Source organism: Pseudophryne corroboree, chromosome 5 (genome assembly GCF_028390025.1).
Source record: "Pseudophryne corroboree isolate aPseCor3 chromosome 5, aPseCor3.hap2, whole genome shotgun sequence".
NCBI lineage: Eukaryota > Metazoa > Chordata > Amphibia > Anura > Myobatrachidae > Pseudophryne > Pseudophryne corroboree.
In genome coordinates this window covers 806,074,414-806,218,592 of record NC_086448.1, presented here as the reverse complement: position 1 = coordinate 806,218,592, position 144,179 = coordinate 806,074,414, and the positions used below count along the sequence as shown (strand labels likewise).

Sequence of the window (144,179 nt, the reverse complement as noted above, 5' to 3'; positions counted from 1 at the left end):
TGTTTTGGTTTTGGATTCGGTTCCGCGGCCGTGTTTTGGATTCGGATGCGGTTTGCCAAAACCTCCCTGAAATTTTTTTGTCGGATTCGGGTGTGTTTTGGATTCGGGTGTTTTTTTATACAAAAACCCCACAAAAACAGCTTAAATCATAGAATTTGGGGGTAATTTTGATCCCATAGTATTATTAACCACAATAACCATAATTTCCACTCATTTCCAGTCTATTCTGAACACCTCACACCTCACAATATTATTTTTAGTCCTAAAATTTGCACCGAGGTCGCTGGATGGCTAAGCTAAGCGACCCAAGTGGCCGACACAAACACCTGGCCCATCTAGGAGTGGCACTGCAGTGTCAGGCAGGATGGCACTTCAAAAATATAGTCCCCAAACAGCACATGATGCAAAGAAAAAAAGAGGCGCACCAAGGTCGCTGTGTGACTAAGCTAAGCGACCCAAGTGGCCGACACAAACACCTGGCCCATCTAGGAGTGGCACTGCAGTGTCAGACAGGATGGCACTTCAAAAAAATAGTACCCAAACAGCACATGATGCAAAGAAGAAAAAAAAAGAGGCGCACCAAGGTTGCTGTGTGACTAAGTGTGACAGGACGGTCCTGTACGAAAGCACTCGTCCCGTTGGCTGCGCACAGAATGGAAGGTCAAGTCACACGAGGCCTGACCACATAGGGGATTCACGCTTACCGTCAGTAACCGCCTGTTACTGACTCCACCCACTGCGCTGTGGGCGGGTTTATGCTGCCACCACCAAACTCCTAACCTGCCGTGGCATTTGGAACCACAGTTCTGCTCTGTATGTGCCGACGCACTGCCTTACCACACCTGTGTGGTGTTGATGAATCCCCACTAGCCACTTGCTAAGCCTCTACCGGTAGCTGGCGGAAGGCGGAACTTGGAGACGTTAGGTGCTTCCCTGGACAGCCGGAGGACGGGGCTATGGTTGGCATAACCCTGTAGGTCACAAAATGAAGCAATCTTCTTGAGGCAATGATGTTTTATTTGCTCAATAGTTCTAAAGAGAACTCTTCCCTATTGCTAGGGGCAACAGCATACAGCAAGATGTTCCAGCAGAATAAGATGGTACAACTACAATACAATCTGGAGGCACGCAGGCCTCCTTTTTATGTCAAATTTCCACACAGTACCACAGGGGGGTAAGCCTTCCCTGTCTTCTCCAACCAATCAGGATAACTTAGAAAATACAAGTAAATAAATTAAATTTCAAAAGGAGATAACTGCAATAAAACAATATCCTCCTGCCTGTCACCCAGACAACGTTTGGTATCAGATTAACATTCACTATTGATAAATTTATCACATAGCTTCAAAATACGAATGTTTCTGTCTCATTCACATCTCCAGGCAATCCCAGTGTTTGAGATTACAACAGGAAAGGCTGCAATACAAACAAACAGTCTTCCTTCCTGCATCTGCCATTCAGGGTTCGTATATATCAATTAAATCATTACATGAAACAGGTTCCAAGCCCATAGACTCCGTGATTAGCATCTTTACACATCAAAAGGTTTTGTCATTCACACCTCTCCGCTAGGACAGGGCCATTTGTCCATAAACGTAAATGCATTTTAAAACAAACACAGCGTACACATTCCTTCTAAGTGCTGGCATTTGCATGCAATGTAAATGTGCAATCCTACAATTGTGCCTATTGCATTAAATATAACATTGGTGAAAACACAGTAGTAAATATATTTTTAAATACCGGTGCCTAGCACCCACACTACATTTAAAGATGGCGCCAAGCACCCATCGTCCCGATAATGGTGCCGGCCACTAGGGGTTAACCCCTTCAGTGCCGCGGCGCCCACTTTCCATGTGGCTGGGGCCTCTCCGGCCACACTCTCCCCCCCCCCCCCCATTCAAGCGGGTCAACCAGGGACCCATGTCCCAACGATTTGGGTCCTGGTCCCGCAGTCCCTGGTGTTTAAGGGGGACGCTACCTAGGGGGTGTAGGCTCCGGCCTAGACAGTTCATCCATAGTGTAGTGGGGCTCTCTTCGTGGGTGCACAAAAGTCTGTCCAATTTCCCCAAGGTAGGTTGCAGCCACCTAACAGGTGGGTGGTAAGTCACCACGGTGGGGGGCCGGTTACACACAAGTGCCACCCGAGGTGTCCCCATAATGGCATGCCCCACCTTCCACCATAGCATTTTTCTGCTCAAACAGGCCACAGGGTGCTCCTGCCCATATGGCTCTTTCTGGCTCGGTACTGCTCCCAGTCCGTGCAGTGGCGCAGTAGTTCGTAACACACAGTCCTGGTCAAGAATGTGCGCCATCAGCACTGGAGCAGGTACCAGAGCCTCCTTCGATGACTGGAATGCCAACTCGCAAGCGGGTGCAAGTCCACTGACTTGGGAATGCCCTTCCCAGCCATCTCTGTAAAGGGGTTCACTACAGGAATAAAGTCAGTGACAACATGTCCGTAGGGCCTTACAGGTTCTAAGGTCAGTACCAGTCTGGGTGATGTGGGTCGGGGACAGCCTCTGGTTGCCTCCACCCCCTCTGGTTTGGGCCTACGCCTGTCTCCTCCCACCTGGTGCCCCAGGCACTGCACCTCTGTCATTTCTATCTGGCAACTGTCTGCCCTAACTGTCAGACCTGCCCTCCAATCCTCCTCTGTCGACCTATGACTCGGGAAACCTACCCTGTCACCTAGGCCTACTCTTTCCTCCTCATCCGCTACCTGTGCCACAGTAATGGCGGCCAGACCACCAGCCTCTGGATCCTGTGTGGCATCCACCACGGAGGCTGCGTGTCTTCCCCAATCCACTGAGCACAGGCAAGGGACCTGCTATGTCCACAGCAACTTGCTGTAAAGGTTCTCCTATGGGCAGAGGCCCAGAGACAACACAACCGCTGGAGTGCCCCGGCTGCCAATGCATGGCACCAGCCTTACAGGTGGTCTGGGCGTCATCCGACATTCCAGACCAGGGTAAGCTCTGTGACAGGCACTTCAGGGTACGGTCTGTCTCCGGGTTACTGTCCAAAGGGGTTTCGCTGGCAACCGACACCAGTTGCGCAGGAAAGTTTCCCGGGGGGATCAGTTGGACACATTCCCTATCTGGTCTATCCCCTCCCACTTTCCTGGCTACCCTATACCTTAACCCTTCCCGCCAGGTCAAACTTCCTGCCCCAACCCTGTCAAGGCCGCTGCCAGAATGGCGCCTTATGCCTTTCGGGGATAGGTCAGAGAGTTGAGCCTCCCTAAACTCTGGCCTGCGGCCCTCAACCTCTCCTAAATTGGGACACACTACAGGGGGATCTAGGTGGGGACTACTAGGGTCAGTCTGGTGGGGGTCAGTCATGGAAAAGTCATTGTGGTTTCTCATACTCACCGCCGGAGTTGGCAAACCACTTGGGTCAGGAGCATCATTGGGCACACCCACAGGATCAAACGAGCTAGAACCAACACCCTCTGCATTGCTAGGGGACGTAGGCATACCAGAGGCAAAAGGCATGCTTGGTCGAAGTGCCGATCTAGCCGCTGTAATCTTTTCCTCTGGGCTGGTTGATGCTGTGGTTGGCTGTGCTGACAGTTGTCTAGCAGCTGTAATCTTTTCCTCTGGGCTGGGCTGTGCTGGAGCAGCTGATGTCAACGGTGGTTGTGGAACTTGACTCCGGGGAATGGCGCCAACAAACGTAGTGATGATCCCACCACCCAGATCATTTTCTAGGACCACATCAGTTGGGAGACCATCCATGATGGCAAATTCTCGCAACTGTGGTCCAGCTCCCCAGTCCAGGTAGACTCATGCCATGGGAACCGCTTTCTCCATTCCATCTGCCAGGGTGACCTTGGCAGTGCGACCCTGCAATACTGCAGCAGGATCTATAAGGTGGGGGCTCACCACAGTGATTAAGGCCCCAGAGTCTCTTAGGCCTTCCCCCTGCAGGGGTCCCACGTGGACCAGCTGCAGCTGCCTCCACATGTTGTGAAGGGGCTGTTTGGCCATGCAGGTGACTCTCTCCGCAGAGTGCACCTGTCTCTCACCACACTCCATCGGACTGACTGGAGGGGGAACAGTCTCTGTAGGCTCATCTCCTCTCGTCAAACAAGCAATCCGGGCTCCAGCACTCGGATTTGGGGCACGAGTCTGGGGTGCTTGGAATGCAGGACAGTTCATCCTCAGATGTCCGATTTTCCCACAGCCGTAGCACTTCTTTTCCAGTCGTGGCACCGATGATCTCTGATCAGTTGCAGGGACGCTGCGGTGCGGTTGCTGGCCAAGAGCACCCGGGTTGGAAGATGCTTGTCTTTGGGGGTGATGAGTTGAAGAGGGGTGTCCCCCAGGTGGTACAGTCTTTTGGAGCTGGCTGCTGGCTGGGCGCTTCTGCCCCCATGGCCGAATTGCCACATATTTGTCGGCTAATTGGGCAGCTTAAAAATAGCTGGGTGGCTCCCGATCTAGCACCCACTCCTTCACTTCTGGGGCTCGCCTGCGGTAGAACTGCTCCCTGCAGATCACGTTGATCAGTGCGTCCCATGTAGTGGCTTCAGAATCCTTCACCCACTTCACCACGTACTGCCGCAGCTGGGTGGCGAACTGCCCATGGGTGCTGCTAGGATTCTTGGGCAAGTCTCTGAACTTCTTCTTGTAAGACTCTGGAGTGATGAAGAATCGCTGGAGGAGGGCCTTCGCGACTTTGTCGTAATCCCCACAGTCCTCCGTGGCCACTCCTCGATAGGCCTCCAATGCCTCTCCATGCAGAGTGGGCACAAGGTGTCTCACCCACTCCGACTTGGGTAGATCGTGTAGTGTACAAGTCCTTTCAAAAACTTGCAAATGTCCATCAATGTCCCCATCACTGTCTGCAAACTTGGCAAACTGAATAAGTCCTGATCTGTGTACAACAGCTGACAACGGCTCCCGGGGTACCACGGCCTGTGGTGCCCGCTCATCACGCCACATCTGGATGATGATCAAGCGCTCTTGATCGGTTGCCCTTTCCCCCAATTCCGCTAGCCGATCTGCTAGGGTATCCGGGCCGCCCCCCATGGGACGTTGGGATCCTGGCCCTGCTCGGGATTGCTGGGAAACATTGCTGCTGTGAGAGAGGGCGGGGCTTGTGGGTCTCATCGGTTCCTTACGAAGGTCCACTGTTGGGCCGTCCTCTACGATGCTGACGCCGTCAGTGCTTTCCACCTCCGCCCGATGGGACTCTTCCAAGTTCATGAGCGCCGCCTTCATGACGCTTCTGGACGCGTTGAAAGGGATATCCACACCCTTCTCCTGGCACACGATCTCCAGATCATCCTTGGACATTCCGCTGAATTCCGCCATCTTGTGCGTTCTCCTGCGCTGCAGTTACTCCTCTCCTGAGTAACTCGCCTTCTCCAATCGGGTGATGAAAAGCCGCATGAGATTATCCCACCGCTATGCCACCAATTTCTGTGACATGACGGTCCCGTACGAAAGCACTCGCCGCTTTCGCGTCCCATTGGCTGCACACAGAATGGAAGGTCAAGTCACACGAGGCCTGACCACATAGGGGATTCCCGCTTACCATCAGTAACCGCCTGTTACTGACTCCACCCACTGTGCTGTGGGCGGGTTTATGCTGCCACCACCAAACTCCTAACCTGCCGTGGTGTTTGGAACCACTGTTCTGTTCTGTATGTGCCGACGCACTGCCTTACCACACCTGTGTGGTGTTGACGAATCCCCACTAGCCACTTGCTAAGCCTCTACCGGTAGCTGGCGGAAAGGCGGAACTTGGAGACGTTAGGTGCTTCCCTGGACAGCCGGAGGATGGCGCTATGGTTGGCATAACCCTGTAGGTCACAAGATAAACCAATCTTCTTGAGGCAATGATGTTTTATTTGCTCAATAGTTCTAAAGAGAACTCTTCCCTATTACTAGGGGCAACAGCATACAGCAAGATGTTCCAGCAGAATAAGATGGTACATCTACAATACAATCTGGAGGCACGCAGGCCTCCTTTTTATGTCAAATTTCCACACAGTACCACAGGGGGGTAAGCCCTCCCTGTCTTCTCCAACCAATAGGATAACTTAGAAAATACAAGTAAATAAATTACATTTCAAAAGGAGATAATTGCAATAAAACAATATCCTCCTTCCTGTCACCCAGACAACGTTTGGTATCAGATTAACATTCACTATTGATAAATTTATCACATAGCTTCAAAATACAAATGTTTCTGTCTCATTCACATCTCCAGGCAATCCCAGTGTTTGAGATTACAACAGGAAAGGCTGCAATACAAACAAACAGTCTTCCTTCCTGCATCTGCCATTCAGGGTTCGTATATCAATTAAATCATTACATGAAACAGGTTCCAAGCCCATAGACCCCGTGATTAGCATCTTTACACATCAAAAGGTTTTGTCATTCACACCTCTCTGCTAGGACAGGGCCATTTGTCCACAAACGTAAATGCATTTTAAAACCAACACAGCTTACACATTCCTTCTAAGTGCTGGCATTTGCACGCAATGTAAATGTGCAATTCTACAATTGTGCCTATTGCATTAAATATAACATTGGTGAAAACACAGTAGTAAATATATTTTTAAATACCCGGTGCCTAGCACCCACACTACATTTAAAGATGGCGCCAAGTGCCCATTGTCCCGATAATGGCGCCGGGCACTAGGGGTTAACCCCTTCAGTGCCGCGGCGCCCATTTTCCACGTGGCTGGGGCCTCTCCGGCCACACTAAGCTAAGTGACACAAGTGGCCGACACAAACACCTGGCCCATCTAGGAGTAGCACTGCAGTGTCAGACAGGATGGCACTTCAAAAAATAAGTCCCCAAACAGCACATGATGCAAAGAAAAAAAGAGACGCACCAAGGTCGCTGTGTGACTAAGCTAAGCGACACAAGTGGCCGACACAAACACCTGGCCCATCTAGGAGTGGCACTGCAGTGTCAGTCAGGATGGCACTTCAAAAATAGTCCCCAAACAGCACATGATGCAAAGAAAAAAAGAGAAGCACCAAGGTCGCTGTGTGACTAAGCTAAGCGACACAAGTGGCCGACACAAACACCTGCCCATCTAGGAGTGGCACTGCAGTGTCAGACAGGAAGGCAGATTTAAAAAATAGTCCCCAAACAGCACATGATGCAAAGAAAAAAAGAGGTGCAATGAGGTAGCTGTGTGACTAAGCTAAGCGACCCAAGTGGCCGACACAAACACCTGGCCCATCTAGGAGTGGCACTGCAGTTTTCTAGCGAGAGGATGAGTGCTTCCATCCTCATGTGAATCTGAACCACTAGCCATGAACATAGGCCAAGGCCTCAGCCGTTCCTTGCCACTCCTTGTCGTAAATGACATATTGGCAAGTTTACGCTTCTCATCAGACGCTTTTAATTTAGATTTTTGGGTCATTTAACTGAACTTTTGTTTTTTGGATTTTACATGCTCTCTACTATGACATTGGGCTTCGGCCTTGGCAGACGACGTTGATGGCATTTCATCGTCTCGGCCATGACTAGTGGCAGCAGCTTCAGCACGAGGTGGAAGTGGATCTTGATCTTTCCCTATTTTAACCTCCACATTTTTGTTCTCCATTTTTTAATGTGTGGAATTATATGCCAGTATCAATAGCAATGGCCTACTACTATATATACTGCGCACAACTGAAATGCACCACAGGTATGGATGGATAGTATACTTGACGACACTGAGGTAGGTAGAGCAGTGGCCTTCCGTACCGTACTGCTATATATACTGGTGGTCACTGTCAGCAAACTGCAAAACTAAAATGCACCACAGGTATAGAATCTAGATGGATAGTATACTTGACGACACAGAGGTAGGTAGAGCAGTGGCCTTCCGTACCATACTGCTATATATACTGGTGTGCACTGTCAGCAAACTGCAAAACTAAAATGCACCACAGGTAGAGAATCTAGATGGATAGTATACTTGACGACACAGAGGTAGGTAGAGCAGTGGCCTTCCGTACCGTACTGCTATATATACTGGTGGTCACTGTCAGCAAACTGCAAAACTAAAATGCACCACAGGTATAGAATCTAGATGGATAGTATACTTGACGACACAGAGGTAGGTAGAGCAGTGGCCTTCCGTACCGTACTGCTATATATACTGGTGGTTTCTGTCAGCAAACTGCAAAACTAAAATGCACCACAGGTATAGAATCTAGATGGATAGTATACTTGACGACACAGAGGTAGGTAGAGCAGTGGCCTTCCGTACCGTACTGCTATATATACTGGTGGTCACTGGTCAGCAAAACTCTGCACTGTACTCCTCCTATATAATATACTGGTGGTCCCCAGTACCCACAATAAAGCAGTGTGAGCACAGATATATGCAGCACACTGAGCACAGATATGGAGCATTTTTCAGGCAGACAACGTATACTGGTGGTCACTGGTCAGCAAAACTCTGCACTGTACTCCTCCTATATAATATACTGGTGGTCCCCAGTACCCACAATAAAGCAGTGTGAGCACAGATATATGCAGCACACTGAGCACAGATATGCAGCGTTTTTCAGGCAGACAACGTATACTGGTGGTCACCGGTCAGCAAAACTCTGCACTGTACTCCTCCTATATAATACTGCTGGTCCCCAGTCCCCACAATAAAGCAGTGTGAGCACAGATATATGCAGCACACTGAGCACAGATATGGAGCGTTTTTCAGGCAGAGAACGGATAAAACTGGTGGTCACTGATCAGCAAAACTCTGCACCGTACTCCTCCTATATAATACAGCTGCTCCCCAGTCCCCACAATTAAGCAATAAGCACAAATATTTGCATCAACATTAATAAACGGAGAGGACACCAGCCACGTCCTCTCCCTAACATTTCCAATGCACGAGTGAAAATGGCGGCGACGCGCGGCTCCTTATATAGAATCCGAATCTCGCGAGAATCCGACAGCGGGATAATGAGGTTCGGGTTAACCGAGCCATACGGGAGAATCCGAGTATGTCTCGGACCCGTGTAAAATGGGTGAAGTTCGGGGGGGGTTCAGTTTCCGAGGAACCGAACCCGCTCATCACTAGTTTGCGCTTGACATGCGCTGTCTCTGGTGCTTTCCAAACGCCAGTGGGTAACCATCCCTTCTGTCTGTGAGTTGTGGACTGGTTGATTTGCCAGTCTTTTCATGCAAATCTTACAGAAGTTAGAGATTACTTACAGTTTTACTTATTTTACCAATAGACTTTAACTACTCCACCCGCTAATTAGGTGGCAAAACATTCCATACAGGGGGTCATTCCGACCTGTTCGTATGCAGTGGTTCTTCGCTGCGGTGCGAGCGGGTCAGGGAATGCGGCTGGGCGGCGTTGCCTGGTGATGGTCGTCACTGGGCAGCGATGCCGCCAGCGCTGAAAGTATGATCACTTTCAGCAAGATCGCAAGAAGATTGATGGCGGGGAGGCGTTGCGGGGCGTCTACTCACCGTTTTCCGGGCCTGGAGATCCGAACGCAGGCGTGTCCAGGCGTTTGGAGGGTGGATGTCTGACGCCAATCCCAGGGGCCTTCGTCGCTGGATCCGTCGCACAGGATAAGTAGGTCTGACCCTGGTCTTGTTTTGCAGGACACTTTTTTAGCATTGCAGGGCTGCACAAGCGATCGCAGCCTTGCTATGCTAAAATCCTCTCCCCCATAGGCGGCGTCTAGTTGATCGCACGAGCAGCAAAATGTTGCTACGTGTGATTAACTCGGAATGACCCCCTTAGTTCCCTGTATAGAGCACCATGGCATCATTTTGTGTTGCTTCTAAATTGCAATTCTTTAAAAAAAAAAAAAAAAAATGGGGGGGGGGGGCACTATTTCCTGGCTGCTGATTGAAACATATAATTAATCCTGTTTAAATAACTGATGCGAATAGAGTAGAGATAAGCGTGCAAGATGTAACAAAGAGCCCCAGTCTTAGGTTTCGCCTCACAAAGAAAGATGATAATATATTTCTTCAAAAGAAGTATCTCAGATTGCAGCTCTCAGAAGAGGAATTACATACTGACCCGTCAGCACGTATAGTGGATGACGTTCACATGAAACTCCACGTTACAGGTCATAAACTCAGTTAAACATATTCTGCTGTATTCGGCGCGCACATATTTGTCCCTTTACTAGTGTCAATTATGGGGGGGGGGGCGCCGAAGAATTTTTTGGCTTGGTGGAGAAAAATTTCTAGTTACGCCACTGTGTAAAATAGTTAATTAATGGTGACACTTTCTCCCCTGCTTCTGGAGAGCCAGTTTTGCCAACCCCAATGCAAAGAGAGGTGAGACCCCCCCACCCAGAATAAGACCCCAATTAACTGGACATTTTTAAAGAAATTGTTTTTCTGCAGCGGGGGCACACTGGGATTCCACAGGGAATACATTGGGGTGTAGAGTTGGAACTTGATATGAGGCACCAACAGGCTAAAGCTTTCACTGTTCCCAGGATGCATTGCACCGCCTCCTCTATAACCCCGCCTCCAGGCACTGGAGCTCAGTTTGTAAGTTGGTGTCAAGGAGGAGGTAAGAGTGGTCCCCCTGGTGTGACCCGCCAGTAAATCACGGTCCAGTCGTGGTCCCAGGAGATGGACCGCGCCGCTGGCATGGACACTGTACTGCACAGGGACCCGATTATATCCACCAGGGCAGGGAGCACAGGTCGGATTTACTAAAATCCGTTTTACACAGGCTCCATAGTACCCGGTGATGAGGACCAGCATAGGGGATAAGGTGCTGACCTGTAGCCCCTCCCCCAGCTCTGGGCGCCATCTACTGCTGGTGTTCCTGCCCTGGAGCTGCATTTCACTCTCCCTCACTCCCTGACAGAGATTTTGGCACCATCTTTATACTGCTAGCTGGGCTGATCTCCAGGACTGCATTCAATGTCACCTCTGTAAAGCCGCCTGTCTCATCAGCGCTGTGCATTTACAGACACTGAGGAAGCCACTAAGCTGTATATCTAAACGGAGAAACGCTTTTGTCGGACGTACTGCTGAGGAGTTTTTACAGGACATCCCTACCTAATTGCTGGCCGGCCAGAGACAGTTCTACACGCGGATAATATCCGACACTAAACCTGCTATCCACTAGACGGTGGACTCCGGATAAGGCTGTATTTAGAAGCGACAGCCGGGAAAGGTATCAATTTGACAAGTGTAAGCTGAACACTCTTGCGCAAATAAGTATTTTTAAGAGTCTTGTGAGCTGTAATTACGGTGTATTACAAGTGGAGATCACACTGTTTGACAACTTAATTGTGTGAGGAACTTTACCTGGAAAGTATACTTAATTGGCTGCTTGCTAAAGAATTGTAACCTGTGAGATTAATCCAGGTTTGCGGAGTGACCGGAGTAGCTACTATTGCAACAATCAGAGAAACAGTGTTGCAATTGGGACATATGTATCGAATGGTACCATTCAGTACAAACACTCGGCTGCGCATATATAACTAATTAGTGAGGGGCAGCTAAAGCTCTCTGGCTGGTTATATAAAGAAGGGTTTATCCTGCAAGCTATATATCTTCATTGTCATATATCTTAATTGTTTTATATGGTATGGGTTGTGTAAGATTTATTTTATATGTGATATTAAATTAATAAGTTTTAGTGTAAATGTGCCAGCGCTGTTCTTTTGTGTTTTTACTTAAGTATTCTGCATGTCATTTTAGTGTTAGTTAAGAACAAGTGTACTGCTACCTGAATATTTAGTACAGGTACTCTGTGATATACATCCAGTAGTTACTGTGCATTGTTATATCTATACTCATACATATTTATATGTAGTGTTACTAGTCCAGTGCAGTTTTATTGTTTATCTGTAATAACTTCTGCAGCGTACCTGTGACTGAGTGTGCCTGTAGCTGCTGTGTGGATTCCATTCTTGTGTATCACACTACTTGCTATCACTATAGTCTGTACCCTGGGGGGCTAGGTGCATCAGCGTCAGTATATATATATATATATATATATATAGTGCTACACAGTTTATACTGTTTTGTATTTTTTTACTGTGTATTTCAGTGACCTCATACCGCTTAAATCCTCTGTTTGTGTCCTGTATTTACTGTCACATAACACAGGGGGTTATTTGCAGGTATTGTTTTTGTCTGGCTATATTGTACTGTAACGCTCTAAGGCTACATTCCCTATAATGTCTGCCACACAGGAAGGAAAATCAGTGGCCGCTTCTGCATCATTCAGTGCTGGCACCAAGGATTTACCTGAGGGGGAGGTTTTAACGGATGGTTCAGGCACTGGATGCCATACACCTCCCAGTCAACCTGCAGCACCTGTGGCCAATCAAGACCCACCTTGGACATCATTTTCAAGTATGCTAAATACGCTTGTGACACGTCTTACGCCCCCTGAGGAACCTCCTGTACCATTACAGCCACATATTGTCCCTGTAGTTAATCCGCCTTTGGCGGACACCCTGTCTACCCAGTTACAACAACTAAATCAATCTTTGGTTAGACAAAAGTCTACCCCACGCCCCTGTGGGGCCAAGGGGTCATCTAAGCGGGCCATTTCTTCCTCACAATCCACTAATATTTTGGATAAATTCTTCTGATGAGGATGGGGAATATACAGATCCGTCAGACACTGATACAGCTGCTTCTGATGAGGAATCTACAACCCAGGTTAATGTTCCTGAATTAGGGGAGGCTATTAAGCTGATTCTTCATAGGGATTATGAGATAAAGCCCACTACTGCATCTAAGAAACCTGATAAATTCAAACGTCAGAAGGTTGCTAAAATAGTCTTACTACATTCTGCCCATTTAATTGACATACAGTATGTAACGAATCCTGGGAGCCTCCAGGAAATAAATTTCCCCTGTCTAAAAAGAGGCTAACTCGTTATCCTATCCCTGCGGAGTTGAGTAACAAGTGGGAAGCACCACCACCGGTGGACTCTCATATCGCCCGTCTTGTGTTGTCATCTACTCTGCCTGTCACCACTGTCACCTCACTGATGGAACCGACAGATAAACGTGTGGTGGGTTGCCTGAAATCTATTTACTCCCTTACAGGTGCTGTACACAGACCTACTATAGCAGCCTCCAGGGCTACAAAAGGATGTGAAGCATGGGTTCAGGCAATTGAGAATGAGCTGCCTCAGGATTTTTCTCACACTGCCAGACAATATCTGTCTTATATTACCACAGCCTCCCACTATATTCAGGAGGCGGCCTCTGAGGCAGATGTTATGGCGCCCAAGGCATCTACTACGTCTATCCTGGCTTGCCGAATTCTATGGTTAAGGTCCAGGAAGGTGGACCTGGACTCCAAAAAGACCTTGGAGGTGCTCCCTTTTAAGGGAGACATCCTTTTTGGGGAGAATCTGAACAAGATTGTGACTGACTTGGCAACTACTAAGACTGCGTGTCTCCCACCTACTAATCCTCCCGCTCCGAAGGCTAAGAGTACCACTTTTAATTCCTTTCAATCTCCAGGGAAGGCAAAAGGTCAGGCGTACCCGAGACAGGCTCGTGTTTCCAAAACCACTAAGCCCAAACCTAAACAATCTTGGTCCGTCCGTCAGCCTGCTTCAAGACAAGCCTGCTTCATGATTGTGGGGAGGGGGGGACCCCAGGGTGGAAGGCCGGCTTCTGCAGTTTTTACCCAGGCCTGGTTAATGACCACTTCGGATACCTAGGTGTGGGAAGTTGTCTCTCACGGGTACGCAATCTCTTTCAAGAAACATCCCCCTCGCCAGTTCTGCTCAATGGTTATCCCTTCGGATCCGTTAAAAGCGCAATCTCTACACTTGGTTGTGCAATCCCTCCTGGACACAGGAGTGGTGGTGCCGGTACCTCTGTCAGAGAGGCAGGGGATACTATTCGACCCTGTTTCTAGTTCCGATGCCAAATGGGTCCTTCCAGCCTATACTCAACCTCAAATCATTGAACAAATTTGTGGGAGTGTCCAAATTCCGTAATGAAACTATTCGCTCTATTGTACCGGCCATGGAACCCGAAGACTATATGGTATACCTGGACATATAGGATGCTTACCTGCATATACCCATTGCCATGACGCATCAGCAATATCTGCGGTTTGCTATTGGCAACCTACAATTCCAGGCTCTGCCATTTGGACTGGCCACGGCCCCTCGGATATTCACCAAGGTCATGGCCATGGGGATGGCTCTTCTCCGCCATCAGGGAATCAGGATCCTGCCATATCTGGATGACTTGCTGATCCTGGCGAGCTCCCAAGATGTTCTCCTCAGTCATCTGGAACTGATGGTCCAATTCCTACAAGCCCACGGGTGGCTCATCAACTGGAAAAAGTCCTCACTGGTCCCTGCTTGGAGCATGGTGTACCTGGGGGCACTGCTGGACACACACAGTCAGAGATTGTGTCTGTCTCCAGAGAAAGTCCTGAAACTTCAGGACAGCAACAGATACTTCCTCTCTCACCCAAGAGTGTCGATACACTCAGCGATGCAAGTACTAGGCATCATGGTGCCGGCTTTCGACATGGTAGACTACACTCAATTTCATTCCCGCTCTCTGCAGAGGATAATCCTTTCCAAGTGGGACAGCCTGCCTCATCGGATCAGGTCTCATATGATCTCCTTTACTCCGGAGGTTCGTCTGTCACTGAGCTGGTGGCTACAGGACCAACAGTTGAGCAGGGGCTGTCCCTTCTGGATCTCCAACTGGGTCCGACTGACAATGCACGCCAGTCTGCGAGGTAGGGACGCGGTGTTGGAGCAAAACTCTCTCATGGGTCGGTGGACCAAGGATGAATCTCTCCTCCCAATAAACATTCTGGAATTACGAGCAGTGTTCAATGCTTTGACTCTTGCCCTGCCTCTGGTACAGAACAGGCCTGTTCAAGTACAATCAGACAATGCCACCACGGTGGCTTACATAAATCATCAAGGCGGCACTCAAAGCCGCATGGCAACGATGGAAGTGTAAAAAATCCTTCTATGGGTGGAATGCCATCTGCCAGCACTGTCAGCAGTGTTCATTCTGGGAGTCCTCAACTGGGAAGCGGATTTCCTCAGTCGTCAGGACGTGCTCGCCGGAGAGTGGAGTCTTCATCCAGAAGTCTTTCAACTCCTAGTGGACAAGTGGGGCCTACCAGATGTAGACCTGATGGCATTCGTGGACGCACTGGCAATTCCATGGAACTTTCAGCTGCCGTATGTGTTCCCACCAGTGTTACTACTGCCTAGGATACTACGGAAGTTCAAGCAAGAAGGAAGAATACTACTTCTAGTCGCTCCAGTGTCTCCCAGACGGCATTGGTTCTCAGACCTACAGGGTCTGTATTCGAGTGTCCTCTTCTACTTTCTCAATGCCCAGACCTCCTCGTTCAGGGCCCTTGTGTCTACCTGGACCTGCCAGACTGGTTTTGACGGCGTGGCTCTTGAAGCATCACTCCTGGGAGCCAAAGGATTCTCTGAGGCGGTCATCCAAACTACGTTAAAGCCTGTAAACCGGCTTCAGCTCGGATTTATTACAGGGTCTGGAATTCTTACTACACATGGTGTGCTGGTAAGAATTATGATGCATACAATTTCAGTACTTCCAGACTTTTGGCTTTTCTGCAACAAGGCCTAGACTTGGGCCTTCGTCTGGCCTCCCTCAAGGTCGGTGTGGGTTCAGAGGAAAATTGTGCCTATTCCTGATGTTCATACTTTCACTCAGGGTGTTTTACAGATTCAGCCTCCCTATATCCCTCCTGTGGCTCCATGGGCTTTAATTGTTTCAAATAATCCATGGGATCTATTATTTTAAGTGCCCTACAAGAGTCTCCATGTGAACCTTTTGAGTTTGTGGACATTAAATGCCTTACGCTTAAGCTCGTTTTTCTGTTGGCTATTGCCTCTGCTAGGAGGGTATCGGACTTAGGCGCTTTGTCCTGTCGTTAACCCTTTCTGATTTTCCACTGTGAACGGTCAGTTCTTAGAACTTGACCCGGTTATCTCCCTAAGGTGGTGTCATCTTTCCATCTTAACCAAGAGATTGTGGTTCCGCTTTCATCTCTTCTGGTTTGACCTCCAAGGAGCGGTCTTTGGATGTGGTATGGGCTCTCCATATTTACATAGGGAGGACTGTCTTTATTAGGCGGTCAGATACCCTGTTTGTCCTCTTTGGTTTTCACAAACGTGGCTGGCCTGCGAATAAGCAAACCTTGGCCAGATGGATTAGAATGGTGACTGCACAAGCCTATGCGCAGGCTGGACTCCTGGCTCCTTCTGCTATCAAGGCCCATTCTACTCGGTCTGTTGGAGCTTCTTGGGCGGCCCGCCGTGGCGCAGCCGCTGAACAATTGTGCAGGGCGGCTACATGGTCCTCCGTGAACACGTTCATTAGGTTCTATGCCTTTGATACTTCCGCCTCCCAGGATGCTTCCTTTGGACGCCGGGTTCTTGTACCCACTACAGTGCGTCCCCTCCCATGAGGAACTGCTTTAGGACATCCCCAATGTATTCCCTGTGGATTCCCAGTGTACCCCGCTGCAGAAAAGGAGATTTATGCTAGACATACCATGATTAAATCTCTTTCTGCGAGATACGCTGGATTCCACAGGGCGTCCACCCTGACGCACTTAGCTTCTTTGGGTTTGTATGGCATTAGCCGCTGGTCCCTTCTCCTGTCGAGAGAATGTGGGTCTGTGTGACTAACTTCTGCCGTCTCTTTTACCTGCTACTGCATTGGACTGGTTAACGAAACTGAGCTCCAGTGCCTGGAGGCGGGGTTATAGAGGAGGCGGTGCAGTGCATCTTGGGAACAGTTAAAGCTTTAGCCTGTTGGTGCCTCGGATCAAGATCCAACTCTACACCCTGATGTATTCCCTGTGGAATCCAGTGTACCTCGCAGAAAGAGATTTAACCATGGTAAGTCTACCATAAATCTCCTTTTCTAGCAGGATCCAATCAAATTGGATGGTATAGATGTGGGGACAATCATAGGGAAACATTTTTTAAACAAGATTAAAATATTCTATAAATTATTCTAAAAAGCGAAATTTCTGAATTTCAATTACTCTCTATATAATAATATAATATACGTAGATTCTAATCAAACAAAACTATTTTTTCAATTAGGGACTCCAGGCCCCTTACAGTCCAGAATTTTACTCTAATTATAATTAGAGTAAACTTCTAGCCTTTAAAGGGCACAGGGTCCCTAATTGAAAAAACAGTGTTTTGTTTGAATAGAAACTACATATGTTATACAGAAAATAATTGAAATACAGACATTTCTACTTTTATATTCATTTATAGAATAATTTAATAATAAGAAGAATGTTTTAGATGAAACATTTACCTTGGATTGTTTCTTTAGCATGCTATTAATGATTTATTTGGTCAGTCATGTAATACCCATGGTAACCACAGTCACAGCATACATGATGTAGTAAGCAGATGCACTTTGAAACATTCCTCTGAGCTCAGTCCAGTCTGTGTACTGTAAAATTCTCCCCTTACTCCTCCCCTCCTCGGCCTTCATATGACATGCTGACAGCTATGAAGTTGTTTCTATATAACTGGCAGCCACACTTGTCTGCCCTCCAAAGAGATTTTGAAAAGGAGACGATTTGTAGGAAGAAATCTAGTAAAACGCATGTTTTAAAAGTACTGAATGTGTTATTTAAAGAGGAAAAGTAAACTTAAATGTGTATATTAGTTTCTCTATAGCCCCCTAGCTATTAAGTTTTGTTTTCTAGCTGCAACTGTGTTAGTTTATGTCTCTGTCTTACTATCCAGCAGGATAGAGGTAAAAACATTTGTGCGTTCTAGGGCAATGCTAGGGCATTGTAGCAGGCTGGATAACTGAAACAGCATGCATTGTGAGCTGTCCCACCTCTTTTTCTGGCAGGATTCCTGGTGGATGTTCCGCAGGTTTGTCAAACTGCAGTTGATAGATTATATGATCTACCGTGTATATTATTACCAGACAAAACAAAACAAAAATCAGGGTGGTGATATCTGATGGGATTATTTAATACTGCAGGAAAAAGGAAGAAGGGGTTGTATCGGCAAGGTGTCGGGATCCCAGCACTCGGAATGGAATCCCGACACCCGGTGAAATGCCGACGCCCCACTTGGGTGGTGGTCCATGCCACCACCCAAGGGGGAAAAGAGTAGTGTGACGACCACTGGGCCCGAAGTGTGGCAAGCGCAATGAGGGGGTCACGCTGCGCTCAGGATTCCAACTGTCGGAATTCAGCGTCTGTATTTCGACCGCCGGAATTCCGACAGTCGGGGTCTCATATCGAATCCGTTGCAGAGTGTTTAGTTTAAGTGTATTGTCCTAATAAGTATTGCTTGTATATTCAATATTGGTTAGCACATAATACATACACCAAAATGCAATGTTAGTGGTGTCTATCACATGGTTATTCATTCAATTCAGTTGTTGACACCAGTAAGCATTGGTTATCATTTATCTGGGAGATGAGTGGAAATATAAATACAATATTTCTTTCCTCTAGAGCAGAGGTGTCAAACTCGCGGCCTACGGGCCACATTCGGCCCCTGCCACAACATTTTGTGTCCCCGCAGGCAGGGTACCTTTTGCAGCCACGTTGGCAGGGCTTAACTTGGGGTGGAACTGCATCCCTGGCGTTCCACCTCTGTCCACCTCTGTTCCGCCTCTGGTCAGGCCAGCGGCGCTGTGAAGCAGCCATTATGCAGCCGCTGAGCCATCACTGCCAGCCGCAGCCCTTACAGCCGGAGCCCTTATAACAGCAGCCCTTACAGCCGGATCCCTTATAACAGCAGCCCTTACAGCCAGAGGCTTTACAGCCGGATCCCTTATAACAGCAGCCCTTACAGCCGGAGCCCTTATAACAGCAGCCCTTACAGCCGGAGCCCTTATAACAGTAGCCCTTACAGCCGGAGCCTTTACAGCCGGATCCCTTATAACAGCAGCCCTTACAGCCGGAGCCCTTATAACAGCAGCCCTTACAGCCGGAGCCCTTATAACAGCAGCCCTTACAGCCGGAGCCCTTATAACAGCAGCCCTTATAGCCGGTGCCCTTATAGCAGCAGCCCTTACAGCCGGATCCCTTATAACAGCAGCCCTTACAGCCGGATCCCTTATAACAGCAGCCCTTACAGCCGGAGCCCTTATAACAGCAGCCCTTACAGTCAAGCCCTTATAACAGCAGCCCTTACAGTCAAGCCCTTGTAACAGCAGCCCTTACAGTCAAGCCCTTAGAACAGCAGCCCTTACAGCCAGAGCCTTTACAGCCGGATCCCTTATAACAGCAGCCCTTACAGCCGGAGCCCTTATAACAGCAGCCCTTACAGCCGGAGCCCTTATAACAGCAGCCCTAACAGCTATCCCTGCCAGTAAACTTTAGTACATAGCAGGGACATTTTAATTTAAAATTAAAATATCCCTTGTAATAAGGACTATTTTCAGTAATTGCACCTTTACATGTCAGGAGAATATATAATAGTGTCTATATAGTACATACTTGCCTACTCTCCCGGAATGGCCGGGAGGCTCCCGAAAATCGGGTGACCCTCCCGGTTCCCCCGGAAGAGCAGGCAAGTCTCCCGATTTCAAGGGTCCCTCCTTAGTGTGTAAAGTGGTCGGTCCGGGCAGTCGATGACGCGATTCTTGCTGATCGCGTCATCATAGCCACGCCCCCTGCAGTGTAATGCAGGTGATTGCGGCATTACAGAGCAGGGGACGTGGCTTAAAGGATATGCACCTGTAACCCCGCCCCCGTCCAGCCTCCGGTCCACCCCCTCCTCACGTCACAGCCCTCCCCTGCCCCCCTGCTGAGCCGACCTGGCTGCTCTCTCCCGCAGAGAGCAGCCAGAATGTCGGTAAGTAAGATATAGTAATGTCTGTCCAATTCACAGCAAAAGGATAATAGAAGATTCCTTAAATAAAATACACTTATTACAAAATCAGGTTATGAAATTACTGGAAAACTCTGATTTCAAAAATTCATTGCTGACCCCTCCCAGCCCCCTTATGACCTTCTCCCACTGGCGTTTCTATAATGGGTGCAGTGTGTGCGGTGGACACAGGCCCCTGAGTCCAGAGTAGGCCCACACCGCACACACTGCACCCATTTATAAAACACTCACTCCTCCGAAGTCCAGCCCCGGCATCCGCAGCGCTATTAGAACTCTGTGAAAATGGCTCAGCGCCCATTTTCACGGAGTTCAGCACATGCACAGTAGAGAAATCTCAGGGAAAATGGCTGCCGCGCCATTTTCCCGGAGATATGCACATGCGCAGTATAGTAGACTCTACAGCGCTCCGGGCCGAGAGGAGGGGGCCCAAACGGAGGAGGCTGAACACGGGCCTCCTCCTCTCTTAAAACGCCCCTGCCTTCCCCCATACTCCCAGTAGCACAATGGAACACGCAGACATTTGTATAAATACATCCAGGAAATCCAATGTACAATGAAAACATAGAACAGCGGCCCTCATTCCGAGTTGTTCGCTCGTTATTTTTTTCTCGCAACGGAGCGATTAGTCGCTAATGCGCATGCGCAATGTCCGCAGTGCGACTGCGCCAAGTAAATTTGCTATACAGTTAGGAATTTTACTCACGGCATTACGAGGTTTTTTCTTCGTTCTGGTGATCGTAATGTGATTGACAGGAAGTGGGTGTTTCTGGGCGGAAACTGGCCGTTTTATGGGAGTGTGTGAAAAAATGCTACCGTTTCTGGGAAAAACGCGGGAGTGGCTGGAGAAACGGAGGAGTGTCTGGGCGAACGCTGGGTGTGTTTGTGACGTCAAACCAGGAACGACAAGCACTGAACTGATCGCCCTAGAAGAGTAAGTCTCGAGCTACTCAGAAACTGCACAGAGAAGTCTTTTCGCAATTTTGCGAATCTTTCGCTCGCAATTTTACTATGCTAAGATTCACTCCCAGTAGGCGGCGGCTTAGCGTGAGCAATGCTGCTAAAAGCAGCTTGCGAGCGAACAACTCGGAATGAGGGTCAGCATGCGTGTTTCCAGCCAGCCATGCAGAGGCACATACAGGGATGGACTTGAGCTCTAAAATAGCCCTGCAGTTCTAGTCTGTGCATGCGCACAACAAGGGGACATTGGCGTTTCTATAATGGGTGCAGTATGTGCGGTGCACAAGGGCCCCTGAGTCCAGGCGGGGCCCACACCGCACATGCTGCACCCATTTCTCCTATACTCACCTTTCCGGCGTCCATTGGTGACTCTGTGTGGGCCCCCTCCTCTCCCGTAGCTGTTGCACCGCTGCTAGCGCACTGACCACTAGAGACTCTGGCACAGTGCCCGAGTCTACAGCGCAGGCGCAGGACTCAGAAAAAATGACTCTGGCACTGTGCCAGAGTCTACAGCGCTCGGAGTGCCAGCAGCGGTGACGGCTATTGGAGAGGAGGGGGCCCACACACAGAGTCTGCACACGGGTCCCCTCCTCTCTAGAGATGCCCCTGAAAGGGGGTGTGGTCACGTCTCATGGGGGTGAGCCACGAATCATTGTGTGTCTGTGTGCCAGGCGGCCAAGCAGAGCCTCAGGAGGTGCTGTGAGCCTGTCAGGGGAGTCTGTCAGTGTCCAGGACTGGTGGTGGGGAGACAGAGTGAGTGATGGTGACTTGCTGTCACTGTCTGCAGTGGCGCCCTCTACAGTCTGGCTCTCGCCGCATTCCCGGCGTAATGGTAGGGCCGGCCATGACTATATGGGCATGTACCTTATAGCTCCCGGGATGCAGAATGACAGTATTTTTGTGGAGAGGAAAATGGCTCTGGTCCAGAATTTTATGTTTACCATGGTTCTACAGAACTAGGCACACCCGATCACCCTATCTGCACTTGCTCCATCCTTGGGATCTGTGGAGAAGGGGAGTCTGATCTATATATGGTTTGTGATCCCTATACTGCAATGCCTCATGTCACCCCAAAACAAAGTGAATGCTGAAGTCTACGGGGCATATGTACTAAGCTTTGGAGAGTGATAAAATGGAGAGAAAAAGAATACCAGCCAATCATCTCCTAACGGCCATGTTACAGGCTGTGTTTTAAAAATTACATTTAGAAACTGATTGGTGGGGACTTTATCTCTTTCCACTTTCTCCATGGCTTAGTACATGGCAACCAATCAGCTGCTGTGTACTTTTATATTATGCAAATTATAAATGTTACGTCAATTCTGATTGGTTGCCATGGGCAACTTCTCCACTGGCTCGCTTCTCCACTTTTATCTCCCCCACATTCTGTAAAATGGCAGAAGATGATTGGCTTGTACATAATCTCTCTCTGCTTTATCTCTCTCCAAGGTTTGATACATACCCCCCTTAGTCTGGGGAGAGGAGGGTGAAAGTTGTGATTTTAGGACAGGGAAAACTCCTCTCATACTGCGCCTTTCTAAGATCACTCATTTACACCCTGGCAGCTGTTTATCCAGAGAACTCTTCGAGCTAAAATGCAGATTACAGACCTTGTGATATGTTGTGCGGTTATCTGTACGTCTTCTACCACTCATCTGTCACTGGCGTATCTCATCTTTCCCATATCGACTTAAAACATTGGCTCTGAATACCCCAAGAGATTCTTCCTTCGATAATGAAGTGCCCATATACTTCAATAAATATTTTTTTAGCAAGCTTGTCTCTTGACACCAGGGTTTCCTAGAGAGACAGTATGCATTTAGCTGTATGATTTTGTCCTAAAACCCTGGCAACCGATTTAATTGGCTGCTTCCCTGTTACCTGCATGTGAGGTGTTCTCGTGCTGCACTGAGTCTGGAAGCACCTGCGTGCTAGGTGCTATGTGTATGGTCACCGACAGATCATCACTCACACACACACACACACACACACACACAGACACGCAGTGTTCTGCACACTCACAGAAGAAGGCAGCAAGGGCCGAGGAAACTTATACTATGCTGGATATTATCTGTCTTGCAACGTTTGTCTGATTACGGTTTGCATTGTGGCAGCTGCCAATCTCACCGACTTCGCTATCGACATGCAGGGGCTGGAGAAAGCTTACCTGGTAAGCGACAAAGCCACCCGAATGTACTCACTAACCAGCGACAGGTAATGTGGATTTACATTTCTTCAGTTACACATGATTACAAGAACCTAACGCAGAAAACTGGCTTCTAATTATATTAATTTCTGAATGCCATAGTTCATATATATATATATATATATATATATATATATACATACTGTATATGTGTGTGTATATATACATGTTATGTACATATATATATATATATATATATATATATTATTTATTAACAGTTTCTTATATAGCGCAGCATATTCCATTGCGCTTTATAATTAGAACAACAGTAATAGAACAAAACTGGGTAAAAACAGACAGAGATAGAGGTAGGAAGCTTACTATCTATCTATCTATCTATCTATCTATCTATCTATCTATCTATCTATCTATCTATACTGTAAGTATGTTTGCACACGTATATTTATAGATTTTATAGAATACACACATTAATCATTATTATTGATAATATTATATATATATATATATATATATATATATATATATATATATATGTAATTAAATGGAAGAAAAGGAACGCTCCATAGCAATCCTTGCTGTAATAAACTACAATTTTTTAAAATGATACGCACTATGGAGCGCTCCTTTTCTTCCATTTAATTACAGAATTCACAAAGATTCTTGGTGCCTAAGGGGATATATTGGAATCCATTTGAAAGCGTGCACAATCTCCTTTTTTTATAGCTGAAACTGGGACTTGTAGTTCCACATTAAAACACCTGCAAAGAGGACTGGTATTTGCGCATAAACTATTTTCTGTTGTACATACATATATATATATATATATATATATATATGTGGTAAAAGGGATGAGGTATTGGCAAGCGACCAAGGTGTCAATTATTATTGTGAAGACAGGTAGTTATAAAAACATAAAATTTATTTCAGAAAACATAGCACTATAAAAAGGAGTATTAGTATAAGATAATGACAATAAAAAATGCAGCCTATGCCAATTGATATATGAAAAAATGAAGGAAAAACATAAAAATATACAAAAAACCAATATGCCAAATTTCATAAAAGAGAGCATAAAAACATAAGAGATAAGGCATAAAATGTGCAGGATAAAAAGTTAAAAAAATATATGTAATAGCTTAGCTTCAGTAAGTTGAGGTAGAATCAGAGTGCCACTACAACATTACATTACAACAAGTCTCTTGGTTTTCAGTAAAGGCAAACACTCACCCAATCATCACTGTATTTAGAGTCACTGAAGCGCACTTCCGATTGTATTCTAGTTTGCTTCTAGGCTCTTGCAAAGCCTTAGTTGGTGCAGCTAGTGACTACTTAATACAAGTGAAATAATTAATTTCAGAATTTTGCGCCTGGGATTCTGGTGTCGAGTACATCCACTTGTTTTTTTGTGTATAGACCAGTACCCATGGCTGCCATCAGAAATTGCCCACACCCAAAATAAGATTCTGCCACACCACTCCACACCTATGTGATGTCATATATTGTGATATTACATATAGGTGGAGTGTTGTGTACCTACAGGAACGGTTCACAGCGAGCTGATGCACAGCTGAAGACTTGTTTTAAGGAGTCTTCACTTTGCAGCTCTACAGGTATTGATAGTAGGAGCCAGGGGTGGGCCCCACTCTTTGTAAGGGCCTGGGACACCAGACCCCATAGTTCCCCCTGATGGCTGCCCTGGCAGTACCACATGTGGCATGATGCGTGTTTCAACCCCTTGGGTGGCTTGTTCATAATGTGCCCATTGAGAGGTCAATCAGCCTCTATTTAAAAAGCATGCATCTGGTTGATCTGGGTTTGCTAGCACATAATAGGCTCTACAGGGTAAACCAATAGTTTGTGTTCATCTCCCAACTTTTGAGAACTGCACATAAACAGATTTCAAAACATAGCATTTGGATCTACAGTTTATTATTATTATTATTATTATTATTTATTAACAATAAAAAGTTCAAAAGTTTTAATTTATTGTCATCAGCCAAAACAAATTGACAAACAAAATTACAAAAGTACATAGCACCCAATAGCAGACATATCATAATATGCATAAAAACTCAGAATAATACACTCACTCATTTAGCAACCGTACTGCAGATGGAAAAAAGCTATTTCTAAAGCGACTTGTGCGTGCTAGCAAGGTTTGGAACCTCTTAAACAATTACTTATATAGTGCAGCAAATTCCGTTACGTTTTACAATTGGAAACAGCAGTGATAAAACAAAACTGGGTAACAACAGACATAGAGGTAGGAAGGCCCTGCTCACAAGCTTACACTCTATAGGAAATAGGCATTGATACACAAGGATAGGTGTTATCTATTGCACAATGGTCCACCAGATTACAAAGGTTCTTGGTGGGCTGTATGATACAGTCACACAGCGATGTTGGCCTGGGGTCCGGAGGATGGGAAAGTGAAGAGAGAGAAAATATGTAAGGTTATGTGTGGACTGTGCAGAGGGGATGTAGTTAGATAGGAATGTTTATGAAGGTCATGTGGAAGGTTCTGGAATTTGATAAGCTTGTCTGAAGAGGTGAGTTTTCAGGGACTGCTTGAAGGTTTGGAGACATGAGAAGAGTCTTATTGTGCGTGGGAGACAGTGGGAGTCTTTTCTCTCTAGACGTCTTCTGCACCATTAGTATATGCCTCCAAAGCCGCAGCTGCTGTGCAAACTGAGACCATCTCTGAATCAGCCCCCATGTGTATTACCTAGATGCCCATGCAAAAGGAAAATCAGGTGAATGATTGTCTCAGGTGGCCAACCCTGAGCCAATATGGTAACCAGCTCAAGGCAGGGTTGGAAATGGAAGACAGGTAAGTGTAGGTCCGTAGCCTTTGCTGTCAGTTGTGGGGCTTATAAGAGGGGAAGAAATGTCAGAGTTACATTCAAAGGGGACTGCGTGGAGGGTCGGTACGAGACAGCCCATGTACGTAGCTGGGAGGTTCATGTGCAATGGCCGCTCCAAGTGCAGCTAGTGTGACTGATGGTCTCAGGTAGCCAATCCTGAGTCAGTGTCCTCAGTTGCTAGGGTCTCCAGCCTAAGCGGCTGGATGCTATGATAACCAGACGAGTGCCAGAGCTGGTAAAGGTAGATAGTAGAGATGTGCAGCGGGCACTTTTCATGTATTGTGTTTTGGTTCTGGTTCCATGCTCGTGTTTTGGATCTGGATTGGTTTTGCCAAAACCACCCTTTCGTGTTTTGGTTTTGGTTTTGGATCTGGATGATTTTTGAAAAACCCCCATAAAAACAGCTAAAATCACAGAATTTGGGGGTAATTTTGATCGTACGGTATTATTAACCTCAATAACATTCATTTCAACTCATTTCCAGTCTATTCTGAACGCCTCACTCCTCACAATATTGTTTTTAGGCCAAAAGGTTGCACCGAGGTAGCTGTGTGACTAAACTAAGCGACACAAGTGTGTGGCACAAACACCTGGCCCATCTAGGAGTGGCACTGCAGTGTCAGACAGGATGGCACCACTGCAATGGACTGGACTTATACAGCAGCACTGGACATATGGCAGCAGAGGACACAACCGTGACTGGACTGATGCAGCACAATACACCGCCACTGAACTGATGCAGCACAACACAGCACCACTGGACTGATGCAGCACAATACACCGCCACTGAACTGATGCAGCACAACACAGCACCACTGGACTGGACTTATACAGCAGCACTGGACATATGGCAGCAGAGGACACAACCACTGTGACTGGACTGATGCAGTACAAGACACCACCACTGAACTGATGCAGGACATTGAGGACGGAGACATGTCCTCTCGCTACACTCTCCAATGCCGGAGTGAAAATGGCGGCGACACGCGGCTCCTTATATGGAATCGAAACCACGCGAGAATCAGACAGCGGGATGATGACGTTTTGCCTCGTTCTGGTTTCCCAGTCAGTCTGGAAAACCCAAGCCTGACTCGGATCCAGACTCGGGTAGTGAAGTCCGATAGGGTTCGGTTCTCAGGGAACCGAACCTGCTCATCTCTAGTGGATAGATATAAGGAAATATAAAATTCTATTTTACCACTGGTCTGTGAGAAGGACTAGTGAATGATGGATATAAACATTATTAAAATGTTGAGATTAATGTTGGCACCAAGTAGTGGGGGAGAAAAGTGAAATTACAGTACAAATGTAATGAGGCATACATCATATAATTTGCAGTATTGTTCACACTTACGGCAACTTACAGTGCGGTATACATAGATCAATGGTAGGGGATACGGTCAAGATCCCACCGGAATCCCGACTGGGCAGAGCCGGATTAAGGGGGGGGGGGGGTCCCGGGGATACGTACCCCGGGCCCCCCTTTCCAAAAGGGCCCCCTGTCACACCACAGATCGGATCTCTCTTCCGATCCGATCTGTGGTGCTGCGCTCTCGTCCGCACTGCAGCCGTACAGACAGGACAGCTGAGCGACGGCTCAGGTGTGCAATAATGTATGACTGAAGTTGTCTGCCCCAATGGCTGAGCGGCAGGCTGCTTCACTCATACATGATTGGAGAGCTGAGCCGTCGCTCAGCTGTCTGTGCGGTTGCCGGGGACAGGAGCGCAGTGTGATCGTGCGGTGGCTGGTATGTGACACACACACGACACCCCCCCCCCCCTTCCCTTCTCTTGATGAATAGGGGCCCCTCTGTCTTAAGTGCCCCGGGCCCCCCATGCTCTTAATCCGGCTCTGCGACTGGGTCACTTGCCCGGGAACAGAGTGCCGACCGCTGGAATCCTAATCGAAGATGCACCAGGACACTGCAGAGGTTAGCCACGGGGGCGGGGTGTTAGGTTTAGGCTGCGATGGGAGGGTTAAGGTTAGGCTACGGCACATGGGGGGGTTAGGGTTTAGGCACCCCACCCAGAGGGTGCAGGGTGGGGGAGGTTAGGTTCAGGCTGCGGGCAGGGAGGGTTATGGGAACATTTGGGGAAGGTAAGTATACCGCTAATAGCCGTGAGCCCCTATAGGAATAAGCTGAAACAGCCTACGATGTGCTGCATACTCTCCAACATGACTCTGCTCTGCTCCTGACAGTTGCTGTTGCAGAAAAGGGGAGCCACACCTACTGCCGGGTTCAGTATGAATTCCCGGCAGATGGGAAGCCAGCGGTCAGAATTCTGACACAGGTATACCGATATTCAGAGCTGGCCCTAACCAATATGATGCCCTAGGCAAGAATTTGGCTGGTGCCCCCTAGCACCACCGCTGGTTCTGCCTCTGACCTTGCACCTCTTTCCCAGAACCATCACTCCTCACCCATAGCAGTCCTTATTTTGGTGTTTGTACCCCCTATATTTTAAATAGGAACAGTTCGCACATTTGGCGCACAGCCCAAAAAGGGGGGTGTTTTTTGCTGGCAAGGGGCATGGTCACACAATAGTAACCCCAATTCCAATTACGCCACACAGTACTGCAACTTTATTCACATTTGATCATGCAATAGTGTCCATAATTCAATTACATCCCACAGTAGTATTACTTTACCTTATAAACATTACTCCTCACAGTAGAGCCCCTTATTCACATTACATCACACTGAATTGCTCCTTATTCACATTACACCACACCCGATTGCTCTTTATTCATATTAGACGACCCTTTCTATACGCAACGCCACATAGTAGAGCACCTTATACACATAATGCCACACATTAGTAATGCATTTATATACATAATTCCACACAGTAATGCCCCTTACACATTATTAATGTCCTTATAAACATAATGCATCTTACACATTATGACAACCTTTATGAATGCCCTTTTACACATAATGTCCCTTACATATATGCCGCATATTATTAATGCCCTTATACACATGATGACACACATAGTGCCCCCTACACATTTGCTGCACATTATTAGTGCCCGTATACACATAATGACACACATACAGTAGTACCCTGTTACACATATGCCGCGCATTATTAATGCCCTTATACACATAATGACACACATAGTGCCCCTTACACATATGTTGCACATTATTAATGCATTTTTACATGGCACACATAATGCTCCTTACACATATTCCGAACACTACTGCACAACCAACCCACTCACACTGCCACTAACACTGTGCTTGGATACAGATGTGTCTTCATAAATCTTGCCTCAATGCTAACGTTGGGCACCTTTTTTATGAAAATGCATCTTATTTGCATTGCTATGTGGCTAAGATGCACAAGCAGATTCTGCTGATTAAAATGCAGCATGCCTATATTCTGTGTGCGACTATGGCTGTATCTGCATACGAAATGCTACCCACAGAATATAGGCATGTCACATATCATTTTAATCAGCAGAAGCTGCTGATGCCCCTAGGCATATCAAATGCCCTAGGCAATTGCCTAGTTTGCCTATACCTATGGCTGGCTCTGCCGATATTTGAAATCCCGACAGGGGAGGTAAGTACACAGCATTGTAAACACGTAGAGAGAATGGATGTTAATCGATGGTGAAGAACACTGGAGACCGCTGATAGCATACAGCACTGGAAAAGCTTGGAGATAAGCTATGTTCACAGTATGAAGCCTGAGGAAAGCAAACAGAGGCTTGCATTCACTGGAGAACAGAAGTTGTTCAAGCAACTTCCTGTTCCTGGAGACCTGCTTTATACCCTTAGGTAGACTGCCATTGGAGGAAGGAGTCAGCTGAGGATTACCAGCACTCCTATTGGTAAAGAATATGGTCAGCTGACCAGGTAACATGACTGCACCCAGGTCCAGTTTTGGATGGAACTCTGGATTAGGCCCAAACACTAGGAAACAGACATTGTGGAGGACAACAATGAGATAGCGACGGCTGCTGAGAATATCATGTGGACATAAAGAACAAAAAAACTAGATACTGGACACAGGATCCTGCTGATTGCTCACACAGGGGAATTCCTACACACGTGGCTTAGGGGGTCATTCCGAGTTGATCGCTAGCTGCCGATTGTCGCTGCGTAGCGATCATTTAAAAAATTGGCAAAATTACGCATGCGTATGGGGTGCAATGCGCAAGTGCGGCATACGGGTACAAAGAGCATCGTTGTTTTGCACTGCTTCTAGCGATGATTCCATTTGCACAGCCGATCGCAAGGAGATTGACAGGCAGAGGGAGTTTGTGGGTGTCAACTGGCCGTTTTCTGGGAGTGTTTGGAAAAACACAGGCGTGTCCATGCGTTTGCAGGGCAGGTATCTAACGTCAATTTTGGGACCTTCGTCGCTGCAATAATCGCACAGAATAAGTAACTACAGGGCTGGTCTTGTTTTGCACAAAATGTTTTTGTTCCGCTCGGCTGCACAGGCGTTCGCACTCTTGCAAAGCAAAAATACACTCCCACGTGGGTGGCGACTATGCGTTTGCACGGCTGCTAAAAGTAGCTAGCGAGCGAACAACTCGGAATGACCCCCTTAATCAGGAGAGATTACACAGACAGCAGTTGTAGCACAAATACATGCTGCAGCTTGGAAGCTGAAGTCTGCATGGAGCTTTGCAAGACTGAGAAATCCTGTAACCACTGCAGAACAAGGGGTAAGACAGAAAAAACACTTAGCACATGTATGAAATAGTTCAGGATCCTGACACACCATATGGAAGGAAAGCTGTTGTGTAGACTCAGATGGAAACACTGATAAACTCATTCATGCCGTGTGGTGCCCCTGACCCAATTGTCTGCTCACTTTCTCCTCTGAGCAGTTCTTTTGGCTTGGGGGGAGGAAATTGTGATTTTAGGACAGATAAACCCCCTCACATACTGAGCCATGCTAATTTCACTCCTTGTTATTTACACTATCTGAGCTGTTTATCCAAAGAACTCTTAGATCTACAGTAAAATGCAGATTATGAACCTTGTGACTCTTAAGGCCCGTATTCACTGGCAGATCTAGGGAGAGATGTGTGCTGAGCGAATTGCTCGGCACACATCTCTCCCCCCGCTCAGCACAGCGCAATGTGTGCTGAGCGTGCGGGGGAGACAGGGGGGGGTGGAGGGAGGTGGGGGCGGTCATTCAGAGCCGGCCCTAACCAATCTTGCCCTAGGCAAGATTTTGGCTGGTGCCCCCTAGCACCGCCGCTAGTTCTGCAAGAGATGCCTGGCATGAGTCAGCTGGCACCTCTGCTAACGTCGGGCGCCTTTTGTTTATGAAAATGCATCTTATTTGCATTGCTATGTGCAGAGCCGGCCTTAGGCATAGGCAAACTAGGCAGTTGCCTAGGGCATTTGGTATGCTTAGGGGCACCAGCAGCTTCTGCTGATTAAAATGATATGCGGCATGCCTATATTCTGTGTGTGACTGCGGCTGTATCTGCATACAAAATGCTACGTTGCAGTGTAGTCCTGGAAACCACTGTAATATAGCATTTCATATGCAGATACAGCCGCAGTCACACACAGAATATAGGCATGCTGCATATCATTTTAATCAGCAGAAGCTGCTGGTGCCCCTAAGCATTCCAAATGCCCTAGGCATCTGCCTAGTTTGCCTATGCCTAAGGCCGGCTCTGCGCTCATTTCACTCAGTGATAGCGACGCACAGGCCGCGCATCGCTATCGCTGTAGGGGCTACACACGGAGTGATCATGCTTAAAATCTAAGCAATCTAGTCATATTGCTTAGATTATCGCTCCGTGAGTACCCCCCTTTACATAGGCATGCTATTCTGTAATGTGCCCAGGTGATAAACAGTAGACACCAGCAGAAAGAAGTATTTGAAGGCAGATAGACATAAACAGGAGCTTGGGTTTATTGCAGTGCAGAGATTGTACAGCCGCAATCACAGTAACACCAGTAGGCAGTGGAGACTGAGAGGACCAGTCAATCATGTATGTACGCCCTGAGCTATGTACTACACATCCCTATAGTACTGTGGCGCTCAATTGCATATAGACAGGATTCTTTTTACTTGCTATATTGTTCACAGCAACAGATCCATTCTCCACAAGCTCACAGATGAAGTGGTGTCTAGTATCCATGTTCTTGGATCATCCATGGTAGGGAGGCCAATTCTGGGCCATTTTTTCAATCCCGGGTATCGGGATGGTAAAATTGGCAATTTTGGGACTACCGGGAGATACCTGGGACTGGCTTTTCCCTATGTGGCTGCCCCCTTGCCCCGCCGCGCCCGCCCTGCGGGAAACATCATCTTCTCTCCCCCAGCAGCGGATGACGGCGCAGTATGACCTCTCACTGCACGTCACGCTGCGCTGGGAAGACGGGAGGAGGAAGCTGGGCAGCGCCTGAGCGTCCTGAGAATGCTCAACGCTGATCCCTCAATCCCCGGGATTGGAGCTTCCAATCCTGGGATTGAATCTTGCCCGTTTTTGGGCCTAAATCCCGGGATCTCGCCGATCCTGATCCCATGATTGGCCACCCTAGTCCATTGTATTTGGTGTTATAGGATTGCACCTCTGTGGTCACATTCCATGCTGATAGATGGGGTTATCCTTGTTTAAAAGATTTAGAACACATAAAGTCTATGAGGCGTAGAGCTTTCTTGACTGAGGAGTCTATTTACTAAGCCTTGGACTGAGATAAAGTGGACAGAGATAAAGTCCCAGCCAGTCAGCTCCTAGCTGCCATGTTACAGGCTGTGTTTGAAAAATGACAGGAGCTGATTGGCTGGTACTTTATCTCTGTCCACTTTATCTCAGTCCAAGGCTTAGTACATAGAACCCTGATTCGGTTAGTGCCATGTATTCCACCTCAGTGGTGGATAAGGCTACAGTGGGTTGTTTCCTGCTTGACCAGCTTACTGCTGTGCCTGCTAGTAGAAACATATTCCATCCTCTGTAGGAGACATGATCCTCCTCATCTTTTCCACAATCGGCAACACGGAATGATTTGAGTGTAGAATCTCCAGATTTGGTGAATTCCAACCTCAGGAAAGTTGATCCTTTCATGTATTTTTGGATTCTTTTAACTGCTTTCCCTAGATCTTGTGAGATTCTCGGGCCTAGTGAGCAGGTCCTAGATCTATACAACAAGAGGAGGAAACAGCCCCTGTTCTGAGGCTGAGAAACGCGTTAAGTATCCTGCCATTCTTTTCTGCTGAATAATTGATGCTGGTGGCTCCATTTTTGCCCCATCGATTGATCCACATACGGGAACCACAGTCGGAGCAAGGCAACCTTAAGCTCCGTGCAGATCCTTCACACCGAGTACAAGCTACGGGCAGCCGGCGCCCGCATCGGTGAATGAAACCTCGGCGGGTCCGGAACTAATAGAGACAGGGGTAAGCATATTATATGAACTGAACGCTGCTATAGAACGGGCTATGCTCCGATTCTAATTGAGACATCAAACAAATGTTTAATTATGCACCCCAGAAAAGTCTCTTAATTATTGGACCATTATAGTTCAGTGCTTGAACGGAGGTAAAAGAAATATATCATCTGATTTCATTTGTATTCTGCAGTGGACCCTTTTACAAATTATTCAAGTGGATCATATAATGATACAAAGGATCAATAGTGAACTTCTGCATTAGTGGTTCCACCTGAGGAGTGTGCACACTCTGGAGATTTCTCCATTCACTTAAGTACATCCAAGGACCTTTCAAGGAACTGTAACATCTTCTAAGTATAATGAAAGGAGCCTCCTAATAATAAAAAGCTACCATTTTAGCTATATTGCAGCTTTGATAACATTTCAGCAGAAAGGGTTTCATTTGTTTTAATATATTGTGTGTTATAACGGTAATAAATATATTTTTAACATTCTTCACTATTGGTGACAGCGCTCCTTATTTTGTTTCTATACTAGGTCCTAGATCTTTCAACTTTTATTCCAACAGCTGCTTGACACTTGTAAGATGCTGGTCCTGCCCTGCTAGTAACAGGTCATCCACATGTACAATGATGATGAAGAGTTTCTCTGCTATGTATTTGTGGTAGAGACAATGATAAGTCTTTGAACGTACAAAGGGGGTGATTCAGACCTGATTCCTGCTGTGCGTTTTCGCACAGCGGGCGATCAGCATTTAACTGCCCATGCATATGCACGCAATGTGCACACGTGTTGGTAAACAACAACAGGCATCGCGACTGGCTGGTGCGAAAATTCGAATCGCACAGCCATTGGCATGCTGATTGACAGGAAGAGGGCGTTTGTGGGTGGTAACTGACCGTTTTCAGGGAGTGTCAGGGTAAACGCAGGCGTGCCCAAGCGTTTTCAGAGAGGGTGTGTGACATCAGCTCCGGCCCCAATCAGCCTGTTCTGATCGCACTGTGGGAGTAAGTCCTGGGGTGCGCTCACACTGCACACAGAGGGAAAATCATTCAATGGTGAGTGAGGTGTGAATGGATTTGCAGCTGTCCACTGACTGAGGGGGTTTCTCAGCAGCTCGGCAATCGCACACTTGCATGGTGAATATACACTCCCCTTGGGCGGCGAATATCAGATTGCAGGACAAACAATTTTAGCAGCCTAGCGATCAGGTCAGAATCACCCTCAAAGTCCATTTCTTGTAGTATCTAGGGCCTTATTCAGGATTGTTAGCAAACAAAAAAATTTAACATGTGCAGAGAGAGTTAGGTTTGGGTGGGGTGTGTTCAAACAGAAATCTAAATTCCAGTGTAGAACTAAAGCAGCCAGTATTTACCCTGTACAGAAGCAATATAACCCACCCAAATCTAACTCTCTCTGCACATGTTACATCTACACCACCTGCAGTGTAACATGGTTTTGTCCAATTGTTAACTTTTTTGGTTTGCTAACAAACCTCAATAACACCCCCCCCCCTAGTTTGATGTACCAACAACCACCACTTTCTTTAAGACGCATACAGATGGGTCCAGATTTATCTTGACCTTTAATAGGATTAACTGAAACTGGCCAGTCGGACTTAATCCCCTGCTGTAATTACTTAATCCCCTGATGTATTGTTCTCTGTATTGTATTGCAGCTAAGAACAATAGATGAAGGATTTATGCTAATAAATCATGTTGTGCCTAGGCGCAGAAAACTAGTTAAGATAACCGTGGACCCATCTGTATTGGAACATATTTTCACTGTAGTGCTCTGGAGGTTCCATGTATAGCTCTTCTGTTAGTTCTCTAATCAAGAAAAGAGTCAAAGACTAACTCCAGTGGTATTACTGCCATATAAGTCCAGTGATACTGCCCTATAAGTCCAGTGGTACTGCCGTATAAGTCCAGTGATACTACCGTATAAGTCCAGTGGTGTTACTGCCGTATAAGTCCAGTGGTATTACTGCCATATAAGTCCAGTGATACTGCCCTATAAGTCCAGTGGTACTGCCGTATAAGTCCAGTGATACTGCCGTATAAGTCCAGTGATACTGCCGTATAAGTCCAGTGATACTGCCGTATAAATCCAGTGGTACTGCCGTATAAGTCCAGTGGTACTGCCGTATAAGTCCAGTGGTACTGCCGTATAAGTCCAGTGGTACTGCCGTATAAGTCCAGAGATACTGCCGTATAAGTCCAGTGATACTGCCCTATAAGTCCAGTGGTACTGCCGTATAAGTCCAGTAATACTGCCGTATAAGTCCAGTGGTACTGCCGTATAAGTCCAGTGGTACTGCCGTATAAGTCCAGTGGTACTGCCGTATAAGTCCAGTGATACTGCCGTATAAGTCCAGTGGTATTACTGTCATATAAGTCCAATGATACTGTCGTATAAGTCCAGTGGTACTGCCGTATAAGTCCAGTGATACTGCCATATAAGTCCAGTGGTACTGCAGTATAAGTCCAGTGGTACTGCTGTATAAGTCCAGTGGTACTGTCGTATAAGTCCAGTGGTACTGCCGTATAAGTCCAGTAATACTGCCGTATAAGTCCAGTGGTACTGCCGTATAAGTCCAGTGGTACTGCCGTATAAGTCCAGTGGTACTGCCGTATAAGTCCAGTGGTACTACCGTATAAGTCCAGTGATACTGCCGTATAAGTCCAGTGGTATTACTGTCATATAAGTCCAATGATACTGTCGTATAAGTCCAGTGGTACTGCCGTATAAGTCCAGTGATACTGCCATATAAGTCCAGTGGTACTGCAGTATAAGTCCAGTGGTACTGCCATATAAGTCCAGTGGTACTGCAGTATAAGTCCAGTGGTACTGCTGTATAAGTCCAGTGGTACTGTCGTATAAATCCAGTGGTACTGCCGTATAAGTCCAGTGGTACTGCCGTATAAGTCCAGTGATATTGCCGTATAAGTCCAGTGGTACTGCTCTATAAGTCCAGTGATACTGCCGTATACGTCCAGTGGTACTGCTGTGTAAGTCCAGTGATACTGCCGTATGAGTCCAGTGATACTGCCGTATAAGTCCAGTGGTATTACTGCCGTATAACTCCAGTGATACTGCCGTATAAGTCCAGTGGTACTGCCGTATAAGTCTAGTGATACTGCCGTATAAGTCCAGTGGTACTGCCGTATAAGTCCAGTGGTACTGTCCAGTGGTGCAGCCGTATAAGTGCAGTGGTGCTGTCCTGTGCTGTATATTATTTACTCAAAATAAAGGGGTTATTAATATTTAATCCAAATAATTTTTACAGGGTTTGCCCTGTGTGGTTTAGGGGTACGCTTTTCTGTGCTGCATATTGTTATATAACTCCGTTCAAATAAAAGGGTTATTATTAGCCAAATTATTTTTGCAGGCTTTGCCGTGTGTGAGTGGTTTGGGGGTTTTCTATTTTTAAAACATTTGCAAAAATCTAAAAAAACTTTTCTTGTTGTCATTATGGAGTATTGTGTGTAGAATTTCGAGGGAAAATTAACTTATTCCATTTTGGAATAAGGCTGTAACATAACAAAATATTGAAAAAGTGAAGCGCTGTGAATACTTTCTGGATGCACTGTACATATGGCCTGAGCACTGTCTCAATAACGGGCAATATACAAACACATCTATGTGCATCCCATATCATTCAAGCACCACAACCATATAGTAGGTGAGCACAGGCAGACATGGCAATGACCAAATATCTGGTGATAGTATCTTAGTATCTGCCTTCATCTTTTTGCAAAAGATTCATTTTCTCTTGACTATTTTGCAGTGACTTCTTTGGCATTGCTTATTTTTGGGTTGCCGTTGGCAGGCCTATGGGGGTTATTCCGAGTTGTTCGCTCGCTAGCTGCTTTTAGCAGCCATGAAAACGCTAAGCCGCCGCCTTTTGGGAGTGTATGTTAGCTTAGCAGACGTGCGAACGAAAGGATCGCAGAGCGGCTCCAAAATATTTTTGAGCAGCTTCAGAGTAGCTCCAGACCTACTCCTAGCTTGCAATCACTTCAGACTATTTAGTTCCTGTTTTGACATCACGAACACGCCCGGCGTTCAGCCAGCCACGCCTGCGTTTTCCCAGGCATGCCTGCTTTTGTATCTGACACGCCTGCGTTTTTTTAGCACACTCCCTGAAAACGGGCAGTTACCTCCCAGAAACGCCCCTTTCCTGTCAATCACTCTGTGGCCAGCAGTACGACTGAAAAGCGTCGCTAGACCTTGTGTGAAACTACTTCGGCTGTTGTGAAAGTACGTCGCGCATGCGCAGAAGTGTCGCTTTTATGCCTAATCGCTGCACTGCGAACGAAAACAGCTAGCGAACAACTCGGAATGACCCCCTATGTCCACACCCATTACAGTACAGTTCCCCTGAGGGCGGGGTGTGCTTCATTTGGATCTTTCCATGCAGGGTATAGCATACTCCTACACACGTGTCAGTTCTCCCATACATGCATTTGGCCCCTGTATGGCTCATCTCCCACTGTGTAACCTTGTAGTGCGCCCAACATGGCTGCCTTATCTGGTGCGCTTGTGGATGGGATGAAAAATGCGTGGACCTGATGTTTTTATTGGAACCCTACTCTGAACTTAAGGACTCTGCAATCTCCCCATTTTGTGTTCTCTTCTAGGGGTGGACTATTCCACCCTGGGTAATCCTACGCAGTGCGCCTAAGATGGCTGCCGCACCTGGTGCCTTGTGATGGTGGAATACACAACCCCTGGAGGTTATTACTCAAAATGCCTACACCAATCATGCATTATTCTTTCTGTGTCTTTGTCTGTGTGGTTTATCTTTTGATGTAATACTTAAATCTTCTGTATTATGTGCATTGTGTGAGTTCTAGTTGGCGCCGCGGATGGCTGCCTCGGTGCTGCTCTGCCAAGCAGCCTTAGTTTTTAGTCTTAAATGTATAATATGTCTACTGTACAGTTGCATATGTGCAGTATGAACTCATATGTGTAATGTTTGTAATGTATGCTACGTTTTTTCCTCCATGTTGCTGCTTGGCGATGCATTGTACCACAAAGAATTCCTAGTGTACGTGAGTACACCTGGCCAATAAAGCTGATTCTGATTCTGATATGCTGCCTCTCAAAAACACAGTCTTGCAAAAATAAATTTTTTATTTAATTATAATAGACTTGAGATTTTTTTAATACCAGCTTTTTTTTAACAACTACAGTCCATGACATTTCCCGACACTCTCCTGTGTGAAATGACACCTGATCAAGAGGAAGGTGCTCTTATATTTAATCCAAAAACACACAAAATCCGCAATTTCTGGGAACATTTACAGTAGTTTTGTCTCCTTTTAGAACCCAATTTGGCAGGAGGAATGTTGTGACTTTGTTTGAGAAAAGAACTTGGCAGGAAGACCTGAGCATGAACTTGATTCTACTTGTAAACCCAAAGTTCGAGTGTTTTTGGATTTCAGAAAAACAGAACCACTCCTCTGTAATAATAACTGTTCAGAAATAAGGAAACCAACCATCACATTTTACAAATTGTTAGGCTTTTTATTGCCTGCGCCTACTAAGAATTAGAGAACTGTTATTGAGAGGAACAATGTAAAGTCCAGCTAGGAGGTAGTGACACTGGCAGCAGTGTTAATTTTGACAATGATTTTAAATTTAGTTTTAGTCTCAGTCACTTACTTAAAATTGTAGTTGGTTTTAAGTCACATTTTAGTCTTTTTCTTTTGCTTCGTTTTAGTCAAGATTAAGTCAGTGGATCTCCTTTTTAATTTTAGTCTAATTTTAGACAATGTTTTAGTATAACTTTTACAGTTTAATTATACTATAACTATAATGGATTTTGCATTTCTCTAAAATTCCCTTGAGAAATTTGCATACTGTACCTTTAACTATGTGTTTAGTAATTTAGGCTCAGCAGGCTAAGAATGTGTTACATACTGAGTCTGACTTACCATAGTGCTCCTATATATAATATACAAACAGTGCTGGATTACCAAATAGGCAGAGTAGGGGTCCCGCACCTTTAGGGGCCCTGTGACAATGGATCAAAATAATATTGATTTCATCTTGAAAGAAAATTACAATCAAGCTTTCTTAAATTGTTTCCAAAAGATAGAAAAAAATGAATCAACTCAAAGAAATGAAAATTTTACATTAAAGACTTTGTAGAGAAAATACTGTATTAATGTAATGTACCCATTTACATTAAAGTACATAAACCATAGACATCAGCTTCACAGTTTCAATATCATAGGTCTGTTGGTTGGTAAAATTAAAAATGTATTAAGCGAACATTTGTGAGGGGGTCCCCCAGATTTTGACTGCCTAGGGCAGGCTTTTTCAACCAGTGTGCCGTGGCACACTAGTGTGCCGCGACCAGTTGCAAGGTGTGCCGCGGAGCCAGAGTAGCTTCCTGCACCTTCAGAGTGAACTGCTGGCCCGGACTCTTCTTAGAGGATCATTCATGCTCTGGCTGTGACATGTGCCTTGAAGACACTGCAGTGTGATATCATAGGTCAAAGCCGCTGGTTCTCACCACCCAGCCAGCCCACCTGCCTACATACACATCTTCCAGTTCCCGCCTGCATCCACAACTTTCCTTGCCCACCCACATCCACACCTGCCCGACCGCCCGCTGCTCAGTATTCGCAGCACTCCACTATGAACAACCCCCGCCACTAAGGGACAGGGAGGAACACAGCTGACCGCTAGGGGCTAATATTTGTTCTCCTGTGGGGAACAATAGGATTTATGTTGGGAGAATAAGGATTTATGGGGGGTACAATGTGAATAATTCATGTGGGGAGCAATAGGATTTATGTGGGGAACAATGTGATTGATTTATGTGGGGAGCAATAGGACTTATGTAGGGAACAACATGATTTATGTGGGGAGCAATGTGATTGTTTTTTCTGGGTAGGCCAATGTATGTGTTGATTTTTTTTTACTGTGAGGGCTAATGTGTGTTTTTTTTTTTTTTTTCTGTGGGGAACTGATGGTGTGTCTTGGCAATTTTAAAATATTGTTCGGCGTGCCGCGAGTAAAAAAAGGTTGAAAATCACTGGCCTAGGGGCTTCCACAGAGTTTAATCCGGCACTGTATATAAATGAATGCCTTAAATTAGTTAGAACACACAAGTGCAATACACAATCCTATTTCTGTCACATCAGATCCTATTTCTCTAACGTCCTAGTGGATGCTGGGGACTCCGTAAGGACCATGGGGAATAGACTTCAAAGAATTTGGATACTGGTGTGCTCTGGCTCCTCCCTCTATGTCCCTCCTCCAGACCTCAGTTTGAATCTGTGCCCGGACGAGCTGGGTGCTACTTAGTGAGCTCTCCTGAGCTTGCTATAAGAAAGTATTTTGTTAGGTTTTTTATTTTCAGGGAGCTCTGCTGGCAACAGACTCCCTGCATCGTGGGACTGAGGGGAGAGAAGCAGCCCTACTCTCTGAAGATAGGTCCTGCTTCTTAGGCTACTGGACACCATTAGCTCCAGAGGGATCGTACACAGGATCTCACCCTCGTCGTCCGATCCCAGAGCCGCGCCGCCGTCCCCCTCGCAGAGCCGGAAGACAGAAGCCGGGTCAAAGAAGCAAGAAGACTTCGAAATCGGCGGCAGAAGACTCCAGTCTTCATATGAGGTAGCGCACAGCACTGCAGCTGTGCGCCATTGCTCCCACACTACACCCACATACTCCGGTCACTGTAAGGGTGCAGGGCGCAGGGGGGGGCGCCCTGGGCAGCAATTAGAGACCTCTTTGGCAAAAGTTTGCATAATATACAGTTGGGCACTGTATATATGTAGGAGCCCCCGCCAAAATTGTACATGAAAGCGGGACAGAAGCCCGCCGTCGAGGGGGCGGGGCTTCTTTCACAGCACTCACCAGCGCCATGTTTTTTCTCCACAGCACCGCTGAGAGGAAGCTCCCCAGTCTCTCCCCTGCAGTTACACGGTAGAAGAGGGTAAAAAGAGAGGGGGGGGCCACATAATTAGGCGCAAAAATCAATATAAACAGCAGCTACTGGGTTAACATTAAGTTACTGTGTTATTCCTGGGTTAATAGCGCTGGGGTGTGTGCTGGCATACTCTCTCTCTGTCTCTCCAAAGGGCCTTATGGGGGAATTGTCTTCAGATGAGCATTCCCTGAGTGTGTGGTGTGTCGGTACATGTGTGTCGACATGTCTGAGGTAAAAGGCTCCCCTAAGGAGGAGATGGAGCAAATATGTGTGTGAGAGGGTGTCTCCGTCGACAACGCCGACACCTGTTTGGATATGTGTAATTAAGTGCTAAGGTGAATTTATTGCACAAAAGATTAGAGAACAGACAGGAAATCTACCCATGTCTGTCCCTATGTCGCAGAGACCTTTAGAGTCTCTCAATGCTCACTATCCAAAATAATAGACACTGATATCGACACGGAGTTTGACTCCAGTGTCGACTACGATAATGCAAAGTTACAGCCAAAATGGCAGAAAAGTATTCAATATATGATTATTATTGTAATAAAAGATGATTTGCATATCACTGATGACTCATCTGTCCCTGACACAAGGGTACACATGTTTAAAGGGGAAGAAAGCTGAGGTAAATTTCCCTCCTCTCATGATGAAAAAGAGCGGGAATCTCCAGACAAGAGACTGCAGTTTCCCACAAAGAATTCTCAGCCAGTATCCTTTCCCCACTAGGGCCAGGATATGATGGGAATCTTCCCCTAGGGTGTCACGTTTGCCCAAAAGGTAGCCCTGACGTCACAGCTATTCTCAGGGATCCTGCAGATAGCGTGCACATTCTGGTACACTACTCAGACCGGCGATTGTGTCGGCATGGGTTTATAGCGCTGTGGCAGCGTGGACAGGTACCTTATCAGCAGAGATTGAGACCCTAGTTTGTATATAGATATATATATGTATATATAGAGATATATATATATATTAAAGATGCTGTCTTAAAGAGATATGTATATATAAAACATGCCCAAAGAGACATGAGTATACTGGGTCCTAGAGTCAAAGCTATGTCGATTTCTGCTTGACGTGTCCTGTAGAATATGCAATGGACAGATGATGTCGACTTAAGAGGCATATGGAAGGCTGAGGATTGTGTGGAGAAGGTTCTCGGACCTGGTCTCCACAGCTATAGCTGTTAATTCTGATATTTTGCCTTATATTCCTGCACAGCCTAGGAAAGCACGACATTATCAAATGCAGCCTTTCAAATAAAGAAACAAGAAAGTCCGAGGTGCGTCCTTTCTTGCCAGAGGCGGGGGCAGAGGAAAGAAGCTGCACAACACAGCTAGTTCCCAGGAACAGAAGTCCTCCCCGGCCTCTACAAAAATCCACCGCATGTCGCTGGGGCTCCACAGGCGGAGCTAGGCCCGGTGGACGCACGCCTCGTAAGTTCAGCCACAAGTGGGTTCACTCCGTTAAATCCCTGGGCAATAGATATTGTGTCTCAGGGATACAAGCTGGACTTTAAGAAGATGCGCCCTCACCGACGGCCCTGTCGGCTTCCCCCCACGAGAGGGAAACAGTGTTAACTGCAATTCACAAATTGTATCTTCAACAGGTGGTGGTCAAGGTTCCCCTCCTTCAACAAGGAGGGGGTTATTATTCGACCATGTTGTAGTCCCGAAACCAGACGGTTCGGTCAGACCCATATTGAATTTAAAATCCCTGAACATATACCTGAAAAGGTTCAAGTTCAAGATGGAATCGCTAAGAGCGGTCATTGCAAGCCTGAAAGGGGGAGATTTTATGGTGACTCGGGACATAAGGGATGCATACCTTCATGTCCCCATTTATCCACCTCATCAGGCGTACCTCAGAATTGCGGTACGGGATTGTCATTACCAATTTCAGACGTTGCCGTTTGGTCTCTCCACGGCCTTGAGAATATTCACCAAGGTAATGGCAGAAATGATGGTGCTCCTGCGAAAGCAAGGTGTCACTATTATCACGTACTTGGACGATCTCCTCATAAAAGCGAGATCAAGAGAGCAGTTGCTGAACAGCGTATTACTTTCTCTGGAAGTGTAACGGCAACACGGCTGGATTCTATATATTCCAAAGTCGCAGTTGGTTCCTACAGCTCATCTGCCTCTCCTAGGCATGATCCTAGACACAGACCAGAAAAGGGTTTATCTCCCAATAGAGAGAGCTCAGGAGCTTGTGACACTGGTCAGGAATCTATTAAAACCAAAACAGGTGTCAGTGCATCACTGCACTCGAGTCCTGGGAAGGAGGGTGGCATCATACGAGGCCATTCCCTTCGGCAGGTTCCATGCGAGGACCTTCCAATGGGACTTACTGGACAAGTGGTCCGGATCACATCTTCAGATGCATCAGTTAATCACCCTATCCCCCAGGGCCAGGGTGTCTCTCCTGTGGTGGCTGCAGAGTGCTCACCTTCTCGAAGGTCGCAGATTCGGCATTCAGGACTGGGTCCTGGTGACCACGGATGCAAGCCTCCGAGGGTGGGGGGCAGTCACACAGGGAAGAAATTTCCAAGGGCTGTGGTCAAGGCAGGAGACTTGCCTTCACATCAATATCCTGGAACTAAGGCCATATACAACGCCCTAAGTCAAGCGGAGACCCTGCTTCGCAACCAACAGGTTCTGATTCAGTCAGACAATATCACCGCAGTGGCTCATGTAAACCGCCAAGGCGGCACAAGGAGCAGGGTGGCGATGGTAGAAGCCACCAGAATTCTTCGCTGGGCGAAGAATCACGTAAGCGCACTGTCAGCAGTGTTCATTCAGGGAGTGGACAACTGGGAAGCAGACTTCCTCAGCAGGCACGACCTCCACCCGGGAGAGTGGGGACTTCATCAAGAAGTCTTCATGCAGATTGCAAGTCGGTGGGAACTGCCACAGGTTGACATGATGGCATCCCGCCTCAACAAAAAGCTGCAGAGATATTGCGCCAGGTCAAGAGACCCTCAGGCGATAGCTGTGGACGCACTGGTGACACCGTGGGTGTTCCCGTCGGTCTATGTATTTCCTCCTCTTCCTCTCATACCCAAGGTGCTGAGAATCATAAGGAAAAGAGGAGTGAGAACTATACTCATTGTTCCAGATTGGCCACGAAGGACCTGGTATCCAGATCTGCAAGAAATGCTCACAGAGGACCCGTGGCCTCTGCCTCTAAGACAGGACTTGTGCAACAGGGGCCCTGTCTGTTCCAAGACTTACCGCGGCTGCGTTTGACGGCATGGCGGTTGAACGCCGGATCCTAGCAGAAAAAGGCATTCCGGATGAGGTAATTCCTACGCTGATAGAGGCTAGGAAGGATGTGACGGCTCAACATTATCACCGTATATGGCGAAAATATGTTGCTTGGTGTGAGGCCAGGAATGCCCTTACGGAGGAATTCCAGCTGGGCCGTTTCCTTCACTTCCTACAGTCGGGAGTGACTTTGGGCCTGAAATTGGGTTCCATTAAGGTCCAGATTTCGGTCCTATCCATTTTCTTTCAAAAAGAACTGGCTTCTCTTCCTAAAGTTCAGACGTTGTAAAGGGAGTGCTGCATATTCAGCCCCCTTTTGTGCCTCCAGTGGCACCTTGGGATCTTAACGTGGTGTTGAGTTTCCTGAAGTCACACTGGTTTGAGCCACTCAAAACCGTGGAGTTAAAATTTCTCACGTGGAAGGTGGTCATGCTATTAGCCTTGGCTTCAGCTAGGCGTGTGTCAGAATTAGCGGCTTTGTCACATAAAAGCCCCTATCTGGTTTTCCATATGGACAGGGCAGAATTGCGGACCCGTCCACAATTTCTGCCAAAAGTGGTGTCATCTTTTCATATGAACAAACCTATTGTGGTGCCTGTGGCTACTCGTGACTTGGAGGATTCCGAGTTGCTGGATGTGGTCAGGGCTTTGAAGGTTTATGTAGCCAGAACGGCTAGAGTCAGGAAAACTGAGTCGCTGTTTATCCTGTATGCATCCAACAAGCTGGGTGCTCCTGCTTCAAAGCAAACTATTGCTCGCTGGATCTGTAACACGATTCAGCAGGCTCATTCTGCGGCTGGATTGCCGCTTCCAAAATCAGTAAAAGCCCACTCCACAAGGAAGGTGGCCTCTTCTTGGGCGGCTGCCCGAGGGGTCTCGGCATTACAGCTTTGCCGAGCAGCTACTTGGTCAGGTTCAAATACTTTTGCAAAGTTTTACAAGTTTGATACCCTGGCTGAGGAGGACCTTGTGTTTGCTCATTCGGTGCTGCAGAGTCATCCGCACTCTCCCGCCCGTTTGGGAGCTTTGGTATAATCCCCATGGTCCTTACGGAGTCCCCAGCATCCACTAGGACGTTAGAGAAAATAAGATTTTACTTACCGGTAAATCTATTTCTCATAGTCCGTAGTGGATGCTGGGCGCCCGTCCCAAGTGCGGACTTCTTCTGCAATACTTGTATATAGTTATTGCTTAAATAAGGGTTATGTTGTGGTTGCATCAGGGTTGATCTGATGCTCAGTTGTTGTTCAAACTGTTAACTGGGTAAAACATAGAAACATAGAATTTGACGGCAGATAAGAACCACTTGGCCCATCTAGTCTGCCCCTTTTTTATTTTATCCTTTAGGCAATCTCAACCCTTTTTTAACCTTAATTCTTTGTAAGGATATTCATATGCCTGTCCCAAGCATGTTTAAATTGCCCTACAGTCTTAGCCTCTACCACCTCTGATGGGAGGCTATTCCACTTATCCACTACCCTTTCTGTGAAGTAATTTTTCCTTAAATTTCCCCTGAACCTCCCCCCCTCCAGTCTCAATGTATGCCCTCGAGTTCTAATACTTCTTTTCCTTTGAAGAATGTTTCCTTTCTGAACTTTGTTAAGACCCTTGATATATTTGAGGGTCTTAACAAAGTTCAGGAGGGAAGCATTCTTCAAAGGAAAAGAAGTATTAGGTAAGTTTATCACAAGTTATACAGTGTGATTGGTGTGGCTGGTATGAGTCTTGCCCTGGATTCCAAAATCCTTTCCTTGTACTGTCAGCTCTTCCGGGCACAGTTTCTCTAACTGAGGTCTGGAGGAGGGACATAGAGGGAGGAGCCAGAGCACACCAGTATCCAAATTCTTTCTTAAAGTGCCCTGTCTCCTGCAGAGCCCATCTATTCCCCATGGTCCTTACGGAGTCCCCAGCATCCACTACGGACTACGAGAAATAGATTTACCGGTAAGTAAAATCTTATTTTATTCAGCAGCTCCAGTCCCATGGGTGTGAATATGCGATGGTGCTGTGCCTGCCAGATGGCGGGATCTGAAGCACGTAATTGCACCATCAACGCATCATTAATTGTCATGCATGAGCACTTGCGGTTTCCTCACATGCGGCTGTGGCACGGTAACCACAGATAAGGGTAGGGGGGGGTGTTACTTACCGCATTTTAAGTTTATTCTTATTGTTGCGCTAAGCCAGCGCAGTTCTAAATCTAATATTCCTATAGTATATATCAGCGGTTGCTGACCCCTGTGTGGTTGGGGCCCATTAGACACCCGGTACAGTACAGTTTGTCCTGCATATAGCTCCCTTGTCACCGGGTTTGCTGAATACCTGTGACCGGTGACTGCCACAGGTCAGTTTATAAAGCACTTGTCACTGATCACACCAATTTCCACAGTAAGAGACAGGCGCATCAGAACATGAGCACACGATGATCATAGGGGCTGATTCAGCAGCTGAAGCTTCTGTATGTGTGTCTCTTTTCGCAGTCACGTCAGCTGCTTTGTGCTGACACCTTCCCTGGTGCACAGCCGTGCGTCTGCTTGGACTGAGATGCTCACTATTGGTCGCACCATTGAAACTTGCACTACCCCAAGTTTAGGTGCAGATTCTCTGTCAGAGTGTGGCTTCCAATGTCAACGCTTGTGCATCTGAGACTTCAGCTACTCCTGCGACAAGCCCAGAATACGGACCATGTCTGTGCGCCTACGCAGACACCTCCCAGCCGCTGGCCATCACACTTGCCCATTTTACCTATTGTTTTATGCTAATTATATTTAACTTGACATTTTTTAATACAATCACATCTGCTGTAGGTTTATTCCAACCTTCTTTCAGTGAAAGGTATGTTTCTAGATCACCCCTCATTCTACAAGTACTGTACCAGCACGATGGTGAGTTTCCCATAGCTCTCCAGTGGCCTCTGTTGATCTCCATAATGAGTGTTTGAATATGCTGACTTCCTCGGTGTGCAGTGCTGCTGAAGAGCCTAATTCAGACTCTGATCGCTGGGCTGCAATCTGCAGAGGGCTGCGGTCAGATAGTCGCCACCCATAGAGAGTGAAAACCGACCTGTGCAAGTGTGTGAATGCATGCGTACGCCGTGCGAAAACTTTACCAGACAGCGGACATCTGCAAATCAGTTTGCAACTCACTCACCAATGAATGATTTATCCAGTCTGTGCGCAGCCCAGGACTTACTCCTGCAGTGCGATACAAACAGGCTGATAGGGGCCGGAGCTGACGTCACACACCCGCCCTGAAAACGCTTGGGAATGCCTGCGTTTTTCCTGACACTCCCAGAAAACAGCCAGTTATCACCCCCAAGCTCCTGCTTCCTGTCAACCACCTTGCGTACACCTATAGTGTTCCTTCTAGGCTGTTTCAGCAGGGTGCTGCACCCTGCCCAATTTTGAAATGTGAAAAAGCACCCTGCCCTTTTTCAGTGCACCCTACAGGATGATAAATCTCCCCCTTGTATACAGTCAGAGTGCATGTTACAATGTAGTTGTCTACTCCTTGTCCACCTCTGAAATTGGAAACAATTTCTATCCTTAATGAAATGGATGGCAGAGGAGGGACTGTAATACCCCTTTCACATCGCACTAAAAACCCGGTATCGACACGGCATATTGCCGTGTCGAAACGGGTCCGTGTGCGATGTGAAAGGTCCTTTGGTGAATTAGCGGGTCGCCTGACCCGGTAATTCAACCCGGTAAAAAAGAAGGGTTATTACCGGGTTGATTACCGGGTCAGGTGCAGTGTGAATGGGAGCCGTTCCGATGCGACACAGCTCCCATTCACAGCATAGGCAGAGGCGGCGTAGGAGATGAGCTCATCTCCCGGCGCCGCCTCCACCCCCGCCCCTGCTGCTGCTGCGCCCTCCGCTGCTATGGCAACCGACCCGGTATATTGCCGGGTCGGAAGCGCAAATGCCGGATCCCACCCGGTAAGTACACGTTTCTCTTACCGGGTAGGATCCAGCATTTGCGATCTGAATGCAGCATAAGTGGCATCACTGCTGTGGCTGCCGGCGTAACACAGGGACAGAACAGGGTAAGCAGAGAGCATGTGCTGCTTACACTATGTCCCTAGTAGAACAGACTTTTAATTTGTACCTATACTGTATATTTTAACCCTCTGCTTAAGTTTTCTGTATTATAACACATAAGGTTTATAACTACTTCAGCACTGGAGGAGACATTTATTATTATCTACTTATTATGTATATACTGTAGCCGTTCTTTCAAGAAGACTGGACATACACAGTATTTTTCTAAGTACAGATGTTGGGTGTTACATGGGTGTCCTATATGCAGGGTCGGACTGGCCCACAGGGGTACCAGGGAAACCACTGGTAGGCCCCACTGCCTGAGGGCCCACTCCTTCCTCTAGGGATCAGGTTCCAGACTCTGCACTTGTATTACACATGGTAGATATGTTGCATAACACTGCTCTAGACTATTGTGCATTTCAAGTCTCTGTGGTGGCTAGCCACACCCCCTTTGTAGGCTGGCCACACCCCTAAGTATGGGCCCCTATAACTGCATGCCCCTGGTGGGTCCTTCATGCCCCAGTCCGACACTCCCTATATGTGTGTAGGGGTAAATGATACATTAAGTGGAAAATATGTGCTAGAGATGAGCGGATTTGGTTTTACTCGGATTTACTCGGTTCTCAAAACGGCATTTTATTGGCTCACGGATGTCACGTGTTTTGAATAGCCAATAAGATGCCATTTTAAGAACCGAGTAAATCTGAGTAAAACCGAATCACCTCATTAACATATGCGCTATACTTTGTGCCCAAAGCATCACCTCAAAAATGTGCCCTTCTCAATGATCAGCACCCTGCCCTAAAATAATCCTAGAGTGAACAGTACGCCTAACGATGGAAATTTTCGCACCATCCTGTCGCTGTTTGGGCTCGGATGTGCACATTGCGGTGCATACACATGCGCAGTCATTAGACAATCGGTCACTGTGCCATTTCGCACAACAGTGATCAGGTCTGAAACGGGCACAATATTTTGTACAAAATATCAGTCCGACAGAAGCATATTTGTCCAACTCTGCATAAATTGTAATTCCACTGACTCACCTATTGAGCTTAGCCTATATAGGAAAGCCCTATTATATAGGGATGATATATAGCTATATATCCTGTTTTCGGGGGATTGTACTGCTTTTGAGCCCTCATCCCAGCACCTGTGTTCGGGGTGCATAAATGTCCCGGTTTATGGTGAAGCTGGGGCCAGGCACTGGAGTGTGAAAGATGAGCCGGGGCTTGGAGAGCAGAAGCAAAGGTCTTGGTGATGTGGAGGTGGTCCCTATGCGGCCGAACATCTGCTTCTTTCCACCAGCTGCAGCATGCGGGCTGTCTGCCCAGTCAGAAGCCACCACCAAATAGCATGCCAGCACCCCTGCTGTACTATGGGTATACGTCCTGCAGCCTCTGCATTACACTGACACTAGGGGCTGTGGTGGAACTTGTCAGAGGTGGGCCCAGGTGCAAAATTATCATTTGAGCCACCCTCATCCACCCCAAACCAAGTTCATAATATGCCACAAAGCAGGGAGAGGCAGAAGATGACAACGTAAGGCAGGGGGAGGCAGAGGGTGACAGGGGGAGGCAGAGGGTGACAGGTGGAGGCAGTGGATGACAGGGAGAGGGTGACAGAGACAGTGGGTGACAGGGACACAAGCACAATGTCCTGTGCAGTACGGAGAACAAGCGGCATATACTTTAGTAGGGGCAGAAACACAGCGGCCTCTGTTCTGTCCCTGACAGGGCCCTGCCCCTTGTGCTCTCCTCAGTTTGGCACTCGGTCAGGCATCCGTTAGAGGCAGTATGAGGCTGTGATCACCAGCGCTGATAGGTGGCAGGACTCCTCTCAGACTGGCACACCCAAGGTCAGCCCGGTCTCCCTACGGTAAGTCCCTCAGGCAATGAGGCCCATCCTGCTCTCAGCACTGTGCGTTTATCTGACATTGCTCATAATGGTCGGGGGGGGGGATAATTCATTGCTGGTCTGAGAAGTACTGGGCCCCTTATTCCTCAGGGGACCCCAGTGCAATGCACCTGCTGCACCAATGATACTTCCATCCCTGACTAGGGAATTCCCTGCAGTCGAAGCTGCTCTACGGGATAAATGAGCCGTGTGTTTGTTCTACTCCTTCTCAGGGGTGGAAAGAAAGAGATTGTAGTGAGGAGTAGGGATTGTCATCAGTGTGTCACCAGTGTGTCACCAGTTCAAAATCAAGCGACACACTCCTCTCAGCAAGCTAATGAAAGCATACTGCGACAGACAGGGCTTGGCAATGAGACAGATACGGTTCAGGTTTGATGGTCAGCCTATTAATGAAACAGACACCCCTGCACAGTTGGAGATGGAAGATGAAGATACTATCGATGTGTTTCAACAACAGACAGGCGGCATGTGCTAAGCAAGTTCTCCCACTAATATGGAAGGAGCCCCAAAGCCTTCACGCACCCAACTTCCCACCTCTGCCCTTGTAAAAATGTTCCAAAGCATCTGTTTATTTTGTGCCATCAATGGAGGAAAACAATCTGGTTCTTCCCCATCGATGGCAAAATGATTCGGCATCGGCCATAAACCATCAATGGTACGGATGGCCATCCCTAGTGAGGGGACATGAGCTGGGTGTGACATATAAGCTGCTGCTGTCTTCTACTGCACACTCCATCATCGCTCAGCAATAGGGGCAGGGATGGCTGGCACAGTGATCTGACACACTGAAGACGTGAGCCTGTGGAGAAGTTGCCCATGGCAACCAATCAGCTGCTCCGTACAATTGTATAGTATGCAAATTATAAATGTTACTTCAATGCTGATTGGTTGCCATGGGCAACTTCTCCGCTGGCTCACTTCTCCACTCTTTTCACTGCTTCATGAATAAACCCCTGAATGAGGTATGAGGGGATGAAGCTCACTCTGTTAGTGCCAGGCTTAGTGTGACAGCACTATATTTTGTGCACCTAGCACCCAAGGCTGACGCAAGCTTTCTCGGAACACTAGGCAAAACTTCAGCTTACTGCCCCCAACCACCACCAATACCCACTTCCCAGCCCATCAAATGAAAGTGGACTTATAAGTTCCGCAGCCACCACTTGCAGTAAGTACAACAAGGATGTTTATTCCAGAGATAGCCCCCCGCATTCCCCCCCCCCCAGCTCCAGGCGCCCTAGGCAGCTGCCTAATGGCAGAGCTGGCCCTGCTAGCACCACAAGCTATGTATATAACTGAAAGAGGTCAGGGGTGGGGAAGCCTGGGGGTATTCTCTGTGTGGTATGATTAACCTCTAAAGGCCTGTATTCACGAGCAGATGTGGAAGAGATGTGTGCTGAGTGAACCGCTCAGCCAGTGGCGTCACAAGGTGGGTGCGGGAGTGTGACACCTGGAGGAGGGTGACACCAAATGTCAGCTCCTCCGCAATGACAGGAACCAGGTGATGCAGTGAGAAAGTCTCCTACAGCACCCGGCTCCTGTCACAGAAGAGGAGCCGACAGCGGACGGAGACTGGCTCTTGGGGAAGCCCAGCATCTCTGGAGATGCTGGGCACGCCCCCAGAGTGCCGATATCGGGATCCCCGCGAAGCCACGCCCCCTAAGTATAAGACCACGCCCCTTTTGCCGCGATCAGGGGCTTGCACCGGGTGTCACCACACCCGGTGACACCTCTGCGCTCAGCACACATCTCTCCCTCCGCTCAGCACAGCGCGATCTGTGCTGAGCGTGCGGGGGGGGGGGGGCGCTCATTTCACCCAGCAGGTGAAATGAACGACCTGCTAGATTGGCCTGCACGGCTGGCCAATCTAGCACCAGCAATAGCGATGTGCGGGGCTGCGCATCGCTATCGCTGTGGGTGGGGGGTACACACAGAGCGGTAGCGGAGCGAGACACCTTGCCCACAGCATGGCAACCGAAGCGAGCCATGCGAGGTTACACGGTGCACTAATATGGGTTCCCCGTCACTTTACGGAGAAAACAACACCAAAAAAAGTAAAAAACCTCATGTTGACCTAGTACATGTCGACCTAACGCCCATGTCGACCTAATGCATGTCAGCCTAATGGCAATGTCAACCTAAGTTGGGTCGACCCAATGACCCATACCCCCTAGCAGTGCCCATGTGCTGTTTTGTGTATCATGGGCCATACTATTAAACCAGATTTTATTTGAAGGCTGGAGCAGCTGCGCATTATTATTATTATTATCCTTTATTTATATGGCGCCACAAGGGTTCCGCAGCGCCCAATTACAGAGTACATATGCACATAATCAAAACAGTAAAAGAGCAATTTACAGTTGATGACAATATAGGACAAGTACAGGGTAGATAAACATAGTTACATCAGCAGATGACACTGGAATAAGTATCAGGTGGCAGAGGACTGCTGGATGTGGTACAGTTGAATATTATTAAAGTAAGAAAAGTATAAGCACATGAGGGAAGAGGGCCCTGCTCGTGAGAGCTTACATTCTAAAGGGGAGGGGTAGACAGACGGGGGTGACACAGACGGGGTACATAGAGAGCGTGGAACAGAGGGTTAAGTAGCTGATTCAGAGTCTCACGCTTTGCTTAGATAAACTGCTGACCTTTGCCTTTATTCAGAGCTGTGTCCTTCATTCAGGCCGCACTGCCCCTATCTGTGGAACCAACCGGCAGTCCGCATTTGCACAGCATACAGTGCTTGCCAACTTTTACAATGCCCCTCCAAGGAGACCATGTCTGAGGTGCGGGGAGCCACGATGTGTCATCAACCCGCCGCGCCACCCAATTCGATAAATGGTCAACATGCAGCGGACTGGCCCACTCATTTAGGAGTCTGGGACAGCCACTCCCCCCAGTATTCGGGACACTACCAGACATTCTGGAAGAGATGGCAAGCGTGCACTAGCCCTTTCCTTGGTGCACGAGACCCCTCTGAAATGAGACAGATCTCTGCATACGGTCACCTCTGAGCAGCCTGCAATTCTGTGTACCCGCCCGCAACTCACCCATGGAACACTTATCTTGTGTGCAAACCAGCTTTCGTGCAATTCGGTCCCTAAGGTGGCAGCCAGTTGATGTCTGACAAACAGACAGAGAATGAGATGATGAAGGGAGAAAATTACCCCTAAAGTTTCAGACATAGTTTTCTTATGAATTGGCTTCCATACAGATGTGTCCACATACACATATACTCAGATCACACCGAATAGAACCACTTGTTGTGCCCAGGGCCACCAATAGCTGAGCTGGGCATGGGATGTGACCAAATCCGGGAGGCATGAACACCAACCGCAAGCTGCAAAGGCCCTCAGCAGCTGACGCAGGTCCTTCCAACAAGCCAGGGCCCTGGGAAACAGTGCCCTACCCCCCTTCTCCATCACTGCACCCCTGGGCGCACCACAGACTTTGTGACATAGCACCTGGCGTGTCATCAAGGATGCCATCAGAAATTGCCGGGCCTGGGATTGACAAAATAGGCAAACCCCCAGAATCATCCACTCCAAGGAGAAAATGTAGGTGCCGAGTGAAGTTGTGGGGTCCTGGTGAATGGTCCTCTGCCCTGATGTCAGGACTAAACTGCATTAAGTTCCCACTTAAAGATATATAGAGAGAGGGAGACATAGGGAAGAGAGAGAGAGAGAGAGAGAGAGAGAGAGAGAAACCAGGGGCAGAAATAGAGGAAGACATGGGAGGTGGGGAGAAAGAGAGAGATTAGGGGCAGAGAGAGAGAGAGAGAGAGGGAGACATGGGGGAGAATGAGAGACCAGTGGCAGAGAGAGAGAGGGAGACATGGGGGACAGAGAAAGAAAGAGAGAGACCAGTGGCAGAGAGAGAGAGAGAGAGAGAGAAACATGGGGGAGAGAGAAAGAGAGAGAAACCAGGGAAAGAAAGAGAGGGAGACATGGGGGGTGAGGGGAGAAACAGAGATCAGGGGCTGAGAGAGATAAAGGGAGACATGGGGGGGAGAGAGAGAGATCAGTGACAGAGAGAGGGAGACATGGGAGAGAGAGATAGAGAGAGGGACCATGGGCAGAGAGGGAGACATGGGGGAGAGAGAGAAAGAGAGAGACCAGTGGCCGAGAGAGAGAGAGAGAGACATGGGGGAGAGAGAAAGAGAGAGAGAAACAAGGGGCAGAGAGAGAGAAAGAGAGCGACCAGGGGCAGAAACAGAGGGAGACATGGGGGGTGGGGGGAAGAGAGATCAGGGGCAGAGGGAAAGGGAGATATGGGGGAGGGGGGGGGGGAGAGAGACCAGTGGCAGAGAGAGAGGGAGACATGGGGGAGGGAGAGAGATAGAGAGAGGGACCAGGGGCAGAGAGAGAGAGAGCAACCAGATGCAGAAAGAGATGGAGACCCCGCCGGTCTCCAACACTCCCTGCACCTATGGTACCTACACCCTTGGGACTGTTCTAAGTAGTCACGGGTGATCTAAAAAAGTAAAGTGTTATAGGAACCTGAGGGCATAGTCTGAGAAATACTGTGTTAAACCATAGACACTTCCCTTGGACAAATGTCCCCAGATTGCAGCCCTCACTGGTGGAGGTTAAACAGATGGACTTTAAACTGATGTGAAACTGAACAAACACAACTTGGTGTCCGATACCTGCAGTACGTTACTATAGTTCAGCCTCTATATGTCTCTGTGAGCTGCAAGACTCCAACTGTCTTCCTTTGTAAACTCAAAAAGAAAAAAGCATGATACTTTTCATCGTATTTATTAGAGTGACAGTGCTAAGTCACTGACGTTATACTCTATTGAATGTGATGTCAAGTAGCAGATCTATTTTTTATATATAAAATTTATTTGAAGATTTTTTTTTTGTAATAGATGAAACTTGGAAACATCGCTGGCCCTAAGCAGCATAATCTTATTAATGATCTCATTAAGCTCTACTTTAACGTGAACTATAATAGCAGAAAAGCACAAGGCAGACCTGCCCGGCAACCAAATATAATATATTTACATCATCGTTACAGCCTTCTCTTTCTAGCCGTAATGGAAGGGAAATATGTTTGTGCCGTCTCATCTGCTAAAACACAATAGTAGACATCACTCTTTTTTACATATCTGTATCTCTTAATGAGCAAGTTTGCCACACTGCGGTGAAGTAGCGGGGTTTTAATTATTGAAGCTGATTGCCTCTTCATTGTTTCCTGATTGTGATTTATCCATCGTCCTCTTGTGTATCAGAAGAGCCTCCTTGGAAAGATGCCCAGGTATTGCAGTATCAAAGGAGACCAGTCCTATTGTTCTAGACGCCTTTTGTCAAATTAATATCCTTAATCCCTTCCGTAAAGTACTTTCCAGAGTTATTAGGAGGGTCAAAAGAAATTACTATAATAAAACAACATGAGGCAGTAGAACGCTTTATAAAGTGTCTGGGAGCAAAGTTAATTAATATAATGTGATTTTGTTATCAGGAAGAACGTTTATTTATCCGTTTGGGTTACTATTATTATTTATTTATTATCAGTTATTTATGTAGCGCACACATATTCCACAGCGCTTTACAGAGAATATTTAGCCATTCACATCGATCCCTGACCCAGTGGAGTTTACAATCTACGGGCCTAATTCGGACCTGATAGCAGCAGCAAAATTGTTCTCTAATGGGCAAAACCATGTGCACTGCAGGGGGAGGGCAGATATAACATGTGCAGAGAAATTTAGATTTGGGAGGGTTGTTTTGTTTCTGTGCAGGGTAAATACTGGCTGCTTTATTTTTACTCTGCAATTTAGATTTCAGTTTAATCACACCCCACTCAAATCTAACTCTCTCTGCAAATGTTATATTTGCCCCCCCCCCCCCTGCAGTGCACATGGTTTTGCCCGTTAGAGAACAATTTTGCTACTGCGATCAGGTCTGAATTAGGCCCTATATTCCCTACCACATGTACAAACAGACATATTCATGCTAGGGTTCATTTTTGTTGGGAGCCAATTAAGCAACCAGTATATTTTTGTATTGTGGGCGGAAACCTGAGTACCCGGAGTAAACCCACGCAAGCACAGGGAATATATACAAACTCCACACAGTTAGGGCCATGGTAGAAATCGAACCCATGACTTCAGTGCTGTGAGGCAGTAATGCTAACCATTACACCATCCGTATTGCCCCATGATAAATAGAATGAGGCTATGGCGTCTATTCAATTCTTACGGAGAGGATCCGACAGTTCAGTATTCAATTTGTGGGCATTTCCGGCAGGTTTTTAGGTTGAATCAGCATTGTCGAAAACGGGCCAAAAACTTGTCGGACATGGTCGCAAATTCGATAAAATACGTGGAGCCGCGGCTAATCCACCGATCCACGTGTTTTCCGACAATTCAGAATTTCCGACAAGTCGGAAAAACGGCAACTGAGCTGAATAGGCCGAATCCTGATTTGACCTAAAATAGTTGGAAAGTGCCGTCTTTCCGACTTGACGGCAATTCCGACTTCAATTGAATACACCCCTACGGGGGGAAATGGAATAGTCTCTGCTGAGAAAAAAAGTTAATTTAAAAACACTTTAAAAGGAATTAACCATTGTGGCTTTAGTTACAGAAATTAGAGGGAACGATGGACGAAATTCATCTAGGGATTCATTCGATGGTCATTTATGGGGTCAGGAAGGAGCTGAGCAAGTTTTTTCCCCAAATGTGTAAATGATTATTCCTGATAGGGAGTTTAGAACACGAAAGGACTTTGATTTTGTGTTGGTGTTATTGGCAGATCTGCAAAGCCAAGGGATCTCTGGCATTCTCACCAATTGTAGTAAACAGTGGTTTGAGGGGAACTGTATCTTCCGGGGTGTCAGTATAACGCTGGCAGTTGTGCCAAATGCTTTCATGTCATGTCATACATCAGTCTCTGATATATTTAGTGGTTTATGTACTTAGCCTACGATGAACGATGCCCGGCCCCGCGGTCGTTCATAGGGGGTCATTCCGAGTTGTTAGCTCATTGCCGATTTTCGCTACGCTGCGAATAGGTGGAAAATGCGCATGCGCATGGTACGCAGAGCGCATGCGCTTAGTAATTTTACTAAGAACTTAGTAGATTTACTCATGAGTGAACAAAGTTTTTTCCACGCTGGAGTAATCGTAGTGTGATTGACAGGAAGTGGGTGTTTCTGGGCGGCAACTCTGCGTTTTCACGGCGTTTGCGGAAAAACTCAGGCGTGCCAAGGAAAAATGCGAGAGTTGCTGGAGAAACGGGGGAGTGGCTGGCCGAACGCAGGGCATGTTTGTGACGTCAAACCAGGAACGAAACTGACTGAACTGATCGCTATCTGTGAGTAAGTCCGGAGCTACTCAGAAACTGCTAAGAATTATGTATTCGCAATTCTGCTAATCTTTTGTTTGCTATTCTGCTAAGCTAAAGGGGGGTACACACGGAGAGATCCGTGCTTAAAATCTAAGCAATCTTGCTAGATTGCTTAGATTTTAAGCACGGATCTGCCGTGTGTATGCCCTCCAGCGATAGCGATGCGCGGCCCCGCGCATCGCTATCGCCGATGCTAGATTGAGCTGCATGCAGGCTCAATCTAGCGGGTCGCTCACTTCACCGTTGTGTGAAGTGAGCGCCCCCCCCGTCGGCTTTCCCCCTCGCTCAGCACATCGCGCTGTGCTGAGCGGGGTGAGAGATGTGTGCTGAGCGGTCTGTGTTAAGATCGCTCAGCACACATCTCTCCCGTGAGTACCCCTCTTTAGATTCACTCCCAGAGGGCGGCGGCCTAGCGTGTGCAATGCTGCTAAAATCAGCTAGCGAGCGAACAACTCGGAATGACCACCATAGTTGGTTTTCCCTCGTTCTGCATAGCAAGTCAATTTGGACGATGGTCGTTAATCGTTGAAATCGACCATCGTCCAAACTGGAAACGTCTGAAAGTGTGTAGGGCCCATAACGACCATTGTCCAAACTGGCTTGCTATGCATAACAAGGGAAAACCAACGATGAATGACTGTGGGGACGTGCATCGTTCATCGTTGGTGCATACACACTGAGTGATATGAACGATTTATCGTTCATTACTGAATGAGATCGTTCATATTGGCCGCACACATATATTGGCCGCACACATCGGCAAGTGTGTAGGGCCCATTAGTAAATAGACCCTTTAGATCTTTAAACTACTGCATGACTCTTCTTCAGCATCTCAGTGCAGCAAGGGAGGTGAGAAAGCCATTTTGCACAGTATACACCTAGAGGTGCCAGGGAGTTGCAACTTCTGATCTTGCCCTGATACATCTGCTTCCACACCTCGGAGGAGGGAGTACTTCTTACCTTCCAATCACTGCACTAGCTATAGGCACTGGTCTTCATATGTTGAATCAGGCCTTTTATCAAGGGACGCTGTTGTGTCTCTGATAAACCACCACCAATTCCAAGAACACAAGGACAGAGACTTCACAGGTGGAACTTTGGCCCCAGAGCCTGGAGGCAAGATCAAACATAGAAACATGGAATCTGACGGTAGATAAGAACCACTTGACCCATCTAATCTGCCCATGTATATACACACTAGGGCAAATTTTTTCGTCAGGAGCCAATGAACCTACCAGTATATTTTGGGATTGTGGGAGGAACGCGTGCTGCTCCTCTAATGCTACTGGAAGTGCATGGCCTATGACTACAAGGATGCCAGCATTCCCCCTACTTCTGTGCCCATGCAGGTGCCAAGCAGCTTCTAACTGCAAATTGGAAGACTGAGCTCAATAAATGAAAGTCAGAACCTGATTGGATGCTATGGGCAACTTTTGCACTTTATTACTCTCCAAAGCTTGGCATGTCCCACCACCCCCACTCCCCCCAGGACTACCCTTGCATGAGGAGTCAGTGAAGCATTTCTCCATACTGCCCTGCACCTGTTTCTGCTTACTCTCCAGTCTGACCCAGACGCTGCCTCCATGATTAACGGCGGAGCCTGAGTGTAGTGGGGCATGTGACAGCGGGTGATAAGGCACAGAGCACAATTGCTGCTGGAAATACAGAGGCCCATTGCTAAAGCACTGCCCAAACCTAGATAACATTAATCTGCCACAGATACTCCATTACACTCAATTACTCCCACACCTCCTGGCTTGACCACTGCTGCAGGGACCTTCAGTCTGACGCTTGTATATCATGTGGATAAAGATATGTCATTAGAAGGGAGCGTTTGTGTTGTCCTGGGTGCGCGGAATGCCAGTTTGCTGTAGTATTAATTTCCTTTTCAGAGATTTTCAGATATCTGGAGCTTAATAGGTTTTCTCTATCAGATCCCCCTTTCCCTGACGCTGTATATCTTACCAATTAGGTCTATATTTCTCTGTGCGTTTTACTCTATGAGAGGACGGCTGACAGCGCCGACGTTCACACTGAACTTATGAACTGCCCTTTTCTCTGTGCTGCGTTAGTGGGTTTAGGGGTCTATTTAGTAAGCCTTGGATGGAGATAACGTGGTTAATTCAGACCTGATCGCTGCTGTGCGTTTTCGCACAGCAGCGATCAGGTTTGAACTGCGCATGCGCCACTGCCGCAGTGCGCCGGCGCATACCAGACAGCTGACGGTAGTCTTAGCCCTGCGATCTCCTCTGCCTGATTGACAGGCAGAAACTGTCGCTGGGCGGAAGGGGGCGGGCCGGCGGCATTTGGCCGCCATTTAGGGGGCCCAGTCCATTGTGGGGGCAGGCCGCTGCGGCTAGGTGACGTCACACGCAGCCACTGCGACCCGGGCAGTGACGATTAGCTCCCTGCCAGCGTGCAGGACCTGCGCTGGCTGGGAGCTACTCTTCCAGTACAAAAGCATCGCTGCTGTGCAATGCTTTTGTACTTGTGCAGGGAGGGGCGGTCGGGCCTGACGTGCGGTGCAGTCTAGCCCTGTGCTGGGCGTCCCCCCCGCATATCTACGATCAGGTCTGACTTAGGCCCAAAGTACTTGGAGATAAAGTCAGCCAATAAGCTGGAACCTGATCCCTAGAGGAAGGAGTGGGCCCTCAGGCAGTGGGGCCTACCGGTGGTTTCCCTTGTAACCCTGTGGGCCAGTCCGACCCTGCCGTCGGGTTGTTGGTGGTTGGTATTCCAGCACCAGGATTCCGAGTGATGTCGGGATTCCAGCGTCGGTCACAACTGCCGGGATGCTAACCACATCCCGTGTTAGTACATAAGTGAGCTAGGCAGAATAACGCCTGCCATATTCTTTAGCTGCTGTATTCTTTAGTATGAGGCATCAGCTCTTTTCTGAACCAGCAGGGTAGCAAGACGGTTTATTTTCATACTTTGGGGTAACTTTATCTAATCTTAGAGAGGTAAAGTGGAAAAGTTGCTCTTAACTAACAATCTACTTCCAACTGTCATTTTTTTTAGCTCAGCCTGTAAAATTACAGAAGCTGAATGGTTGGTACTTTATCTCTCTCCACTTTATGGTGCTGATTCAGGGGTGGACGCTATAGCACAGCTGCTGTGTCTTTGCATGCAGCGGCTGTGCAAAATGTGCTAAAGCTGCAGGAGGTGTCTTAAGTAATAAGCCGCCCACTGCCGGCTTCTGCGATCCGCTGCTGCAACCGACGTCGGAGCGTCGGATCATCTGCATGACCCTCAGGTTACTCAGGATGTCCAGCCAAATCATGCTGCCCGTGGCCAGGGAAGCTATGACCATTGATGCGTCAAATGGCTTTGATACGCCCAGAAAGCAGAGCCGACACAGTCCTATTTTCTGGGGAGCTTCCTGATGCCGCACCCAAATGCCAGTGGCATGTCAGTCATGATGCTGCATTTGGGGCACTGTATGCAACATTGCATCCCCAGATCTGCATGCGCGCAGTGCGGCTCTGGCTACTGCACAGCTCTGGAACCGTTGGAAATTTATGTAAATATCGAATTTATGTAGCATCACTGGGACCGCAAAAACAAACCTGACATGGATGTGAACAGCAGGGTGTGGAATCCTATCCAGGTATTCAGTTAGATCAAGTCTGAGCAACAGCAAGCATGATTGCAGACACCTCCTTGGTGTGTATGCAGTTGACATACACACCAAAAAACAATGAAAAACTTGTGTCAACTTTTTAATCTCTCGACATTTTAAATGACGGTATTTTGACTTTGTCGGTTTTTTAAATGTAGGTATTTTGTTTTGACCTTGTCAGTATTTTGACTGTTGGGATTTTGATTGTAGGTATTTTATACTAAATCCAAGTCATTATTCCTGCTGCCGACTGAGTACTACTGTACGTCAGGTAGGTACTGCAGCATATAGTACTTTGCAGGAGCGTAGCTAGAACTTTGTGGGCCCCATAGCACCATTTTGAAGGGGCCCCCCGTCCCAATGCTTCTAGAGAGACGCTTCTCTGCAGCAGTTGTTATTTTATGCCCTATAATAGTGCCCTAGTTCATTTTCTGAACCATAGTAGAGCCTTATTTAATGTTATGCCCCTTTGTAGTGCGCTAGGTCCTATTATGAATCGCAGTAGTGCTTAAGTTCACCCTATGTCACATTTCAGAGCTGCCAGTACACATTATGCCGCACAGTACCCCCAATTTACATTATGTTATATAGTGCTCCCCGTTCATATTGTGCCTCATTACAGTGCCCCAGTTCATATTATATAACCTTAAAATGCAATCCAGTTCATTTTATACCACACTACAATGAGCAGGTCCAGGGGCGTACTTAGATATATTGCAGACCCCAAGGAAAAGTTTGAAAGGAACCCAATGGCGGAAAAATGTATATAACACATGTAACTGTGACAGGGAAGGTGGCCCCTCTCAGCTCTGTGCCCCATAGCAGCTGCACTGCCTGCACCTATGGTAGCTACACCCCTGTATATAACACATGTAACTGTGACAGGGAAGGTGGCCCCTCTCAGCTCTGGGACCCATAGCAGCTAAACTCCCTGCACCTATGGTAGCTACGCCCTTGTATATAACACATGTAACTGTGACAGGGAAGGTGGCCCCTCTCAGCTCTGGGCCCCATAGCAGCTGCACTCCCTGCATTTATGGTAGCTACTCCTCTGTATATAACACATGTAACTGTGACAGGGTAGGTGGGCCCTCCCAGCTCTGTCCCCATAGCAGCTGCACTCCCTGCACCTATGGTAGCTACACCCCTGCATAGAACACATGTAACTTTGACAGGGTAGGTGGGCGCTCTCAGCTCTGGGCCTCATAGCAGCTCCACTGCCTGCACCTATGGTAGCTACACCCTGTAAATAACACATGTAACTGTGACAGGGAAGGTGGCCCCTCTCAGCTTTGGGCCCCATAGCAGCTGCACTCTCTGCACCTATGGTAGCTACTAGGGATGAGCGGGTTCGGTTCCTCGGAAACCGAACCCGCCCGAACTTCGGTTTTTTTTACACGGGTCCGAGCGACTCGGATCTTCCCGCCTTGCTCGGTTAACCCGAGCGCGCCCGAACGTCATCATCCCGCTGTCGGATTCTCGCGAGGCTCGGATTCTATCGCGAGACTCGGATTCTATATAAGGAGCCGCGCGTCGCCGCCATTTTCACACGTGCATTGAGATTCATAGGGAGAGGACGTGGCTGGCGTCCTCTCCGTTTAGAATAGATAGAGAGTGAGACAGTAGAGAGAGACACAGTAGTAATTTTGGGGAGCATTAGGAGGAGTACTAGTTACTTGCTGAAGTGATAGATAGTGTGACTGTATATTATCTGACTTGTGGGGGAGACACTGACAGTGGGGAGCAGTTAGAGTCTGAGAGCAGGACTCAGGAGTACATATAACGTACAGTGCACACTTTTGCTGCCAGAGTGCCACACTGCCATTGTGACCACACTGACCACCAGTATAATATATATTGTGATTGTCTGCTTAGGAGTACTACTTGCAAGTTGCTGATAGTGTGACCAGTGACCTGACCACCAGTCACCACCAGTTTAATATATATATATATATATATATATATAATTGTATATAATATATATATAATATTGTATACCACCTACCCGTGGTTTTTTGTTTTTTTCTTCTTTATACATACTACTATAGTAGCTTACTGTAGCAGTCTGCGGTGCTGCTGAGCTGACTGTGTCCAGCAGGTCCGTCATCAGTCATTACATAATAAATATATATATACCTGTCCGGCTGCAGTACTAGTGATATTATATATATATATATATTGATTTCATCTCATTATCATCCAGTCTATATTAGCAGCAGACACAGTACGGTAGTCCACGGCTGTAGCTACCTCTGTGTCGGCAGTCGCTCGTCCATCCATAATTGTATACCACCTACCCGTGGTTTTTTTTTTTCTTTCTTCTTTATACATACTACTATAGTAGCTTACTGTAGCAGTCTGCGGTGCTGCTGAGCTGACAGTGTCCAGCAGGTCCGTCATCAGTCATTACATAATAAATATATATACCTGTCCGGCTGCAGTACTAGTGATATTATATATATATATATTGATTTCATCTCATTATCATCCAGTCTATATTAGCAGCAGACACAGTACGGTAGTCCACGGCTGTAGCTACCTCTGTGTCGGCAGTCGCTCGTCCATCCATAATTGTATACCACCTACCCGTGGTTTTTTTTTTTCTTTCTTCTTTATACATACTACTATAGTAGCTTACTGTAGCAGTCTGCGGTGCTGCTGAGCTGACAGTGTCCAGCAGGTCCATCATCAGTCATTACATAATAAATATATCTACCTGTCCGGCTGCAGTACTAGTGATATTATATATATATATATATATTAATTTCATCTCCTTATCATCCAGTCTATATTAGCAGCAGACACAGTACGGTAGTCCACGGCTGTAGCTACCTCTGTGTCGGCAGTCGCTCGTCCATCCATAAGTATACTAGTATCCATCCATCTCCATTGTTTACCTGAGGTGCCTTTTAGTTGTGCCTATTAAAATATGGAGAACAAAAATGTTGAGGTTCCAAAATTAGGGAAAGATCAAGATCCACTTCCACCTCGTGCTGAAGCTGCTGCCACTAGTCATGGCCGAGACGATGAAATGCCAGCAACGTCGTCTGCCAAGGCCGATGCCCAATGTCATAGTACAGAGCATGTAAAATCCAAAACACCAAATATCAGTAAAAAAAGGACTCCAAAATCTAAAATAAAATTGTCGGAGGAAAAGCGTAAACTTGCCAATATGCCATTTACCACACGGAGTGGCAAGGAACGGCTGAGGCCCTGGCCTATGTTCATGGCTAGTGGTTCAGCTTCACATGAGGATGGAAGCACTCAGCCTCTCGCTAGAAAACTGAAAAGACTCAAGCTGGCAAAAGCACCGCAAAGAACTGTGCGTTCTTCGAAATCCCAAATCCACAAGGAGAGTCCAATTGTGTCGGTTGCGATGCCTGACCTTCCCAACACTGGACGTGAAGAGCATGCGCCTTCCACCATTTGCACGCCCCCTGCAAGTGCTGGAAGGAGCACCCGCAGTCCAGTTCCTGATAGTCAGATTGAAGATGTCAGTGTTGAAGTACACCAGGATGAGGAGGATATGGGTGTTGCTGGCGCTGGGGAAGAAATTGACAAGGAGGATTCTGATGGTGAGGTGGTTTGTTTAAGTCAGGCACCCGGGGAGACACCTGTTGTCCGTGGGAGGAATAGGGCCATTGACATGCCTGGTGAAAATACCAAAAAAATCAGCTCTTCGGTGTGGAAGTATTTCACCAGAAATGCGGACAACATTTGTCAAGCCGTGTGTTGCCTTTGTCAAGCTGTAATAAGTAGGGGTAAGGACGTTAACCACCTCGGAACATCCTCCCTTATACGTCACCTGCAGCGCATTCATAATAAGTCAGTGACAAGTTCAAAAACTTTGGGCGACAGCGGAAGCAGTCCACTGACCAGTAAATCCCTTCCTCTTGTAACCAAGCTCACGCAAACCACCCCACCAACTCCCTCAGTGTCAATTTCCTCCTTCCCCAGGAATGCCAATAGTCCTGCATGCCATGTCACTGGCAATTCTGACGAGTCCTCTCCTGCCTGGGATTCCTCCGATGCATCCTTGCGTGTAACGCCTACTGCTGCTGGCGCTGCTGTTGTTGCTGCTGGGAGTCGATGGTCATCCCAGAGGGGAAGTCGTAAGCCCACTTTTACTACTTCCACCAAGCAATTGACTGTCCAACAGTCCTTTGCGAGGAAGATGAAATATCACAGCAGTCATCCTGTTGCAAAGCGGATAACTGAGGCCTTGACAACTATGTTGGTGTTAGACGTGCGTCCGGTATCCGCCGTTAGTTCACAGGGAACTAGACAATTTCTTGAGGCAGTGTGCCCCCATTACCAAATACCATCTAGGTTCCACTTCTCTAGGCAGGCGATACCGAGAATGTACACGGACGTCAGAAAAAGACTCACCAGTGTCCTAAAAAATGCAGTTGTACCCAATGTCCACTTAACCACGGACATGTGGACAAGTGGAGCAGGGCAGGGTCAGGACTACATGACTGTGACAGCCCACTGGGTAGATGTATGGACTCCCGCCGCAAGAACAGCAGCGGCGGCACCAGTAGCAGCATCTCGCAAACGCCAACTCTTTCCTAGGCAGGCTACGCTTTGTATCACCGGTTTCCAGAATACGCACACAGCTGAAAACCTCTTACGGCAACTGAGGAAGATCATCGCGGAATGGCTTACCCCAATTGGACTCTCCTGTGGATTTGTGGCATCGGACAACGCCAGCAATATTGTGTGTGCATTAAATATGGGCAAATTCCAGCACGTCCCATGTTTTGCACATACCTTGAATTTGGTGGTGCAGAATTTTTTAAAAAACGACAGGGGCGTGCAAGAGATGCTGTCGGTGGCCAGAAGAATTGCGGGACACTTTCGGCGTACAGGCACCACGTACAGAAGACTGGAGCACCACCAAAAACGCCTGAACCTTCCCTGCCATCATCTGAAGCAAGAAGTGGTAACGAGGTGGAATTCAACCCTCTATATGCTTCAGAGGTTGGAGGAGCAGCAAAAGGCCATTCAAGCCTATACAATTGAGCACGATATAGGAGGTGGAATGTACCTGTCTCAAGCGCAGTGGAGAATGATTTCAACGTTGTGCAAGGTTCTGCAACCTTTTGAACTTGCCACACGTGAAGTCAGTTCAGACACTGCCAGCCTGAGTCAGGTCATTCCCCTCATCAGGCTTTTGCAGAAGAAGCTGGAGGCATTGAAGGAGGAGCTAAAAGGGAGCGATTCCGCTAGGCATGTGGGACTTGTGGATGGAGCCCTTAATTCGCTTAACAAGGATTCACGGGTGGTCAATCTGTTGAAATCAGAGCACTACATTTTGGCCACCGTGCTCGATCCTAGATTTAAAACCTACCTTGGATCTCTCTTTCCGGCAGACACAAGTCTGCTGGGGTTCAAAGACCTGCTGGTGACAAAATTGTCAAGTCAAGCGGAACGCGACCTGTCAACATCTCCTCCTTCACATTCTCCCGCAACTGGGGGTGCGAGGAAAAGGCTCAGAATTCCGAGGCCACCCGCTGGCGGTGATGCAGGGCAGTCTGGAGCGACTGCTGATGCTGACATCTGGTCCGGACTGAAGGACCTGCCAACGATTACGGACATGTCGTCTACTGTCACTGCATATGATTCTCTCACCATTGAAAGAATGGTGGAGGATTATATGAGTGACCGCATCCAAGTAGGCACGTCAGACAGTCCGTACTTATACTGGCAGGAAAAAGAGGCAATTTGGAGGCCCTTGCACAAACTGGCTTTATTCTACCTAAGTTGCCCTCCCACAAGTGTGTACTCCGAAAGAGTGTTTAGTGCCGCCGCTCACCTTGTCAGCAATCTGCGTACGAGGTTACTTCCAGAAAATGTGGAGAAGATGATGTTCATTAAAATGAATTATAATCAATTCCTCCGTGGAGACATTGACCAGCAGCAATTGCCTCCACAAAGTACACAGGGAGCTGAGATGGTGGATTCCAGTGGGGACGAATTGATAATCTGTGAGGAGCGGGATGTACCCGGTGATATATCGGAGGATGATGATGAGGTGGACATCTTGCCTCCATAGAGCCAGTTTGTGCAAGGAGAGATTAATTGCTTCTTTTTCGGTGGGGGTCCAAACCAACCCGTCATTTCAGTCACAGTCGTGTGGCAGACCCTGTCACTGAAATGATGGGTTGGTTAAAGTGTGCATGTCCTGTTTATACAACATAAGGGTGGGTGGGAGGGCCCAAGGACAATTCCATCTTGCACCTCTTTTTTCTTTCATTTTTATTAGCGTCATGTGCTGTTTGGGGAGTGTTTTTTGGAAGGGCCATCCTGCGTGACACTGCAGTGCCACTCCTAGATGGGCCAGGTGTTTGTGTCGGCCACTAGGGTCGCTTATCTTACTCACACAGCTACCTCATTGCGCCTCTTTTTTTCTTCTTTGCGTCATGTGCTGTTTGGGGAGTGTTTTTTGGAAGGGCCATCCTGCGTGACACTGCAGTGCCACTCCTAGATGGGCCAGGTGTTTGTGTCGGCCACTAGGGTCGCTTAGCTTAGTCATCCAGCGACCTCCGTGCAAATTTTAGGACTAAAAATAATATTGTGAGGTGTGAGGTATTCAGAATAGACTGAAAATGAGTGGAAACTATGGTTTTTGAGGTTAATAATACTTTGGGATCAAAATGACCCCCAAATTCTATGATTTAAGCTGTTTTTTAGGGTTTTTTGAAAAAAACACCCGAATCCAAAACACACCCGAATCCGACAAAAAAAATTCGGTGAGGTTTTGCCAAAACGCGGTCGAACCCAAAACACGGCCGCGGAACCGAACCCAAAACCAAAACACAAAACCCGAAAAATTTCAAGTGCACATCCCTAGTAGCTACACCCTGTATATAACACATGTAACTGTGACAGGGAAGGTGGCCCCTCTTAGCTCTGGCCCCATAGCAGCTGTACTCCCTGCAACTATGGTAGCTACACCCGGTATATAACACATGTAACTGTGACAGGGAAGGTGGCCCCTCTCAGCTTTGGGCCCCATAGCAGCTGCACTGCCTGCGCCTATAGTAGCTACACCCTTGTATATAACATATGTAACTGTGACAGGGAAGGTGGCCCCTCTCAGCTCTGGCTCCATAGCAGCTGCACACCCTGCACCTATGGTAGCTATACCCTGTATATAACACATGTAACTGTGACAGGGAAGGTGGCCCCTCTCAACTCTGGCCCCATAGCAGCTGCACTCCCTGCACCTATGGTAGCTACACCCTGTATATAACACATGTCACTGTGACAGGGAAGGTGGCCCCTCTCAGCTCTGGGCCCCATAGCAGCTGCACTCCCTTCACCTATGGTTGCTACAGCCTGTATATAACACATGTAACTATGACAGGGAAGGTGGCCCCTCTCAGCTCTGTGCCCCATAGCAGCTGCACTCCCTGCACCTATGGTAGATATGCCCTTGTATATAACACATGTAACTGTGACATGGAATGTGGCCCCTCTCAGCTCTGGGCCCCATAGCAGCTGCACTCCCTTCACCTATGGTTGCTACAGCCTGTATATAACACATGTAACTATGACAGGGAAGGTGGCCCCTCTCAGCTCTGTGCCCCATAGCAGCTGCACTCCCTGCACCTATGGTAGATATGCCCTTGTATATAACACATGTAACTGTGACATGGAATGTGGCCCCTCTCAGCTCTGGCCCCATAGCAGCTGCACTCCTTGCACCTATGGCAGCTACACCCTGTATATAACACATGTAACTGTGACAGGGAAGGTGGCCCCTCTCAGCTCTGGCCCCATAGCAGCTGCACTCCTTGCACCTATGGCAGCTACACCCTGTATATAACACATGTAACTGTGACAGGGAAGGTGGCCCCTCTCAGCTCTGGCCCCATAGCAGCTGCACTCCCTGCACCTATGGTAGCTACACCCTGCATATTACACATGTAACTGTGACAGGGAAGGTGGCCCCTCTCAGCTCTGGGCCCCATAGCAGCTGCACTGCCTGCACCTATTTTAGCTATGCCCTTGTATATAACACATGTAACTGTGACATGGAAGGTGGCCCCTCTCAGCTCTGGCCCCATAGCAGCTGCACTCCCTGCACCTATGGTAGCTACACCCTGTATTTAACACATGTAACTGTGACAGGGAAGGTGGCCCCTCTCAGCTCTGGCCCCATAGCAGCTACACTCCCTGCACCTATGGTAGCTACACCCTGTATATAACACATGTAACTGTGACAGGGAAGGTGGCCCCTCTCAGCTCTGGGCCCCATAGCAGCTGCACTGCCTGCACCTATTTTAGCTATGCCCTTGTATATAACACATGTAACTGTGACATGGAAGGTGGCCCCTCTCAGCTCTGGGCCCCATAGCAGTTGCACTGCCTGCACCTATGGTAGCTATGCCCTTGTATATAACACATGTAACTGTGACAGGGAAGGTGGCCCCTCTCAGCTCTGGCCCCATAGCAGCTGCACACCCTGCACCTATGGTAGCTACACCCTGTATATAACACATGTAACTGTGACAGGGAAGGTGGCCCCTCTCAGCTCTGGCCCCATAGCAGCTGCACTCCCTGCACCTATGGTAGCTACACCCTGTATATAACACATGTAACTGTGACAGGGAAGGTGGCTCCTCTCAGCTCTGGGCCCCATAGCAGCTGCACTCCCTGCACCTATGGTAGCTACACCCTGTATATAACACATGTAACTATGACAGGGAAGGTGGCCCCTCTCAGCTCTGTGCCCCATAGCAGCTGCACTCCCTGCACCTATGGTAGCTATGTCCTTGTATATAACACATGTAACTGTGACAGGGAAGGTGGCCCCTCTCAGCTCTGGCCCCATAGCAGCTGCACTCCCTGCACCTATGGTAGCTACGCCCTGTATATAATACATGTAACTGTGACAGGGAAGGTGGCCCCTCTCAGCTCTGGCCCCATAGCAGCTGCACTCCCTGCACCTATGGTAGCTACGCCCTTGGTATTTTGCATGAAATGCTCTATGCATGGCCCAATGTGTAGCTGTACACATGCAGATTCAAGTGATTCTGACACTTACACCTGCTTGCTCCTGAATAGGCGGAATGGGGTAATTAAATCTAACTTTGTCTGAGTACAGTATGGGCCTATTCTTGCAATTGCAAACAGATGCAGACATGTACAAAGTTGCAAATATGTCGGAAAAAGTTGTATAGTTTACCAGTAGTCAGGGGCAGGTGGAAATAATGAAGCCATATATTTAGCAATTTTATTGCTTCCGAATTGCAAATGCTGGTGGTCATTCCGAGTTGTTCGCTTGCAAGCTGCTTTTAGCAGCTTTGCACACGCTAAGCCGCCACCTACTGGGAGTGAATCTTAGCATAGTAAAATTTCGAACAAAAGATTATTCGCAATTCTGCTAGACACTTCTTAGCAGTTTCTGAGTAGCTCCAGACTTACTCTGCCACTGCGATCAGTTCAGTCAGTTTCGTTCCTGGTTTGATGTCACAAACACTCCCAGCGTTCGCCCAGACACTCCCCCGTTTCTCCAGCCACTCCCGTGTTTTTCCCAGAAACGGCAGCGTTTTTTAACACAAACCCATAAAACGGCCAGTTTCCGCCCAGAAACACCCACTTCCTGTCAATCACATTACGATCACCAGAACGAAGAAAGAACCTCGTAATGCCGTGAGTAAAATACCTAACTGCATAGCAAATTTACTTGGCGCAGTCGCAGTGCGAACATTGCGCATGCGCAATTAGCGGAAAATCGCTGCGATGCGAAGAAAGTTTCCGAGCGAACAACTCGGAATGAGGGCCTCTATCTGTTGGAAATAAAATAAACGGTTCAATATGATATATGCCTTGTGCAAACCAGGTTCATATAATACTTCTGCACTTCTTTAGATAGTTTCTGCTTTGCATATGGTCATAATTGCGACTTGTTTATTGAAGAGAAATTGAACCAGTGGTAAGATCATTTTGCTTACAAACACCTGTGTGTAAGCAAACCAAGGGTTAACAACATATCTGTTAGAGACCTGTTTATTGTCATTTACTTTGAATTTTAATACAACAGCGGCATATAGGACCAGATAACTATGGTTTGCAGCACCAAATCATTTACCAAAACATATTCATGTTTCATATGCATGTGGTTGTAAAGTAACTGTTGAATGAATGTAATATACAATAATATTTATATAATGCTTCAGCAGATAAAAAATACTCAATACAGAATTTCAGACCTGGTGGTACATTTACTAAAGGTCGATTTCAAATCGATGTAAATTGTTCAACACTGATGTTTATTGATTGAGATCTACTTGAAATCAATTAAGATCAATTGAAACCACCCTTTAGTAAATTTAGTGGCTTGGCACTAAAGGCAATAATATTGATGTGAAACTTATTAGTATACTACACACATTTATTTCACTGGGTGGGGGGAGAAAGGAAAGGGAGGAACAAGCCAGAGAGACCATTTAAAAATAACAGAATTATTGGGCCTTATTCATGTTTGTACGCAATGGCCGATGTTCACGCAAGTGAGTGATTATCTGCAGACTGCAAATTGCTGCACTGCCATCCCGCTTGCAGTGAGGATTTCATGGGAAAGTGATTGACAGGAAATGACCGTTTGAAGGTGTTAACAGGGAGTGGGTGCAAAAACGCAGGCGTGTCATTGCAATTTTCTGGGCGCGTATCTGCCATCAGCTGCAGGCCCGTACATGCAAAAACATGGCACCTGCATTGCTACTGCCATATCCAGTCTGTGTACCCATAGGCCAACCCTTAACCACTTGCCTGGCATAGTGGCATCAGATGCGACCACACCAGCGAGTGTTTTATCTGACCTGGTGGCACAGGATGCGAGCAGTCAGATAGACAGCATGTGCAGCAGCAGGGAAGAGAAACTTCCCTTCCGCTGCTGCTCTCAGAGGGACCAGAAGGTCCCTCTGCCTTCCCGCACCCTCCGCCAGTGTTTGCCATGCTGACGATCATCGCCCAGCAGTTGCGGACAATAGCAGTTGCTAAAAAAGTGTAACTCAACCCCCCCAAGCCCCCTCCCCCCTGTATACCTGGTGGCTGTCCCCACTGTTAAAAGGAAAGTCGCAATGGTCGCAACGTTTCTGATGTTCCCGATGTTTCAATGGTGCTGGCCGATTTTCCGATGTTTTGGGGGAAAAATTTGTAAAATATTTATTTGTTTAATTTCCTTTTATAAACAAAAATCTTTTGGATAAGGTTAAATTCATGTTCTTTGCCTAATTCACTAAATAAAAATAAAACAACAATTTCTGAGCAGTTTTTGGGGAAAAAAATAGTTAAGTGGTTAAACTCGATGTTCCTCATTTTTGCGTAAAGGCTGAGACTGTTTACGCAATTGAGAATGAGTTTGCAATGGCTCCGGTGGGCATTTTTTTTTTCATTCCTGGGCAGCAGCTTCACTTGCTAATACCCGCAGTTGCAAAGCCGAGAAAATCGCACATACTAAAGCGTGTGCATATAGACATCAATTAGGCCCATTGTCACATTTTGAAAGTTAAGGGCCCTACACACTGGCCGATTTTTTGAAAGATATGAACGATCTCGTTCATAAATGAACGAGAACTCGTTCATATCTTTCAGTGTGGAGGCTCCTGCGATGAACGATGCGCGGCCCCGCGCTCGTTCATCGCTGGTCTCCCGTCGGCTGTGCATGCAGGCCAATATGGACGATCTCGTCCATATTTGCCTGCACTTCAATGCAGCCGCGTGACGGGGGGAGTGAAGAAACTTCACTCCCCCCGTCACTGCCCCCCCGCCGCCGGGTCGCTCGTCGGCCGTATCCGCCGTCGGGCAGCTCGGCGGCGGGTCGGCCAGTGAGTAGGGCCCTTAAGTCTGCTACCGAGAAGCTGCACACATTTGAGCCTTGTTCCAGGCAATAGCTACAGGAAAAGCACAAGCATTTTCTGTAAGTGTTTAACCCAGTTTATTTTAAGAACTCTTTTTGTAATTCTATGTCTGTGTAACATTTTTTTATTCTTTTTATACAATAAATATTGTTACTTTCTTTGTCAGAGTAAACTCATTTTTATAATGTCTTTGTGTTCTTAAATAATTCACAATCCAGAAGAGGTCCATACCAGAACTTCTGTATTCTCACTTCAACTACAGCTTTTATCAGCACTAATGCATAAGTCAGCTTGTTCCGCGGCTAATATCAGCAAAACTGTTTTCCCCCTCATTTGCCTTATGAAGGCTTAATGGATTTCTGCTTGACTTGCTCAATATACCTGTGTAGCAGGTGTTTCATTTTAAGGTTGACTGCTTCAATTTTACCGAATAATTTATTCTGTCAGCCATGTTTTGGATTTGTATGTTTACCAGACTCCTCTTCAGTTTCACACTTAAAATATTATCTCTATTAATAGAGCAAAGAACAATATATTTTGGAAGACTGTGCTGAAACACGGGGATGGGGGTGGGATAGGTTTAGGTGAGGGGTTAGGGTTAAGCTGTCTGGGGGAGTGGTTAGGTTTAGGGTTCGTTGAGGGGGGTTAGGTTTAGGCACCTAAAGGAAGGGTTAGGGGAGGGGGGGGAAGGGTTAGACTACTTACCAACCCTTGTCGGGAATTTGCCTGTCGCTGGGGTGCCTCTGTTGGTCTCCTGAACAGTGGCATCCCGACAGCCGCTATTCATACCCAACACACTCTGCACATTATGTGAAACTATTGGGCTGAATCAATTCAGGGCAAGGTCCTGTTGTAGCAAGCAAAAACGGTACACAGTATGTTTATTGCCCTAAACTTACTATGGAGGAGTATATTGCGCAACACTTGCTCTGTTCCCATCACCTCAGGATGGCACTAACAGATTAGAGGTTGATTTTCAATTGGGAGCAAAGGAAAAACCGCAAAGTAAATTGGTTTGCTCATCGCACGCACCACTGCCATGGCAGTGTCAGCACGCAGGGGCTTGTGGCTATGTCAGTGGACTGCAGATGTGGATTCCAGGAAAGGCGTGGAAAGCCTACCATTCACAGGTGAAGCCCTTTTTGGAGATGAACTGTATACGTGGATATCCACGGCTATGGCGGGTAAGTCTACATACTTTCCTTCCGCAGCACCCCCAGCTAGGAAAACCTACTCTGCTCCAACTCTGCAGTCCTTTTGGACAGCAAAATTTAAAAGTAAATCCAAAGGTTCTTCTACAGCCTTCAAAGGCAATAGAGGTAAACCCAGAAAACCTGCAACTGCAGTTTCACAGGAACAGATCTCTGGTTCTTTTTCCTCAAAGCCTTCAGCATGGCGGTGGACCACACTGCCTGGAAGATAGACAGGTGGGAGCCTGATTAAGATATTTCAGTCACATATGGGCAACATCATGCCTGGATCCATGGGTCAAAGTTCTTATCGCCCAGGGCTACAGACTGGAGTTTCAGGAACTCCCACCTCACAGATTCTTCAAATCAGGCTTATCAGCTTCTCCAGAAGCAAGCATGACTTTACAGGCAGCAATTCAAAAACTGGTACAGACTCAGGTCATTGTTCCAGTTCCACTTAAACTGCAAAACAAGAGTTATTATTCCAAGCTGTTTGTGGTACCGAAACCGGACGGTTCGGTAAGGCCCATTTAAAACCTCAAGTCACTGAACCCGTACTTACGGGTGTTCAAATTCAAGATGTAGTCTCTGAGAGCGGTGATCTCAGGTCTGGAGGAGGGGGAATTCCTGGTGTCTCTGGATATCAGGGATGCGTACCTTCATATTCCGATTTGGCCGCCTCATCAGGCTTTTCTAAGGTTTGCATTACAGGACTGTCACTACCAGTTCCTGGCCCTGCCATTTGGCCTCTCCCTACTGCACCGAGGGTGTTCACCAAGGTAATGGCAGAGATGATGTTTCTCCTCCGCAAGCAAGGAGTGAACATAATACCGTACCTGGACGATCTGCTGATAAAAGCACCATCCAGGGAGAGGTTGTTAGACAACATTACTCTCTCAACACGACTACTCCAGGATCATGGGTGGATTCTGAACCTGCCAAAATCTCACCTGGAACCAACATGGAGGCTTCTGTTCCTGGGGATGATACTGGGTAAGGAGGTACAGAAGGTATTCCTTCCATTGGAAAGGGCATTGGTAATTTAGTCGATGGTGCGGGACGTTCTAAGTCCGGCCCGGATATCGGTGCATCTATGCATTCGCCTCCTGGGGAAGATGGTAACCTCTTACGAGGCACTGCAGTACGGAAAGTTTCATGCAAGGCCATTCCAGCTGGATCTGTTGGACAAATGGTCCGGATTGCATCTTCACATGCACCAGATGATATGTCTGTCGGCAAAAGCCAAGATTTCTCTTCTGTGGTGGCATCAGACTTCTCACCTGACCAAGGGCCGAAGGTTTGGAATTCAAAATTTGATTCTTCCAACCACAGACGCAAGCCTCAGAAGTTGGGGGGCAGTCACCAAAGGGGAACAGTTCCAAGGAAAATGGTCAAGTCAGGAAACCATTCAACATTCTGGAACTAAGGGCCATATACAACTCCCTTGTACAGGCATCACATCTTCTTCAGGATCACGCCATTCAGGTTCAGTCAGACAATGTGACAATGGTAACGTACATAAACCGACAGGGCAGAATGAAGAGCAGAGCAGCAATGTCAGAGGCAACAAGGATTCTCCTCTGGACAGAATGGCATGCTGTGGCGTTGTCGGCAGTCTTCATTCCGGGAGTGGACAACTGGGAAGCAGACTTCCTCATCAGACACGACCTCCACCCAGGGGAGTGGGGCCTTCACCCGTAAGTGTTCGGGTGCTTGACACATCGGTGGGGAATTTCACAAATCGACATGATGGCCTCTCGTCTCAACATGAAGCTCAAGCGGTATTGTTCCAGGTCGAGAGACCCATAAGCAGTGGCGACGGACGCTCTGGTGACTCCATGGGACTACCAGGTGGTGTACATGTTTCCACCACTTCCATTGATCCCAAGAATTCTCAAAAGAATAAAAAGGGAAAGGTTCAAGCTATTCTCATTGCTCCGGACTGGCCAAGAAGTGCCTGGTATGCGGATCTATTGGAGATGCTCCTAGAGGACCCGTGGCCTCTACCTCTTCGCAAGGATCTTCTATAAGGAGGTTGAGTGTCAAATTCTAGCCAGGAAAGGGATCCCGGACAGGGTTATTCTAACCTTGATCCAAGCCAGAAAGGGGGCAACGTCTAAACATTGCCACCGTATTTGGAAAAAATACGTCTCTTGGTGTGAGAACAGGAAATTTCCTGCGGTGGAATTTCAACTGGGACATTTTCTCCTTTTTCTGCAGCCAGGAGTGGACGTGGGCCTACGTTTGGGCTCCTTAAAAGTCCAGATTTCGGCCTTATCCATTTTCTTCCAGAAACAATTGGTTTTTCTCCTGGAGGTTCAGACATTTTTGAAGCGTGTACTGCACATCCAACCGCCCTTTGTGCCTCCTACGGCACCTTGGGATTTCAAAGTGGTGTTGCAGTTCCTGCAATCGGAATGGTTTGAGCCTTTACAGGACTTTGACATCAAGTTTCTTACATGGAAGACTGTCACATTGTTGGCCTTGGCTTCAGCAAGGCGTGTGTCGGAGCTGGGGGCGTTGTCTCACAAAAGCCCTTATTTGATTTTTCATGAAGATAGAGCTGAACTCAGAACTCGTCAACAATTTCTTCCAAAGGTGGTGTCTGTCATATCAACCAACCTATTGTGGTTCCGGTGGTTACCGACACCTCTGCTACTTTAAAGTCCTTGGATGTTGTGAGGGCTTTGAAGTTCTATGTGAAGCGGAAAGCTCGTCACAGAAAATCGGACTCGCTGTTTGTTCTCTATGATCCCAATAAAATTGGGTGTCCTGCTTCAAAGCAGTCTATTGCTTGCTGGATCAGGCTTACTATCCAGCAGGCTTATTCTACGGCAGGTTTGCCAGTTCCAAGATCTGTACAGGCCCACTCTACTAGGTCGGTGGGTTCTTCCTGGGCGGCTGCCTGGGGTGTCTCAGCTTTACAGCTCTGCCGAGCAGCTACCTGGTCAGGTTCGAACACGTTTGCTAAGTTCTACAAGTTCGATACTTTGGCCTCTGAGGACTTTCATTTTGGTAAATCTGTTCTGCAGGAACCTCAGCACTCTCCCACCCAGTTTGGGAGCTTTTGTACATCCCCATGGTACTAATGTGTACCCCAGTATCCTCTAGGACCTAAGAGAAAATAGGATTTTAATTACCTACCGGTAAATCCTTTTCACGTAGTCCGTAGAGGATACTGGGCGCCTGCCCAGTGCTTCATGTTTTCCTGCACTGTTACTTGGTTCAGTATTGTTGTTGGTTCAGCTGTTGCTGTTCCTGTTCAAGTTTGGTTAGCATGGCTTTCCTCTTGTTTGTGTGTGCTGGTTCGAATTTCACCACTGCTCTTTTAAATCCTTCTCTCAAAGTATGTCCGTCTCCTCGGGCACAGTTTCTAGACTGAGTCTGGTAGGAGGGGCATAGAGGGAGGAGCCAGTGCACAGTATTGATTTCTTAAAGTGCCCAAGGCTCCTAGTGGACCCGTCTATACATCATGGTACTACAGTGGACCACAGTATCCTTTACGGACTATGAGAAAAGGATTTACCGGTAGGTAAATAAAATCCTTTTTTTTTAGCGAATTTTTTTTAATTTCATCTATTTTTTTTAAAAGTCCCTAGCTTATAACTGGAGTAGGAGCAATCCCCCCTGGCAAAGCAGTGGTGGTACCTGGTCGAGCCGTGGCCCTGCTTCATCTCCTGCAGGCCGCGTCATCCCCACCGTCCTGGTCCCCAGCCGACCTGGCTTCTGGCAATCCCCCCCGCGCACCCCCCGAATGAAGAGCTGCTGGTGCAGCGGCACAGGAAATGCCCCAGGCAGATGTGCCAGGACTTGGTCAAGTTGGTCAAGCGCCGTCACGGCTAAGGCCCCCCCGAACCGCGGCTATTCGCAGAGGGGAATCGCGGATATACCCAGGGTGAGTCCCGGCACAGTGCCGGCCTAGCAACAGCCACCCATAGCAGCAGTGCCTCCCCCGACAAAATCAAGGCCCCTACCCAAGCCACAGCACCCGCAGTCTGCCTTTTCAAGGTCCCTGTGAGCCCAGGTCTAGCGCTGGCCCCGCTGTGGCCCACCATTGCAGCGGCGCTACCACCAGATGTGACGCCGCCATCCTGCAGCAGTCCTAGCAAGAGCCCTGGTAGAAAAACCTGGGCTCAGAGGAGATGCTGTCGCGCAGGTGCCCTAGTGAGGTGGTGGTGGCGAAGGTATCGGTCTGCGCTTCCCGCGATCCTGCTCTCAAACGTGCGCTCACTGGCAAACAAGTTTGACAAACTGTCCCTCCTTCTGGGCAGCGCAGGGTCAGGCATTACAGGGTCGTCTGTCCTCTGCTTCACGGAGATGTGGCTGGACTACCATATTGCGGACAACCCGATGTCTCTGCCGGGCTTCAGTCTCTTCAGGGCCGATTGCGCAAAGATTCTCTCTGGAAAAATGAAGGGTGGTGGCATCTGCTTCTACATCAACGACAGATGGTGCACCAATGTCACGATCCTAGGCAAATCATGTAGCCCTCACCTGGAGATGCTAAGTATCAACTGCAACCCCTTCTATACCCCCCCGGGAATTTGCCTCAATTGTCCTTGTGGGAGTGTACATCTCCACCTCTACTGCGCGAACGAAGCCCTGCACCACCTGGCCGTATGCTTAACCGACATAGAACAAAATTATCCAGACTCTCTACTTATAGTGCTGGGTGACGTCAACAGAACTAACCTGAGCAAGGAGCTACCTAAGTTCAAACAAGTCACGTGCCCCACTAGGGAAGGGCGCACCCTTGACCACTGCTACACTACCCTCGAGTCTGCCTTCCGGTCTATCCCGCGTGCTGCACTCGGCCTGTCTGACCACTGCCTCGTCCACCTACTCCATACCTATACACAGAAGCTGAGAGCGGTTAAGCTTGTCATCAAGACTGTTAAGAAATGGACCAACGAGGCTAAGATGAAGCTCCAGGCCTGCTTCGACTGCACGGAATGGGGGGTCTTCGAAGCCTCAGCAACTGACCTGAATGACCTGACAGACACTGTCACATCCTACATCAACTACTGTGAGGACATGTGTGTACCTACCAAGACTTACCGCATTTACAACAACAACAAGCCCTGATTCAACGCCCAGCTCAGGCAACTTCGACGGGCTATAGAGGAGGCCTACAGCAGCAGCGACAATTAACTATACAACCGAACTAGGAACTCTGACTAAAGATATCAGGCTAGCTAAAAAGAGGTTTTTTGACAAACTGACAAACAATCTCTCCACCAATGACCCCATATCTGTATGGAAAGGAATGCAATCCATAACCAACTACAAGAAAACATCGAAGCCCACCACCATGCACCAAGACCTAGCAGACGAGCTGAACCACTTTTATTGCAGGTTCGAAAAAGAAGTCCCCTGCAACCCAAGCAATCACCTCTACGATGCCCCGAACACCGACGGCCAACTCCAGGCACTGCCAGTCGCCCAAAAAGAGGAGTGTCACCATCTGCCCTGAGAGCATGTGCAGCTCAGCTCGCCCCCATATTCACCAAGATCTTCAACAAATCGCTGGAGTTACAGAAAGTCCCCTCCTGCCTCAAAAAGTCCACTATCGTCCTGGTCCCCAAGAAACCCTCTATCACGAACCTGAATGACTACAGGCCGATAGCACTGACGTAACATAGTAACATAGCAACATAGTATCTAAGGTTAAAAAAGACAATTGTCCATCGAGTTCAACCTATTTGTGGTCTCCTATGCATGATGATTTGTCTAAAATTTTGACTGATGCTGATGTCAGCCGCTGCATTTATCCCTTTTTATAGTAACTATAGTGCGTGACTATGCACCATAACCCTGGATTATCCTTATCCATGAGGAATTTATCTAACCCATTCTTAAAGGTGTTGACAGAGTCCGCCATTACAACTCCCTCAGGCAGGGAATTCCAAACACGTATTGTCCTTACCGTGAAAAAGCCTTTACGACGTATTGTGCGGAATCTCCTCTAACCTGAGCGAGTGTCCACGAATCCTATGTGTTGATCTGGCCAAAAACAGGTCTCGCGCAAGCTCTGTGTATTGTCCCCGTATATATTTGTAGATGTTGATCATGTCCCCTCTTAGTCTCCTCTTTTCCAATGTAAACATGCCTAGTCTTTCAAGCCTTTCCTTGTATTCCATTGTCTCCATGCCCTTAATCAGTTTGGTCGCCCTCCTCTGAACCTTTCCTAGCTCCAGGATATCCTTTTTGTAGTACGGTGCCCAGAATTGTACACAGTATTCAAGGTGTGCCCTCACTAGTGATTTATATAACGGGAGTATAACACCCTCATCCCTTGCATCAATTCCCCGTCTGTGGTCATGAAAACGTTAGAGCGTCTGGTCTTGAATCACCTGAAAACTGTGACGGGACCCCCTACAGTTTGCCTATCGATCGAATCGGTGTGTCGAGGATGCAGTCAATCTGGTCCTGCACTACATTCTACAGCACCTAGACATTCCCGGTACCTACGCGAGGGTCCTATTTGTTGATTTCAGCTCGGCCTTCATTACAATCATCCCCAGCATCCTCCACACCAAATTACTTCGCCTAGGGGTCCCAGAAGCTACCTGTTCCTGGATAGTAGACTTCCTGACAGATCGGACACAGGTGGTGACTGGGGACTTTTCCTCACAAACGCGGCCCATTAGAACAGGGGCCCCTCAGGGATGTGTCCTCTCACCCCTGCTTTTCTCCCTGTACACAAATGACTGCACATCAGAAGTGCAATCAGTGAAAATCATCAAATTTGCAGACGACATCACAGTCATCGGCCTCATCAAGACTGGGGATGAATCGGCCTATAGACGGGAAGTGGACTGGTTGGCCCAGTGGTGCAGCCACAACAACCTTGAGCTCAACCCTCAAAAGTGTCGAGATGATAGTGGACTTCAGGAAGAAGTCGGCTAGTGCACCTCCGCTAACAATTGCCGACAGTGTGGTATCGCTAGTGGAATCCTTTAAGTTCCTGGGGACCACAATCTCCCGGGAGCTTAAATGGGGGTCCAACGCTGATGCCACTGTCGGGAAAGCGCAGCAGAGGTTGTTCTTCCTCAGGCAACTAAGGAAGTCCAACATCCCACAGAAGCTTCTGCTCCTCTTCTACTCCGCGATTGTGGAGTCGGGTGGTATTCATGTGACCGACGGTCTGCTGACCGACAGTCACATGACCTCCTCCACCATCCCGCCGGCTCAGTATCCAGATGGTCGGCATGCTGACCAACAGGGACTATTTCCACTCGTGGGTGTCCACGACATCCATAGAGTGGGAATAGAACCCGTGGCGACCGCAGGTCGCCACCGAGCCCGCAGCGTGGCGAGCGCAGCGTGGCGAGCGCAGCGAGCCAGCAAGGGGCTTGCTGCACTCGCCCCTCCCCGCCGAAGATAGTAAAGGACCAGCTACACCCCGGCCACAGCATGTTTAACTTGCTTCCTTCAGACAGACGTTACAGGGCCGTCCCCAGCGGGTCCACCAGAAGCCTCAAAAGTTTCTTTCCCCAAGCGGTCCACCTGCTGAACTCCTGAACATTGACCTCTGAACATACATCTAGTACATGTAACTCACTTGTGTCCCTACGGTATACCTATATGTATGACTGTACTTGTCCCCGGTCCCCTGTCCCCCCCCCCCCCTCCTACACCTGCTTATCTGTTACCTACTTGGCTGTTGAATAGCAAACCAAAGACAAATTCCTAGTATATGCCAGGGACGTGCAGTCAGGGGAGGCAGGGGTGGCAGTGCCTCCCCTGTCATTAATGATTAACATAATACAGAGAAGATACTTATGACACATATATGTGTCATAAGTATCTGCTTTATATTATGTTAATCATTTTAGGCATAAATACCTGTTTAAATTTCATTTCTGACATTGTCTGCGGCACCGAGCTAGGTGCCTCTCGCTCACCATTGTAAAGTCCGGAAGCAGGGGACGGTCGGGGGGCGGGGCCATGGTGAGGGCTGAAAAAGCCCATTAAAAAATGCACTGGAAGCGGCACCTATACAAGTGCCTCAGAGCAGCAGGGACGTGCTTTCAGCCATATGAAAGCACGCCCCTGTCACTGTGATTGGGCACTGGGTAGCAGCTGCAGCAATGACAATGACTTGCATCCGGCTATCACTGTCACTGCTGTACAGTGGGAGAGTAGGAGAGAGATCATGTCTGCTGCAGTGTGTCAGTGCATGTAAGTGTTTAGTTACAGTACACTCACACACACTGTCACACAGTTTACTCTACATCTCCCTATATTGCTGTCCAAGTCTTTCATTAACTCAATAGCGCTGCACCCGCAGCGCTAACAAGTTAATGGATGGAAGCCCTGGACAGCAATATTATATTAATGTTCTCCCTCTCCCTCCCCTCCCCCCCCCCCCCCCCTCGCCATCCCCCCTCTCCCCTGTTCCACACAATAAAGGTTTAAATGTATTTTATTAAACAAATCCACAGCACACACACAGATGGTTAATGCCTGCTCATCACGTTTGATGAGCAGGCACACTTTGCTGTGTGAGACCCGGCATAGAGGGCGGTAGCGGGCGGAGGCGGCTGTGGTGTCTTTTTTTTTATTGTTTTAAAATCCGTGTGCGGCTTGCGCTAATCGGGAGCCGGCCCCATCACATGTTCCCTCAGTAGTCTAAACAGTCAGAGTCAGAGAGGCTCGGAAGCAGGGAAGGGAAGCTCCGCCTCCTAAAGCCGGCGCTTGTCACTGTCTATTCTCCTCCCAGCGAGCTGTACCGCACCACACTGCACCGCACCACCAGCGTGAGGCAGTGATCCCTGGAGCACCTCACAAACACCAGCCTGCCAGATCCCAGCAGCAGCCGGAGCGGAGGGGCTGTTCAGCAGGCTGCTGTGTAATAGTGCAGTGCTGCAGCCAGTGTGCGGGGCCAGGAATTGACAGGAGCAGCAACCCGAGGTCAGTGCTCCCTGCCCAGTGTCCCCCACCATTACTGCCCCCCCATCCCAGTGTCTCCCACCCTGCCCAGTGTCCCCCACCATTACTGCCCCATCTCAGTGTCTCCCACCCTGCCCAGTGTCCCCCATCATTACTGCCCCCCATGCCAGTGTCTCCCACCCTGCCCAGTGCCCCCACCATTACTGCCCCTCCATCCCAGTGTCTCCCACCCTGCCCAGTGTCCCTCACCATTACTGACCCCCCCATCCCAGTGTCCCCCACCATTACTGACCCCCCCATCCCAGTGTCTCCCACCCTGCCCAGTGTCCCCCACCATTACTGGCCTCATCTCAGTGTCTCCCACCCTGCCCAGTGAAACCCACCAATACTGCCCCCCCATCCCAGTGTCTCCCACCCTGCCCAGTGTCCCCCACCAATACTGCCCCTCCATCCCAGTGTCTCCCACCCTGCCCAGTGTCCCCCACCATTACTGCCCCCCCATCCCAGTGTCCCCCACCATTACTGACCCCCCATCCCAGTGTCCCCCACCATTACTGACTCCCCATACCAGTTTCTCCCACCCTGCCTAGTGTCCCCCACCATCACTGCCCCCCCATCCTAGTGTCTCCCACCCTACCCAGTGTCCCCCACCATTACTGCCCCCCCATCCCAGTGTCTCCCACCCTGCCGGCCCAGTGTCTCCTCCTTTCCCTTCCCAACCAGCCCACTGCACTTCTCTCACTGCTCCAGCACCTAGAAAGCCCTCATCCAGTATAGTCACAGTGTACACACCTCATGCACATCAAAAGCTTGCTTTACCCACCACATCCAAGCCCCAGAATGCATCGCATTCCAGAGCTTGGTACATTTGGGAAATGCAGCTGAAGTCTAAAAACGTCAGTTTGGGGTTTTTTAGCCGCATTTTCTCTTTAGTATATCCTATGTTATCTCATCTTTCTCTCCCCGCGCCTCCCTGCCCTGTGGCTTTCTCTTATCTCTCTGTCTCTTTCCTCTCTCTCTCATATTTCTCTCTCCTCTCTCTCCTTTCTCTCTTTGCCTCTCTCTCTCTCTCCCCTTTCTCTGTGTCTTTCCCTCTCTCTCCCCTCTATGCCCCTCTCTCTCTCTCTCTCTCTCTCTCTCCTTTCTCTGCTCTCTGTGCCCCCCCCCCCCTTTCTCTCTCTCTCCTCTCTGTGCCCCCCTCTCTCTCATATCTCTCCTCTCTCTTTCTGCCTTCCTCTCTGTGCCTCTCTCCTTTCTCTGGGCGGGATGTACTAATGCTGCAGTGCGGACTATATTCCGCCAAACATCGCAATGATACTAATCGCAGATGTACTAACATTTGCGATTAGTATCGCAAAGGACAGCTCTCATGATAAGAGCTGTCTTTTGTGAAGCCGGAACGCCTGTATTTTGGCTCCGGGAGGCCCTCTGCGCGTTCATTACCCTCCGCATCCGAAATCCAGGTCCCAAGGTGAGTACTTTATTTACATCCTGCCCTCTGCCACTCTATCTCTCCACATATCTTGCTCTCTCTTCTTAGACGTCTATCGGCAGCTCCCATCTCGCTTCTTGCACCTGTCTATGGTCTCTCTCTCCCCTTTGTTGTTGGCCCCCTTTGGCTTTCTTCTATCTCTGAACTGCAACACAAACCTATCACAGCGGGGGGATGTCCACTGCCAGCTCCCACTAAAAGAAAAGTATAGGTCTGTCCTTGCTGGCGCTGCATTTTGGGGACAATTCTGCTACTCTCCAGCCTCCACTGCCAGTAGCAGCTCTCTCAGAAGCAGTGTGGCTGCTGGGAAACCTGCTGCTGGTGGTGGAGGCTGGAGACTAGCAGAATCGATCCCCATGCCGCCCAAGAGGAGGCTCCAGTATCTGCCCCCACTGCAGGAGTGAAGGTAGGACCTGCACTTCTGCTGCCACTTCATGGGCGTGCGGGGGAAGGAGGCACAAACACAGCAGGCACAACCAGGGGCGGTGATGACAGGATATAGTGCTATGGATTGTTTGAGGAAGGGGGGGCCCAAATTGGTGCCTTGCTTAGGGCCCCATGAGATCTAAATCCGCCTCTGCCTGGGCGGCGGCGGGCATCGACAGTGGCGGGAGGCTCATTGTGTGTCATTATTATTATTTTAAGTACAGTGCCTTTTTATTCTTTAAATTCAATATACAGTACATGTAATTTTTGTTCGGTGTTTTGTCTATATATATATATATATATATATATATATATTTATTCACATTCATTTACAACAGTGCCTCCCCAGTCATTGACCTCACCGCACGTCACTGGTATATGCAAGCATACCAGGTCCAATAAAGCTGATTCTGATTATTGATAAACAGGATCCAGTGACTGTAACATAGTTACACTTAGATCATTATTAACAGATACTTGCGAGAAATGCTCTCTGGACAAAAAGAGACAGACACACCCATAAAAGGGGAGAATGAAAGGCACATATACCCACAAAGTGGAAACAGACATACACAAATACAGGGAGAGAGAAACAGGAGGATAGAGAGTTACATAGGAGGCAGAAAGTGGCATACATACAGTAGAGGTTTCGGCTAGGGTTGATTCTATTTCGGAGTGGGAGAAGGGACCTTCTGACGTATCTAGGGGAGGAGACACGTCACCAGGGGGAGGAGCTACGGGCGAACAGGGTACCCGAAAAGTACCCTCGCGGGCGCGCTTCGCTCGCCGCGCTTCGGGCTCGGTGGCTCGCTCCGCTCCGCTCCGCTCGCCACCTGATTACTAAAGGTAATAGTTGGTGGCGTGGATAGTAGAGGAACTATCCCGCTGGCCTTGCTCCTCCCCCTTGTGTTGTGACTCCTCCTCCAGACGGAAAAGGTCCCTTAGCCCACTTGATTCTAGCATCTACCTTTTGGCCAGGCCCGGGTACTTTTCAGGGTGTGGCCTAATTACAGGGGGCGTGGCCATGCACCCTTAGTAAAAAAACACAGCGCGTGCTGAGCTGAGGAGAAGAGCTGCTGCGGACAGGTAAGGGGGAGGGGGCTCACACTGGGCCACTCCATCACACCTGGGCCTGGGCACATAGTACCCTCCCCCACCCCACCCACCCCTCTTGGCACCTCTGCACACATACACAATTTGAGAAAGAAATACAAATATTTTGATGATTTATGCCACAGACTTTAAATGGTATGGGGGTCATTCCGACCCGATCGCTCGCTGCAGTTGTTTGCAGTGCAGTGATCGGGTTGGAACTGCGCATGCGCCGGTGCAGCAGTGCACCGGCGCATGCCGGACGGCCGAAGGCCGTCGTTCCCTAGCGAACGCCTCTGCCTGATTGACAGAGAGAGGCGGTCGCTGGGCGGGAGGGGGCGGCATGCGGGCGTTTGGCCGCCGTTTTGGGAGCGCAGTCCAGCCAACGCAGGCGTGGCCGGACCGGGTGGGGGGCGGGCCGCTGCGTGACGTCTCACACAGGCGCTGCGACCATTGGCAGCGACGAGCAACACCCGGTCAGCCGCAGGAGCTGCGCTGGCCGGGAGTTACTCAACAAGTACAAAAACATTGCCGCTGTGCAATGCTTTTGTACTTGTGCGGGGGCGGGGGGGGGGGGGGCGGACAGACATGCGGGGCGGACTGTGCTGGGCGTCCCCCCGCATGTCTGGGAATATGATGGTAGCTGTGGTAAATGCAGCACAGCTACGATCAACTCTGAATGACCCCCATGGATCATTAGGTCGACACAAATTTTTCATATCAACCTTTTCATGTGTCAAACTTTTGTACCTGTCAATCTTTTCCAGTGTCTTCCTTTTACCTGCCGACCAAATGTCCCAGTCGAGCTTTTCTGTGTCGACCATATGGGGTCGACTTATTTGCTGTCGACCTAATTAGGGTCGACCTATCATCCGGATATCGACTTTAAAGTGCTAATTAGTAAAGCAAAACCAGCTCTTATGTCAGATGTCAGAAATCTGCTATTTTTCCCCCTCTCTCTCGTTTGTTCCTCTCCTCCTACCACCTTTATTACTTTTAATATAATTCATGTATAGTTTTAATTTAGGAAATACCCTCCCCCCCCAAAAAAAAAAAAAAAACCCAACAACAAACTCTCTTGTTGCATATATCCCTCAGTTTAAACAAACCCAAAGATATTTGATTTGCATTTGTTTTTCCTTTTATTTCCGCAATCCAATACATATTTATGGTAGAAAATAATACTGTTTCTCTATCATTAATAACGTCTACATTTCTATATGCACAAAGAACCCATCTGCATCACATCTAGCTCACCCATGATGCCTGTGGTTCTGGCTGATCTATGAAATCAGCGCCCGCATGATCTTATTATTGGGGGGGGGGGGGGGGGATTTAGATCTGATCGCTGCGGTGCGTTTTCGCACAGCGGGCGATCAGGAATAGACTGCGCATGCATATGCACCGCAATGCGCACACGCGTCGGTAAACAACAACAGGCATCGCTGGACAGCGACAGACTGGTACGAAAATTCTAATCACACAGCCATTGCCATGTTGACTGACAGGAAGAGGCCGGTCGTGGGTGGTAACTGGCCGTTTGCTGGGAGTATCCGGGAAAACGCAGGCGTTCCCAAGCGTTTTTAGGGAGGGTGTGTGACGTCAGCTCCGGCACCGATCAGCCTGTTCTCATCACACTGTGGGAGTAAGTCCTGGGCTGCGCACACACTGGAAAAATCATTCAATGGTGAGTGAGGTGCGAATGGATTTGCAGCTGTCCGCTGACTGAGGGATTTTTTAGCAGCTCGGCGTACACATAGGATCGCACACTTGCACGGCGAATATACACTCCCCTTGGGCGGCGTCTATCTGATCGCAGGACCACCAGCACATTCCACACAGCCAACAGCTGTCTCAGCACTGTGATCGCCTCTGCCTGATTGACAGGCAGAGGTGGTCGCTGGGCGGAAGGGGGCGGACCGGCGGCGTTTTGGCTGCTATTTAGGGGGCGTGGTCCGGGCGGACCGTTGGGGGGGTGGGCCAGGGGTGGCTGCGTGACGTCACATGCAGTCGCTGCAACCCTCACAGCGACGAGTAGCTCCTGCCAGCGTGCAGGACCTGCGCTGGTGGGGAGCTACTGCTAAAGTACAAAAGCATTGCCGCTGTGCGATGCTTTTTTGGGCCTGACATGCGGGGCGGACTAGCATCCCCCCGCATGTCAGTGTGACTGATCGTAGGGCACATCTATGATCAGGTCTGAATTAGGCCCTAGGATATGCCAGTGCATCCTGTCCAGAATACACAGGAGATTTGCAATTCCTGAATACACTGGTTGTGATGAGTGTTGACATCATGACACAGTGCACCATAATGATGCAAAGTCCCTTAAATTCTCTACTACATGTTAAGACACACCCTACCCTGCCCCTGAAGCCTAACCCTAACAGCCCCCCACCCCAAAGCCTAACCTCCCCACCCCGCAGCCTAACACTCCCACTAGTGCCTAACCCTAACCCCAGTACTTTTTGTCGGATCCTGCTTGTGAGCGGCTATTGGGGGTCATTCAGAGTTGATCGCTAGCTGCCGTTGTTCACAGCACAGCGATTAGGCAAAAAAATTGCACTTCTGCGCAATGCGCACGCGCAACATACTTTCACAAAAGCCGATGCAGTTTTACACAAGGTCTAGCGACACTTTTCAGTCGCACTGCTGGCCGCAGAGTGATTGACAGAAAGTGGGTGTTTCTGGGAGGAAACTGGCCATTTTCGGGGAGTGTGTAAAAATGCAGGCGTGCCTGGAAAAACGCAGGCGTGGCTGGCTGAACGCAGGGCATGTTCATGACGTCAAAACAGTAACTAAATAGTCTTCAGTGATCGCAAGCTAGGTGTAGGTCTGGAGCTTCTCAGAAACTGCTCGAAAATATTTTGCCGCCACTCTGCGATCCTTTCGTTCACACTTCTGCTAAGCTAAGATACACTCCCAGAGGGCGGCGGCTTAGCGTTTGCACGGCTACTAATAGCAGCTAGCGAGCGAACAACTCGGAATGAGGGCCACTGTACGCAAAACAGTCAAAGTTTTCTTACTGCGCATATGTCTGAGCCACAGTGCGTATGCGCAGCAAGTGAAACGTGATTGCGATCGCACCGAGGAATTAGTCGCAAAGTGAGTGACAGGAAGTCACCATTTGGGGGTGGGTGATGGTGAGTGGTCGGGTAAATGCAGGCGTGTCATGGGCCTTCAAATGACGTTTTCTGTCCATGCATAAATTAGCAGTTGTGATCTTACTTGCTGCGGGAGGGCAGCTCAGCCTGTGCGTCTACAGAGGCTCTCACACTCTGCAAAATGACGGAAATTATGCTATAGCAGTGGGCGTCCCTATGCTCAGGTTAGCTTCTGCCCATATTAGCATATCATTGCAATTGCGTACAGCAAAAGATAGCAACAGCAGCAGCAAGAACAACCGCATGAATATTAGGCCCTTTATTCCCTGATGTAATTTTTTATTTTATTCCAGAGAAGAACAAGGGAACTATAATAAGGAGAAACATAAAGATGAAAACTGCAATCAGGCGATAAGTCCTTACCACTGTCACACCAGCAACACAAAGGCGTATGACGCCAGGCAGAGAGAACAGAAGGTGGCTATAAAGAAACTTTACATAGCAGCAGCCATTAGCACGACGTTTATTGTGGCAGAAATCACAGGTAAGTTTATGCACCTTTATATTCAACAATTTCTTCTGATTTTTATTTTATTTCTATCAAATGGTCCATGGCGTACAGTAGTTAGCATGAGCCTATTCCGTGTACCTACCTTACATCAAGGTGCAGACACAACCAAAGACTGAACAATAAAAAAAAAACAAAAAAAAACAAACACCTTTTTGTAATAAATATGAATCAGTATAATTTTAAAACAGAAAGTCAATTGCCGTCGGCGCTCGTCAACACTAACACAAATCTTCGTGGTCCTAGCAAATAAAAGCATGGGGAATTTGTTCATATTTTGATTAAAACATTTCAGCTTGCAGCCCAACATCAGGAGATCCCCAAACTCTGCAGGTCCCTGGAATAGCATATACAGTTTGCTCCACAAATACATGAGAAAGGCACAAGTGCCGAAACGCGTTGACCTACTGGACACTATCACCAAACCTTACAATCTAACATTCCGAGCAGAATCCCTTCTCCAGCTGGAGCATGGCAAGGTCTCATTATCAGGCTGTGGGACCCATACCATTATACAAACAAAGGGTAATCACTAAAGGAACCACCTGATGTTAAGCATTGTGACTTTATACGGTTAGGTGGAACTCAATATACAGTCTGCCACATACATATTTCAAAATGTATGGGTCAGGATTCTAATTTAGTCTGTCCCCGGATGGGGCACTAATGGGTCAGTGTAGGTGTGATGTATCATACGAGGAGACCGAAGAATAGTCCTGCGCATAGGCGCTGATATTTATTATGTCACAGGGATCACAAAGCAATTGAATAACAGGTGCAGTGTAATGCTAAACCAGAAATAACAGGAACTGAAGTATGGATGATAACTGGTACAACTGATAATAGGAATAATGAATGGTAACGTAATCCAAGGAAATACATATTCAAAAGTCACTGGTAACTATGACTGAAACAAACAGAACTCCGGTAATTGTAAAAAGCACATAGTCTCTGTAACATAAAAGTTCTTTAGCCAAGCAAGGCCCAGGCAGGAGACAGTCCTAACTCAGGATGTTTGTTGAGTGCTTTATGCAAGGCACAGAATGGAATGCTGGTAACAAGGTGCATAGGTTAGGCAATGAATAACACCTGAGGAGAGTCTCTTACTGCAGATTAGTAGCAGGTTGCGGCTGGAGTCTGAAGCAGGCAGGAGAACTGAAGACTGGAGAATGAGACGATGAGTATACACGGGGAACCACTGTAGACATGAACACGGGGAACCACTGGAGACTGGAACACGGGGAACCACTGGAGACTGGAACACGGGGAACCACTGGAGACTGGAACACGGGGAACCACTGGAGACTGGAACACGAGGAACCACTGGAGACTGGAACACGGGGAACCACTGGAGACTGGAACACAGGGAACCACTGGAGACTGGAACACAGGGAACCACTGGAGACTGGAACACGGGGAACCACTGGAGACTGGAACACGGGGAACCACTGGAGACTGGAACACGGGGAACCACTGGAGACTGGAACACGGGGAACCACTGGAGACTGGAACGCGGGGAACCACTGGAGACTGGAACGCGGGGAACCACTGGAGACTGGAACGCGGGGAACCACTGGAGACTGGAACGCGGGGAACCACTGGAGACTGGAACACGGGGAACCACTGGAGACTGGAACACAGGGAAACCACTGGAGACTGGAACACAGGGAAACCACTTGAGACTGGAACACAGGGAAACCACTTGAGAGAGACTGGAACACAGGGAAACCACTTGAGACTGGAACACAGGGAAACCACTTGAGACTGGAACACAGGGAAACCACTTGAGACTGGAACACGGGAAACCAGGAGAACACCAAATGTGACTCGTTGTCCAAGGTGATGAGAATGAGCCAGGAACTGGAGTTTATACCCTTTGCTCTGTGATGATTGGATGAATCTCAGTGAGAACACACCCTCCTGGATTGGGTGCCCAGATCAGCTGAGAGTTAACTGGAGCTGGTGATTAACCAGGACAATGATTCTGTAGACAGTTAATGCAATGCACTGCTGGTCGTTGGCTGGGATCAGTAGTGCACCGGGAGTTAATGCTGTTTAACTAGAAGCACTGTGTACTCCAGGCTGCTGGAGACTGGTACTGGAACTGAACTGGAACGAAACTGCTGGGACCTGTAGTTCCACAGGTCCAATTCACAGGGGATATTCTGAAGACAGAGGACTGAAGCCAGGAGACGCCTGTTCACTGGAAGTGATGCGATGGAGAATGCAGATTCCTGACAGTATGATACAGTATGTCAAGAGGACTTTCTTGAATCAGCCAATCACAAACAACCGCAAAGCTCAGGTGGTCACGTGAGCAGAGTGTGTGGTCACATGTCAAAGGACAAAGGAAAAGCTGATATATGTATCAATAAATCTCAATGTAAGTTCTGATTCACCTTATTGCACCTCTTCAGAGCATGCTTCTGTTCCAATTAAATAACCTTGTTTGACTCTTCTAATTTTACAGATGGTCTATTTACTAAGCCTTGGATGGAGATAAAGTCGCTGGAGATTAATCAGCTCCTAACTGTCATGTCACAAGCTGTGTTTGAAAAATGACAGTTAGGAGCTGATTGGCTGGTACTTTATCTCCAGCGACTTTATCTCCATCCAAGGCTTAGTAAATAGACCCCTAAGTGAATGTGCTGTGTCAAAAAATGATGAGCTTTGTAATGCCGTATGACATGACAGACGTTAAAAAGATTTCCTGCAACGCTAGATAGGTAATTGGCTAGTACAAACAACTCACTGCGCGACAACAGTATTGTACAGAAAGGTAAAATATTAACTTTCAGTGCAATAAATGATGAAAACGCTCTAAATACAGGGTAGCTGCTTATCTTCAAGTAAATTGGAAGGAAGCCCACATAAAGTTTGCATGAAACACGAAATTAAGAATATTGCTTACTGGTGTGTAAAAGAAATGTCCTGCATCAAAAGTCAATAATAATTATACCTACCAAAGGGTAATAATGAAAGCATTATTTGTTGGACATCTTTCTCTGTGAGGTATTGAGGTGTAGGCTAAAGAATCCCAGTCTTGAGAAGGATGGCAATGGGTGTAACACTCCAAATACTCTAACACTCCGAATATTGAATGTCCTGTTTGCACATCATGTTGGAATATAGACTCAGTGCTGATATGAATAAATAAGTAACTCAGTGTAATGCTGTAGATATTTTCTGTATTTGGATGGTGGAAATTGCATCTTTGCTAATCACTTTTTCATACAGGTAGTGTTTGACACAAAGGAAGTGCCTCTGATGCTATTGCTCAGAATGATGCAGAGAGTAAAGACACACTTCTGCAGCTCTGCAGAGTCCTGTGGTGATTTGCACACAGAGCACTTTACATGGCAGCAGAAGTCTGGATGTGATGGCAGAAGATCTCAGACGCATAGATCTGCTGGCTTTCAATGATGCCATCACAGATGCGTCACTCAAGTTCAGGAAGGGATGGCACCTATACTGCTGTGCAGGACTGTGCAGGACTCTCAGACAAGTCAAGAAAGGTACAGCCATACTGTATACCTTACTTAACCTAGCTAGGTCTGATGCTGTTGGTAAGGCCGACACATTTGCCTATTCAGAGGAAACAGTCAAATACCAATGTCACCATATAACTTATTGGAACAACAGAATATATATACTGTATTTAGCAGGTAATTTAGAGCTAACAAAACATTAGATGCCATAACAGGACAGTATATCTGGAAGGTATATCCACATAAAGCCAAAGTATAAAAGATTCTTCTTTTGTGGGGGCAACAGGTTGCTTTCTCCATTAGCCCTGCAGAGAACTATATGGTCTTGAAAAGGCAAAGGAAACTACTGTAATGCCTTTTCTGTGAGAAACAAAAGAGTCTCCATTGCAGAATGGGAAATTCAGATTGTTAATAATGAAAACGTTTTTATTTTCAGTTATTTGTCTCCTGTAGGATCTATGTATAAGCATTTTTCAAAGAACAGCGATTTCTCCCTTAAGGGCCCCACACACTTGAATATCTAACTGAACGATATGAACGTTCTCATTCATTAATGAGCGAGAGCTCGTTCATATTGTTCAGTGGGGAGGCAGCAACGATGAACGGTGTGTGGCCGTTCATAGTTGGTGCAGGGTCGCTTATGCATGCAGGCCAGTATGGACAATCTCGTCCATATTAGCATGCACTGCTAGGGAGCCGGGTGACGGGGGGAGTGAAGAAACTTCACTCCCCCCCTCCGCCGGGTCACCCGTCGGCCGTATCCGCTGTCGGGCAGCTTGGCGGCGGATCGCCGAGTGTGTAGGGGGCATTGCTTCTGGAAATAATGGTTCTTAGGAAACATATTTTTCAAGACAATGACCTGCAACCTTCTTGGAGAATAGCATCAATTGGGTCCCAAAACCTTCTAAGCAAGCTTTACAGACTGCTACTGAGCAAACTGGCATAGCTAGAGGAATGGGACAACTGTATTATACCTGCAGCCAGTGGCGGTTCTTGCCACGGGCAAGCGGTACTTTTGCCCGGGGCGCCGCCTTCCGGAGGGCGCCGGCGCCATCCAGAGGGCGCCGCACCAGGGCAAGATCCGCCACTGTGCCCCCCGCAGTGCCCTGCTGTGCCCCCCCCCGCTTTGAAGGGAACCAGACGCGTAGCGTCTAGTTTCCCTTCATTGAGAGGACCTTAGTTGTGCGGTGCGTGATGACGTCATCGCGCACTGCACAGCAAAGGTCCTCTCCATGAAGGGAAACTAGATGCTACGGTCTAGTTTCCCTTCGTGTAGAGGACCTTTGCTGTGCGATGCGCGATGACGTCATCGTGCACCGCACAGCATAGTGGCACAGACACTAGGGGTCATAATTGACCTCTAGTGTCTATGCTGTTATATGGGAGAGACGTAATAACGTCTCTCCCATAGATCGAAGAGAAGAGAGAGGGGAGAAGAGCGGTGCCGCCGGCGGAGGGGGTCTGGATCAGGAACGGGGATGGTAAGTATTCTTTTTATTTATTTATTTATTTTCTTGCAGCGTCGTGACCACGCCCCCAATTGAAGCCACGCCCCCATATTTTGCCCGGGGTGCCCCAACTCTTAGAACCGGCCCTGCCTGCAGCACCAAAGGTCTCATACTGTGCAGTTAGCATGGTCTTGCAATTCTGTTCTTATCATGTCTCCATGCCTCCAGAGTCATGGAAGTGTTATGTTGAGAAGTGCCTACATTGCCGCAGGTGGTCATGATGAGGAAGATATCTACAATTATTGCAGAAGGCGATAACTGAAGACAAATATGCACTAAATAAACAGAAGACTACAGTTGACATATTATCTAACTTCCAATAGCTTCAGATATGTTGATCTCATGATCTGACCAATCAGAGTGTTGAATTTTTTCAATGGGAACAGATTCTATATCGGTCATTCATGATGAGGTCCTGCAAGCAGGGCCAGATTTAGGGGACAATTCAGACCTGGTCACTAGGTAGCGATTTTTGCACTGCTGCGATCGAATAGTCGCCACCTACAGGGGGAGTGTATTTAACTGTGCAAGTGTGCGAACGCATGTGTAGCAGAGCTGTACAAACTGATATTGTGCAGTCTCTGCGCAGTCCAGGACTTAGTCGCTGCGATGACATCAGCCTGCCCGGGACCAGAATTGACGTCAGAAACCCGCCCTGCAAACGCTTGGACACGCCTGCATTTTTCCAACAACTCCCTGAAAATGGTCAGTTGCCTCCCACAAACGCCTTCTTCCTGTCAATCTCCTTGCGATCGCCCGTGTGTTCGGAAATTTTGCACCATCCCGTCAAAGGCTGATGATCCCCATCGCACCTGCACATTGCAGTGCATAATCATGCGCAGTTCAAATCTGATCGCAGACTGTGAGAAAACGCAGCCTAGCGATCAGGGCTAAATCAGCCCCTAAGCCTTGGCGGTGCCCGGAGCACTTAAGACAGGGTGGCCCCGATGGAAGGTAGGGGATGTATATTAAATTGCGCATACAGGTCCCATTCCAGGAGGGACACATTACTCTCTACCTGGACTTCCCACTTGATATATGATTGGCGTCACCTGTGTTGAACTATTTAATAGATAAGAAAGGTATTTCAACACGGGTGATTGCAATCATACATTATGAAGGAAGTCCAGGTAGAGAGCATTTTCTCCCTCCTGGAATGGGTCATGGTGGGAGGTATAGATTGTGTATATTATATTTAAACCAATGGTGTATATTAGTTTTAATTAATAGTTTAATAATGCCTGGGTACTGTTTATAGCTCCACCTAATTGAAAGACAACTATTTTATAGACTTTTCTTGTAGTGGAACAAATACAACTTAACATACACATAGAAAAATAAAATAATTTATCTTGTCACATGCAAGAATAGCAGCAGCCTCTGTACTACTTACACACTGGGACAGGACTCAGGAGGACTCTCTTTGTGTGTCTATATCTCTAGACCCAAATGGTTTAGTTGCATAACAGTTTACACAGGACTCAGACACCCAGGCGGGGAGGAGGAGAAGTTGGGATCCCTGTGTCATTTACAGCTCTCTCCACCCCTCCTATCTCTCCCCTGGTCAGAAAGCTCCATCTGTAACATGATTTTCATGCAACATGATATTCATGTGTCTCTACCTGCCCTGCATACTGTTCTACTTGCATTCTGGCTGATGGATCTGCTGCTGCTTAAAAGGGAAAGCTAGTGATGTCAGTGTGGTCTGCCCAGGGGGGCCAGGGGTACAGTATGCCTGCAAGAACAGGTTGAGCATCATAGTAGTGTTTGTTTTGTTTTTTGTTTGCCAAGCCAGGATGTGGCTGCTACTGTACTGGACTGAAGAGGATTGTCCCACTGCATTTATGAGTCTGATACTAATATTTTTGGTATAGCTCAGTTGCAAAAAGCAAACTAATGCTATTTGTATAAACCACCCATGACTTTATTCCGACGAACTTAACATTTATAACTAGCTAGCTTATCACTAAGAAATAAACACACGGACACCAACTGCTAGATTTAAAAGGTCAAACAGATATTTATTGTTTGGTGACCTGTCGTTTAAACTAAGAATATTGGAGGATGGCAAGAAAAAGGCGCTACCAACTCACCAGCACCAGTCAACTATAATAAACCATAAAATAGGAGGCGCCTCACAACCGCCTCCTTAACATAACCCGCACTGCGCAGGCTCACCCCCCTTACTTTAGCAGAGCCGTGGACGAACCCGCACGGGAACATCCGTAGTCCACCCGCAAGGGGAGGGCATACTCGCTGTTCAATCAAAAGGGGGTGCCCCACAGTGACCACTTATGTAACTATTTGACCGCTGGCTGGTAGCGACTTTCCGCCACAACAAGGATTTTAACAAAAACCGCAGACCGCCATCCAACCAACAACAGGAGAAGATTCAACCAGACAGTACTCTAAAAATACTGTCCAAAAACACACCAATACCCGCAGGGGAAAGGTGAACACCGTCTTCCCTATAAAACTGTACATTGTGCAGCACCAAAAGCGGATGCCTAACCACTGAACCTCCTACCGCCTGCACGAATACTGACACCGCGGAATTAACTTTCTTCCTCGCCTTCTCGATAGCAGAAAAGCGAACGGCACCTTGCCAGTGGAAACGGGGCACGATGTCAGACCACACCACTATCACCTGGGGCCAGGATGCCCGTAACGCCACTAAATCCGCTTTGATACTCAGTATGAGATCGATGCCTTTGACCCGACCCATATCATTCCCGCCTAGGTGAATGACAATCCAGCCGGGCCGCCCCCACCTTCGCTCATGGTGAAACAGTAACCGAAGCAGACCCATCCAACGTAACCCTCTAACTCCTAACCATCTAACTACCTTGTCCCCAAACAATTCGCCCGTTCTTCCTGCCATTGGATGCCTCTCCGCCCAAAAAATAAAAGAATGGCCAATGAGCCAAATCTGATCCGAGCCGTCCAAAGTAGCTGCAAAAGAAATTTTCCTACCGTCAGACACTATAACATATTGAAAAACCATAACTTAAAACATGCAATTATGAACCCGAGTGAAGGAGAAAACTCAAAAAACCTCCCGTGAACCGTGTGTGATGCCAATTGTAATTCGGTCCCCTCGGAGGAAAATTAAAAAATTCACTTCACACCCTCCATTTCTGAACGCTAGCCGTTCAAAAACCGACGAGTAAAACACGTTTCCGGGTTCGCGCAACAGGCGCAATAACTACAATACTTAACATATTCCTTATACAAGGCGCAAGCCTAGCCAACTGATACCGGGCCGCCATACCCCAACGGTATCCAGCCCGCAGGGGCAAGTCCCACTCACCCGGGAGGGCCTTAGTCAACGATTCTCCACAGGAAGGGCGGCACTAATCGACCGCCAATCGCATCAGGTACCAGCTCCCTAAACTTATCGAACTCAAAACGCGACAGTGCGTCAGCAATTCTATTGTCAACCCCTGGGACATGCGCAGCCGTGAAATGAATGTTATGCCTCAAGCACTTGAGCACCAGATAACGCAACAAGCGCAGAGCCTCAGGAGAGGACGAGCGCTGGTTATTAACGGCGTGCACGACGCCCAGATTGTCGCAGCGAAATACAATACTCCTATCCGACAAGCTGGGTGCCCACAACTCGACCGCCACTATCAAGGGGAATAACTCTAGAAGGAGCAAGTTCTTTGTAAAACCTCGGGTCACCCATGCTGAGGGCCAAGGCGCGGCGCACCCCTCTGTTCTGAAAAAAGCCCCAAAACCCGAACCCCCAGCGGCGTCGGTAAAAAGTTGTAACGCGGCGTTGGAACAGCGCTTCGCTGGCCACAACACCTCCCGGTTAAAAGAAACCAAGAAAGTGGACCAGGTTCTCAAGTCCTCCCTGACCTCGCGCGAAATGTAAACCGTATGGTGAGGTTTTCGCACCCCCGCCATGGATCTCTCAAGCTTACGGCAGAAAACCCGTCCCATGGGTATGATCCTGCATGCAAAATTAAAAGACCCTAGCAACGACTGAACCCGTTGCAGTCTGACCCTGCGCGTGAGGAGGCACTGCTCTATGAGACCCAGCAACTTGAGCACCTTATCGGCCGGAAGCCGGCAGCAACCGGCTTCCGAATCGATTTCAATGCCCAAATAACTGAGGCACACCGTGGGCCCCTCGGTCTTATCCGAGGCCACGGGCACGCCCAGGCGACCGATCAAACTCTGGGCTAAAACCAGTACATCACCGCAAACCGACCCCTCCCTTGGACCCACAAAGAGAAAATCGTCTAGGTAGTGGGCAACCCCCGGGTGGCCGGAGGCCGACACTACGCACCAATGTAAAAACGAACTGAATTTCTCAAAGTAGGCACAAGAAATGGAGCACCCCATAGGCAAGCACCTGTCTACATAATACCCACCCCCTAACCTGAAACCAAGGAAACGCAGGGAGTCGGGGTGGATGGGCAGGAGGCGGAAAGCGGACTCAATGTCCAGCTTGGCCATGAGGGCGCCGGGACCCGCCCTTTGGACTAACCGCAGGGCCTCATTAAACGATTGATATCGCACCCTGCAAGCTTCCTCCGGGATGGCGTCGTTGACCGAGCCGCCACGGGGGTGTGACAAATGCTGGATGAGGCGGAATTGACCCTGAGCTTTCTTGGGGACCACCCCTAACGGTGAAACGCACAGCCGGGGCAGTGGAGGGGACGGGAAAGGGCCGCACATGCGCCCCAAAACGATTTCCGCCCGGACCTTACGGGCGACCACGGAGGGGAAATCGCGTGCGGATTTTAAATTGCGCCTGGAGACCACGAGGACCGAATCCGTTATGGGAAGCCTGAAACCGCTACTAAAACCTTCCAACAAAAACAACCCCGAAGTGACATCGGGGTAACTGCCCAACCATTTAGCCAATTCGGGGACGTTGATGGGGGAAAACGCTTTACTTTCCACTTCCGGGCACCTCGGCAGCATCAGAGGGCCTGGACCCGGAAGGGGACTGGCAATCTTTGGCCGGGTGCCCCCCGCCGCACGCCTTGCAGGAGTGGCGAAAACGGCAGTTAGCCCCCCGGGAACACTTGCCCTCGTTGAAAGCAAAGCATTTACCTTTATTCCCCATAGGCGGGCTCGGCCGGACACTTAAACCCGGCTTGCCGCCCTTGGCTTCATAAAGGGGCTTATTGTGATGAGTGACCTCTAACCAAACTTCCACGTCCTTGAACCCCAAGGGTAGTGTCGGGTTACCGTCTTGATTACGACGGAATTTCTCGTCGTAATCCCGCCACGCGTAACCCTTGGAGGTCAAGTATATTTCGTGTACCAGGTACAAATACTTAACCGTGTTGTGATATTCCGTAGGCCTCGTCTCAGCGTAGCACGCTGTGAACACTAAAAACCCCCGGAGCCACTGGTGGAAATTGCGAAATGCATTCTCGCCAATGCCCCCGACTTTCTTGGCCTTATCGAACGCCTTCCGCATGTCATCCGTAAGGGTGAACATGTCGACATATTTTCCCTTCTTGATCTTTTCCCTCATCTGTTTACGTAAACCCCTGGTGACCGCAGTGTTTGCGCAGTGCACCATTTCCGTAAAACGCGGAGGGTCCTGTGTGACTGCCGTAACTGCGCCTTTGGCCTTCCTATCTTTCTTGTGCAAACGATGCGCAATGAGCCTGGCTAATTTACGCGGGCGCCTGGGGGACCCGGAAGACCTAGTATCTGAAGAGGAGCTGGAAGAAGAACTATCAGAAGAAGGATTAACCGTCTCACCCGTTCCAGAAAGACCGCCCGCTTATTCCGCCGCAGTGGCGGGGCCGGTTGGAACCTCTTCAGGGACCCGAGGTCCCCCCGCTCCCACTTGTTCCGCCTGCTTCTCGGCTCCTGGCAGGGCTTCGCCGGATGATGCTGCTGCCGTGGCTCCCGACGATCCCCTCGGGGGAGAGACCCCCCTCAACACACCTGCACCTGATGGGGAAACAGAAGGGGGGGGGAGGGGAGGCACAAAAGCGGCCGCCTCCGGCGGGGGAACCGGAGGTAGCGTAGGGGGGGAAACAGCAAGAGGGGGCCGTGAACCGAGGGCGGGCATGCCCAATGCCGCGGCGCCCGCCATCTCAACGGCTGCGCCAGACGCTGGAGGCAATGTGCCCGGGGAAGTAAAACCAGCGTGCCAAGTGGATGGAGCCTGCGAAAACGGCGCCGCCCAGTAAGGCGTCTGGCCGAGGGCCCCTGTGGTAAAACCACCGGTGTAAGAAGAACCCCCCCATTGCGCAAAACCCGGACCACTCGGCGTGGGCCAGGAGGTCACCGATCCCTGCGCGTGCGTAAACGCCGCCGGCAAATAAGTGGACGAAAAGGGGGCCGGAACCCCGCGGAATGCGGGTGCCGCCCCGGAAGTCATGACCGGGAGCTGCAATGACCCCGACCAGGCCACCGACACCGAAGCTGCCGGAAGGAAACCCGCGGGCGAAGCCGTATACGCGCCGCCCCGGTACGCAAATGAAGCGGCCATGGAACTTGGTCCTGACCCCATCTGCTGCACCAGGAGCTGGCCAGCAGACGGCGTCGACTCGCTGGGCCACAGGCCACTCACGGGCGGCAGCAGTATCTGGGATACCGGGAGCGCCCCGGGGTAAATCCCAGATGCCTGCCCGCCGACGCCCGACACCCCGCTGCCCACCACAACATTGGTACCCATTGAAACCGTGGGGGGAAGCAGGGCCTGCGCATGCTCAAACGTAGGCCCCGCACCCCGCGCTGTCCCTGCACCAGAAGGCAGGGACACTAAATCCTGCACCAGCCAGGCACCCGCAGGGGAGCTGGCTGGTGAAAGCCCCGTCATTCCCCTCCCAATCGCTGATTCGCGGCACCCGCCCGCCGGGTCATGTGACCCGCCAACTGCAGCCGTGTGGAGGAGCGTACTAACGCCCGTGGAGGCCGGAGCCCCGACGCGCGCGGCTCTGCCGCTGCGCCGGGCTCCGAGAACGGCCGTCGCTGGGGAAGCACCGCCGCCCGTGGAGAGCAGGACACTGTCTCCGGCGGGCGGCGAAGCGGAGGGGAGGACCGCGCGCACCCGCGGCCGGCGATAGCCCGCTGCTGCGAGCGGTCGGGAGGCCTCAGCCAGGCGGGGGGGGGGGGGTCGCTGTTCTCTTGGGACGGTGCATGTTGCTGGTGCAATTTAAAGACCTAATAACAGCGCACACGCACAGTAGTAGCAGGAGAGGGAGCAGCAATATATGCAGTATATCAAAAGGGAGGATTAGACACTTACTGACAGGATGGTCTTACCACCATCCAAGAAAAACTGGCAAGAGGAAGATGGCTGCCAAATCCCTGAACTATATACCCCTGTGTATACTCCTCCTACATATCCCTAATAGGCACCCATCTGTCACCTGACCACAACTGTCAATCACTAAGGCTAGCCCTGCCTATCCTCAACACATGTCAGAAAAATTCAGGGTGTTTATGTGGCTTCGAGCCTATGCGGATCTCAGCCTGCTTAAAGAAATTACTGTTACTGATGTCGGAGTGTGAGCAGCCCAACAGTTCCAAGTATGGGGGAAAGATAAAGGGGAGCAGTTACCCGGAGCAACCAATTCTCATTTCAAAGACTCTGCTAGATAAATACAAGTTAGAGGTGATTGCTTGCTTCAGGCAACTTCTGCACTTTATCACTTTCCAAAACTTCCTACATCTTGTAAAGTTATAAACTTGTCCATGACTGTTGGATGACCCATGTACTATGCAGTCATTCCGACCTGATCGGACGCTAGCTATTTATTGCAGCATTGCGATCAGGTCAAAAAACTCGGCAAAACTGCGCATGTGTATGCACCACAATGCGCAGGCGTGTCATTCATACGGGTACAAGCAGATCGCTGCTGGGCAATGGATTTAATGAAGAATCCATTCGTACAGCCGATCGCAAGAAGACTGACAGGAAGAGGGCGTTTGTGGGTGTCAACTGACCATTTTCAGGGAGTGGTTGGAAAAACGCAGACGTGTCCAAGCATTTGCAGGGCGGGTGTCTGACATCAATTCCGGGAGCGGACAGGCTGAAGTGATGGCAGCGGCTGGGTAAGTTCAGACCTACTCAGAAACTGCACAAAACTTTTTTGTACCACTCGGCTGCACAAGCGTTCGCACACTTGCAAAGCGAAAATACACTCCCCTGTGGGCGGCGACTATCTGATCGCAGCGCTGCAAAAAAATAGCTAGCGTGCGATCAAGTTGGAATAACTCCCATAATGCATCTGTATATCGTGTATTAAAATTGTAATCTTGTCATTTGTGGTTTGTAGTATGTATGATGGGAGTTATGTTTTATTGCTATTGCAACATGGGCCAAATTTACCATGCTTGACCTCCGTAACAAGATTATGCTCTCACCAGTGTTTGTTTCTGTGGTTTCAATAACAATTTACTGCATGGCAAACTTTTTTTAAGCTTGCAAATTATATTCGCCCTCTTACCCTAGAAATATGCATGGAACGCGTTACTTGTATTTTATATCATCTTGCATTGTGTTGCTCTCTGTGTGTTTTGATGTCTGTTCTGCCTGTGTCATTTACTCCAGGTGGTTATATTGCCGGAAGTCTGGCTGTCGTGGCAGATGCGGCTCATCTTTCAGTCGATCTGTCTAGTTTCTTGATCAGCATCTGCTCTTTGTGGCTGTCCTCCAAACCGGCGACAAAAAGACTTACCTACGGCTGGTATAGAGCAGGTGAGTATTGCTTATAAAATCCTGAGATCAGAAATAAAATTTATAAAAAAAAACAACAAAAAATTAAATCATAGAACCAGTTCCTTTATTATAACCCAGACCCGTAGATGCAACACTTATAAAAATGCACAATTATTATTCGCTATCTCTAGAATTACTAAAAGCTGCAGAATAAAATAGAAGGCATATTTTGTGCATTGCAGTAACTGCTAATTTTTCATGTTTAGATTTTTTCCTTTTTTGTTTGCCCAATGGCCCTCATTCCGAGTTGTTCGCTCGCAAGCCGCTTTTCGCAGCATTACACACGCTAAGCCGCCGCCCTCTGGGAGTGTATCTTAGCTTAGCAGAATTGCGAACGAAGTATTCGCAATATTGCGAAAAGACTTCTCTGTGCAGTTTCTGAGTAGCTCGAGACTTACTCTTCCAGTGCGATCAGTTCAGTGCTTGTCGTTCCTGGTTTGACGTCACAAACACACCCAGCGTTCGCCCAGACACTCCCCCGTTTCTCCAGCCACTCCCGCGTTTTTCCAAGAAACGGCAGCATTTTTTCACACACACCCATAAAACGGCCAGTTTCCGCCCAGAAACACCCACTTCCTGTCAATCACACTCCGATCACCAGAACGAAGAAAAAACCTCGTAATGCCGTGAGTAAAATACCAAACTTCTTAGCAAATTTACTTGGCGCAGTCGCAGTGCGAACATTGCGCATGCGCAATTAGCGGAAAATCGCTGCGATGCGAAGAAAATTACCGAGCGAACAACTCGGAATGAGGGCCAATGTCTGTAAATTAAAAATCTGTTTACTCATTTTTCAGACCAGTAGAAAACTGTTTGTCGAAAAAACAAAAATTTACAACAGTGTTCCAATCTAGTATCAAAAATGTAAAATCAGCCTAATGTCTCAGTTGAGCACATCACCAGAAACCTTTAGTAAAAGGGTTAAGAAAACTAATGCATATCTTAACACAGGCAAATGCAGGGGGGATTTCCAGTTGCCTGGAAACTCCCCTCCCCCTCCCATGCTATACTGTATATCATCTATAGGGCGGGATGTACTAAGGGAAAAATGCTGTAAAACCCCCATTTTGGGGGGTTTTACCGCATTTTGAAATGTACTAAGACCCGGCCGCCGGGTTTTCGCCGCCCAGGGTATCACCATCTTTGGATGGGGATACCCTATAGAAGACAATGGGCTTCTTATCGCTGCCCCTCTCCACCCCGGCATACCTTCCTCCAGGCAGCCTGGACCTGGAAGATAACCTCCTCCTCCCCCTAGCAACGCAGCCGGAGGTCCTTCTGGCTGCAGGGGGGAGGAGGAGGCGCCGGGGACTGCCTGCTGCCTTGTTCCCGGCAGCTGAGGAGAAGGAGATGCCGGGGAGGTGACAGAGACCACCCGCAGACCACCTCACAGGTATCGCGGGGGGCCTCGGTCACCGCATTGCATTGTTGATCACATATCTTAGTACATATGTGATCGACATTGCTGCGATGGGCGACGAGGTATGTTAATACATCCCGCCCATAGTGTTAATTGTTAATACATATTATATACACTGGGTTCTAGGGCTGATCTAGTGCTGACCCCATGTCTCCTAGACTTGCTCCAATACTCTGTAGGAGCAGGGTACTTGCATGGTGCACTCATTATTTGGCACATTCGCTGTTTGATAGGCCACACCACCACTTGTATGTCTTAGAAACCTTAGTAAATCTACTTCCCAAGTTACATAAATATATACTAAGATGCTTATATGACATACTGGACACATAAAGATGTCTGTGGCATATCTGTAATGGGTGAGCGTTGCACAGGGGCCCCTGGATCCAGGGGAGTCCACACCTGCACACCCTGCACCAATATCTCCTATATAATAGCCCAGCTCTGTGACTTTGTGCCCAATCTCTCATTGGGTTAGCAGCAGGTCTATCACACCCAGTCCACAGCTGATTGGGCGAGAAACTCCCTCCCACACAGGTTACATCCAATGGGAGGCTCTGCCCTTTGCCTGCTGTGTTTTCACAGAGCAGGATTAGCAACGGGACTGATGGAGCTGCAGCTCCAGCCCCACACCCCAAAATAGTCCCCCTGCATCTGCGGCAACACACCCTCCAACAATTTACATATAAACATTGATACACATTCGAAAGGGGGCGTGGCCACGGGTACTGCCGTGTGGCCACGCCCCTTTCCCTATACTTTCATTGGAAGCTTGGAGAGTCAATCAGTACAGACCATAAAACAAAGGGACTGTACCTGCCAAAAAGGTGCAGCTGGAAGGTATGCCACTGCATCTGCAGCAAGTCTCTGCGCTGCAGATAGGGGGAAAAACATCCTTTTACTGCAGCGTCCTATGTCCTGCTGCCAGTCCGCCTGCCCCCTCCAGCATCAACAATCCCCACTCCCTAGCCGCGGCGCAGGTGGAACAAAAGCTGCGGCGGCCACCGGCATAGATGTGTATGAAAGCGGCGCAGCGGAAGGCTTTCCTAGCCCTCCCAGCACCGCATACTCTCTGAGCCCCTGAGCCTCCTCTGCGTGTGATGTCACAGAAGTGCCTCCCCGCCACAGCCGCGCCCAGATCCCCAGAGGCCCTGACTCCGCAACACAGCACCTGGGCTGCCGGCCTGGAAGCCCCGAGATGGCTAATGTAATGGATAGAGTGGGTGATATCGCGGAGGGTAATGTCTGGATGCTGAATCAATGTAAAAGGTGGCAGTGCTGTGCAGTGCAGTCTGGGCCGGCAATAGGGTGCAAACTATAAATTGGCACCCTTGCATACTTTACAAAGGCACAGCGCACATAATACCCCCTGTAGTAGAGACACTTACACATGTAACGCCCCCTGTACCAGAGACGCTTACACATGTAATGCCCAGTGGCGTAACTACTGCCCCCGCAGTCCTCGCGGTGGCTTGGGGGCGAGGGGCTGCGGAGGCGCAACTGATTTAGCGCAGATTGACATGCGGACGAGCGTCCGCATGTCAATCTGCGGTCTCCTTCCCTCCGCTGCTGTAAGGAGGGACACGGAGGGCACAGCGCGCGCCTCTCCCGTGTCCCTCCTGGGTCTCCGGCGGGTCTAATAAAGGAAGTGCCGTTCGTGAGCTCTGATTGGCTCACGAACCGGCACTTCCTTAACAGACCCGCCGGAGACCCAGGAGGGACACAGGAGAGGCGCGCGCTGTGCCCTCCGTGTCCCTCCAACACAAAGAAGCGGGGGGGGGGAGAGCGGGGGAGCGCGGCACTGGGGGAGCATATGTGGCAGGCACTGAGGGGGATATGTGGCACTGGGGGGGGTATATGTGGCACTGGGGCACGTGAGTACCTGGCACTGTGGGGGAATATCTGGCACTGGGTGCATATGTGGCACTTGGGGGGTATATTTAGCACTGGGGGCACGTGAGTACCTGGCACTGTGGGGGAATATCTGGCACTGGGGGCATATGTGGCACTGGGGGGGGGTATATTTAGCACTGGGGGCACGTGAGTACCTGGCACTGTGGGGGAATATCTGGCACAGGGGGCATACTTGGCACTGGGGGGTATATGTGTACCTGGCACATGGGGGGGGCTATATTTGGCACTGGGGGCATGTGAGTACCTGGCACTGTGGGGGAATACCTGGCACTGGGGGCATATGTGACACTGGGAGCACGGCCCTAGCAACAAGCACTACCCCCTAGCAACGAGCATGACACCCAGTGCATGAAACCCCTGGCAACGAGCATGACACCCTGAGCATGAAAATCCCTGGCACCGTACATGGATCCAAGAGCATGAAACCCCTGGCAACGAGCAGGTAATTTAAAAGTAATTAGAAGCCTTACTGTAGAACTTAATGTGTAATGGGCATTACGGTGTGTGGCATAATGTATCACGGACATTGCGGTGTGTGTCATAATGTGTCACAGGCATTACGGTGTGTGGCCGAAGAATTTTTTGGCTTGGGGGAGAAAAATTTCTAGTTACGCCACTGGTAATGCCCCCTGTACCAGTGACGCTTACACATGTAACGCCCCCTGTACCAGTGACGCTTACACACGTAACGCCCCCTGTAGCAGTGACGCTTACACACGTAACTCCCCCTGTAGCAGTGACGCATACACACGTAACGCCCTCTGTACCAGTGCCGCTTAGAAACGTATCGCCCTCTGTACCAGTGCCGCTTACACACGTAACGCCCTTGTATCTGTGCCGCTTAGACACGTAACGCCCTCTGTACCAGTGACACTTAGACACGTAACACCCCCTGTAACAGTGACGCTTGCACACGTAATGCCCCCCTGTACCAGTGACGCTTACACATATAACGTACCCTGTAGCAGTGACGCTTACACACGTAACGCCCTCTGTACCAGTGACGCTTAGACACGTAATGCCCCTGTACCAGTGAAATGCATACACACGTAACGCCCCCTAAACTACAGCTCCCAGCAGTTATAGTGTAGGATAGAGAAGAGTCGTGGCGCCAACCGATATAAGCTGCAACCCGACTGGTCAGAAAGGTAACCCCAGTACCCAAATGGAAGCGTATTAAGATAGAATTAGACCAGAAGATGTGCGCTAATCGGATTATAGTAAATATGAAATGGTACTTCCCTTACAAAACCTCTGTCGTGGGATTTACCGCATATTTCAAACAACATGGATCCATATGTGGGAAGAAAATAGACATATATAGTGTAGTGTGTTTAAAACAATACAATTTTAATACAATACACTAACGAATAACAATAAAACCATTGATTATAGATTGCTGCAAACAAATGGTGGTAGATGGAAAATTACCAGAGGATGGTAAAATGAATGCTTTAAATAGTATATTTAAACTCCTGTTTGCTGGTGAGTATTTCTAAAACATAAAAATCTTGAAGTCAAGTGAAGGTGGAGGTTTACCAGATTTCAATGAAGTGAGTGCGTTTAAGATGTTGTCCAGGGGAGATATCGGCTCCGGAACCTATTCTCTAAAGTCCACAACACTCCGTCCGTCTGGAAAAACTCCCCTCAGCAGTGGTTGGCTTGTCATACTGGCAAGCCAACCACTGCTGAGGGGAGTTTTTCCAGACGGACGGAGTGTTGTGGACTTTGGAGAATAGGTTCCGGAGCCGATATCTCCCCTGGACAACATCTTAAACGCACTCACTTCATTGAAATCTGGTAAACCTCCACCTTCACTTGACTTCAAGATTTTTATGTTTTAGAAATACTCACCAGCAAACAGGAGTTTAAATATACTATTTAAAGCATTCATTTTACCATCCTCTGGTAATTTTCCATCTACCACCATTTGTTTGCAGCAATCTATAATCAATGGTTTTATTGTTATTCGTTAGTGTATTGTATTAAAATTGTATTGTTTTAAACACACTACACTATATATGTCTATTTTCTTCCCACATATGGATCCATGTTGTTTGAAATATGCGGTAAATCCCACGACAGAGGTTTTGTAAGGGAAGTACCATTTCATATTTACTATAATTCTATCTTAATACAGCTCCCAGCAGCCCTTAGCGCCAAAGCATTCCGGCCCTTAGGGCTGCTGGGAGCTGTAGTTTATTGAGTGCATCTTCTTCCCTGTAATGCAGCGCGTTGGGACACCGGCGCGTTGGGACACCGGCGCTAACAATAGTGACTGGCTGCTGTGTGAGTCTCTGGGAGAGCCACTGCCAAAGGGAGGACAGCAGCTTAGCTGCTGACAGGAGGAGAAGCAGGATAAGCATTACTCGCCCCTCCCTCACTCACAGTACCTCCAGGCCCCATCCGCGGCACCCTCACACCCCCCTCCAGCACCTGTGGTAGCTCCGGACCCCCTCCCCCACCCGCAGCAACCCCGCACCCGTCCTTCCCCCCTGCACCATTGCATTTGCCCCTCCCTCACCCGAGGCATCCCCGAAACTGCTCCTCCCCCCCCCTTGGTGGCTCCAGACCCCCACCTGCGGCACCACCGCACCAGCCCCTCCCCCACCTGCAGCACCACCGCAACCGCCCCTCCCGCTGCACCCCCGGATCCCATTCGCGTCTTCCCCACACCCGCCACTCCCGCAACCAAAGCATCTACTAGGTGATTCATTAGTCCCTGTGTGCGCTGTTCACACCGTTGCAAGGGGCTTACACCCCTTAACCATTGCACGCCCTTTGTGAGTGCAATATTTAACCACTCACACAATTATGATTGGAGGTAATAATCCATATAATAAAAATATTGCACGCCACAAGGGTGTGCAGGGTTAAGGGGGCGTAGCCCCTTACGATGGTGTAAAGAGCACCCGTAGGGTGCGATGAATCACCTAGTTCTTTAATACATACCTCTCCCTATAGAACAAATCACTGGGAAAATGTCGCAGTGGCCATTTTCCTGGTGAGCTGAACATGCACAGTGGAAAAATCACAAGAAAAATGGCCGCCACGCCATGTTTCTGGAGACCTGTGTAAGTGCAGGAGACTCTAGCATCAATGCATGCAGACAGATCAGTGTACAGCCAAATATATAACTGGGTTTACAGGAAAGTTATTTTGAAATATCTGTGTACAAAGGCGTCTTGCTACAATACCCTGTTCCTATATTTTCAGAAATTGTTGGTGCACTATTGTCCATGATTACAATATGGATCGTGACCGCGGTGCTGGTTTACTTTGCTTGCAAGAGAGTCCTGCACCCTGATTACACCATTGACGGGACTGTTATGCTGATTACATCTGCCTGTGCATTAGCCGCTAATATAGTGTGAGTTCTTCTGTTACTATGTCACACACTATTTATTCATGTCCAAGTTTGATGCAGTGTTAGATTTATTGTGTATCTAAGGAAAACATTCACTTAGGTGTATTTTAAAATGTAAACTCAAATATTAATTCCAGCTGTCAGAAAATCTGATTTTACATTCAAGTTTGTAACTTCACAATTACATATCAACACTGATTCAAGGCATATGTAAAACTTGTTGCTTACAGTGCATCCGGAAAGTATTCACATTGCTTCACTTTTTCTACATTTTCTTATGTTACAGCCTTATTCCAAACTAGAATAAATTGATTTTTTTCTCTCAAAATTCTACACACAATACCCCATAATGACAACATGAAAAAAAATATTTTTGAGATTTTTTTCCAATTTATTAAAAATAAAAAACTAAGAAATCACATGTACATAAATATTCACAGCCTTTGCTCAATACTTTGTTGATGCACCTTTGGCAGCAATTACAGCCTCAAGTCTTTTTGAATATGATGCCGCATGCTTGGCACACCGATCTTTGGGCAGTTTCGCCCATTCCTCTTTGCACCACCTCTCAAGATCCATCAGGTTGGATGGGAAGCGTCGGTGCACAGCCATTTTCAGATCTCTCCAGAGATGTTCAATTGGATTCAAGTGTGGGCTCTGGCTGGGCCACTCAAGGACATTCACTGAGTTGTCCTGAAGCCACTCCTTTGATATCTTGGCAATGTGCTTAGGGTCGTTGTCCTGCTGAAAGATGAACCATTGCCCCAGTCTGAGGGCTCTGGAGCAGGTTTTCATCCAGGATGTCTCTGTTCATTGCTGCATTCATCTTTTCCTCTATCCTGATTAGTCTCCCAGTTCCTGTCACTGAAAAACATCCCCACAGCATAATGCTGCCACCACCATGCTTCACTGTAGGGATGGTATTGGCCTGGTGATGAGCGGAGCCTGGTTTCCTCCAAACATGATGCCTGGCATTCACGCCAAAGAGTTCAATCTTTGTCTCATCAGGCCAGAGAATTTTGTTTCTCATGGTCTGAGAGTATTTCGGGTGCATTTTGGCAAACTCCAAGCGGGCTGCCATGTGCTTTTTACTAAGGAGTGGCTTACGTGTGGTTCTCCTCTCTCCACAGAGGAATGCTGTAGCTCTGACAGTGACCATTGGGTTCTTGGTCACCTCCCTGCAAGGGCCCTTCTGCCCCGATCGCTCAGTTTAGACGGCCGACCAGCTCTAGGAAGAGTCCTGGTGGTTCCGAACTTCTTCCATTTACGGATGATGGAGGCTACTGTGCTCATTGGGACCTTCAAAGCAGCAGATATTTTTCTGTACCCTTCTCCAGATTTGTGCCTCGAGACAATCCTGTCTCAGAGGTCTACAGACAATTCCTTTGACTTCATGCTTGGTTTGTGCTCAGACATGCACTGTTAAGTGTGGGACCTTATATAGACAGGTGTATGCCTTTCCAGATCATGTCCAATCAACTGAATTTACCACAGGTGGACTCCAATTAAGCTGTAGGAATATCTCAAGGATGATCAGTGGAAACAGGATGCACCTGAGCTCAATTTTGAGCTTCATGGCAAAGGCCGTGATTACTTATGTACATGTGATTTCTTAGTTTTTTACTTTTAATAAATTTGAAAAAATCTCTAAAAAACTTTTTTCACGTTGTCATTATGGGGTATTGTGTGTAGAATTTGGAGGGGAAAAAATGAATTTATTCCAGTTTGGAATAAGGGTGTAACATAGCAAAATGTGGAGAAAGTGAAGCGCTGTGAATACTTTCCAGATGCACTGTATGACAAATGTTACTCCAGCCAATCAGCTCCCAGCTGTGTTCGGCTCCTAACTGTCATGTGTTTGAAAAATGACAGTGGGAACTGATTGGCTGGAGCAGCTTTTATCATACGCAACGAGTTTTATCATTCAAAATGAGTTTTATCATTCATTGATAAATGAGCCCCTTAATTAGAAAATAAAGTAATTTAATAATCTCCACTCTAGTGAAAAACATCAAATAAATTGATACCAAGTGGGTAGATTTACTAGGGCTTCTAAAAATGAAAACTGGAGGTGTGGCCAAGAGTAACCAATCAGATTCAAGTTATCATTTCTCTATTGCATCCTAGAAAATGATAGACAGAAGGTGATTTGTTGCTATAGGAAACATTTCCACTTGTCTATTTTAGAAGCTTTAGTAAATTTACCCCAGACATATACTGTACAGAAATGAAACTATGAGTAAGGTTGGAACATACTTACCTACACTTCTAGAAGTTGAAGGAGACTGATGATTTTTTCGGGAAATTCCCTGCACCCCCGGAAGAGTGGGTAGTCCTTCTGCATACCGCCCGCTTCCTAGGGAAGCGGGCAGGATAGGCACACAAAGCAGGGAATCATGGGTTAAAGGGGAGGGGGTGGACCTAAAATGATGCGATTCACGTCATTTTAGCCCTGCCACTCCCTCGAGAACCCACGATTTGTGGGATTGATCATCATAGGGGTGGGACCTAATGATGCGGCTGCCCAACCCCACCCTCGAAGTCCCCAGCTGCTTCTCCTCTTCGGACTGATTCAGAGATGTACGTAAATACCGTCGCAGCTGCGTTTTTGGGTCTGATTCTGACTTCTAATGATTTTACTGCCTGTGGACATGTGAAGCAGTGCAAGTGTAGCAACTGGCCAGAAATGAACAGGGATGCCCTTCGCACCCATCGCAACAGCTCAGCAACTGCTTACACTTTTGGCGACATCGACGCAGATGCGGAGAACATCGAGTCCCTGAGAGAGTCTATGTTCTCGCGGAATGGCTGCGGGAGTTCCACTGCTGGAGCCATGTTTTTTGCACGCACAGGATCGCAGTTGCACGCTGAGACACGCCTCAAAAATGGCGCCACTCCCCTGATACCTCCCCCAAACGGTCCCTGATTGTCACTTACTTTGGTACGAAACCATCTGTGTCACCGCAGCCTCAAGGCCATGGTGGCACATGCGCAATGCGACTATATATGCTGAGTGTCAGAAAAATCGCTCCACAACGTACATCATCGCCATTGCGTCCTTCTCTGAATCAGGCACAGTGGCCATGAGGGTCCACCATGCAAAAAGCACTGGTAGGAAATAATTCTGCACCCCATGTGAGCTCTCAGTCTCTGATACCGATCACAGCGGCATCATCCCAAACTAACTGTTTCTCCCCGTTGTGATGTCACAGCTTGGTTTTGGTCCTGCACGGCGCAGGACACGGGCACAGCCACTCAGGGGCTCAGCATCAACACATGGCGCCTGATCACAAGCCCCAGACAAATGCAAGTGTGCGCGCAGCCTTCATCCACGTCGTGGGAGACCTGTTCCAGAGCATCAGTGTGCTAATTAGTGCACTCATCATATACTTCAAGGTCAGCTCGTTATAACTCACAATTATGGGGAAAATTGCTGTGCTACAATGATATGTATGCCATGGGGGGGTTATCCAGATGTAAAACATGTATTAGAACAGGAACTATCAAAGGAGTACATACATTAGCATAAGTGGTATGACGTTCTACTAGCGTACATAAAGACCCTGTAACCTGTTTTCAGTAGAGATGTGTGCGGACCCCCTTGTTTTAATTTTGGTTCTAATTCATCGTTGTGTTTTGGTTTTGGCAAAACCACCCCCAAGTGTCTTGCTTTGGATTTGGTTTTTGGATTACTTTAAAATTGATAAAAATCGATAAACATTGATTAAAAAAAAAGATAAAAATCAATTAAACAGCTAAAATCATGCAATTTGGACCCTGGGGGTCATTCCGAGTTGATCGCTCGCTACAGATTTTCACAGCGCAGTGATTATGGCAGAACGGGGCTAATCTGTGTATGTACCGCAATGCACAGGTTCTAGCGACGCTTCCAGTCACACTAGCGGACGCAAGGAGATTGACAGGAAGTGGGAGTTTCTGGGTGTCAACTGACCGTTTTCTGGGAGTGTTTGGAAAAACGCAGTCGTGGCCGGGCGTTTGCTGGGCGGGTATCTGACGTCAATACCGGGACCTTCGTTGCAGCAATCATCGCACAGAATAAGTAACTACAGGCCTGGTTTTGTTCTGCACAAAATGTGTTTGCTGCCGCTCGGCAGCACAGGCGTTCGCACTCCTGCAAAGCGAAAATACACTCCCCCGTGGGCGGCGACTATGCATTTGCACGGCTGCTAAAAGTAGCTAGCGAGCGATCAACTCGGAATGAGGGTCTATATGCAATCCAAAACCCAAGATCGGTATTAAAAATATGCGCTCCAAGCCGGGACTCGGTTCACTTGGAACCCCTAAGTGATTCCGAACTGGGACCCCTAAGTTTGGAGTTCGGGTGTGTTCGTATTTCAGGAAAACTGAACTGCACATGTCTAGTTTTCAGAGCAGAGTTTTACTATAACTAATTAACTATATGTATTGCATACATATCTGAATCAGGCCCAGTTTTAAAATAAAGTTGCCGAGCATCTGTGGGCTACATTCAAAAGCAGCCAGTATTTACCCTGCATGCAAATACAATAAATGTATTTTCCTGCTTTGCATTGCAACATATTTTGTCAAGGAACCAAGGCCTTGATTCAGGATGGACGCAAACCTGATCATTTCACAGTTGTGTGATTATCGGTGGTCAGCGGATGCATCTGATAGGCACTGTGCATGTGTCAAATTTCATCACCGTCAGTGGTTACTTGCGAGGATTTATACTGTGATTGAAAGTCAGGGAGCATTTGTGGGAGGTAACGGGGTAGTGGTGGCGAACCCATACGCAGTCAGAATGGCTCCGTAGCTTCAGTTCTGAGTAACTGATAATCGACTAATCTGCATCTTTGTACTCAGTGGCTTGGATATGCAAAGGGTATGCAATAGGATATGCAATATGCAAAAAAATAAAAATAAAAAATAATAATAATAATAGTACATTGTGGAATAACACGTATGACAACAGACGTCTCACTGTTTAATATGTTTTGTATTTTAGCCACAGTACAAGATAGCCGATCCAATTTGCACATTTATATTTTCCATTTTCGTACTGGCCACCACAATTACAATCCTATGGGATATTTTCATTGTATTAATGGAGGGTAAGTAAAGCTGTAAAAGTCCTATCACAGTTTTTATGTATGTATATAACACCATTACTTGTTCATAATAAACCACACATCTGAACAACCGTACAACATAAATTATTCAGAGGTTTATAAAACAAAACAACTGTGTATCTGACTGGCCATCAATAATAACCATCTACAGTATTTATGCAATTTCATTTCTGAATGTATGTAGCCCCCTGCCGTAAAGAGTGTTGGAGACTTGATGCAGCCTCTTTTTGAATCCAAGATGGCCGTTTGTCAACTTTTTTATCCAAACAGAGCAGTGTCACATCAGCCATCTTGGATTCAAAATGAGGCTGCTTCTTCCTTGGAAGCCGTCTGAGATGTGACAGTCTATATACTGGGGGAAGGGTAGGGTAAGATGTCTATGTTCCAGCTGGGGTTGTCCTGGTGGAGTTGGCAGGTTGGGTAGCCTATGTACCAGGGATGATGGGAAGGGCAGTGAGTCTATGTTCTGGGTGTCTTGTCACACACGCTTTGCCCTGATCCTGGGCACGCCTATGCTTCATGTGCCTGTATGATTTGGCTGCAATACATGTATGTATACTACATGGAGGTACTCTATACAGAGGGCCCTATACAGATTTTTTGCTATAGATTTTTTTATTAAATTCATTTGCACCACTGTGTACCTAACAGAACCTCATTCTGCTCCACAGGGGTCCCCCGTGGGATTAATTACAGCATTGTGAAGCAGAGTATTCTTGCAGTGAATGGGGTTAAGTCAATACACAGCCTTCATCTCTTGGCCTTAACAATGAACCAAGTCATCCTCTCCGTTCACGTTGCCACAGGTCAGTAAATGTGTGCGTGCCAGGAACAAATGTTCATTTGTTGCACAATAAAGAAAGAGTTTTATTATGTTATGTAACGTTCTATCTTTTCCTCTAGCAGTGCTCTACTGTACCTGTCATTAATTCTACAGCAACTTTCAGCAGAATGTGTTTCAGTGTTGCGACCAGTTACTGTGCTTTGGGATTTTTCTATCAGGAAGCACAATGGCCGGGACTCTGAGTGACCTGGCTGCTGCGGATAAATGTCTGTTGCTAGCAAGACATCATTTATGTAGACTCTAGAGTTTTGGAGTTCAAAAGGCAATTGCTCAATATAAAACAACGTTACCAAGGAAAAGTAAACTTTACTGGGGTGTTTGAAACTAACTTCAAGTCCAGCACAGGCCTATTTAAAAGTCTGACAAGGGGTTCCTTTGCAGGGCCGTTGAAACCATTAGACACCATTAGGCAGTACACTATGGGGGGAATTCAATTAGCCCCATTTTTTTTTTTTGGGTGCAAAAAAGGGATATTTTTTTTTGCGTCCTTTTTTCATTTTTTTGCAAAAAATTTTTGGAGCGTCTACTCAATTAGCCCCCGATATTTGCACCCAAAAAATATAAATTTTTGAGCGAAAACACATGGAATCTGTGATAAGTTCACAGACCTATGTGTCTTTGCTGCCGCATTTGCGAAAATGGGCTTTTATCACAGATTTTTTTCAGAGCCTGCTGAAGTCCTGGAATAAAATCTCTGATAAACACCGAGCTGCCTTTGGCGCTAGTTTTATAGCCCCCGGTGATAAATTTGCCCGCAGTAAACTACTTTGTCTAATTAATTCCCCCCCTTAGGCCACAATGGTTTGGGGGTCGCAATTAAAACTGAATGAGTGACAATGGAATCAATGCAAGGGGCGCATGTATTATCCTGTATCGCTGATGTCTTAACCACGTAAGTGACAAGTTTTTTTTACCTAAACTGCTCAGAAATTGGCCTTTTTTTGTCATTTAATAAAGTTTAAAAAAGTATTTTTGAAAATATACTTAAATATTTTATTTTAAAAAATATATACCCCGCAGGGTGTTATGCACCCCACCCCCATGTCCATAGCCTCCCCCATTGTAATTTTACTCCCCCTCCCTTTAATATATTCTCTCCCCCACCCCCCCACCCCACCTTCAGCCAAAAAAATATATATATTTTTGGGGGCAGCATAATCCACCCCTACTACCCCTATTGCTAAAAGATGACACCCTACTTTTACAACCCCCTGCCCCTGATGGTATGGCACCATTCCCTCACCTTGTTGTGGGGCAGGGGGGCTGATTGTCAGAGATCTGCAAAGTTTTGCTAGATGGAGAACTATGTTCTCCCCTCCTCGCACTTTAGGTTTAGGGTCGTCCACCCCGGGTTAACATTTGCATGCCATTCTGGGGTGCTATGTCGGTGATCACAGACCATAACATCACTCCCAGGGGGCCTGAGCACCCTTAGCACCCTAATTACCCGGGCTCAGGTCTAATTACCCGGGGCGGCCCTGGTCCTCCCCCACCCCCATTACCCAGTAGCAGCAGCGCTTCTCCTGAACCCAGCTCACGCTGCTGAGCGTTGGGCTGCAGATGACCAGGGAGGAGCTTAAAGTACTATTTTTTATGTATTTTATTTAGAGATGTGCACTTGAAATTTTTCGGGTTTTGTGTTTTGGTTTTGGGTTCGGTTCCGCGGCCGTGTTTTGGGTTCGACCGCGTTTTGGCAAAACCTCACCGAATTTTTTTTGTCGGATTCGGGTGTGTTTTGGATTCGGGTGTTTTTTTCAAAAAACACTAAAAAACAGCTTAAATCATAGAATTTGGGGGTCATTTTGATCCCAAAGTATTATTAACCTCAAAAACCATAATTTCCACTCATTTTCAGTCTATTCTGAATACCTCACACCTCACAATATTATTTTTAGTCCTAAAATTTGCACCGAGGTCGCTGGATGACTAAGCTAAGCGACCCTAGTGGCCGACACAAACACCGGGCCTATCTAGGAGTGACACTGCAGTGTCACGCAGGATGGCCCTTCCAAAAAACACTCCCCAAACAGCACATGACGCAAAGAAAAAAAGAGGCGCAATGAGGTAGCTGTGTGAGTAAGATAAGCGACCCTAGTGGCCGACACAAACACCGGGCCCATCTAGGAGTGGCACTGCAGTGTCACGCAGGATGGCCCTTCCAAAAAACACTCCCCAAACAGCACATGACGCAAAGAAAAAAAGAGGCGCAATGAGGTAGCTGTATGAGTAAGCTAAGCGACCCTAGTGGCTGACACAAACACCTGGCCCATCTAGGAGTGGCACTGCAGTGTCACGCAGGATGGCCCTTCCAAAAAACACTCCCCAAACAGCACATGACGCAAAGAAAAAAAGAGGCGCAATGAGGTAGCTGTGTGAGTAAGATAAGCGACCCTAGTGGCCGACACAAACACCGGGCCCATCTAGGAGTGGCACTGCAGTGTCACGCAGGATGGCCCTTCCAAAAAACACTCCCCAAACAGCACATGACGCAAAGAAAAAAAGAGGCGCAATGAGGTAGCTGTGTGAGTAAGATAAGCGACCCTAGTGGCCGACACAAACACCGGGCCCATCTAGGAGTGGCACTGCAGTGTCACGCAGGATGGCCCTTCCAAAAAACACTCCCCAAACAGCACATGACGCAAAGAAAAAAAGAGGCGCAATGAGGTAGCTGTGTGAGTAAGCTAAGCGACCCTAGTGGCCGACACAAACACCTGGCCCATCTAGGAGTGGCACTGCAGTGTCACGCAGGATGGCCCTTCCAAAAAACACTCCCCAAACAGCACATGACGCAAAGAAAAAAAGAGGCGCAATGAGGTAGCTGTGTGAGTAAGCTAAGCGACCCTAGTGGCCGACACAAACACCTGGCCCATCTAGGAGTGGCACTGCAGTGTCACGCAGGATGGCCCTTCCAAAAAACACTCCCCAAACAGCACATGACGCAAAGAAAAAAAGAGGCGCAATGAGGTAGCTGTGTGAGTAAGATAAGCGACCCTAGTGGCCGACACAAACACCGGGCCCATCTAGGAGTGGCACTGCAGTGTCATGCAGGATGGCCCTTCCAAAAAACACTCCCCAAACAGCACATGACGCAAAGAAAAAAAGAGGCGCAATGAGGTAGCTGTGTGAGTAAGCTAAGCAACCCTAGTGGCCGACACAAACACCGGGCCCATCTAGGAGTGGCACTGCAGTGTCACGCAGGATGGCCCTTCCAAAAAACCCTCCCCAAACAGCACATGACGCAAAGAAAAAAAGAGGCGCAATGAGGTAGCTGTGTGAGTAAGATAAGCGACCCTAGTGGCCGACACAAACACCGGGCCCATCTAGGAGTGGCACTGCAGTGTCACGCAGGATGGCCCTTCCAAAAAACACTCCCCAAACAGCACATGACGCAAAGAAAAAAAGAGGCGCAATGAGGTAGCTGTGTGAGTAAGATAAGCGACCCTAGTGGCCGACACAAACACCGGGCCCATCTAGGAGTGGCACTGCAGTGTCATGCAGGATGGCCCTTCCAAAAAACAATCCCCAAACAGCACATGACGCAAAGAAAAAAAGAGGCGCAATGAGGTAGCTGTGTGAGTAAGCTAAGCGACCCTAGTGGCCGACACAAACACCGGGCCCATCTAGGAGTGGCACTGCAGTGTCACGCAGGATGGCCCTTCCAAAAAACCCTCCCCAAACAGCACATGACGCAAAGAAAAAAAAAGGCGCAATGAGGTAGCTGTGTGAGTAAGATAAGCGACCCTAGTGGCCGACACAAACACCGGGCCCATCTTGGAGTGGCACTGCAGTGTCACGCAGGATGGCCCTTCCAAAAAACACTCCCCAAACAGCACATGACGCAAAGAAAAAAAGAGGCGCAATGAGGTAGCTGTGTGAGTAAGATAAGCGACCCTAGTGGCCGACACAAACACCTGGCCCATCTAGGAGTGGCACTGCAGTGTCACGCAGGATGGCCCTTCCAAAAAACACTCCCCAAACAGCACATGACGCAAAGAAAAATTAAAGAAAAAAGAGGTGCAAGATGGAATTGTCCTTGGGCCCTCCCACCCACCCTTATGTTGTATAAACAGGACATGCACACTTTAACCAACCCATCATTTCAGTGACAGGGTCTGCCACACGACTGTGACTGAAATGACGGGTTGGTTTGGACCCCCACCAAAAAAGAAGCAATTAATCTCTCCTTGCACAAACTGGCTCTACAGAGGCAAGATGTCCACCTCATCATCATCCTCCGATATATCACCGTGTACATCCCCCTCCTCACAGATTATCAATTCGTCCCCACTGGAATCCACCATCTCAGCTCCCTGTGTACTTTGTGGAGGCAATTGCTGCTGGTCAATGTCTCCACGGAGGAATTGATTATAATTCATTTTAATGAACATCATCTTCTCCACATTTTCTGGAAGTAACCTCGTACGCCGATTGCTGACAAGGTGAGCGGCGGCACTAAACACTCTTTCGGAGTACACACTTGTGGGAGGGCAACTTAGGTAGAATAAAGCCAGTTTGTGCAAGGGCCTCCAAATTGCCTCTTTTTCCTGCCAGTATAAGTACGGACTGTGTGACGTGCCTACTTGGATGCGGTCACTCATATAATCCTCCACCATTCTTTCAATGGGGAGAGAATCATATGCAGTGACAGTAGACGACATGTCCGTAATCATTGACAGGTCCTTCAGTCCGGACCAGATGTCAGCATCAGCAGTCGCTCCAGACTGCCCTGCATCACCGCCAGCGGGTGGGCTCGGAATTCTGAGCCTTTTCCTCGCACCCCCAGTTGCGGGAGAATGTGAAGGAGGAGATGTTGACAGGTCGCGTTCCGCTTGACTTGACAATTTTCTCACCAGCAGGTCTTTGAACCCCAGCAGACTTGTGTCTGCCGGAAAGAGAGATCCAAGGTAGGTTTTAAATCTAGGATCGAGCACGGAGGCCAAAATGTAGTGCTCTGATTTCAACAGATTGACCACCCGTGAATCCTTGTTAAGCGAATTAAGGGCTCCATCCACAAGTCCCACATGCCTAGCGGAATCGCTCCCTTTTAGCTCCTCCTTCAATGTCTCCAGCTTCTTCTGCAAAAGCCTGATGAGGGGAATGACCTGACTCAGGCTGGCAGTGTCTGAACTGACTTCACGTGTGGCAAGTTCAAAGGGCAGCAGAACCTTGCACAACGTTGAAATCATTCTCCACTGCGCTTGAGACAGGTACATTCCACCTCCTATATCGTGCTGAATTGTATAGGCTTGAATGGCCTTTTGCTGCTCCTCCAACCTCTGAAGCATATATAGGGTTGAATTCCACCTCGTTACCACTTCTTGCTTCAGATGATGGCAGGGCAGGTTCAGGCGTTTTTGGTGTTGCTCCAGTCTTCTGTACGTGGTGCCAGTACGCCGAAAGTGTCCCGCAATTCTTCTGGCCACCGACAGCATCTCTTGCACGCCCCTGTCGTTTTTTAAAAAATTCTGCACCACCAAATTCAAGGTATGTGCAAAACATGGGACGTGCTGGAATTTGCCCAGATTTAATGCGCACACAATATTGCTGGCATTGTCCGATGCCACAAATCCACAGGAGAGTCCAATTGGGGTAAGCCATTCCGCGATGATCTTCCTCAGTTGCCGTAAGAGGTTTTCAGCTGTGTGCGTATTCTGGAAACCGGTGATACAAAGCGTAGCCTGCCTAGGAAAGAGTTGGCGTTTGCGAGATGCTGCTACTGGTGCCGCCGCTGCTGTTCTTGCGGCGGGAGTCCATACATCTACCCAGTGGGCTGTCACAGTCATATAGTCCTGACCCTGCCCTGCTCCACTTGTCCACATGTCCGTGGTTAAGTGGACATTGGGTACAGCTGCATTTTTTAGGACACTGGTGACTCTTTTTCTGAGGTCTGTGTACATTTTCGGTATCGCCTGCCTAGAGAAATGGAACCTAGATGGTATTTGGTACCGGGGACACAGTACCTCCAACAAGTCTCTAGTTGGCTCTGCAGTAATGATGGATACCGGAACCACGTTTCTCACCACCCAGGATGCCAAGGCCTCAGTTATCCGCTTTGCAGCAGGATGACTGCTGTGATATTTCATCTTCCTCGCAAAGGTCTGTTGGACAGTCAATTGCTTGGTGGAAGTAGTAAAAGTGGGCTTACGAGTACGACTTCCCCTCTGGGATGACCATCGACTCCCAGCAACAACAACAGCAGCGCCAGCAGCAGTAGGCGTTACACGCAAGGATGCATCGGAGGAATCCCAGGCAGGAGAGGACTCGTCAGAATTGCCAGTGACATGGCCTGCAGGACTAATGGCATTCCTGGGGAAGGAGGAAATTGACACTGAAGGAGTTGGTGGGGTGGTTTGCGTGAGCTTGGTTACAAGAGGAAGGGATTTACTGGTCAGTGGACTGCTTCCGCTGTCGCCCAAAGTTTTTGAACTTGTCACTGACTTATGATGAATGCGCTGCAGGTGACGTATAAGGGAGGATGTTCCGAGGTGGTTAACGTCCTTACCCCTACTTATTACAGCTTGACAAAGGCAACACACGGCTTGACAAATGTTGTCCGCATTTCTGGTGAAATACTTCCACACCGAAGAGCTGATTTTTTTGGTATTTTTACCAGGCATGTCAACGGCCCTATTCCTCCCACGGACAACAGGTGTCTCCCCGGGTGCCTGACTTAAACAAACCACCTCACCATCAGAATCCTCCTTGTCAATTTCCTCCCCAGCGCCAGCAACACCCATATCCTCCTCATCCTGGTGTACTTCAACACTGACATCTTCAATCTGACTATCAGGAACTGGACTGCGGGTGCTCCTTCCAGCACTTGCAGGGGGCGTGCAAATGGTGGAAGGCGCATGCTCTTCACGTCCAGTGTTGGGAAGGTCAGGCATCGCAACCGACACAATTGGACTCTCCTTGTGGATTTGGGATTTCGAAGAACGCACAGTTCTTTGCGGTGCTTTTGCCAGCTTGAGTCTTTTCAGTTTTCTAGCGAGAGGCTGAGTGCTTCCATCCTCATGTGAAGCTGAACCACTAGCCATGAACATAGGCCAGGGCCTCAGCCGTTCCTTGCCACTCCGTGTGGTAAATGGCATATTGGAAAGTTTACGCTTCTCCTCCGACAATTTTATTTTAGATTTTGGAGTCCTTTTTTTACTGATATTTGGTGTTTTGGATTTTACATGCTCTGTACTATGACATTGGGCATCGGCCTTGGCAGACGACGTTGCTGGCATTTCATCGTCTCGGCCATGACTAGTGGCAGCAGCTTCAGCACGAGGTGGAAGTGGATCTTGATCTTTCCCTAATTTTGGAACCTCAACATTTTTGTTCTCCATATTTTAATAGGCACAACTAAAAGGCACCTCAGGTAAACAATGGAGATGGATGGATACTAGTATACTTATGGATGGACGAGCGACTGCCGACACAGAGGTAGCTACAGCCGTGGACTACCGTACTGTGTCTGCTGCTAATATAGACAGGATGATAATGAGATGAAATCAATATAATATCACTAGTACTGCAGCCGGACAGGTATGTATATTTATTATGTAATGACTGATGACGGACCTACTGGACACTGTCAGCTCAGCAGCACCGCAGACTGCTACAGTAAGCTACTATACTATAGTAGTATGTACAAAGAAGAAAGAAAAAAAAAAAACCACGGGGAGGTGGTATACAATTATGGATGGACTGCCGAGTGCCGACACAGAGGTAGCTACAGCCGTGGACTACCGTACTGTGTCTGCTGCTAATATAGACTGGATGATAATGAGATGAAATCAATATAATATCACTAGTACTGCAGCCGGACAGGTATGTATATTTATTATGTAATGACTGATGACGGACCTGCTGGACACTGTCAGCTCAGCAGCACCGCAGACTGCTACAGTAAGCTACTGTACTATAGTAGTATGTACAAAGAAGAAAGAAAAAAAAAACCACGGGGAGGTGGTATACAATTATGGATGGACTGCCGAGTGCCGACACAGAGGTAACTACAGCCGTGGGCTACCGTACTGTGTCTGCTGCTAATATAGACTGGATGATAATGAGATGAAATCAATATAATATCACTAGTACTGCAGCCGGACAGGTATGTATATTTATTATGTAATGACTGATGACGGACCTGCTGGACACTGTCAGCTCAGCAGCACCGCAGACTGCTACAGTAAGCTACTATACTATAGTAGTATGTACAAAGAAGAAAGAAAAAAAAAAAACCACGGGTAGGTGGTATACAATTATGGATGGACTGCCGAGTGCCGACACAGAGGTAGCTACAGCCATGGACTAACGTACTGTGTCTGCTGCTAATATAGACTGGATGATAATGAGATGAAATCAATATAATATCACTAGTACTGCAGCCGGACAGGTATGTATATTTATTATGTAATGACTGATGACGGACCTGCTGGACACTGTCAGCTCAGCAGCACCGCAGACTGCTACAGTAAGCTACTATACTATAGTAGTATGTACAAAGAAGAAAGAAAAAAAAAACCACGGGGAGGTGGTATACAATTATGGATGGACTGCCGAGTGCCGATACAGAGGTAGCTACAGCCGTGGACTAACGTACTGTGTCTGCTGCTAATATAGACTGGATGATAATGAGATGAAATCAATATATCACTAGTACTGCAGCCGGACAGGTATGTATATTTATTATGTAATGACTGATGACGGACCTGCTGGACACTGTCAGCTCAGCAGCACCGCAGACTGCTACAGTAAGCTACTATACTATAGTAGTATGTACAAAGAAGAAAGAAAAAAAAAAAACCACGGGGAGGTGGTATACAATTATGGATGGACTGCCGAGTTCCGACACAGAGGTAGCTACAGCCGTGGACTAACGTACTGTGTCTGCTGCTAATATAGACTGGATGATAATGAGATTAAATCAATATAATATCACTAGTACTGCAGCCGGACAGGTATGTATATTTATTATGTAATGACTGATGACGGACCTGCTGGACACTGTCAGCTCAGCAGCACTGCAGACTGCTACAGTAAGCTACTATACTATAGTAGTATGTACAAAGAAGAAAGAAAAAAAAAAAACCACGGGGAGGTGGTATACAATTATGGATGAACTGCCGAGTGCCGACACAGAGGTATCTACAGCCGTGGACTAACGTACTGTGTCTGCTGCTAATATAGACTGGATGATAATGAGATGAAATCAATATATATGTATATATAATATCACTAGTACTGCAGCCGGACAGGTATATATATTTATTATGTAATGACTGATGACGGACCTGCTGGACACTGTCAGCTCAGCAGCACCGCAGACTGCTACAGTAAGCTACTATAGTAGTATGTATAAAGAAGAATGAAAAAAAAAAAACCACGGGTAGGTGGTATACAATATTATATATATATATATATTATATACAATTATATATATATATTAAACTGGTGGTGATTGATTATTAAACTGGTGGTCAGGTCACTGGTCACACTATCAGCAACTTGCAAGTAGTACTCCTAAGCAGACAATAACAAAATATATTATACTGGTCTGGTGGTCAGTGTGGTCACAATGGCAGTGTGGCACTGACTCTGGCAGCAAAAGTGTGCACTGTACGTTATATGTACTCCTGAGTCCTGCTCTCAGACTCTAACTGCTCCCCACTGTCAGTGTCTCCCCCACAAGTCAGATAATTAATACAGTCACACTATCTAATCTATATCACTTCAGCAAGTAGTAGTAGTATAGTAGTACTCCTCCTAATAATGCTCCCCAAAATTACTACTACTGTGTCTCTCTCTACTGTCTCACTCTCTTCTCTAAACGGGGAGGACGCCAGCCACGTCCTCTCCCTATGAATCTCAATGCACGTGTGAAAATGGCGGCGACGCGCGGCTCCTTATATAGAATCCGAGTCTCGCGATAGAATCCGAGCCTCGCGAAAATCCGACAGCGGGATGATGACGTTCGGGCGCGCTCGGGTTAACCGAGCAAGGCGGGAAGATCCGAGTCGCTCGGACCCGTGAAGAAAAAACTGAAGTTCGGGCGGGTTCGGATTCAGAGGAACCGAACCCGCTCATCTCTAATTTTATTCTAAGGATGCATGGCCACGACTCCTTCGATTAGGTCACGCTCTCTAAAAAGTACCTGGGCCCAGCCAGGCTCTCGGCCGCCCTGCTGAAGCCCGGCATTGTTGGGCTTAGCACATATGGGAATATCTGTAAAACCCTAAAAATGTTTTTTTTACAGCATTATCCCCTTAGTACATCCCGCCCACTGAGAGGTAGTGTATAGCTGTGCCTCTCCAGTGCTACCCCCATCATCCACTTACACATCACCGCTTCCTATGCCCTGAACCATAATGTAGGGGGATCTGCATGGCGCTGACAGCAAAGTCCAAACCTCTTTGTGTGGGTTTATGGTAAATACCTGCGCCAGATTAGACTTTGTATCCCCATAGCAGGGACGTGCGGTGAGCTAAAAGGCTAAGGTGGCACTAGCTAGCACCAGAGCCAGATTTACACACAAAATATGAGCCAAAGGGTGCATGTGGGCATTATACACAGGTGCAGCAGTATATACATGTGGGCATTATACACAGGTGCAGCAGTATATACATGTGGGCATTATACACAGGTGTAGCAGTATATACATGTGGGCATTATACACAGGTGCAGCAGTATATACATGTGGGCATTATACTAGTGATGAGCGGGTTCGGTTTGTCGGAATCCGAACCCGCCCGAACTTCACCTTTTTTTGCACGGGTCCGAGCAACTCGGATCCTCCCGCCTTGCTCGGTTAACCAGAGCGCGCCCGAACGTCATCATCCCGTGGTCGGATTCTCGCGAGATTCATATTCTATATAAGGAGCCGCGCGTCGCCGCTATTTTTCACTCGTGCATTGGAGATGATCGTGAGAGGACGTGGCTGGCGTCCTCTCAGTTCTATGTTCAGGGGGCTGCAAATATCTGTACTCAGTGTGCTGCAAATATCTGTGCTCAGTGTGCTGTAAATATCTGTGCTCAGTGTGCTGCAAATATCTGTGCTCAGTGTGCTGCAAATATCTACGTTCTCTGCCTGAAAAACGCTCCATATCTGTGCTCAGTGTGCTGCAAATATCTGTGCTCACACTGCTTTATTGTGGGGACTGGGGACCACCAGTATTATATAGGAGGAGTACAGTGCAGAGTTTTGCTGACCAGTGACCACCAGTATTATACGTTCTCTGCCTGAAAAACGCTACATATCTATGCTCAGTGTGCTGCAAATATCTGTGCTCACACTGCTTTATTGTGGGGACTGGGGACCACCAGTATTATATAGGAGGAGTACAGTGCAGAGTTTTGCTGACCAGTGACCACCAGTATTATACGTTCTCTGCCTGAAAAACGCTCCAAATCTGTGCTCAGTGTGCTGCAAATATCTGTGCTCACACTGCTTTATTGTGGGGACTGGGGACCACCAGTATTATATAGGAGGAGTACAGTGCAGAGTTTGGCTGACCAGTGACCAGTGACCACCAGTATTATACGTTCTCTGCCTGAAAAACGCTCCATATCTGTGCTGCATTATAGTATATATAGTAGGAGTACAGTGCATAATTTTGCTGACCACCAGTATATAATATATAGCAGTACGGTACAGTAGGCCACTGCTCTACCTACCTCTGTGTCGTCAAGTATACTATCCATCCATACCTGTGGTGCATTTCAGTTTTGCACAGTTTGCTGACCACCAGTATATAATATATAGCAGTACGGTACAGAAGGCCACTGCTCTACCTACCTCTGTGTCGTCAAGTATACTATCCATCCATACCTGTGGTGCATTTAAGTTGTGTGCAGTATATATATATATATATATAGTAGTAGGACAGTGCATTGCCACTCCTAGATGGGCCAGGTGTTTGTGTCGGCCACTTGGGTCACTTAGCTTAGTCACACAGCTACCTCATTGCACCTCTTTTTTTCTTTGCATCATGTGCTGTTTGGGGACTATTTTTTAAATCTGCCATCCTGTCTGACACTGCAGTGCCACTCCTAGATGGGCCAGGTGTTTGTGTCGGCCACTTGTGTCGCTTACCTTAGCCATCCAGCGACCTTGGTGCACCTCTTTTTTTCTTTGCATCATGTGCTGTTTGGGGACTATTTTTTTAAATCTGCCATCCTGTCTGACACTGCAGTGCCACTTCTAGATGGACCAGGTGTTTGTGTCGGCCACTTGGGTCGCTTAGCTTAGTCACCCAGCTACCTCATTGCGCCTCTTTTTTTCTTTGCATCATGTGCTGTTTGGGGACTATTTTTTTGAAGTGCCATCCTGTCTGACACTGCAGTGCCACTCCTAGATGGGCCAGGTGTTTGTGTCGGCCACTTGGGTCGCTTAGCTTAGCCATCCAGTGACCTCGGTGCAAATTTTAGGACTAAAAATAATATTGTGAGGTGTGAGGTGTTCAGAATAGACTGGAAATGAGTGGAAATTATGGTTATTGAGGTTAATAATACTATGGGATCAAAATTACCCCCAAATTATATGATTTAAGCTGTTTTTGATGGTTTTTTGTAAAAAAAAAACACCCGAATCCAAAACACACCCGAATCCGACAAAAAAATTTCAGGGAGGTTTTGCCAAAACGCGGCCGAATACAAAACACAGCCGCGGAACTGAATCCAAAACCAAAACACAAAACCCGAAAAATTTCCGGTGCACATCACTACATTATACACAGGTGCAGCAGTATATACATGTGGGCATTTTACACAGGTGCAGCAGTATATACATGTGGGCATTATACACAGGTGCAGCAGTATATACATGTGGGCATTATACACAGGTGCAGCAGTAGAAACTCCTGGAAATTTGGTGAGTGTTGATCAGAGATGTGTGGAAAAGATAAGCAGGTGAGGCACTAGACTTTTTACTCCTGAGTTTTGGCTATAAAAATGATTAGAATAATGCAAAGAAGATATTTCAAACATATTCTTTGTATTTTTCATATACTTTATACAATCAAAACTCTGGTACAAACGTAAGTATGACAGGAAAGGCTCTGCCTCACCTGCCTCACCCCACCGCACGTCACTGCCCCATAGTAATGCCAAACTGGAATGGCTGCTTTGGGATGTGAGCGAGAACTTCTGTATAAATTGGGGCTTATGAGTTCCGAACTTCCTACTGATATAAGAAATAGAGATTGTGTATTCCACGATGTCATATCTGTGCGTGTCTACGTGTGTGTGTGTGTGTGTGTGTGTGTGTGTGTGTGTGTGTGAGAGAAGTGTTTTTTTTTTTACCTTCATTGACTACATTTGTTCCTTGTTAGATGTATCTTTGAGAACATCCGAATATTTATGTTCCAGATTTTATAATTTGAGAAAAGGGGGGCTATTGATCCTGCACCAGGAAAGGATACAATATTGATAATGGTTTCATATAAAGATGACCAACATGTGTATCTATGTATGGGTAATTCTCTGTTCCAATGATAGATTTTGTTGTTGGTGCTACCCTGGGTTTCAAAAATACAGAATAAACAGGAAGATCCTTGCGCATATTGAGAAAGCGAAAAGTTAACCACTCTTGTGGGGGCACACTTGTATAATAAAATATTTTTTAAAAACTTTTATTATTTTATTTATACAAATATTACAAAAATAGATCCTATATAGCAGAAAAAGTTTATAATAATAATTATCTAGCCTCTCTTAGAATTGACACTGTTAGTAAGTGTGGAAGCAAGATGGAAAAAAACAGGGCCTAATTCAGACTTGATAGCAGAAGCAAAATCATTCTCTAATGGGCAAAACCTCTCACAACGGGGTGTTTCTGTGGATCCGTTGGACTTTGACCAACCGAAGGAGCAGATGCCCCAGAGTGCTGGAAGCAAGGAGGACGAAGATAATTCCTTCTCATATATTTATTAAAGATAACGGATAAGAATGACACTTGTAGGAAGACGGAGACTAAAAAGTTCCGGGTTGGTAAACTGCCGGAAAGGAAGTCACTGAATGATGCGAGGCCGAGACTGAAGAAGAATGATGAATATCCTTAGTTGGTACAAGACGTGGCTGAAGAATTGTGGTGTTGAGTTGCTGAGTGATATGAAGGCGAAGCTGAAGAACTGAGAAGATTGTGTGCCGGATAATATAAAGACATGGATGTGGAACTTGCGAAGACTGGTTGCTGGACGGTGCAATGACGTGAATGAAGAACTGTGAAGATTGGTTGCTGGCGTATGCGAAGACGTAAATGAAGGTCTCAGGAGACTGATTACTGGATGATGCGAAGACGTGGAAGAAGGACTGTGAGGACTGGTTGCTGGATGATGCGAAGACATGGATGAAGGACTGTGAGGACTGGTTGCTGGATGATGCGAAGGCGTGGATGATGGACTGTGAGGACTGGTTGCTGGATGGTGCGAAGACGTGGATGAAGAGCACAGGCTGAAGCGAGAGAACCACAGCGGGAATCCTACGGTATCCGAAGGCACCTGGTGGGAGAGCGGGTGACCGTGCCGCGCTCTGGAGACCCCGGTGAGCTCCTTGCAGCGGGAGATGGCGGGCAATCACTGAGAGCGGAGATAGGACCAAACACTGGAGAAACACAGATATAATCTGTAGGAGCACAGAGCTAGGGTACAGAATATCTACAACAAAGCACTGGCACATAATGCAAAATTCCCAGCCTATTTATAGGCCACAAGAACACAGGATTGGCTGACACTCATCCATAGACGCTCATTGGTGCATACTTGGTCTCCAACATGGCCGCCTCCATGCCGCAAACACACAGGAGCGCTGCAGGCCACTAGATCCCCACACTCCAGGCTCCCTGTAGCCGCTTCATCCCCGCCGACGATCGCGGGCGCAGAGGATCCCCATCAGCCGCATCGGGAGTGGGCGGACCCGGGGACCCGCACCGGTAAGCAACCGCTTCATGACAAAACCATGTGCACTGCAGGGGAGACAGATATAACATGTGCAGAGAGTTAAGGCCCCCGTAAACTAGAACGATATGTCTGAGGCTGAAGTCGGAGGCGATTTCCCTTGAACTCTCCCGGAAGTGGTTCCATACGATTCCAAACATTTTGCATGCAATATATCATATGCGATCCCAGCCATGCCTGCGGTAACCGACATATCACGAGTGCAGCACTTACAATCTAGGGGAGCCGATCCGACCCTCATGGGAACGTGCATCGGATTGGATCGGAAACACATCCAAAATGCACGATTTCACCCAATATATCGTCCCGAATGCCCGATATTGGATAAAATCGGGCATTATCGTTCTAGTGTATGGGGCCCTTTAGATTTGGGGGGGGGGGGGGGGTGTTCAAACTGAAGTCTTAATTGCAGTGTAAAAATAAAGCCGCCAGTATTTACCCTGCACAGAAACAATATAACCCACCCACACCTAACTCTCTCTGCAAATGTTACATCTGCCCCACTTGCAGTGCACATGGGGGTAAGTCAGACCTGTTCGCTCACTAGGTTTTTTTTGCAGTCCTGCATTCGCATAGTCGCCGACTCGCCGCTCATAGGGGAGTGTATTTTCGCTTTGCAAGTGTGCGAACGCATGTGTAACAGAGCTGTACAAACAGATCTTGTGTAGTCTCTGTATCAGTCCAGTGGTGGTGTCCTGTGCTGCCATAATTCCAGTGATGGTTTCCTGTGCTGCCATAAGCCCACTAGTGCTGCTGTATAAGTCCAGTCCAGTAGTGCTGTGTTGTGCTGCATCAGTCCAGTGGTGGTGTGCTGTGCTGCCATAAATCCAGTGGTAGTGTCCTGTGCTGCCATAAGTCCAGTGGTGTTGCTGTATAAGTCCAGTTCAGTGGTGCTGTGTTGTGCTGCATCAGTCCAGTGGTGGTGTCCTGTGCTGCCATAAGTCCAGTGGTGGTGTCCTGTGCTGCCATAAGTCCAGTGGTGGTGTCCTGTGCTGTCATAAGTCCAGTGCTGCTGCCGTATAAGTCCAGTCCAGTGGTACTGCTGTATAAGTCCATGGGTACTGCCATATAAGTCCTGGGGTATTGCTGTTTAAGTCCTTGGGTACTGTTGTATAAGTCCTGACTTATACTGCCGTATAAGTCAGTCCAGTGGTGCTGCCGTATAAGTCCAGTGGTGCTGCCGAATAAGTCCGGGGGTACTGCCGTATAAGTTCAGTGGTACTGCTGTATAAGTCCAGTCCAGGGGTACTGCCGTATAAGTCCAGCCCAGGGGTACAGCTGTATAAGCCATGGGGTACAGCCGTATAAGTCCAATCCAGTGGCACTGCCATATAAGTCCAGTGGTGCTGCCATATAAGTCCAGGGGTACTGCCATATTAGTCCAGTGGTACTGCCATATAAGTCCAGTGGTACTGCCGTATAAGTCCAGTTCAGTGGTGCTGCCGTATAAGTCCAGTGGTACTGCTATATAAATCCAGTCCAGGGGTACTGCCGTATAAGTCCAGTCCAGTGGCACAGCCATATAAGTCCAGTGGTGCTGCCATATAAGTCCAGGGGTACTGCTATTTAAGTTAAGTCCAGTGTGGTGCAGCCATATAAGTCCACGGTTACTGCTGTATAAGTCATGGGGTACTGCCGTATAAGTCCAGTCCAGTGGTACTGCCGTATAAGTCCAGTCCAGTGGTGCTGCAGTATAAGTCCAAGGGTTCTGCCGTATAAGTCCAGGGGTACTGCCATATAAGTCCACCAATATTGTGCGTGCATTACATCTGGGCAAATTCCAGCAGTTCCCATGTTTTGCACATACAATTAATTTGGTGGTGCAGTTTTTTTTTTTTTAAATGACAGGGGCGTGTAGGAGATGCTGTCGGTGGCCCGGAAAATTGTGGACCACTTTCGACATTCAGCCACTGCGTGCCACTCCTAGATGGGCCAGGTGTTTGTGTCGGCCACTTGTGTCGCTTAGCTTAGTCATCCAGCGACCTCGTGCAACCTTTTGGCCTAAAAACAATATTGTGAGGTGTGAGGTGTTCAGAATAGACTGGAAATGAGTGGAAATGAATGTTATTGAGGTTAATAATACTGTAGGATCAAAATTACCCCCAAATTCTGTGATTTTAGCTATTTTGTGTTTTCTTAAAAAATCATCCAGATCCAAAACACGAGCGGGATCCAGATCTAAAGCCAAAACACAAAACACGATGGTAAAGTATGAACAAGTCTGTGTTGGGGCAACATTTCTTAAAAAACGCGCATCGGCATTTTGACATGCCTGCATTTCAAATGTCAGTATTCTGACTATGTCGGCATTTTGAACATGTCGGCATAATGAATGTCGGTATTTTGACCGTGTCTGTATTTTGACTGTAGACCAAAATCATACTAAACCCATCAGGGATCAGGGATGCTCCTTAAGGTATGCGATACCACACACGATATGCCAGGGTATATGCCAGGCACGCATGACACATGCTATACAGGGATAGGGCACGTGCATAGCGGGTAGTCTTCGGATAACCATAAGGACCGCCTGCAGGGACTTTGCAGGGACAGCGTCTGAGAAGTCTTTTCCTGAATAGCAGGAAAAACTGGAGAAAAAAAACAAAGCCTGTCCGAAAATATTTGGACCAGTATCAGAATTGTTGCTGAATAGAACCCTCAGTTCCTCTGTTTTCTATTACTGTATAATCTTATCTTTTTTTTTTTTTTTTTAAAGACACCTCAGAAGATTTTAAGAGAATTACGAAGGAAGTCACGCAGAAGATATTTGACAATTTCCCCTTTCACTCAGTCACCATTCAAGTGGAATCTGTGGAAGAACAGAGTCTAGACTGTATGTTTTGTTATGAGCCCAAATAACCAGCCTCATCCTGTACAGACTTGGGAAACGGAAATTAATTATGATTCTACAAACTCAATCTGCTATCTCCACTGAGCGAACAGCAATGATATACTGGGGATGTAGTTGGGATTCCGGAGCTCAGGATCCGTCAGTCAGACTCCCGACACCTGTTAGACTACCTACGCCCATATACTGTACATGTGATATGTTGAGCTACTTGTTTTACACGTGGCACTATAGAAGGATCACACCAGAAGAACGGAATCCCATTACGTTATGTTAATCCTCAGCAAGACCACAGTCACCTGGAAGGTAAAGGTTCCTAGGTACATGCCGTCACCTGTGTGTACAAGGAAGGGGTTGCCCGGGTTAAATGTTCTTAGTTTGGTATGATCACATCCCGCTGTTTAGTCTAGTGACTGAAATAATGTGTGCCAGTTGTTTTGTAAAGTTTATATTGTAGTCTGTGGCTGAGGCTGGTGGATATATCTAATGTTCCTACAGCAACGTTAAAATCTCAGATTAATCCATCTGAAGGCCCAAGGTCAAGGTATGAATTCTCCTGTGCTTTGCCTAGCAGACAGAAGCCTAGAACATCACAATCTGTCCCTTTCCTCAACACTGGACTGGAGTGAGCTACAACACAGGTGACCTCCTACGGTGAGAGAGCTGGACCCTTCTGGAATCGCATAACTTAAAGGACAAAAATGAGATGAAATACATAATCATGCCCGTAGGAAGGTCCCACGTGTACAGTTCATACCGGCTGCAAAAGCTTCATGAAAATTCATTGGCTGCAAAAGCTTCATGAAAATGTCCTTCTCCAAACTGTTCCTGTCTCGCGGCTGTTGGTTTCCCAAGACCAAGTAATGACTTGCAAAATGATGGTTGGGGTAAAGAAAGAAGACGGTAAAGAAGAGATATTACTGTATATTGATCAACTCTACTTGGGACAGAGCACAATGTTCTACATCATCAAGGTTCTTCAAGGACATTTTATTAGTAGTTATTGAATTTGTCCCCCAATAAACAAACTTTTACTGTAATGTTATTTGGTATACAGTGAAACGGAACCGGTGTGGTATGCAAGCAGTGTGAGACAGGGCCTTATTGCGATTTGTTTGCAATGCCCAATGTTCACACACCTGAGCGATTATTGGAAGGCCGCGCATGTGTTTTGCCTGCACTGCGCACATGCTAAGGCACCTTAGGGAAGTCACTTGCAGTGAGGATTCCTTTGCAGAATGATTTGGGGCCATTTGGGGGAGGTAACAGGGGATTAGTGGCAAAAATGCAGGTGTGTCGTGGCCACTCTCAGGGCATGTCTCTGCTTACATCTGCGATCCCATATGCAGAAAACATGGTGCCAGTATCGCAGTTCCCGCGGCCAGTCTGCGCAGTGTCGGACTGGGGCATGTAGGGCCCACCGAGGGAATGCAGTGGTAGGGGCTCATGTTTAGGGGTGTGACCAGTCCGCAGAGGGTGTGTGGCCCTGCCACCTTATTGGTTTGACTAACCATTAGAGAATGCAACATCTGGGCCCCTTCATAAATATATACACTAAATTCAGATGCATACATGATAATGTACCAGATTAATAACAGCAATGCACTGTAGGAAATATACCATAGTCCAGTATAAGCAGTGGCGTAAGTTCGCCCCAGTCGCCCGGAGGCATGATAAATGTTGGTGCCCCCCCTACATACTGTATACATACACACCCATCATATGTAGCTATCCGGCACTCATGTTGAACAGTAGTAGCGTGCTCAGGTGCCTTTCCAAATAGTAATATAGATACACATACAAAGTGGACGGCACTCCAAGTCAGTCAGCACAATAAATTAGACACCAGCATACCTTTATAGCACACCTACAGTACTCCCTCACCCAACAGTGTGTCACAATGTAGATGCTTTGGCGCAGTGGTGTGCCGATATACAGTGTATATATATATATATATATATATATATATATATATATATAAACAACACACAAACGCCTCTTTCACTTAAACACACACACCTCTCACTTACACTCACACCTCTCACTTACACACACACCTCTCACACACACGCCTCTTACTTACACAAACGCCTCTCACTTACACATGCTTCCTTCACTTAAAATCACACACGCCTCCTTCATTTAAACTTACACACACACACACTTCCTTCACTTAAACACACAAACATGCCTCTTACACTTACACACACATGCCTCTCTCACACATACACACACACACACACACACACACACACACACACACACACACACGTCTCCCTTACACGTACACATGCCTCTTTCACTTAAAAACACACACACACACAAAAACAAACACATGCTTCCTTCACTTACACACACACACACACACACACACACACACACACACACACACACACACACACACACACACACACACACACACACACCTCGCTTAAACATGCACACATAAAACACAGTGCTGCCAACATTCATTAAAGACCCCCCAGCACCCCTCCCCTTTCCAACTACACACACCCCCACAGTGCACTTGAGGCAAGTGCTGCCAGTGCCTACCTGCTGCTATCAGCCCAACGGAAGAACAGAGAGCATCACTTGGCCAGCTCATCTGGAGGGGCCTGGCAGGAGCTGCATTCTGGAGCTCCCCCTAGCTGTAGCCACAGCCAGCTCTCTGTATATACTAGGACAGGGGTGGCCAACCAGTCAGATGCAAAGAGCCAGAAAAGATCTGTAGTCAAGGGCAAGAGCCAGTATCATGCGCGCGCCGAAGGCACGTGTGCAAAAATGGGGGCATGGTCTAGTTTTCACAAAGCCACACCCCATTTAGTGCGCACACCTTTCGTTATGACATTTGTAGGAGTATGACCTTGTGTCATAACTCCGTTTTTAGTCATGTTGTACAGTGCCAAATACATATAATGCCTGGGTGAGGTATGGTATGCCGGCGGCCGGGCTCCAGGCGACCAGCATACCGGCGCCGGAAGCCCGACCGCCGACATACCAACAGCGTGGCGAGCGCAAATGAGCCCCTTGCGGGCTCGCTACGCGCGCCACGCTATTTATTCTCCCTCCAGGGGCGTCGTGGACCCCCACGAGGGAGAAAAAATAAGATTTTACTTACCGATAAATCTATTTCTCATAGTCCGTAGTGGATGCTGGGGACTCCGTCAGGACCATGGGGAATAGCGGCTCCGCAGGAGACAGGGCACAAAAGCAAGCTTTTAGGATCACATGGTGTGTACTGGCTCCTCCCCCTATGACCCTCCTCCAAGCCTCAGTTAGGTACTGTGCCCGGACGAGCGTACACAATAAGGAAGGATCTTGAATCCCGGGTAAGACTCATACCAGCCACACCAATCACACCGTACAACTTGTGATTTGAACCCAGTTAACAGTATGATAACAATGAAGTAGCCTCTAAAAAAGATGGCTCACAACAATAATAACCCGATTTTTTTGTAACAATAACTATGTACAAGTAATGCAGACAATCCGCACTTGGGATGGGCGCCCAGCATCCACTACGGACTATGAGAAATAGATTTATCGGTAAGTAAAATCTTATTTTCTCTAACGTCCTAGTGGATGCTGGGGACTCCGTCAGGACCATGGGGATTATACCAAAGCTCCCAAACGGGCGGGAGAGTGCGGATGACTCTGCAGCACCGAATGAGAGAACTCCAGGTCCTCCTCAGCCAGGGTATCAAATTTGTAGAATTTAGCAAACGTGTTTGCCCCTGACCAAGTAGCTGCTCGGCAAAGTTGTAAAGCCGAGACCCCTCGGGCAGCCGCCCAAGATGAGCCCACCTTCCTTGTGGAATGGGCATTTACAGATTTTGGCTGTGGCAGGCCTGCCACAGAATGTGCAAGCTGAATTGTACTACAAATCCAACGAGCAATAGTCTGCTTAGAAGCAGGAGCACCCAGCTTTTTGGGTGCCTACAATATAAACAGCAAGTCAGACTTTCTGACTCCAGCCGTCCTGGAATTATATATATATATATATATATATTTTCAGGGCCCTGACAACGTCTAGCAACTTGGAGTCCTCCAAGTCCCTAGTAGCCGCAGGCACCACAATAGGTTGTTTCAGGTGAAACGCTGACACCACCTTAGGAAGAAACTGGGGACGAGTCCGCAGTTCTGCCCTGTCCGAATGGAAAATCAAATATGGGCTTTTGTAAGACAAAGCCGCCAATTTTGACAATCGCCTGGCCGAGGCCAGGGCCAACAGCATGGTCACTTTCCATGTGAGATATTTCAAATCCACAGATTTGAGTGGTTCAAACCAATATGATTTGAGGAATCCCAACACTACGTTGAGATCCCACGGTGCCACTGGAGGCACACAAGGGCTGTATATGCAATACTCCCTTGACAAACGTCTGGACTTCAGGAACTGAAGCCAATTCTTTCTGGAAGAAAATCTATAGGGCCGAAACTTGAACCTTAATGGACCCCAATTTGAGGCTCATAGACACTCCTGTTTGCAGGAAGTGCAGAAATCGACCTAGTTGAAATTTTTTCGTGGGGCCTTCCTGGCCTCACCCACGCAACATATTTTTACCACATGTGGTGATAACGTTGTGCGGTCACCTCCTTCCTGGCTTTGACCAGGGTAGGTATGACCTCTTCCGGAATGCCTTTTCCCTTAGGATCCGGCGTTCAAACCGCCATGCCGTCAAACGCAGTCGCGGTAAGTCTTGGAACAGACAAGGTCCCTGCTGGAGCAGGTCCTTTCTTAAAGGCCGATGCCACGGTTCCTCTTGGAACAGACATGGTACTTGCTGAAAGCAAATCCCTTCTTAGCTCCCGAGGCCATTAGTCCTCTGTGAGCATCTCTTGAAGTTCCGGTTACCAAGTCCCTCTTGGCCAATCCGGAGCCACGAGTATAGTTCTTACTCCTCTATGTCTTATAATTCTCAATACCTTGGTTATGAGAAGCAGAGAAGGGAACACATACACCGACTGTTACACCCACGGTGTTACCAGGACGTCCACAGCTATCGCCTGAAGGTCTCGTGACCTGGCGCAATACCTGTCCCATTTTTTTGTTCGGGCGGGACGCCATCATGTCCACCTTTGGTCTTTCCCAACGGTTCACAATCATGCGGAAAACTTCCCGATGAAGTTCCCACTCTCCCGGGTGGAGGTCGTGCCTGCTGAGGAAGTCTGCTTCCCAGTCGTCCACTCCCGGAATGAACACTGCTGACAGTGCTATCACATGATTTTCCGCCTAGCGAAAAATCCTTGCAGTTTTGCCACTGCCCTCCTGCTTCTTGTGCCGCCCTTTCTGTTTACGTGGGCGACTGCCGTGATGTTATCCCACTGGATCAATACCGGCTGACCTTGAAGCAGAGGTCTTGCTAAGCTTAGAGCATTATAAATTTGCTCTTAGCTCCAGTATATTTATGTGGAGAGAATTCTCCAGACTTGATCACACTCCTTGTGTGACTGCTCCCCAGCCTCTCAGGCTGGCCTCCGTGGTCACGAGCATCCAATCCTGAATGCCGAATCTGCGGCCCTCTAGAAGATGAGCACTCTGTAATCACCACAGGAGAGACACCCTTGTCCTTGGATATAGGGTTATCCGCTGATGCATCTGAAGATGCGATCCGGACCATTTGTCCAGCAGATCCCACTGAAGAGTTCTTGCGTGAAATCTGCCGAATGGAAGCGCTTCGTAATAAGCCACCATTTTTACCAGGACTCTTGTGCAATGATGCACTGACACTTTTCCTGGTTTTAGGAGGATCCCGATTAGCTCGGATAACTCCCTGGCTTTCTCCTCTGGGAGAAACACCTTTTTCTGGACTGTGTCCAGAATCATCCCTAGGACCAGCAGACGTGTCGTCGGAACAACTGCGGTTTTGGAATATTTAGAATCCACCCGTGCTGTCGTAGAACTACTTGAGATAGTGCTACTCCGACCTCCAACTGTTCTCTGGACCTTGTTCTTATCAGGAGGTCGTCCATTTTCTTTGAAGACGAATCCTCCTTTCGGTCATTACCTTGGTAAGGACCCGGGGTGCCTTGGACAATCCAACGGCATCGTCTTGAAACTGATAGTGACAGTTCTGTACCACGAACCTGAGGTACCCTTGGTGAGAAAAGGCAAATTTTGGGACATGGAGGTAAGCATCCCTGATGTCCCGGGACACCATATAGTCCCCTTGTTCTTTGCTATCACTGCTCTGAGTGACTCCATCTGGATTTGAACCCTTGTAAGTGTTCAAATTTTTCAGATTTAGAATAGGTCTCACCTAGCCTTCAGTACCACCATATAGTGTGGAGTAATACCCCTTTCCTTGTTGTCGGAGGGGTAAATTTATTATCACCTGCCGGGAATACAGCTTGTGAATTGTTTTCAATACTGCCTCCCTGTCGGAGGGAGACATTGGTACAGCAGACTACAGGAACCTGCGAGGGGGGAAACCTCTCGACATTCCAATCTGTACCCCTTGGATACTACTTGTAGGATCCAGGGGTCCTGTACGGTCCCAGCGTCATGCTGAGAACTTGGTAGAAGCGGTGGAGGGCTTCTGTTCCTGGGAATGGGCTGCCTGCTGCAGTCTTCTTCCCTTTCCTCTATCCCTGGGCAGATATGACTCTTATAGGGACGAAAGGACTGAGGCTGAAAAGACGGTGTCTTTTTCTGCAGAGATGTGACTTAGGGTTAAAAAACGGTGGATTTTCCAGCAGTTGCCCTGGCCACCAGGTCCCATGGACCGACCCCAAATAACTCCTCCCCTTTATACGGCAATACATCTTTGTGCCGTTTGGAATCTGCATCACCTGACCACTGTCGTGTCCATAAACATCTTCTTGCAGATATGGACATCGCATTTACTCTTGATGCCAGAGTGCAAATATCCCTCTGCGCATCTCGCATATATAGAAATGCATCCTTTAAATGCTCTATAGTCAATAAAATACTGTCCCTGTCAAAGGTATCAATATTTTTAGTCAGGGAATCCGACCAAGCCACCTCAGCTCTGCACATCCAGGCTGAGGCGATCGCTGGTCGCAGTATAACACCAGCATGTGTGTGTATACTTTTTAGGATATTTTTCAGCCTCCTATCAGCTGGCTCCTTAAGTACGGCCCTATCCGTAGATGGTACCGCCACTTGTTCTGATAAGCGTGTGAGCGCCTTATCCACCCTGAGGGGTGTTTCCCACCGCGCCTTAACTTCTGGCGGGAAAGGGTATACCGCCAATAATTTTCTATCGGGGGAAACCCACGCATCATCACACACTTCATTTAATTTATCTGATTCAGGAAAAACTACAGGTAGTTTTTTCACCTCACACATAATACCCTTTTTTGTGGTACTTGGAGTATCAGAAATATGTAACACCTCCTTCATTGCCCTTAACGTGTGGCCCTAAAAGAAAATACGTTTGTTTCTTCACCGTCGACACTGAAATCAGTGTCCGTGTCTGGGTCTGTGTCGACCGACTGAGGTAAATGGGCATTTTACAGCCCCTGACGGTGTTTGAGACGCCTGGACAGATACTAATTTGTTCGCCGGCCCTCTCATGTCGTCAACCGGCTTGCAGCGTGTTGACATTGTCACGTAATTTCCATAAATAAGCCATCCATTCCGGTGTCGACTCCCTAGAGAGTGACATCACCATTACAGGCAATTTGCTCCGCCTCCTCACCAATATTTTCCTCATACATGTCGACACACACGTACCGACATACAGCACACACATAGGGAATGCTCTGATAGAGGACAGGACCCACTAGCCCTTTGGGGAGACAGAGGGAGAGTTTGCCAGCACACACCAAAACGCTATAATTATCCAGGGACAACCTTTATATAAGTGTTCCTCCCTTATAGCATTTTAATATATATACATATCGCCAAATCAGTGCCCCCCCTCTCTGTTTTAACCCTGTTTCTGTAGTGCAGTGCAGGGGAGAGCATGGGAGCCTTCCCACCAGCCTTTCTGTGAGGGAAAATGGCGCTGTGTGCTGAGGAGAATAGGCCCCGCCCCCTTTTCGGCGGGCTTCTTCTCCGGAGTTTTAGATATCTGGCAGGGGTTAAATACATCCATATAGCCTCAAGGGCTATATGTGATGTATTTTTCGCCATACAGGTATTATACATTGCTGCCCAGGGCGCCCCCCCCTAGCGCCCTGCACCCTCCGTGACCGCTGTGTGAAGTGTGCTGACAACAATGGCGCACAGCTGCAGTGCTGTGCGCTACCTGATGAAGACTGAGAGTCTTCTGCCGCCTGGTTCCGGACCTCTTCATCTTCAGCGTCTGCAAGGGGGGTCGGCGGCGCGGCTCCGGGACGAACCCCAGGGCGAGCCCTGTGTTCCGACTCCCTCTGGAGCTATGTCCAGTAGCCTAAGAATCCAATCCATCCTGCACGCAGGTGAGTTGAAAATCTCTCCCCTAAGTCCCTCGATGCAGTGAGCCTGTTGCCAGCAGGACTCACTGAAAATAAAGAACCTAAAAACTTTTTCTAAGTAACTCTTTAAGAGAGCCACCTAGATTGCACCCTTCTCGGCCGGGCACAAAAACCTAACTGAGGCTTGGAGGAGGGTCATAGGGGGAGGAGCCAGTACACACCATGTGATCCTAAAAGCTTGCTTTTGTGCCCTGTCTCCTGCGGAGCCGCTATTCCCCATGGTCCTGACGGAGTCCCCAGCATCCACTAGGACGTTAGAGAAACTGTCGGTATGCCGGCTGTCGGATTCCGGCGACGGTATACTGTGCGCCGGGATCCTGACAGTTGGCAACCTGAAGACCACCCATAATGCCCCTGTACAGTGCCACATACATATAAAAATGTCAAAAAATGGGTGCCTCCACACTGCCAGAAACATATGTCCCCACAGTGCCACATACACATATGTCCCAACAGTGCCAGATACATATATGCTCCAAAGTGCCAGATACATATATGCCCTACAGTGCCAGATACATATATGCCTCACAGTGCCAGATACATATATGCCTCACTGTGCCAGATACACATGACCCCCCAGTGCCAGATATACATGTCCCCCCAGTGCCAGATATGCCCCCAGTGCCAGATATATATGTCCCCACAGTGCCAGCTATGCCTCTAGTGCCAGATATATATATGTCGACAAAGTGCCAGCTATGCCCCAATGCAGTGTCCCCACAGTGCCAGCTATGCCCCCAATGCAGTGTCCCCACAGTGCCAGATATATACCCCAGTGCCAGATATACATGTCCCCACACAGTGCCAGCTCTGCCCCCAGTGCCAGATATACGTGTCCCCAGGGCCGGTGCTAGAGTGTTCGGCGCCCTCCTGCAAAAAATGAATTTGCGCCCTTCCTCACACACGTAAAAGGGACAGATGCGCGCCTAAGGCACGCACAATTTTTAGGGGCGTGGCTTAATGGGGAAGGGGTGTGGCCACAGAATAGTACCAATTTACATTACAACGCAAAATATAGTGTCCATCAGTCACATTACACAGTGTTACTTATACAATAAAATGAATTGCTGAGATAATAAAGGTCATTTACGACCAAACTGAGCGCTAGTATTTGCACAAATGCTCTGATCCCTTGAGGTGGCAGAGGCGCTATCACCATACTAGTAACTGGATGTATACTGCACTTTCCAATTGCACTTGATAAGCAGATTTCTGCGCACACCTGCACCAATGCAAACACATCATGATGTACCCAACTCTCAATATCGAGTTCAACCGAATGTTAACAGCTAAAGAAGAGGTCCCAAAGTGAGAATAAGTCAGATTTGTTTTTCATTCTTTCCACCATTTTCAGGTGGACCCACAAACCACACAGGTGCGTCCAGGGGCAATGCCTGGATGCAACTTTGTACGACAGCACCTTTTTACACATTACGGCAGACAGCGTCCCCCTTTTTACACATTACGGCAGACAGCGTCCCCTTTTTACACATTACGGCAGACAGAATAGATAGATAGATACACAGAGATAGATAGATAGAGAGACAGACAGAATAGATGATACTTACCATCTCTCCGCGCTGGCACATGCAGTCAGGTTCCTCGTGCTGG

At 47.9% G+C, this 144,179-nt stretch overlaps 1 protein-coding gene across 1 annotated transcript; it reads left to right on the top strand.

The window, feature by feature from the left end:
- The first annotated feature begins 22,867 nt into the window (after positions 1–22,867).
- Positions 22,868–135,087, top strand: SLC30A8 (solute carrier family 30 member 8). The gene is made up of 8 exons (XM_063925100.1): positions 22,868–23,006; positions 89,781–89,971; positions 103,531–103,677; positions 110,249–110,402; positions 113,612–113,795; positions 115,387–115,492; positions 116,182–116,316; positions 134,013–135,087. Exons 1-8 carry the CDS (start codon positions 22,936–22,938, stop codon positions 134,153–134,155), a joined length of 1,131 nt encoding a protein of 376 aa, XP_063781170.1. The 5' UTR covers positions 22,868–22,935; the 3' UTR covers positions 134,156–135,087.
- Positions 135,088–144,179: the final 9,092 nt, after the last annotated feature.

What these genes read in the sequence shown, in the direction of transcription:
- SLC30A8 (XM_063925100.1), top strand. Translation starts at nt 22,936, where the DNA reads ATGCAGGGGCTGGAGAAAGCTTACCTGGTAAGCGACAAAGCCACCCGA. An exon ending in TACTCACTAACCAGCGACAG is followed by an intron (nt 23,007 to 89,780) that starts GTAATGTGGATT and finishes ATTTTATTCCAG; the next exon opens with AGAAGAACAAGGGAACTATA. An exon ending in CTCCGTTCACGTTGCCACAG is followed by an intron (nt 116,317 to 134,012) that starts GTCAGTAAATGT and finishes TTTTTTTTAAAG; the next exon opens with ACACCTCAGAAGATTTTAAG.